The following is a 144179-nucleotide window of genomic DNA, read 5'->3' as shown; positions in this document are numbered from 1 at the left end:
ACTGCTGAACACCCAGCCCCAGCCATCCAGACCAGAGCGCAAACACAGTGCATGCATGGGGTCCTGGATACTAGGGAAACAGGGCAGCAGGACCGGTGAGTGGGTGCCTGAGGCCAATGTCGGAGAACAAAGAAATGGGAGCGGCCATTTTATTTTTCCTCTTTTTTTTTTTTTTTTTTTTGGCGAGTGCTTTTCAGAAGTCTTAAAGGGAGAGGGACCCCAATACTAGGGAAACAGGAAAGCAAGACCGGTGAGCGGGTGCCTGAGACCAGCAGCTGAGGACAAAGAATATCACGCATTTTCCTTTTCTTTTTTTTTTAAATTATTTATTTAAATTTTTTTTTCTTTTGTTGTTGCTGTTGTTGTTTTGGTTTGAACAGTGCTTTTTGGAAGTCTTAAAGGGGCAGGACAGGACACTTAGTCCAGAGGCAGGGAATCTGGGGATCTCTGGGCACCCTAACCCCCTGGGCAGTAGGGAGCACGGAGGCCCCTTACAGAGATAAATAGCCTCCCAGCCACTGCCCCTCCAATGGGGCTCCACCACTTTGGAGGAGCAGCCCGAGCCAGGCCATGCCCACAGTTAGAGCAGAGATAAACTCCATGGCAACCAGGCAGGAAGCAGAAGCCCTGTCTGTGCACAGCTGCCAAGCACAAGCCACTAGAGGTAGCTATTCTCCCAGGAGAGGAAGGCCAGAAACCAACAAGAAGGAAAGCTCTTCCAGCTATCACTCGTACCAACTCTGCAAACTATCTCTATCACAACGAAAAGGCAAAACTACAGGCAAACAAAGATCACAGAGACAACACCTGAGAAGGACACAGACCTAACCAGTCTTCCTGAAAAAGAATTCAAAATAAAAATCATGAACATGCTGACAGAAAAATGCAAGAGCAATGGGATGAGATGCAGAGAAAAATGCAAGAGGAATGGGATGAAGTCCGGAGGGAGATCACAGATGTCAGGAAGGAAATCACAGAAGTGAAACAAACCCTGGAAGGATTTATAAGCAAAATGGATAAGATGCAAGAGGCCATTGAAGGAATAGAAACCAAAGAACAGGAACGTATAGAAGCTGACACAGAGAGAGATAAAAGGATCTCCAGGAATGAAACAACACTAAGAGAAATATGTTACCAATCCAAAAGGAATAATATCCGTATTATAGGGGTACCAGAAGAAGAAGAAAGAGGAAAAGGGATAGAAAGTCTCTTTGAAGAAATAATTGCTGAAAACTTCCCCAAACTGGGGGAGGAAATAATCGAACAGACCACGGAAATACACAAAATCCCCAACAGAAAGGATCCAAGGAGGACAACACCAAGACACATAATAATTAAAATGGCAAGGATCAAGGACAAGGAAAGAGTTTTAAAGGCAGCTAGAGAGAAAAAGGTCACCTATAAAGGAAAACCCATCAGGCTAACATCAGACTTCTCGACAGAAACCCTACAGGCCAGAAGAGAATGGCATGATATATTTAATGCAATGAAACAGAAGGGCCTTGAACCAAGGATACTGTATCCACCACGACTATCATTTAAATATGATGGCGGGATTAAACAATTCCCAGACAAGCAAAAGCTGAGGGATTTTGCTTCCCACAAACCACCTCTACAGGGCATCCTACAGGGACTGCTCTAGATGGGAGCACTCCTAAAAAGAGCACAGAACAAAACACACAACATATGAAGAAGGGAGGAGGAGGAATAAGAAGGGAGAGAAGAAAAGAATCTCCAGACAGTGTATATAACAGCTCAATAAGCGAGCTAAGTTAGGCAGTAAGATACTAAAGAAGCTAACCTTGAACCTTTGGTAACCACGAATCTAAAGCCTGCAATGGCAATAAGTACATATCTCTCAATAGTCACCCTAAATGTAAATGGACTTAATGCATCAATCAAAAGACACAGAGTAATAGAATGGAAAAAAAGCAAGACCCATCTATATGCTGCTTACAAGAAACTCACCTCAAGCGCAAAGACAGGCACAGACAAAAAGCCAAGGGATGGAAAAACATATTTCAGGCAAACAACAGTGAGAAGAAAGCAGGGGTTGCAGTACTAATATCAGACAAAATAGACTTCAAAACAAAGAAAGTAACAAGAGATAAAGAAGGACACTACATAATGATAAAGGGCTCAGTCCAACAAGAGGATATAACCATTCTAAATATATATGCACCCAACACAGGAGCACCAGCATTTGTGAAACAAATACTAACAGAACTAAAGAGGGAAATAGACTGCAATGCATTCATTTTAGGAGACTTCAACACACCACTCACCCCAAAGGATAGATCCACTGGGCAGAAAATAAGTAAGGACACAGAGGCACTGAACAACATACTAGAACAGATGGACCTAATAGACATCTATAGAACTCTACATCCAAAAGCAACAGGATACACATTCTTCTCAAGTGCACATAGAACATTCTCCAGAATAGACAACATACTAGCTCACAAAAAGAGGCACAGTAAATTCCAAAATATTGAAATTCTACCAACCAATCTTTCAGACCACAAAGGTATAAAACTAGAAATAAATTGTAGAAAGAAAGCAAAAAGGCCCACAAACACATGGAGGCTTTACAACATGCTCCTAAATAATCAATGGATCAATGACCAAATTAAAATGGAGATCCAGCAATATATGGAAATAAATGACAACAACAACACAAAGCCCCAACTTCTGTGGGATGCAGCAAAAGCAATCGTAAGAGGAAAGTATATAGCAATGCAGGCACACTTGAAGAAGCAAGAACAATCCTAAATGAATAGTCTAACATCACAATTATCAAAATTGGAAGAAGAACAAATGAGGCCTAAAGTCAGCAGAAGAAGGGACATAATAAAGATCAGAGAAGAAATAATCAAAATTGAGAAGAATAAAACAATAGCAAAAATCAATGAAACCAAGAGCTGGTTCTTTGAGAAAATAAACAATATAGATAAGCTTCTAGCCAAACTTATTAAGAGAAAAAGAGAATCAACACAAATCAACAGAATCAGAAATGAGAAAGGAAAAATCACGACAGACACCACAGAAATACAAAGAATTATTAAAGACTACTATGAAAACCTATAAGCCAACAAGCTGGAAAACCTAGAAGAAATGGACAACTTCCTAGAAAAATACAACCTTCCAAGACTGACCAAGGAAGAGACACAAAAGTTAAACAAACCAATTACAAGCAAAGAAATTGAAACGATAAATCAAAAACTACCCAAGAACAAAACACCCGGGCCTGAAGGATTTACCTCAGAATTTTATCAGACACACAGAGAAGACATAATACCCATTCTCCTCAAAGTTTTCCAAAAAATAGAAGCCATTCTCATTCTATGAAGCCAACATCACCCTAATACCAAAACCAGGCAAAGACCCCACCAAAAAAGAAAATTACAGACCAATATCCCTGATGAATGTAGATGCAAAAATACTCAATAAAATATTAGCAAACAGAATTCAACAGTATATCAAAAGGATCATACACCATGACCAAGTGGGATTCATCCCAGGGATGCAAGGATGGTACAACATTCGAAAATCCACCAACATCATCCACCACATCAACAAAAAGAAAGACAAAAACCACATGATCATCTCCATAGATGCTGAAAAAGCATTTGACAAAATTCAACATCCATTTATGATAAAAACTCTCAGCAAAATGGGAATAGAGGGCAAGTACCTCAGCATAATAAAGGCCATATATCATTATACTGAACAGCGAGAAGCTGAAAGCTTTTCCTCTAAGATCAAGAAGTAGACAGGGATGCCCACTCTCCCCACTGCTATTTAACATAGTACTGGAGGTCCTAGCCATGGCAATCAGACAAAACAAAGAAATAGAAGGAATCCAGATTGGTAAAGAAGAAGTTAAACTGTCACTATTTGCAGATGATATGATACTGTACATAAAAAACCCTAAAGACTCCATTCCAAAACTACTAGAACTGATATCGGAATACAGCAAAGTTGAAGGATACAAAATTAACACACAGAAATCTGTAGCTTTCCTATACACTAACAATGAACCAATAGAAAGAGAAATCAGGAAAACAATTCCATTCACAATTGCATCAAAAAGAATAAAATATCTAGGAATAAACCTAACCAAAGAAGTGAAAGACCTATACTCTGAAAACTACAAGTCACTCTTAAGAGAAATTAAAGGGGACACTAACAAATGGAAACTCATCCCATGCTCATGGCTAGGAAGAATTAATATCGTCAAAATGGCCATCCTGCCCAAAGCAATATTCAGATTTGATGCAATCCCTCTCAAATTACCAGCAACATTCTTCAATGAACTGGAACAAATAATTCAAAAACTCATATGGAAACACCAAAGACCCCGAATAGCCAAAGCAATTCTGAAAAAGAAGAATAAAGTAGGGGGGATCTCACTCCCCAACTTCAAGCTCTACTACAAAGCCATAGTAATCAAGACAATTTGGTACTGGCACAAGAACAGAGCCACAGACCAGTGGAACAGATTAGAGACTCCAGAAATTAACCCAAACATATATGGTCAATTAATATTTGATAAAGGAGCCATGGACATACAATGGCAAAATGACAGTCTCTTCAACAGACAGTGCTGACAAAACTGGACAGCTACATGTAGGAGAATGAAACTGGACCATTGTCTAACCCCATATACAAAGGTAAACTCAAAATGGATCAAAGACCTGAATGTAAGTCATGAAACCATTAAATTCTTGGAAAAAAGCATAGGCAAAAACCTCTTAGACATAAACATGAGTGACCTCTTCTTGAACATATCTCCCTGGGCAAGGAAAACAACAGCAAAAATGAGTAAGTGGGACTACATTAAGCTGAAAAGCTTCTGTACAGCAAAAGACACCATCAATAGAGCAAAAAGGAACCCTACAGTATGGGAGAATATATTTGAAAATGACAGATCCGATAAAGGCTTAACATCCAGAATATATAGAGAGCTCACACGCCTCAACAAACAAAAAACAAATAACCCAATTAAAAAATGGGCAGAGGAACTGAACAGACAGTTCTCTAAAAAAGAAATACAGATGGCCAACAGACACACGAAAAGATGCTCCACACCACTAATTATCAGAGAAATGCAAATTAAAACTACAATGAGGTATCACCTCACACCAGTAAGGATGGCTGCCATCCAAAAGACAAACAACAACAAATGTTGGCGAGACTGTGGAGAAAGGGGAACCCTCCTACACTGCTGGTGGGAATGTAAATTAGTTCAACCATTGTGGAAAGCAGTATGGAGGTTCATCAAAGTGCTCAAAACCGACTTACCATTTGACCCAGGAATTCCACTCCTAGGAATTTACCCTCAGAATGCAGCAATCAATTTTGAGAAAGACAGATGCACCCCTATGTTTATCGCAGCACTATTTACAATAGCCAAGAATTGGAAGCAACCTAAATGTCCATCGGTAGATGAATGGATTAAGAAGATGTGGTACATATACACAATGGAATACTACTCAGCCATAAGAGGTCAAATCCTACCATTTGCAGCAACATGGATGGAGCTGGAGGGTATTATGCTCAGTGAAATAAGCCAAGCAGAGAAAGAGAAATACCAAATGATTTCACTCATCTGAGGAGTATAAGAACAAAGGAAAAACTGAAGGAACAAAACAGCAGCGGAATTACAGAATCCAAAAATGGACTAACAGGTACCAAAGGGAAAGGAACTGGGGAGGATGGGTGGGGAGGGAGGGATAAGGGTGGGGGCGGAAGAAAGGGGGTATTAAGATTAGCATGCATGGGGGGGAGGGAGAAAGGGGAGGGAGGGCTGTACAACACAGAGAGGACAAGTAGTGATTCTATAACATTTTGCTATGCTGATGGACAGTGACTGTAATGTGGTTTTTAGGGGGGACTTGGTATAGGGGAGAGAATAGTAAACAGTATTCTTCATGTAAGTGTAGATTAAAGATTTAAAAAAAAAAAGAAAGAAAAGGGGGATTACTCCTTGATAGGATAAAACTATTGGTAAATCAAAGATTAACGCATGCTTTAAATATGCTTAATTTTGATCACTTAAAGGGTGTCAGATGATCGGCTATGGAGGTACTCTTTTCTGATAATATTCCTTTCTCTTAATAAAAATAAAAATTAATTAATTAATTAAAAAAAAAGCAGTTCCTGTGTGCTGACCTCCAATGAGTTCTACACAGTGGAATAGAGGGCATGTCAAAGTGTGGGCAAAGGGTCTGTTTGTTTTTATGCAGAAGATCAAGGCCTAGCTTGGCTACCCAGAAAATGAACTAAGATACGATATGAGGAGGAGCTTCCGGCATCAGCACTCTCTGGAGGACTCGTGCCGGGGATGATCATCAAAAAGCCTCCACAGGTATCTGGGTGATGCTGCAGTTGTGGCTGCATCCATCCCACCGTTTCCTGTACTTGCCACTGGAATGAGGAGGGAGATGTCTAGGCTGGCATGTGCATACATTGAGACAACGAATTTGAGTGGATCTGTACTGTTGGAACTCAACCAGGAGTTGGGAGGGGTGCAAGTTGTAGCGCTCCAAAATCTTATGACTATAGACTATCTACGGTTAAAAGAATATATGGGATGTGAACAGACCCCAGAAATGGGTTGCTTTAATTTGTCTGATTTCTCTCAGACTGTTCAAGTACAGTTGGACAATATCCATCATATCATAGACAAATTTTCACAAATGCTGAGGGTGCCTAACTGGTTTTCTTGGCTTCACTGGAGATGGCTGGTAATTATAGATTTGCTTACTTTATGTCACCATATTCCTATTACATTAATATGTGTGCATAAGTTAGTTAGTAGTTTAAAACCTATACATGCTTAAGGCACTCTACAAGAAGATATGTCAAAGAAATAATCAATCCTCCCATGTTTTCTTCCATATGCTACCTCTATAGCTTTTCTTCTTCCTTCCTAATTACAACCCTTAAATAGAATTCGTGCCTCATATCAAATTTACCGAGCATCATAATTCCTCCAGGTGGTAAAGATACCTCAAGACAAGTGCTGGGCATAGAAGCCACAGGGCATAAATCTGCAAAGAAGTAAAAAGCTAACCTTTTCAAACAATATGGCTTCTTTCTCACTTACCAACTTTACATTTCCCTGTATGGCCCCGGAAGATGACTGGTTAGCCAGAGACGGGTAAGATTCCTCAAGGGAGGAACAACCTAAGACAGGCACAGTCGCAGGGGGGCCATCAGGTGAGAAATTGGGGAACAACAGTGGTGAAGCTTAGAACCTCACCCCCCCCCTCCGTGTTGAGAGAAAGTTTCTGCATCCATGGATGTTTTATTGCCCTTGTCTAGCTCAGATTAGCACATAGTCTACAGGCACACACCTGATCATCTACAATTGCTCTCTTACAACACTAAACTATGTTTTCTACCTTTATCTTGCATCTACCTACCACTTCAACAGTTTATTAAAAATAAAAATAATAATAAAGGGAGAAATGTGGGATCCACATATAAATCAAGTATAAAAATCAAACGAATATTCATATTTGACCTGAATGTTTATAGTTCATAATGCGTGATCAAAACCAAAAGTTTCTGTGATGAATGCCCTTGTACTGTTCACCATGTAAGAACTTATTCACTGTGTAAGAATTCGTTCACCATGTACGAACTTGTTCGTTATGCTTCAGAAGATTGGAGACTGACGAGAATTAGGCTTGAGATGGATTAATGATTGTGCATTGAGCATTGACCCCCCCCTATAGAGTTTTATTGTTGTTAACAACCATTTGATCAATAAATATGAGAGATGCCCTCTCAAAAAAAAAAAAACGGGCAAAGAGCTTGAATAGTTCTCCACAGAATATGTATAAATGGCTAATAAGCACATGAAAAGGTACCCATGTACCACTAATCATTAGGGTAATGCAAATCAAAACTAAAATGAGATATCACTTCATAGCCATTACCATGGATACTGTCAAAAAAACCAGAAAATAAGTATTGGCAAGGTTGTGGAGTAATTGGAAACCTTGTACACTATTTGTGGGATGTAAAATGGTACAGTTCTGTGGAAAACAGTTTGGCAGTAATTCAAAAAATTAAAAATAGAATTACTGTATGTTCCAGCAATTCCACTTCTGGGTATACACCCAAAAGAGCTGAAAGCACAATCTCAAATGTACACCCATGCTCATAAGCAGCATTATTCACAAGAGCTAAAATGTGGAAGCAACCCAAATGTCCATCAACAGAGGAATGGTTCAACAAAATGTAGAATATCCATACAATGGAATATTTTTCAGCCTTAAGAAGGAAGGAAATTCAGACACTCAGCAGCCCCCTCTAGGCAGATCCCACTCCCCTGGCTTGGGGGCCTTGCTTTGCTTCCTCTGTAACTGTGTCTGACAAACCCGATATGGCTGAGATTGAGCAATTCGGTAAGTCAAAACTGAAGACAGAAATGAGAGGAAAATTCACTGCCTTCAAAAGAAATGACTGAACAGGAGAAGCAAGCAGGCAAATAATGAGGTGTGTGCTGCCAATATGCACTCTACACTCCATAAGCATTGCCTTCTTACTTTACCTCTTTTAACTGTTTTACTTTGTAGAATGCAAAAAAACTGGATCAGTTTAAGTGATTGTTGCTTCCCCTTTTCACACTAAAGAATTAAGAACTACTGACAGTTCTTGCCTGCCTCTTCCATCTGCCTGGCTGGCTGGCAGGGAAGGAAAAGAAACTGCATTTTGGTAAAGAAAGTGTTAGGCAGAAAAATAGACATGAGAGAGTGGAGAGAAGATAAAGCCAGTAAGGCCCACTAAAAAGGACTCAAAGACTTAACCAGATAAAACCAGAGCTAGAAAAGATTCACAGAGTTAATGAGTTAATTATTTGAAGGGTCAAAGACCAAGAGCAACTTGGAATGTCGGGATGTTCCCCAGATAAAGAAAAGTATCTGAGTGCAGCCCGTGTCTTCATGGTTCCCAGTTCTAAGAGTTCAATAAGCTTCTCTTTTCTCCCCACCCCCCCTCTGCTTTATTCAGGTAAACCTGCCTTTGTCTACCTTGACTCTGGCCTGCTCCTCTCTCAAAGTTTAATCAAATAAAACCTTAACTCTGCTTCACTACTGTGTCTCTAAGTACCAATTAGATCACACCATTAAAAAATCTACTCAGCCTGCAGAAAGGCCCAGCTTATTCTTTAACTTAACCTATATGTTGTTCTTTTTTCTCTTCCCAGCTCCTTAATCAAGTAACTTTGTAACCAGGGCAAAACACAGACCTTGGAAGTGTAAATAAATCTGTGGACAAAGAATGCTGAGATCCAAACCCACACAGTCACCTAAATAACACTATTCTTAAGATAAAACTTCAAAGGAATTATGAACACCTGTATACATCATGCCTTATGCTGACCCTTACCCCAAAAGCCCTATAAATCCCAAACCCTAAATCCTAAGCACACCTCCTCTCTGAGGTTCCTGCACTCACCTTCCTTCGAGTGTGTCACTCTCTCTGCTCTACTTCAGATAAGTAGGGAGGGGCTGCCGAGAGCTCTGATTTGGGCTTGCAAGTTCCCATGGATTGGGTAACACAGACAGGACTGCAGCTGTGTGATTGTGCTCTTTAGTAGCTTGTCTGAAAATCTCCTTTATTTACCTTTGGGAAGTTCTCAGACCATAATCTCACTCCATCTAGTGCTCTGCAGCTCCCCCAGATCCTGGGGTGGTAGGGACTTAGTTCCCATGCTGTGCAGATTCAAAAGGATATTGGATGCCAGGTCACTCTGGCTTTAGGAGTTTGCAAAGGGTATGCCCAATGCCAAGCAGGAGTTCAATAAGCTTCTCTTTCTCCCCACTTTTTCCTTCCTCTCTGCTTTATTCAGGTAAACCTGACTTTGTCTTCCTTGACTCTGGCCTGCTCCTCTCTTGAAGTGTATTCAAATAAAACCTTAATTCTGCTTCACTGTTGTGTCTCTGCCCTTCAGTTCTTTGTTGCAGCAGGGACAAGAACTGAGAACCAACTCAACCCCCAACAGAAGGAGCTGGGTGGGATGACAGTGAAATACAGAGTAAAAACCAAGATGGCCCAAGGTGACCTGCAGGCTATAAAATGCAGTTTAATCAGAGTGCCTTTTTTGTTGTTCAAATGATTTTAACTATTGGCATGCATTTTTAATATGCAACTAAAAAAGTTTAAAACATGAAAAAAAAGGAAGGAAATTTAGACACATAGTACAACATGCATGAATCTTGAGGACCTTATGCTAAGTGAAATTAGCCAGTCATAAAGAGACTGTAAGATTCCATTTAAATGAGGTACTTAGTCAAAATTGTAGTGTCAGAAAATAGAATGGTAGCTGCCAGAGGTCGAGGGGAGGGTGAATGGGGAGTTATTTTTAATAGATATAGAGTTTCAGTTTTACCAGATGAAAAGAGTTCTAGAAATAGATGGTGGTGACCATTCAACATTATTAGGAATGTATTTAATACCACTGAACTGTGTTAAACTGTATTTAATACTTCAGCTGTACTTAAAAATGGCTAAGATGACAAGTGTGTTATGTATATTTTACTGCAATAAAAAAATTGGGAGAAAAACACTGTTTCAGGTTACAACTAGGAAAAATAGATTATGGAATGGATATAAGATCTTAGGAAATTACAGTTAATTTTATTAGCATAATAATGGTGTTATGGTTAGGGGAAATGTTATTTTTTAGAGTGCTAATATACTTAAAAGTAAAGTATCACAATGTCTGAAATGCAGTTATAAATGATTTAGAAAAAATGTTTAGAAGAGACAGATGGACAGATAATAGAAAAATAGATGAAGCAAATATGACAAAATAGTAACAAGTTTTGAATCTGGGTAGGTTAGTGTATATATAGATGCTCATTGAAATATTTTTTCTATTTTCCTATTTCAAATTGTTCATAATAAAGTTCTTTCAAGTATATTTCATAGAATTTTCATTAAATATTTCATAGAATTTTCAAGGTTTAGAAATTCAGGCAAAAAAAAAACCACAATGATAATTATCCTATTCATAGATCTTTATACCTTTAAATGATTTCTTTAAAATAGTTACCAAAAGTGAAGTTCTGTGTCAATGAGTACATAAGACTTTTGACACAATAGATTACATAACCTTCCAGAAAGATTTTAGTGTTTACACTCCTATAAACTGTATACAAAAGATATTTCCTCATATCTTAATAATCATGATCTATTTTTTAAAACTTTGATAAGCAAAAACCTGACATGTATTTAATGTATTTGTTTATATTTCTTTGACAATATTCATAATTTAAATGTCATTTACAGTAATCCTGTGAATTTCCTGTTCATGTCCTTTGTTCATTTTGTGTGTGTAGTAGTCTCATTTTTTAGTTGAGTTTTAAAGTCTCTTTATATAATAAACATCTCTGTCACTTCATCACATAAATTTGTCATTTACCATATATATATATATATATTCTTTGTCATTTACCATATATATATATTCTTTAATTTCAAACCTTTCCTTTATGATTTGTGCTTTGGGGCCTTCCTTACCTCAAGATTAAATATTTACTTATGTTTCTATTTGCATTTAATTAATGTTATCTTTTACACTTATTACTCTAATCCTATAGGAATATACTTTATTTCTACATATGCACTAGGAAGCTACTTTCTTTTTTCAAATGAAAAAAAAGAGCTAATCTCTCTTACCATATATTAAGTTCAAATATATATTTAGGTCTGTTTCTATTATGTTTCCACTTATCTGCACAGTCTATTTCTGGGCCTGTTCCATGCAATTTTATTTATTGTAGCATTATAATGTATCTCAGAGCTTTCTCATCCCCTTCCTTTCTACATTTTCTTCAGTTTTCACCTATGTTAATTCTCCCACGTGAGCTTCAGAAACATTTTGTCAAGTTCAGAGAGAAATTGTGTTGGCATTTTGATTACAAATGTTACAGCTATAGATATTTGGGGAGAACTGATATCTTTATTATGCCTTCTACCATGAATATGACCTGTTTCTGCCTTTAATCAACTCTTTTGCTTTTATCAGAAAAGTTTTTCATTTTCTTTATATAGGACTTACACCTTTTAAGTTTATTCCTAGGTATTTTGTGTTTGGGATTTTTTTTTAATTGTGTGATTTACTTTTTATTCTATTTTATATTCTAACAGGTTTCATTTTCACATTTACTATCTAGTCAATCTGCAAATGAAATTGGCTTTATAGAGCAAGCTAAAGAGCTCTTTTTTCCCCCAAAATGATAAGCACTTTTTCAAAGAGCACACTCCATAGAATATTTAGTCACAAAAAGTCAATATAAAGTACACATATACTGTTTTTATAATTATGTAAAATATGCATTCCTGTTGATAAAGGTTTTTTTAAAATATGGAAAACTGAAAAGTTTCATTAAAAGTGAGGTTTTTTTTCTGTTTAAAATTTGTTGGTTTTCTTTGTAATTGAAGGGTCCCCACCAGTAAGATGGCAAACTTCCGGCTTCTCTTCGGGGTCCTCAGTTCCCGCCGGTGCCACCTGAAGCCCAATCACCTCTCACCCCCCTCCCAATCCCAGCACCTAGCCAATAGCCACCAGCCCCATAGAAGTGACACCTCAATCAATTCATGCCCCTTCCTATATAACCCAGCACCTTTCCCTAATAAAGTGGAACTCTCCGGTGAATTGCTGCTATGTGTCGCTCCTTTCCTTTCATTGGTGCTGAAACCCGGGAGACAGGACACCCCAACTGGGCCCCATCTTCCCCCCAACACCAGCAGCAGCTTGCCCTCGTCCTCTTTTTCCGGCGCTGGCTCATCACACTCACCACTCCTCTCTGGCCTTTAGGTAAGTTTTCCCCCCGGAGTGGGCCACTCTTCCCCAAGCTATCGCAGTGCCATTGACCGTGATCGTCCGGCAAGGCCCTAACGCTCCGGGATAAGGAGGGAACTCTCCCCGCCTCAGGCCTTCACAGCTGCAGCGGACCCTCAGGCCCCTCCTCCAACAGCCATAAATCCCCGCCTCAAGCCTTTACGGCTGTGGCAGATGCTCAGGCCCCTCCTCCGACAGTCATAAATCCCCGCCTCAGGCCTTCACGGCTGCGGCCGACTCTCAGGCACCCTCCTCCAACAGCCATAAACGAGGTGACTCCTTTGTGGATGAGAACGCTCCCTTTTCCCCCCCTCCTCCTTCTGCTCCATCCGCCGAAAACGCCTAGTGCTAGGTACCTCGTGACTCCGGCACTCTGCCTTCTTAGGGAAGTCTGGGTGACGACCCACACTTCCTAAGAAATTCCGACTCATATACGAGTTTCCGCAGACCACCAAGGATCATCGGGGATGCCCTTTGTCTCCTTGTGGTCTGCTTCCAGTCCGAGGATCTCCATTCGTCTTCCCCTGTTTGTCTCCTTCTCTGTCCTTTAGCCATGGGAGCCTCCTCATCCCTCCCTGAAGGTTCACCTCTTGAATGCCTGCTTAAGCATCTGGCTACCCTTTCCCTGATGCCTGATATAAAACCAAAACTTCTCCGTAAATATTGCTCCCAAGATTGGCCGACATACCCCCTAGACAATAACAACCAATGGCCCACAGGGGGAACTCTTGATCCTAACATCACTCGCGATCTTTTTAACTACTGCCAGCGCCTGAAAAAATGGAAGGAGATTCCCTATATCGAAGCTTTCCGCCTCCTCCTCCCCCAGCCCCCTCCCAAGTTCTCCTAGCCTGCAAGCCGCCGCCCCCGCAGAAGCCTCCCGTTCACTCCCTTCCCCTTCCTCTCCTACAACAGCCCTTCTCCCTTCCTCCCCCACCATCTCCTCCCCCATCTCACCTCCTCCGCCTTCGTCCCCCGCAGACTGAGCCTGAGCCTTTCAGCCCCCCCTTTAACTAGGTCCCAAGGGCCTCCTCCGTCTTTGCCCTCATCACCTGTTTCTCCCCTGTTAGGGACCGCCTTTGTCTTCTCACATGTTTGTAGAGAGAATGGGAAAGCACCTCCCCCTATGTCTGAACACAGCATGGGAAAGCACAAGCTAAACAAAAACCAGTGCAGTCCTTAGAAGTTATCTGTCCACAAAAACATATCTTGCCAAGACTCCTCACTCTGAAAATAGGGAGACCTTAAAGATGTGTAGAAACACCGCCCCTGCTTCTAGCTATGCCCTTCCCCTACTTGCCGATGTGGCAGGAATAGAGAACGAAGAACATTCTGTTTACGCATTCCATAATCAATTAACTAGAGCCCTGCTGTAGCTCAGTTAGTAGAGCATGGGACACTTAACCTCAGAGTCATGAGTTCAAGCCCAACTAAAGCAGCAGAGACAAGCAGCTGGGCTGCTAGCTGGCAACACGTGGATCCAATTCTATCTTTCTTTATTTTCTTTGCACCCCCTTCTGCACTTCAGGACCTGCTCGACTAGGCATGGCTAGACCACGTCACTCCCCCACAGACTGAGCCAGAACCCTTCAGTCCCCCTCAGACTCGGTCCCGAGGGCCTCCCAAAATTATCGCCCCCCTCTGGGAAGTAGCAAGATCCGAAGGCATCGTGTGTGTTTACATCCCTTTCTCCTTAGGAGATTTAGCCCAACTAGAGAAACGCCTAAGTTCCTTTTCCACTGATCCCACAACATACATCAGGGAGTTTCAATAGACCCTCCAGTCTTACAGCCTCACACATCATGACATTTTCATGCTCCTGGCCAATACTCTCCTCCCTGAAGAGCGTAGACGAGTTTGGGACTTTGCCCAAATGCACGCTACCGAAACCCACAAGACTGACCCCACCTATCCCCCTGGCCACACTGCTGTCCCTGAACAAGACCCACACTGAGATTATAACACCGCCGTAGGTCTCCGCTCTTGAGATATTTTTGCCTCCTGCTTAATAGCAGGTCTGAAAAAGGGAGCTCGTAAAGTAGTCAATTTTCAAAATCTCCAAGACATAATTCAAAAGAGAGATGAAACCCCCTCCAAGTTCTTAGACAGACTCACTCAAGCCCTATTACAGTATACCAGCCTAGACCCAGAAACACCTAAAGGAAGACATGTCCTTATGACATACTTCCTAGCTCAAAGCTACCCCGACATTAAAGCTAAATTTAAAAAGTTAGTCCTTATGACATACTTCCTAGCTCAAAGCTACCCCGACATTAAAGCTAAATTCAAAAAGTTAGAACAGGGCCCCACTACCCCACGACTGAGATCCTAACAGTAGCCTTTAAAGTCTTCTATAACCGGAAGGAGGAGAAAGAACGCGGTAAACAAAAGGCTGATCAGGCCAATTTCCAGATGTTGGCCCAGCTGATAAAACCACAACCTGGGTGCCCCTCTACAGACAAGCCCCCACCAGGAGTTTGTTTCAAGTGCGGAAAAGAGGGACATTGGTCAAGGGCGTGCCCCTCCCCCAGATCTCCTACCACCCCATGCCCCAGATGCCACAAAAAGGGCCACTGCGGGTCTGATTGCCCAACCACCCGAAGGGGAAGCTGGACGAACAACCCCCATCCTAAGCCCGCCGTAGTGGGGCTGGCAGAAGAAGATTGACGGGGCCCGGGGGCTTCTCGCCCGACCATTTCCATCACCAAACAGGAGCCCAGAGTTACTTTAACAGTAGACGGTTGCCCCATCTCCTTCCTCCTAGATACAGGAGCCACCTTCTCAGTCTTGTGAGAATACCAGGGCCCTACCACGCCAGCCATTACTCCTATAGTCGGGGTAGGAGGTAAACAGATTTTCCCATTATACCTCCCCCCTTTTTTATGCACAATCCTAGACAATCCCATACCTTTCTCCCACTCCTTCCTGGTTATGTCCCAGTGTCCCATCCCTTTACTAGGACGAGACATCCTTTCCCTCCTCCACGTTTCCATAACTATATCCACTCCCACAGCCCCCAGTACTCCCTTTCTGATGGCCCTCATAGCCGACGACCCCCCTCTACCCAATGAAAGCTCCGGTTCTGCCCTCATACACCCTGTAAATCCCAAAGTTTGGGACATTACAAGCCCCTCCATGGCCCTATGTCCCCCTGCCTCTATCAAATAATGTGACCCCTCTCAGTGTATCTGTCAGGCCCAATACCCCCTAACCACTTCAGCCCTCATAGGCCTCCAACCCATCATTCAAGCAGACCCACTCACTCCCCATTTAATACCCCCATATTAGCTGTTAAAAAAACCAACGGATCTTTCCGCCTTGTCCAAGACCTTCGCCTCATCAACATAGCTGTTGTCCCTATCCATCCCTTAGTTCCAAATCCATACAGCCTTTTATCGCAGATCCCTGCCTCAGCATCCCACTTCTCAGTCCTAGATCTCAAGGACCCATTTTTCTATCCCTCTAGACCCCTGCTCCCAAGATTTTTTCATCTTCACCTGGACGGACCCATACACAAGACATTCTAAACAACTCACTTGGACAGTTTTGCCACAAAGCTTCCGAGATAGTCCCCATATTTTTAGACAGGTCCTAGCTCAGGACCTCAAACAGTTTCATCATGATCACTCCAAGTCCACCTTATAATACATAGACAATCTTCTACTCTGCAGTCTCTCGTGGGAACAGTCTCAACTTGACACTGCCTCCCTACTTAACCTTCTAGCTTCCAGAAGTTACCGAGTATCTCCCGTCAAAGCTCAAATCTCTTCCCCTTCTGCCACTTACCTCAGATTCCTTCTATCTCAACAAAGAAAGTCCATTACCTTAGACAGAAAATAGCTCCTCTCTGACCTGCCCATTCCCAAAACCAAGACAGAAATCCTTTCCTTTCTAAGCCTGGCTAGATATTTTAGAATGTAGATCCCTAACTTCTCCCTGCTCCCTGTTGGCAAGACTCCTATACGACCTCAGCAAAAGCCCCCCTAAAAAACCATTATCCTCCTCACCCTGACACTCCTTCATTAAGCTCCGTCAAGCCCTTGTAGAAGCCCCAGCTCTCCATCTTCCTGATTTGTCGAAGCCCTTCTCATTATACATTCATGAGAGGTCCAGTCAAGCTCTAAGAGTCCTAGGCCAATATTATGGCCCATCCTTTGCCCCAGTAGCTTATCTCTCCAAGCAATTAGACCCCACAGTTTGGAGATGGGCCCCCTGCCTACGAGCATTAGCTGCTAGACAGCTCTTGCAGAAGGCAGCTCATAAACTGACATTCAGGGCGCCCCTTACCATTCTGTCCCCACATCACCTAAAAGATCTCTTAACCTACAAAAGTTTACAGACTCTCCCTCCCTTCAGACTCCTCACCTTACTGTCCTCTTTCCTCCAAAATCCCATTCACCCCCTTTGCCATCCATACCCAAATCATGACTTTTTCCTCCTTTACTGCTCTCTTGCTTTTTTCCTCATTCCTATTGTCTTCCCCGCCACCCCAGCCTCCTTTGTATGGCGATTCAAAGTCAGAGAGACTTACACACAGCATCAAACAAAAGTTACTGCCCTCATTGCCACACCAGACTGCCCTCTGAAAAGCTGCTCTGAGCCTTTATACCTCCACTTTCCTCCCTCCACCGAAGTGTTCACTAGCAGCTACCCTTATTCTCCCTACCTCTGCTTCCTCTATGACCAAAAACAAGCCTATTGCAGGCGATAGCCAGACACCAACAAGAGATGTCCCTACTGGTCTTGTGCAATTCACTACATGAGTAACTTCCAGTACCCACAGTATTACTCCTCCAACCGTTTCATGAAATATCCCAACGGCCCATTCTCCTTATCAATCCCAGATCCCTGGGACTCTCGATGAACTGCCAGAGTAACAGCCTCAGTTTACTATGGGGGGGTCCTCGAACCCCACGGTACCCTTCATATCTCTCAAAAGTATGTTCCCTCTCATTCCCAGATCTCTCAAGTTGCATCAGATATCAAACATTCCGAAAAAGTCATTCAAGTTGCATCAGATATCAAACATTCCAAAAAAGTCATTATCCAAACTCTTGACGGCGCCTCTTCATCTTCTTATCCCCGCCCCTCTTCTCATTTCTCCTACTCTTGGTTACAGCTCATTCAGGACACCACCATCTTTCTCAACCACACCCTTAACACCGCCAATTGTTTCTTATGTGCATCACTACAGCGCCCACTGCTGGCCGCCGTGCCCCTTAATATTTCCAACTACTCCTTCCATGCAGAAAGACAACCCCTCTGCCCCCTGGCAGACATACCCCTATGGGAACCAGAATATGCAAATAATCTCACCATCCACCACTGTGTAGGCCCAACTCCACCCCCTTCCAGCGCACTTCACTGCCTCTCTATCTACACCCCTACCTCCGGCTCTAAGACTTTTACGCAACCGGGACACTTCTTTTGGTGTAATGGCAGTCTTTTCAACTCACTGCCTCTCAACTCGGATACACCCTGCATTCTCGTCACCCTAATCCCACAGTTAACACTTTACAGCATGGCAGAATTCCTTGAGCTCCAACCTCCCTTGCCCTCGCGCACAAAAAGAGCTGCTTTCCTTCCCATCATGGTCAGTAGCTCTTTGATCACCTCAGCCATTGGGGCAGGGTTTTCGGGAGAAGCCTTGGGTCACTCTCTATAGGCAGTTAGAGATCTCAACGCCAAACTTGAGGGAGCCCTGACATCCACTGCCGATTCTCTAGCCTCTCTCCAAAGACAGGTCACTTCGCTAGCTAAAGTCACCCTTCAAAACCGGCGGGCCCTAGATCTGCTTACAGCCGAGAAGGGCGGCACCTGCGTCTTCCTCTGGGAAGAGTGCTGCTATTCCGGCATTGTAGAAACTAACATTACCAAACTCACAGACCTTGCCTCCAGCCTTCACTCTGCTTCCAATTCCAACCCATTCTCTTCAATACTAACAAACCCCCTCCTCACCTAGCTCTGGCCCATTGCAGGCCCCATAATAATCATTCTTCTCGCCTGTCTCTTCTTACCCTGTATAATAAAGTTCATCAAATCCCAAGTCGGAAAAATCTCTAATCAAGCTTTCAACCAGCTTTTACTCAGGAACTACCAGCTTCTGGCCACAGAAGATCCCTCACCCTCACGTGACCTCCTCACCACACGCTGAGATGGACCCCTCTCTCCACTGGAAACTGTTCCTGGAAACAATGGCCGCAGACGCCTGGCTCCTGACACCCATATCCTCTTGGCACCATTGAAATCAACAGGTCCTCAACCTATGGTTACAGGGAACCTTCATTGATTTCCAAACCTGAAGAAGTCCACATCTACTCGTCCTTACTGCGGGGAGTCCTATCAACCCTTTCCTCCCAATCCTCAAGCCCTCACTCCCTTGTCTGCCCCTGTTCAGCAGGAAGCAGCCAGAGAGAAAGCAACGTCCACAAACCCATAGAGGAGAAAGGGGGGAATGAAGGGTCCCCACCAGTAAGATGGCAAACTTCCGGCTTCTCTTCGGTGTCCTCAGTTCCCGCCGGCGCCACCTGAAGCCCAATCACCTCTCGCCCCCCTCCCAATCCCAGCACCTAGCCAATAGCCACCAGCCCCGTAGAAGTGACACCTCAATCAATTCATGCCCCTTCCTATATAACCCAGCACCTTTCCCTAATAAAGCGGAACTCTCCGGTGAATTGCTGCTATGTGTCGCTCCTTTCCTTTCAGTAATCTTTTCACAATCAATACAAACTGGATGTTAAAGAGTTTGTGTTTCTTTCTTCATTCTTCTCACCTTTTAAGTGCTTCTCCACTAATAATTTGAATGTAACAGTTTCTTGATAGTCTGTTTACATTACAAAGTTAGTGCTCTCAGCATATATGTTCTTTCAAGTGTTAACGGAGTGGCGTCTCGCAAGCTAGACAAAGGTGTCCCTACTTAGAATAAGCACAGACGAAGAGAAACCCACATATGCCCTCAAATATTAAATGCTGGAATAGGGGTACTTTTTAATGGCTTGAGTCATGCAGTGTTTTTCTCCTTACCTAGTAATCTGCAGCAAATATTTTTCAATGTGGGATGAACATAAAAGGTTTTGAGAAGAAGCACAAAGTCTGTTGGCAAATATCTGCCACTCCATTGCCTGAATAAAACTTCCTCAGCTTCTTCCAGGTAGCATGTCTGTTTTTCTCTCCTGTGAAATCATCAGAAATTAACTTTCTATTCCTTCATTAGTTGCATCAAAATAAGAGCTGCACTTTTTAGCATCTCTGTGCCCTCAGCATCATTTCTTGTCATTGTTTTCTTCTCCCAACTTTTCCTTTTCCTTTTTTTGATTGAAGGAAGTTTCCAATACAGATGTGCATAAAGAATTTTTACAAGTTAGAATTAGGAGAAGATTCTCCTCTTTCTCAAAAGGATAGCCAAGCCATGGCCACTGAGGAACATCATGTCTGTGACATAGAAGCAGAATAGGCATGATTATTATTACCCTCATCAAAGAAAAGTGATGGATCTTCTGAAGGATTTGAAAAAATAAAATTGGTATGCCCAAACATGCTAATACCCCAGTGGTCCAGCGTCATGTGGAAATAAACTACTTTATGTAGGTAAACCTTCCAGATAACTGAAAATTCTTACCACCAGCTCGATTATTACATTATAAGATAGTATAAGAATGATCTCAGCTTGCAGGGAGATACCCCTGCATTCAGTAAGCCTCCTCTTGGCTAAAATTAGGCCTGTCTTTTGTCAGGCTGCAGATTGTTCCCTTTTTTCTATCAGAGTCACCTCTCCCTAGCAGCACCCCAGCTCCCTGCTCCAGTTTACTTCTGCTCAATTGTAGCATAGCAACCAGATGTCCACACATGCTGAACTGTGTCCCACATAAAAGCCTAGGGAAGTTCTGGAATGTGTTCCTAGGTTGACCCACTACTACAATTTTGGGAAGTCTAATGCCTCTTAAAATTCTTGGTAGGGCTACATAGGAAAAACACATCATTCATTCATTGAGCAAACAATTATCATGTGCCTCCATGATCCATTTACTCTTCCAGATACTGGGCAGACAGTAGTGAATAGAGCAGCCACCCAATCATAAGAGAGCTTCAAAAAGTACTACGAGAGCATGAAAGGGGGGGAATTAATTTATAAGGTAACTCAGAACTCATGCTTCAAACAAGAAAAAAAAACAAAGGACAACTTGGCAGTCAGGAAACCATAATAGTCCTATTAGAGGCATGAGTCAGGCTCTTCAGGGAATGAGTTGTTTCTGCCAGTGGGGTGTGTTCTGGAAGCAGGTCTGGACCTTGGCACACACAGCCTCACTCTCTGGGGCTCTAACAGGAGACCTGCCCCCAAACTCTTCCACCCTTCCCATCCATCCCCTCAGCTTCTATTCAGATGAATCTGCACAAGCCATTGTGCTACTGGGAGAAGGATGTGAGTAGTTGAGGGATTTGAATTTGCATCCATAGCTGTCAGGAGAAAGGTGCCATGCATGTGGCTTCTCCCCCAAGGAGTTGCAGGAGTCGGCCTGGAAGACTTGCATTCAAGAATAAATAAAATGGGGCAACACGGAGCCCTCTCTCAACAGTTTCACATTTGAAGAGATAGCTGAGAAAGAGAAGTGTGAACATTTCCGTAAGATGAGTATTATGGTCCCTGGTAGAAACAGCAGGTCCGCAATTGAGTTTAGGAAAATCTGAGCCCATATATCTGTTCCTCTTTCCTTACAGTTTCAAATTTTGTGCCAACAAAGTGAAAAGCCCTACTCTCCCCACCCCTCACCTCCCCAAACCTTTCACTTTGTGTTTGTTTGTGAAAAGAATATAAGTAGTTGGCTGTCTCCAATGACTTGACAATAAGCAGGCCAGTGGGCTAAATGACTTAAAATGAAAAAGAAATTTGGAAAAACATTCAACAAGCTAACTGATAGTTTCTGATGTGCTCCAAAAGGAGAGACCTTAACAAGATGGGCCTCTGCTTCCCATTCAAGCAGGAACTCAGATATCAAGTCCCAAACCAGGGCCCCAGAGCAGTAAGATGAGGTCACAGCTGACTACATGGGTGGAACTTAGCCAAGAAAACCCTTTGAAGGTATCCCATCTGGGGACCAAACAGATCATCCCCTGAGGCTGAAGCAAACACAGATAAAAAACATTCGGGAAAAGCCACTGCACATGGCACAGGGATGATAAAATATCTAATTTCCCCTACTGACTACAGGCTTCAGGCCATTTTTTCTTAACTCATTCCTATGCTTACCCCAAACTCCAGAATCTTCAATCTGAAGAAGTTGATGGGTGTCAAATGAGTTTCCTATCATTAACATGATGAGGCTTCCTTCTACTTCATAAGAACCCAGGAGTTGAAAATGTGCATGTAATCAGAGACTCCCAGCTCTCCATCCATCAGCACAATCTTCCTGGAAGTCACCTTCACTACCCAGTGCTCAGAAGCCTACAGTGTCCCCCTACACCAGACTTAAATGCTGACAGGAGCCTTGCCCTGGACATAGCACTCCATTCACTGGAGGCCAGTTTTCATACTCTCCCCCGACATGTACCTGTTAACTTGCACATCTATTATTGCCTCCCCATAGACAGATCAAACCCACTATGCTCAAAGCTGCCCAGAATTGTATTGATCAACCCCTAAACTAACTTGCTTCTATTCTTATATTCCTTCCCTTGGCTAATACCACTACTATCCCCTGTTCTCTCAAACCTGGGAGAACTCACCCTTAACTCCTCTCCATCCCTAGCTCATCTGCCCATTCTCCATCCACACCAGTCCAAGTCGTGTAAAGGCTGAGTCCTAAAATATCTAACTCTTCTTATAAAAACCCAATGTCCCCGATTTCAGGCTCTCACAGTTTCTTACCTGTTCTGCTTCAGTTGTGTCCCATTAGGTCTTCTGTCTATAATTCATCCTCATAATGCTACCAGGGAGCTTTCAAAGGCATAAACGTTAACACACCACTTAACAATATTCTATGGCTTCCCCTAATTCAGATTAAAGACTGAATTCCTTAACATGTCATTTAAATTATTTCATGATTTAGCCCCTATTAACCTTTCAAGTTATATTTATGTGCTTCTTTTAGTATCTTCTAAATCTTCTCAGATTTTCTCTAGGTAAGCTGTCTCCCATATACCCCATGACACCATGTGCTCACCTCAATTAGAGCAATCTGTCTTGAACATCGTCATCTCTAATTCAGTATCTTCCCTGCCATACTGTACAATCTTTATCACCTAAAATTTTTACATGAAGATATTAAGTGGAATTCTTCCATTGCCTCCTCATCCAGGCAGGCAGCCCGTGAATGAAGTTAAGAGGTAGAAGAGAATAGGAATGGGAGTGGAGGAAGGAAGAAGAGGTTGGTCCTGACACGGGAGGGAGAAAAGAATAGGGCTTGGTAGCCTCTGTTGGCCAGTGAAGAGAGAAAATACTGTACCCAGCATAAGCTTGACCACATGACCCCAAGAAACCTCAAGGAATTTAACCCTTAATAGGAGTCATCTTAAAACAACACAGACAGCAAGTATCCCATCAGTTCCTCTGGAAGAGGCAACTGACAGGCTTTTGACTAATGGATATGGACCAATCCCAAAACACAAATGTTTCCCTGTGAATTATGTCTTGACCACACGCCAACAGGAGATTGCATTTGAAGAACTACAGAGTTTTTTAAACAATCTGAAAAAAATCTCACCACTGAATCTCCAAAGGCAGATAAATATTTCAAAATCAACACACTGACCCAAACAGAATAAAAACAGATCACAAAAACAGTAACTCCTGGTAAATTTAACCAGTTAAGTTTAGTTTAGTTCTCTGTATTCCCCTTCATTGTTCTCAACATCTAACCAAGCTCAAATTTATACCATAAAAATCAGGACATACTAAAATTCTACCTTCTTAAAGAAGACTTATCCAAATGAGGACTTTATCTTAGTAAATGTACCCTCAACCAAACTTTCTGTCCTAAAAGCACCCATGTTTATAGAGAATATAACATAGACTGTAGTTCTAGTGTTATCATTGACCTTGCTACCTGCAGGTTTAGATATATCTCTCAGCTATTTTTTTATTCATATGCCCATTTTTACCAACATGGGGTATAAAATAAGGCTGTCTTCCTTTAATATCCAAATTAAATAACTATGCATCCTACTCCTCTATTGTGAAAAAGTATTGCTTCTATAGGTAAAATTGTAATATTTCCAGAATATCTCGCCTGACTTTAGTACATCTGCATATCAACAGATGCTCAAGGGTGGAGAGAAGTATGGCTTTAGTGCATTTGCATCATTCCTCAGAGGTGGAGAGAAGTTCATCTCCATCTCCGTATCAATGGGTACTTACCTGGGCAACAGAGAACTTATCTGTACCTGAGAGGTGAGGGAAGAGTGGTTTGCTTCTGCTAGAGCAGGAGAGAGAGAGAGAGAGACAGCCCAGGACTGCAGTTTATATGCAATAAACAGGTTTTAAACTTTATTTCTCCCTTTGACGGATTTCGGTCTTTAGAGGTATTTTGCCCCAGGATTTTCTTTCCCTGGACTTACACCTTCCCTCTTCAGGGTGTTTCATCTCCCACACCAAGGAAAAAGAGACAAGACTTACTCAATGCAAGGGATCAGTCCTGGTTACTGTCCTCATGATGGGAGAAAACTAGAAGCCAGGAGAAGTCCGGCCACTGACAGGTGCCGTGATCTGCAGCAGTTGTGCTGATGGAATGTCTGTGGAAAGCAGGTGATGTGAGAGTAATATACAACACTTGGTCATTGCTGCAAGAATAGAGATGACTCGTTGTTTTACCAATGGGTTTGGCCCCAGGGAAATTCACTATGGATACAATGTGACCAAAGAAATGACAGTAGAACATTCTTGGGGTGAAAGGGTTATACCCAATTATTCCCATGGTGGCAGGTCAATCATTAGAATCCCATCCACTCAGAGCGAGTCTGCATGCAGCAGGCCAGCCTCTGCCTCTGGGCCTCTACCCACACAGCCTTCTCAGTCTGTCCTCGGTATTGCCACCACTCCACTCTCATCTCATCTCTGCTCTCCTACAGTCTTGCAGCCGTACCACCATTTCGCATCCACAGCACTGGGCAGAGCTTTTTATATAGAATCATTAACAATGTATTGCCCACACATGTGTAGTGAGTGAGCCAGCCAGGACCAGGTGAGAACCCTGGCCACAGGAACCTTCACTATATAGGCACTCATGATATCTGTGCTAGCCACCAAGCCCCTGAAGAAAGAGACTTGGATACCAATCTATAGTTATGCCTCTGGTCTGGCAGGAGTTAGTCAAGGTAAAGTCTAGAAAAACAGAAAGACATGTTAAGGTCAGCAATATCCACTACATAACAGGGACACTATTGTGTAGCTCTAGTTACCTGGCTTGTTGAAAAGGATCACACACTGTTGTTTTTCAGAGTTATGTCCACAGTGCCAGAGAGGCTGCAGCAGAAGGCATTTGCAGTTTTGGCCGCATGCTGGGCTCCAAGCTGGCCTTTTCCTTGACCTCAGTTCCTTTTCATCACCAGGTGACCCTCTGTCTGAGCCCTCTGGATTCACCGGAGATGGTCTGTTAGCATTAAACTGTAACACATGGGGTGTTGGAGTCTCCAACCTAATCCTTCTAGAAGGCTCCTCAGATCTTTGCAAATTTCTCACTGCTTTAACTCATACACACGTCCTAACTGAGGAGGGTGTCTCAGTCAGAGCCCTCCCAGCAAACCAATGGCACACGTTTAGTTTGAGGATAATCAGTAAAGGTACTGTTTAAAGTTGCATGAGCAGGAAAATACAAAACCATGTTAGTAACAAAGGCCTGAAGGGCCAGGGGCAGAGTAGACACCAGAACCTAAGATCCATCCCAGAGAGCTATGGGAAGTTTGTAACATATATTAGCATTCTTCACAGTGTTTTGCAGACTAGTGTCAATGTGTGAAATGTTTGCAGCTGAACTGCCATGAGATGAGTATAAAATTAGAGAGTATGTATTTAGTTAGAAAACCTTGATAGCACTTTGATGCTGCCACGACACTCAAGTATGTGGTCATAGACTTAGCTCATTAAACAGCAAATAGAGCAGGTCCAGGGCTTGTTGACTCAGGTGAACTGCATGTGGCATTCCAGCGATGCTCAGATAGGCTCAGGTTAACACATGAGGTATTTTAAGGTAAGTTTTTCATCTGTAACCCACATATTGATGAAAAATCTTCTAAAATTTTATTTTTACAACTTACTGTTCTTTCATCTCAATTGTTAATCATATATATGTTTTTCCTTTATTAAGTAAAGTAGAAAATAATATTTGTATTACTGTTTCCATATTTGATACTGGCAAAGTAGCTTGTATTTTCTGCAGATAATGCTGGAAAACTAATTTTTAAACAACCATTTGAAGGCTCTAGAGAGCCATCAAAAGCAATCTGGATAGTAGTCAATCTTTCAAAAAGAACCAAATTGGATAAAATTTGTGTTATTGCTTTTTTGCCTGAGGGTAGGTATTTCCTAGTCTCCGCAGGCATAAAACAACTAGAACTTAAGCAGAAATCCCTTATCTACTGGTTTGAGGAATCAGTGTATGGAATTTGAAGAAAGGGTCAATGAATTTAATAATGGGTCAATATCAAAAGAGAGAAAAATGATTGACAGAAGATGAACAAGACTTCAGGGACCTATAAGACAATGTCAGCCAGACTAAGATACTTGAAATTAGAGTCCCAGAGGAAAAGAAGAGAAAGGAAGAAAAACCATTTGAAGAAGTAACGGCCAATCATTTTGCAAGTTTTGTGAAAAACAGCATACATATCCAAAAAGCTCAGCAAGCCCTCAAAAGGATTAAAAAAAAATACACAGGCACATCATAAACAACTGAAAACCAAAGATAAAAAGGAAATCTTGAAAGTATTTAGAGAAAAAATACATTACTAAAAAGAGAGCAATAATATGGGTGCTGGTGGACTCCTCATTAGAAACAATGGAGGTAAAAATGTCAGTCTTACTCAAATTCTATCAAAAAGCCATATAATCATCTAGCTACTACAATAAGGCAAGTAAAAGAAATAGATGACAAAAATATTTGAAAAGAAGAAACAAAACCAAAACTATCTCCAGTCACAGACATCATAAATGTTAAGTTGGAAATCCTTAGGAATCTACAAAACTATAATAGAACTAATAAATAATTTTACCAAATCACAGGATAAAAAGTCCATATAAAAAATCTCTTGTACAGTATTTCTATACGCTAACAGAAAATAATTGAAAAATGAAATTTAAGAAAAATTTGATTTACAATTGCATCAAAAAAACATAAAATACTTAGGAATACATTTAGCAGAAATGTGCAAGACCTCTACACCCAAAGCTATAGAGTATGATGAAATAAAAATTGAAGACCTAAATAAATGGAAAGATATGCCATTTTCATGGACTGGAAAACTCCATTACCTATAAAGATTCAAAGCAATTCCAGTTATAATTCCTGCAGGTATTATTAAAGATACTGACAAGATAATTCCAAATGTTTATGGAAAATGAATAAAAAACTAGTGTTACCAAAATAATCTTTAAAAAGAGGTCAAAGTGGGGCACTTATGCTACCCTGTTTCAAGACTAACTATACAGCTAGAATTATCAAGATAGTATAATAGCCAAAATATCAATGGGAAAAAAATCCATAAATATATGCACATAATTGATTTTCTATCTGGGCACCAAAACAATGAAATGAGAACAAAAGGAAAGAAAGCCTTTTCAACCCATGTTACTGAAACAACTAGATATATGTATAAGGGAAAATGACTCTCAGCTCCTATGTCAGCACTGACAAAAATTACTTTGATACAGATCATAGACCTGTTTCTAGGAGGATCTAAGAGAACATCTTCATGACCTGCATATGAAGTTCTAAAACAGGTGAAACTAAATTAAGGTGGTTTTAAAAGATCAGAAAAAAAAACCAAACCTGGAGTATGTATATTGCCGGAGGGACTTAAGGACAGTGCAGGGACAAAAAGGAACTCACGGGAATGATAGAAATGCTCTTGATCTTGACAAGGATTGTTTTCCACAGGTATACCCATTTGAAAATTGTCATCACATTGTACACTTGAGATTCTACACTCCTCTATATGTAATTTTTACCTAATGAAACTGTAAATCTCTGTAATATATATATATATATATTAAACTTTAGTAATCTTGTTTTTCACAGTAGTATCATTGACTAGTTCTGAAGCTACTTTCTATGTATTCCAGGCATGGGCAAATGAGTAATTACATATTATAGATATGACGAGGGAGAAGAAGAATGTATGCTGTGGTGTTGGGTTGAATTGGAAGTATCAGCATAGATTCACATTTCTATATATACACATACATACAGAGAAATTTGTGTATGACCATGTTTGTGGGTACGTGTGAGTGTGTTTGCACTACCACTGAGAGGACCTGTAGGTAATGAAACACATGTAACAATAAGCACACCTAGTACTCAGATCTTGTTTCATAAATATTAACCTTTACTAAAAAGCCAGGGTTGCTTGGAGAACAGGCTGATTCCAGGCTTGGAGCAGTAAGTGTACAAGATGATCCTATGATACCACCTGCTGAAAATTAAGGACATGCTTAAAGAATATGAGGTCATTTCAAAAGAAAAAGGAGCCAGCTGAAAGGTGTTCCCATCGGTCAAATCTAAGAAAACTGACAAAATCAACTGACGTCAACTACAATGGGTAAAATCTGATTTCTCTGATCTCCAGGTAATTCTCATAAAATACATCTTCACCTTCCAGGGAAGATATCTGGCAGACACAACCATCTAAATGATCTAAGTCAACATCACTGATATTCGGACAAATGGACACCATGTACCTCCAGATGTAATGCCCTGAGAAAGACATATCACTTTATCCCTGCTAAAAATTCATGGCCAGTCATACCCAGATTGAGGGTTGTTCTACAAAACAGCTAGCTTGTTCTCTTAAAAGTGTCAAGGTTAAGTAAGACAAGAAAAACTGAGAAGTATTTCAGATGAAAGGATACTAAAAAGACCTGACCCCTACTGTTTTGTGGATTCTAGATCAGGAAAAAAATAGCTGTAAGGGACTTTACTGAGAACCAGAAATGAAATTTAAATATGAACTATGGATTAGATAATGGTGTTATAGTAATGTTGCTTCCTAATTTCAACATCGTCATTTTCAGAAAATCCACACACAGTGATTTATCAGAAAAGGGGCATGATGTCTTGAACTTACATGGTTCAGATTTTATACCCAGGAGGGAGTGTACTGGGGCAGAAAGCTGCGACCAAGGAGAGCATACATCATAGAAAACACATTCCAAGATACCACATCCCAAATGCTGCAAATGCTATTCCATTCAAAAAAGCCTACTTTTCAGCTCCACACAGAATGGGCATTTCATACTGTGGAGATGATACCCACTGCTTTTTGTTTCTTGATTACCTCCCTGTCCTGGTGCCTTGTGAAGGTACTCTAGGATAGTCTACATTTTCCCTCCCTCTGAGCCCACTTTCTCTCTTATAGACTGTTTTCAAAACACTCTACCCCAAAATGCATCCTCTCTCTCTCTCCCCACTCTCTCTCCCACCCCACCCCACCCCACCCCTATCTTCGTCTGGTGAACTTTGCATGTGGCAGGAAGGCAGACGGCGGGCAGGGTCACGTCGGATCTCGCACACTGGTTTTGAAAGCTGACAATGCACAGCGTGTCTCTGAACATTTCTCCTTCACTGCACAGGCCACGCAGCGCTCAACCAGCTGCACATTAACGGGTGTCCTGGCAGCCCATGGTTGGTTTATCTTTCCTTTGCCCTACTTTTTCTTTCTGTTTTGTTTTTTTTAAAGCCCTGTCATCACAGCTTTTCCGTTTGGAATATAACAAAGAGGGACAGATGGGGGGAGTGACGCCACCCCTTGCCACGTTCTCCTCGGTGCTACGTGGCCTGTGCTTGGCGAGTAGCTGCCCATCCCCAGGCCTGCCCTGCCTAAGCACCCCTTCCCTCTGGGACCTGAGCCAGGTCGGACTGAGATGTGGTCAGCCAGCCTGTCCCCCTGCCCCTTAGTTCCATTTCCCTGTCCTTTGAGTGCTTTCACCACCATGGCATCAGGCCCTGTTCAGCAACTGCTACCGGAAGGCGCCCCGCCACCCAGGAGTCATAGCTCCTGGTGAAAGCCAGAGCCCTCCTTAGCAAGCTTGTGGAGAAGTCACCCTTTAGGATCCCAGCTCATATGCTCCTGCCAGACCCACAGTCATGCTCTGGCCCGTGCCAAACACCTCCATAGTCCTTACTTCATTTATACTCCTTCAGGGAAAAATACTAGTCACACCTTTAGGGTGTGTAAACTGAGAGTCCAAAAGATCAGCAACTGGAGGAAGGAAGAAAGAAAGACCATCTTCTTCAAGTGTCTGATAGATACTCCAGCTCAACGTGCATTACCCCAAAGCAAGGGTTTCGGGGGCTGTTTATTAGTGCTGTTATGAGGCAACCCCTTCTAGACCCTGTAGCCCAACTGGCTCCTCCAATTCCAAACCCAGAGTTCTTTCCACCAAGCCAAAAGAACACACCCCCAGATCTCTCAGGAATAAAATCACTCCCTCCCTTTATTTAATATAAAGTTAAATCCCTCTCTCTCATCTTGGAGCTTCCCAACAATATTTGCTTTATGGAGATATCTTAAGACAGACAAGAGTCTCATATAGAAAAATTTTTCATTAATACTCAGGTTCAGGCTCAGACATAAAGGGAACTGGGGACAGCTTGCCTTTTTCCCTAGGTGATCCATTCCTAATCTCACCCACACAGCAGCATTAAAAGCATACAGGTACTCCCTCTGTCCTTCCATGGGATTTGGTGATAGCCTGTATTATAGCACCTATTACACACAGTGTGTATTTAAAAAAATAATTGTTTCCTTGTCTAGACTGGTAGTTCACCAGGGACACAGGAGACCATGTAATGGCATGTGCTAGATAAATGCTTCTTGAATGAATGAATGAACTAGATTCTCCATCTGAAATAGGAAGTGGGGTAGGTTGATATTGGATATTATGCCATTAGAGTCTTAGATCTGTAGGATGCTAGCATTTAAAGGCCCTTTGGAAGTGAAGCCCAATTCTTCATTTTATACAAAGGAAGGCCCAGGGAAATCAAGCCACTTGCCCAAAGTCACACCCTGAGCCATCAAGCTGGGACCAGAACTCAGATCTTCCCAGTTCAGTGAGTCCCAACCCTTGTAGACTTTGAAACAAAAAGAGGGAAGACAGAAATCTCCCAAGGTGTCTTCCTTTCTCCTTCAGCCTCCTCTGGAAGCCAGTCCCAATCTGCTATCCATTCTCAGAGGCCTTATATTGGAGGTGGTGATGGTATGTTATGAAGAACATAGCTGAGATGGATGAGGAAAACTCTCCCTCCACTGATGTTCTCTTCCTTTTCTCCAACTATTCCTTCCACCGTCAGGAATCCACCTTTGCATTAAAGGTGGACAAAGTTCTATATTCAAGGACTTTCATCACAACATTATTTATAACAGCAAAAATTTTGGCCCTGGTTGACTAGCTCACTGCACACCTGTGGGCAATACATAGCTGTTGGCTCTATAAAAAGAGCTCTGCCCAGTGCTCTGGGTGCAATACCATGGCAGGGCTGCAAGGCTGCAGAAAAGCAGAGCAGAGGCTGGAGGAGTGGCAGCGCTGAGGACAGAGGCCCAGAGGACGGGCTGTGCGGGATGGCTGTGCAGACAGAGGGGCCTAGAGGCAGAGACTGGCTTGCTGCATACAGACTCGCTCTGAGTGGATGGGATTCTTGTGACCAACCTGCCACCTGGAAATAAAGTTGGGTATAACCCTTTCACTCCAAAGAGCATTCTGCTGTCAATTTTCTTTGGTCACATTGAATCCATAGTGAATTTGCCCAGGGCTGAAACCCATTGGCAAGACAATTATATGTGTCACTTCTGGGTCATATGCTGAAAGGGAATAAGCGTGCCTTCCCTGGCCTTTTGCCTTGCTTGCTGGCTGGGATGTGAAGAGGGCTGGGGCAATCACTTGGTCTTAGAGAGGAAGCTGCATGTTGAAAATGACAGACATACACCTATAGCCCCAGACTTTCCAGCTCTGGACAAAGAAAATGAGCCTCTATCATGCCATCTTACTGGATTGGGGTCTCTTTGCTAGCAGCTTAGTCCAGACCCTATTTGTCTTGCCACTGGGTTTCAGCCCCAAGCAAGTTCACTATGGATTCAATGTGACCAAAGAAATTGACAGGAAAACATTCTTGGGGTGAAAGGGTTATACCCAGCTTTATTTCCAGGCGGCAGGTCAGTCACTAGAATCCCATTCGCTCAGAGCAAGTCTGCATGCAGCAAGCTGGTCTCTGCCTCTGGGCCTCTCTGTCTGCACAGCCATCCCACACAGCCATCCTCTAGGCCTCTCTGTCTGCACAGCCGTCCTCTGGGCCTCTGTCCTCAGTGCTGCCACCACTCCAGCCTCTGCTCTGTTCTCCTGCAGCCTTGCAGCCCTGCCACCATGTCCCGCGCAGAGCACTGGGCAGAGCTCTTTATATAGAGTCAACAAGTATTGCCCACAGGTGTCCAGTTAGCTAGTCAACCAGGGCCAGGTGAGAATCCTGGCCACAGGAATTCTCATTTTATCCACACTATCTAATATGACAGATCTTTATTTTGAGCTGATTATGTGACCAACACTGTGCATCACATCATTTAATTCTCATGATGAAATCGTGAGGAAGATAATGTAAGAGATGAGGAAACTGAAGCTCAGGAAGGGTTTGCAACTTGCCTAAGGCCACACAGCTGGGAGGTAGTGGAGTCAGAACTCAGAGCTAGGCCACTTGATTTCAGAAACTATGCTTTTGATCACTGCTTATCCCTTTACTCTGATCCACAGCCTTGAAACATAGACAGACATCATTGAAATTTTCTGAGTATTCCCATAAGTACTTATAAAAATGCTTTACATATAGTAGTTACTCAATATATGTTCACTGAATGAATAATTGACTGCTTTTAGGAACACACTTTTCAAAAGTTCCCAACCAGAGCAGTATAATACAGTTCACTGTTTTTGATAAGCCAGCAGCCCTGCATCCTTATTTTATACAAAACACTCTAAATGGTGCTTAACACCAGGCGATGTTCTCCCTGGAGAATACCATAGCTAGCAGCACTTGGGGTCCATGTCTTTATGCATCCTACATACAGTCAACAGAGAGCCTGTGTGAGTGTAGCAGGCGACTGGGGAAAGTGTTCAGCCTGTTGCAGTCATCCATATTTATTTACACAGCTGTCCTTCGCCATCTTCAAGGAGAAAACTCTGGCCCAGAAATCAGAGATGAAAATAAAATTAGGGGGCTTTTTGAAGACTGCTGTGCAGTGTCCTGCGTCCTGGGCTCTCAGCAGGGATGGGGGTCCAAAGACTTTCAAAGTCTTCCTTTGTGTGATGTTAAGGGTCCTAGTACAAAGTGAATAGTGCTGAGAGCTTGGGGCTGTGGGAGAGGTTATAATAAAGTACTGCCATCCTGCTGTGAGGGCTGAATGTGTTCCCCTCTTCAGGGCTCTTATCTGGAGCCCTTGATAGAAAAAGAATAGAACAGAATGACTGAGCTGCTCAAGGGTTGCCTCCAGCCTTCCCCTGGGAAAACTTTGAGCAATAAACACAAACCAAGAGGAAACTAAAGAATAATTTTTTAAAGGGTCTTCAAACAGCCCAGCTTTATTTTTTCAAGGAGGAGGACTAAAAGAAGAAATTAGAGCCAACTTTCTTTCTAATTAAGTTCTGTGGACCTCCCAAAATGCCACACAGATGCTGTGATGACCATTAACAAGCTCTTCTGTGAAGTGTGCTTGAACTCAGTAGCCCTAAGATAGAGAATAACTTTTTTAACTAAACACACATGCACACAGACAGACCATAAAGCTTGTTATAATGATAACTTGCATTAGTTCTTTGGAAGGTTATGCAATGAAGCTGAATTCCTTTTCATCAGTACATTCAAAAATAAATTCACTTTTCCAATAATGATGCACATTTATGATTATTTTTTCTCTTCCAATAAGCAGCTACCACATTAACATAACAGTTTAAAAATAAGCATTACTTTATTTCAGAACATATGTTTAGGAATAATGCCCCTGGAATTCCATAGAACCATATGTCTTAGGGGCGGGGCACCAGGGTTGGAGGGATGAAAGGGATCTACAGCCTAGAAGAGTACATGGATTAGGAGGAGTTAGGTAATCCCTGAAGAGACATGTTTGACCCACTGGTGGTCACTTTTAGTGCAGCCAGATCTCATGGGCTAGGAATAAATGGGCGTAGGATAGGCGACTAGGCCTGGATAACTCTGGCTTCAAGTTCAGCCGGTCAGAGACAATGCTGAGTCTTTCTCCCCCAGTTTTAGGGTCCATGGCAATAATCCCATAGACACAATCAAGGACATGGAAAATACACTATGTAGATGGAACTATACAGGCAGGTTGGCATCACTTCAGGGTTAATTTATTTGCAGTAAGGGTCAGACAGAGCCAAGCTGTGTGATAGATGCCAAGGTAGGTGATGCTATCTGGAAACAAACACCACCAGAAAAGGTTGAACTCAGTGTCAGAATTCCAGCTGGAAACAGGTGAAGGCTAGATTGAGGATTATTTGTGCCATCATATTAAAGATTATTTCTAACATTTCAGCAAAGGGAAACAACAAACCAATGGAGACATTTATCTTTATGATGTCTCTCATGTTTCTGCTGCAGTGAGAGAATATGACAAAAAAATTAATGTAGGAGATTTGCTGAAGGCAAGAAAAGTTTTGCATGTGGAATAAACTTAGGGAGAAGATGAAACTTTCTGTGCCACCTCTTAACACCTCGGTGTATTATGTCTCTCATCTAAAAAGTAGGATAATAATTTACTCCTACCAGCTTCCAATTATTAGAAGGGAAAGTTTCAGTTTCCCTTCCTGTGGAGGGGCAACTTTTAAGGCCTCCTTCTAGCCCTCGCTCACTCCTCTGGCAAATTTGGGAAAAATGAATTAGACTTTCTTGGCTCTATTTCTTCTTTTTTCTTGGAAGTGGGTAGGCCACAGAAGCAATGGTTCCACAAGTCTTACCCAGATGTCTCCCACTTCCAGAGACCATCGCAAGACCGAGGTCACTGGGGACTCAGGGGGCACAGCTGCCTAATGATGAGGTTCAGCTCACAAGCCCATTTGGAGGCATACTTAGTTATCCATCTCTGCTTTGATCTCTAATAAAGATTATGTTTTTATTTACCATATGACTAATCTTTTACCTTTATTCTCTATTTGTTCAGAAGCCGAACAAATAAAAGAAATGCTATGTATTGGACAGAAACTGAACAAATAAAAGAAATGCTATGTATTGGACTCCTGGGGTAATAACAACAAAATACTGAGATCTGGAATGGATAAGCTGATTTTAAAGTACACATGAAAAATAAGCAAGGAAAATTAGCTACAACAATTGTGAAAAAGATGAGTAGCAAAAGGCTGTCATATTATAAAGTTATAATAGTTGAAACTGTGGTATTGGTACACTGACTATGCAGACAGATCCATGGATCATAGTAGAAAGGCAAGAAATAAACCTAAACATATATGGAAATTTAGTAGTTATAAAGATCGCATTTAAAATCAATGGAGAAAAGAAAGATCATTTAATAATGTTGGAGCAGCCATCTGAGAAATAAAGTTGAGTCCATACTTTAGGACAAGACAATTTCAGGCAGATTAAATATTTAAATTTTAAAAACCAAAATAATTAAAATTCAAGAAGAAACCTTTGGAGTCTTTTTATAATCCTATGTGAAAATATTTTTCAAAGTACCATAAAACCTCCCAGAAACCACAAAAGAAAAGATTGATCACTTTAACTACATAAAATAAAAATGTATGTATAACAAAATCGATCATAACCATAATTTAAATATAAATGACAAACTGGTCAAGATATTAGAAATTTAAATTACAGAAAAAAAGACCAAAATTTCCTAAAACATACATCTTATAAGCCAGCAAGAAAAGACTAAGAACTCAACAGATGAACAGGCAAACAATATGAAATAGAATTGGCTCTTAAAGATATGAAAAAATGCTCAGTATCATTTATCAGAAATAAAAACATATAAATAACTCTACAATGATTTGCCTTCTTTTTTTGCCCTTGAATTGACAAAAATAAAAACCCACACAGCACGATGCATAGAGGAACCAGCACTACCAACACATTACTGGTAGAAATATAAATTGATAAACCTCTACCTCTACCAAGAATAATTTGACCATATCAATTACAAATGTACATATTCTTAGACCGAGAAATTCCTCTTCTAGAATTGTATTCTACCAACATATTGGTATATATGCAAAATCTCATATATAAAGTATTCATTGCAGCACTTTTATAATAGCAAAAGATTGAAAACCATCTAAATACCCATTATTAGGAACAGATTAAATAAATTATGATAGATCTCATTAGAATACAAGCTCTCTAAGGGAAAGGATTTTTTTTTGTTAACTGCTATGCCAGAGCTTAGAAACCTGCTTCACAGATAATGTTTTCAAGAAATACTTGTTAGTATATCCATACTATAGAATTCTAAATAGAAATTAAAGAAATTGAAGAATTTTTTAAAAATACAAATATGGAATGATGCCCGAAACATAGAAGGGAAAAATAAATAGGTAAAAAACAATGTACATTATATACTAGTGTGTGTGTGTGTGTGTGTGTGTGTATACTGTATGTGTATTTGCTTGTATATGCATAAATATTTCTGTTTTTGAATTGTCAATCTCTTCCATATTTACCATATTTTTACAAGAAGTTTTACTGAGGTATAATTAATATATTATATATATATGTGTGTGTAAATAAATATCTCTGTAAGGATACAAAAGAAACTAACAACACCGGTTGCTTCCAGAGAGAGAGAAAAGACCAATTGGGGCCAGGATAGGTATGAATAATAAAGAAACTTTTACAACATAACATTTTGGGTCTTTAAATTTTGAACCATTTGAATGTATTAACTATTCAAAACTTAAAGAAATAAAATTTCATATCTTCAATCTTGTAGATATTTTAAATGAAGTTATAGAAAGTAAAAATAGTTCACTACCTTGATTTTGGTTATGGTGTCATTATGTGTACATACGTCAAAACTTACTAAATTATACACTTTAAATATGTAGAGTTTATTGTTTATCAATAAGATATCAGTATATTTCACTGGTGACAAAGTCTGGGTACTGCTAAACTAATGTGGTCTGTTGCTTACATTCATAATTGAAGGAATTTCTGGATTTCAATTAAAAGTTAATGAAAATAAAGTACAAAGACTTTTCCCATCCAAGTTCATGGTTCCCTGGGTTCTATCCACAGGAGACCCTCTGGGAATTTCCACCAATCCCAGGTTCAGAATTCCAGGGAAAGATCTTGATACAACCTCAAAAGGTAAAGGAATGCCAAGTCCAATCAAATGCTGTAGTTCCTTCCGGGGTTGCTTAAAGACTCCAACCAATGTTAGGTATAAAATGCAACCCCACCAAGCTGAGTTATGTAACTGTGCTGCCCTCCTACCCTTCAAATTCATGATAGAAAGAGGTTCTAAAGAGCTCCTCAAGCATGGCAGTCAGGGGATGAGAAGCCACACCCTGATGTCTGCAGCTTCACATATCGTACCCAGCCAAAATCTCTGGTCAGTGTGCACTGATCAACTGGAAATGTACAGCAGGAAGCATAATTTTTCAAAATAGTCCTTTGGGAAAGCAACCCCCAAAATACTAGGAAGACATAATTAACTTCCTTAGCAAGCAAGTATCTATAATGCTGGGGAGATTTAGAATTAAACACAAAGATGATGTACCTACAGGTACTCTATGCCCTGTGTTAAGTTTAAAAAGAATCTATGATTTATGTGATATTTTAAGTACTTGCAGTGTTTTAGATAATATGGCGTATTAGACAGCACTTCTGCTTTTTCCTCCCTCACCTCACTGTCTCCTTTCCAATTCCTCCATACCTTCTCATCTCTAGATATTGGAGAGGCCCAGACTAGTCTGTCATTTCTGTTCTTATCTGTTCTCTAGCTACACTCACACTCTATGGAGAAGACATCCATGTCTTTAGTATTAAAGTGTTCAATAGCTTTAAACACTATCTATGTATTGATAACACCAAGTCGAATCTCTAGCCAGACTTCTCCCCTAAATTCCTTCTCTGATATCTAACAGTGTGTTCAACATCTCCATTTGATTATCTCAAGTTTTGATTTCCTGCCCTGACCGCACCCAACACAAGTCTGTTCCCCGTCTTCCCCAAATCAGTAAATTACAACTACAATCTTTCAGTTTCTCAAGCCAAAATGCCTTGGTGTCATCCTTTTTGAGCCAATAAATGCTTATAAAAATTTGGCTAACAATACAAGACAGAATAATAAAGATTCCAGTCTTTGTTCTAGTGTTTGGTGTACTAGCATGTATAATGTTAAACAAAATAAACTTGACCGTTTAATTTTTAGTCGTGCCATTCCATTCCAGTTAGGAGTCTTCTCTGTCTTCATGCACTCCCAGGCACTCCCTCGGCACACTCAGGCAGAGCTGTAGCTTTTAAATCAGTGTGTGTCACAAGCTCGAAGTACGGAATCCCAGCTTTCTCTTTTGAATGTCGGTGCCTCCTGGGCATCTACATTTGGAGATCTGAGAGTACCGACAACAGAACCCTTCACCCACCTACACCTGACCTTAACCTAACTCAGGTTCTCCACCCATTTCACTTAAACTCTGTTGAACTGGTTGTCCTAGCCTAAAACCTTAGCTCCGTCCTTGACCACTCTCTCTGTTTCAAAGTGTTTGCCCAGTGCATCATCAATCCCTGACAGTTCTTCCAAAATACATTCCCCAATGGAACCACTTCTCACCACCTCTCTGTTCAGAGCCACCATCATCTTTTGCTGGGGCTTTTCCAATAGCCTCCTAACTAATGTCTTCTCCCTCTACCCATTCTCCGTGCAGTAGCCAGAGTAGCCAAAGGTCACTTCCCTCCTCTGTGCCAAGCTAAGCCCTACAATGGCTCCCTAGCCCACTAACAGTGAGAGCCAAGGCCCTTTCTCCAAGCAATGAGCATTTATCTTTTTTAGGGTCTGACTCTTCCAAGCCAGGATGTAAGCTCCGTGAGAGTCAAAACTTCTCTCCTTTCTTCACCACTTTACCCACAGCCAGTTAAATGATACCAGGCACAGAGTAGGGACTCAGTGACTATTTGGTACAAGAACAATGAATAATTGCTGAATGTGGAGGGAAGGTTGGGAGTGTGAGGAATTGTAGAAGGGCAAAGCTAACATTTTATGTTTTTTACTCTTTTTTGAAGAGAACACATTTTGTTGATCTAAGTCTTCAAAAACTTTGAAAGGAAAATAAAGGTAATTAAATGTGTCAACAAGTCCAAGCTCTACAAAAGACTAAAGTGTTACTAGAATAAGACAGAAAAATCTGCAGGCCTCATGCTGGTGGAGCTGAGGAATTTGAAAATCTTTAATCAACCTTAAGAGAAAGATCAGAAAGCAGCCTTCCTCTAGTCCAGACTGACTTTGTAATGAGAATCAAAATCCCAACTTTGGCCATAGCTGTTTCTTTCCTTTGGAAGACTGTGCTGTAGCCCACTCTCTTGTCTGTTCTTTTACCTTTTCTCACTCTACTAACATCCATTTTAATTCTTGCAATCAATGTGCATTTGTAAATTTTCAGGCAGCTCTCAAGACTCAAGCCTAAAGGAAGGGCCTTCATTCTGTAAAGCCACAATATCTCAAATAAAGATTGGCCTCTCATGAAGAAGACCCAACAAAACTGTTCAAAAGAAGTAATGAATTCTCTGTGACAAGAAATTGTGAAAAACATATTCTTGGTAGGGAAAAGGAATGCCAGAGGGGTAGGTAGCTCCAGGATTGACAGTAAGTGCCACCTGGAATAGGGCCAGTTCCCGAAGGTGGAGGATTTGCTCACGCAAGTTTATGGTAATGAGTTTGTAGTAAAAGGTGCAAAAGGCAGTTTACCTGGGGTAAATTCACCCCTCAACATGTCTCCTTGCCCTAATCCCATCCCCACACATGTTAACCTCAAGGCAAATCCTGGACTGCGATTAGATTGGGACCACATTTTAATCACTAACTGCTCCAGAACAATAGCCTTCATCTCATGGCTCCAATTTCCTGGAAGAATTTGAAAAACGAAGCAGCAATAAGAGTTCTGAACGCTGCTGGATTTGGTGGAGGGTAGATGGAGCATGAGCAACCCTAGAAAAGGGGAAACTCCAGCTGCCGTTTCAATGGCATGAGGAATGAGTTCTGTCTTAAATATTACATTTGAGAAACATAGCAGACATCTAAAAAGGGATTCCAACAGATTACCTAATGAAATTAGTCACTTTCTTCTCTATCTGGTGAAAGGTTTTTTTAGTCTTTTCTGTCTACCTCATAAGTGTCAGCAGTTGTTGTCCCTCCTGAATCTGTTGTGTCGGAGACAGATCTTCCTCTAATGGGATGGAAGAAAACTGGGAGTCTGACTGGAGGGCGGGTCGCGGTGGGGGTGGTGGCGTGAGAAGGCCTTCTGCCTCTGCCCGTAGCGGTGCTGGCACACGGAAGAGGCTGGCCACCAGGGGTTTGCCTCCACTGTGTCTGTGTTACATTTGGGGATATTCCTTTCGCTCCTGAGGATCGGGGGATCCTGGGAAGGTCTTGGGGGCTGATTTTGTTGTGGTTGGTGTTACTGCTTGTTATGCCAGATTGTAAAAAATGACTTTTCGCCTTCTACAAAGTGCTTTAATACAAAGCTACCTTTGATTTTAAAAGTGGCACCTAAAGACTCTTTTTTCAACCAAAGAAAATGCTGTTATTGCATTACCGAGAAAGCAAGGTATCTGCATTGTTTCTACTGTCCTTCTTCCCACTCTCTGCCTGTCCAAAACATGGTTTTGCTCTCTCTCTCTCTCTCAGTCTTTTCTTTGACCTTCTGCCACATAAAAAGCCCACGTGGCGTCCTTGCTGGTCCCCTCACATGCTCTCTTTGCTCCTGGTCTCCTCCAACTGGAATGGCTCCCCCTAGCTTTTCCTCACCGTGAAAAAAACGTCCTCATCTTCAAAGTTCCTCCTGAAACGCTGCCTCTTCCATGAGACTCTCCCTTTTTCTCTCTTTCCTTCCTGTCTAGAGTCTATTTTTTAATCTCTTATTAGGTCTTATTTTGTCATGTATTTCATCACGCATCTGTTTTCCCCACTGAACTTTAAGATACTTGCAGACTGCAGCCATTTTGCTCCTCTGTGTATCTCTCCTTCCCTCCAGTGCCTTCAAGCATAGTGAGAACTTCTGGAATTCTGAGGACAGTATCTTCACTGGGGGTATTAGTTCCGGCAGAGGAGAATGGAGTGGCTCTCAAGGGCCTGAACTCTGAATGCAAGGGGCCTGGGGTGGAATCCCAATCCAGCCACTTAACCAGCCTGTGACCTTGGCTGGTTGCTAATTCTCTCAGAAACTCAATTCCTTCACTGGTAAAGTGGGAATAATAAAACTTGGTCACAATAGAGTTGTTGTGACAAGTAAATGAGGCAAATGTAAAGCCCTTGGCACAATGCCTGGCACATAGAAAGGACTTAATAAATAGTAGCTATTTTTATTATGATTACAATTAGCATTAAACCTCTGTACAGGGACCAAAATATTCTCACCATGTGTTAATCTATTTAAATAAATTGGAGAGAATGGAAGGGAGCAGGGATTTTTCAAGCTCTGCCAATTCCAAGGACTCCTCTAAAAAAAATAATCACTTATAACAATGCTGTCCAATAGAATATAATATGAGTCACAAATGTAATTTAAAATTTTCTACAAGTCACATTAAAAGAAGCAAAAAGAACAAATGAAACTGATTTTAATACATTTGAATGTACCTTTAATATATTTAAGAAAACATGGCATCTAAAATATTATCATTAGAACCTGTGATCAATATAAATAGCTATTCATGGGATACTTTACATTTTCTCGGACTAAGTTTTTACACTTACAGCCTGTCTTGGTTTTCACCAGCCACATTCAAGTGCTCAGTGGGCGTGTGTGGCTATGTTAGAGGCCCTAACAAAGCCTAACTCACTCCATTTTGAAACAAGCTAAGAAGTGAAACCTCTCCGTCCATGTTGCCCTCTAACCAGACCTTTCAGAGTTTCAGGAATTTCACCTGGTGCCCCCTGGAAACTACAGATAAGGGCATTGCATTCCTGAGGCAGTTTAGAAGCACACAGTCTCTGTGACACCAGCAAGTCTGCCCGCAAGCCATTGATTCCATGAAGTTCCCCTTAAAAATGCTCTGGCTCTCAAAGGCCCCTTGGAGATAGTCTTGAGAGGCTAGCCCATCATCTTCCTGGGTTGTTGGCTTCCTGAATAAATCAAACTTTCCTTTTCACTAACCCTTAACTCTCGAGTTTTGGCCTTTTGAACAGTAAGCAGCCGAACTTGAATTCAAGACCATGCTACAGCAATGTAACGGCAAGTGGCTACCATAGTGCACAATGTAGTTTTGTAGCCTTGGATTTGAAAACATTTGCCTCATAAGTGAATCAAATCATACCAGGCTTTCACTGCATGTAATTGTAATGATAGGACAATGTGTTTCTCTGAAAATGACTAGGGCTGGAAGTGAACACTGGGTTCTGATCTTGACTTTGACATTCATTTGGTTGACTTTGGGTGAACCATTAATTTGAATTTGCTTCATTTCCATCATCTTCCCTGGGGCTTAGCTAGGTCATAAGGCCACTAAAAAAATGAGCATTTCCTCAGTCCAATCTGTCTCATCACCACCCAGCCCCCTGGGCCTATACCTGAGACCTGTAACATACCCCCACACACCTTACCTGTGGTTGAACTTACTAAAATGAGTCGTGCCTCTGTAAGACTTATAAATTGAGGCATTGCTGATACTGTGGGGTTCTTAGAGTTTACTTTATACCTTTTGTCTTTCCTCAGAGGTTAGTCCAGCTTATGAAAATGTTACTGTTAGAATTTGAGTACCTGACCCAGGCATTTCTGTATCTTGCCCCGGGAACCCGTTCAGGGTCCAGATGCTGGCATTGGGGGCAAAGGAAGAGGGAAGGGGAGGGGAAGCCAGAGGAAGGACAAAGCTTGTCGCTCTGGGCTCCTATCCCCACATGAAACTTATCCTTAATATGCCATATTGCTGTTTATTTCATCATGAGATTTTAAGTGAACAAAGGGTTTACAAGAAGTTTGAAATCTAGCTCTTGCCTCACCTTTCATCTGGAGGGGAGGCCCACAGTATCTGCCCAAGCTTACATGATCCAACCCCAGTCTCTGCATCTTTCATTCCAATGCCATATTCTCTTCTTTAGTATTACCTGTGGATGGTAAGAGATTTTTAAGAACTTACTGGGTTTATGCAATGCTAAGAGAAACACCCTTTAACAAATGAGGCCTGTTGACGGGAATGGTCACCCCAAGTTAATTTCATTTCAGCGGGTGTGATCTTATGTAAGGAGACAGCTGGGTGAGGAAGGAGGCCTGCCTTTGCCTCATCTAGGACCTGGAGGTGGACTGCCTAGTCAACAGAAAAAGCACCGTGGAGGCTTTCTTCCCTGGTCTTCCTTCTTGGAATCAATCCATAGACATAGCATTAGCAGAAGATGGACTTTGACTCCAGAGCACAGCACCAATCTTGAATGTATCTTTTAAAGCATACAGCAACCTTATTCTGACCTTATCCCCCTATTATTCTAAAAACATCCAGTGACCAAAAATTATTCCAGCCGCTAAGGTTGATTTGTGTTCTAGGCTCAGACAGCTTCCACCATTCACCCAGTTTTCTCAACTCAAAGCTGCATTTTCTCTTGCTTAGAAAATTTGCATATTTTCTCAGTGCCTGTTTCTGACTCACAATAAACAATACCCAGACCTCCTGCCAAAAAAATGTCCAAATGTGAAATAGTTGCTATAATAGTTGTTTTGTGATGGCAACTTTGAGCTGTGTGCTTTTAAATTATAATTACTTTTTTTCCTTACAAATGATGTGTATCTGTCTTGATTGCTATAATTATGATTCTATACCAGCAAACACTTATAAAAGATTCCTGTCATCTCTGTGCTTCATAAAACCCATGCTCTTCAATAAGCTTCCTTTGGTGATGGTTTGTATGTTTTTGTTAAATTTGTGGCAGAAAAAACCTAATGAGAAGCCACTAATCATTGACTGAATTTTAAAAATTGTGTCTTTAACTAAATAGAAGTGGACAGGGCAAGCCCATTATTGGCATGACATGATTTAGAATCATAAAATTGAATAGGGCAAGCGACTTGAGAAAACTAGCCTAACCTTGTTCTACAGATGGCATTCAAAACTGGGAGGGGAAGAACATGTAGTTTAGTGTCTGAAACACCTCGGAGGCAGGAATGGGGGGACCCAAGTTCTAATCCTGCACTTGGCACTGAGGAATAATGGCACAGGTCGACTTTGTTTTCAATGGATAGATGATGTGCCTCAGGGGCCTGCCTTAGGGAGAGAAGACATGGACACCGTGATAGACTCTGACCCCTACCTCCCGACCCATTCACTAAGAGCAGCCACACTTGGATCTGCTTTATATTTTAATGATCAAAAAAAGAATTCATTGTTTTTGTCCCCCTTTTTAAAGTTTGATGTTTACTCTTACTCTTTCTCCAAGTTTTAGGACTGGAGATGGGTGATGAAATCACTCATATTTGTGGCTGTTTTGTGTCCAATGTATGCAGCAACTCTTTACTAAGCACCTTCCGCACTGGTTGCTGAGTATACAGAAGTTATAAACATGGGCTCTGCTCTCAGAGAGCCAGTCTAGAGAGGGAGAGTTGAAGAAGAAGGTGGTAACCACTGTGGAAATTCAAGCCCAGGGAGCACCAATGGGGAGTGGTCAACATTGTCAGGGATTTGAAGAAGAGAAGGAATAGATTAGGATTGACTTCTCAGAGAAATTAACAGATGGTACATAGGTCTTCCCTTTAATGTTCTTTACTTTCTTTTCAGTTTTTAATAAAAGCTACCAGAAACTTCTTTTGGAAAAAGATGAGAAACCAAAATTCCAAGAACTGTTAAGAACTCTTGTCGCTCACTAACTGTAATTGTTGGGAAATTGCTTCATCCCTGTGAAGCTCCATGTCGACATCTGGATACCCAGGACTAGTACTAATAGAATGTACCTCAAAGCATTGTCACAAAGATTAAACTAGATAATGTCTGTAAAAGGGATTATAAACCTAAAAAGCCCTATAAAAATGTTGACTATTATTGTTGCTAGGACTCTGCTGAAGGCTTTAATTCCCGTTAACCAACATGATCTTTCCCTACTAAACACAAGATTCTGGTTCTTCAGAGGTTTGGCTCACACTGAGCAACTGGAAAAAATGCCATTTCACAATATGTCATAATTAATAGCACTAACACTATTGAAATCTTCATTAAAAAGCATACTCTCCTTAGTTTTAGAATGGAGCAAATATGTTAATTTCTTCAAATCACCGTTTTATGTCCAACTCCTGACTATTTATAAAATAATTGGTATAGTTTATCACCATTTGTGGATCTATTTAAGGAACTCCTCTTATTCTTTTTCCCCCTTATGTTGGGGTTCCCAGGCCTCTCTGCCCTTGCTCACTCTGCTTCTTAAACCTCACCAGAGGTCAGAACATTAGAACATGCTAGAGGAACATGCTGGCTACTAAACCAGTAAAGCGTGCATGCCAAGTGAGCTGGAGAGCACACACCTCATCTAACAGAGGAGGTCTCAGCTCAATGCCAGCCCATTCCTTGAAGGGCCTCAATATTGTTAGAACATCTGTATTTTTCCACAGAATCTTTTTTTCTTTTTAATGTGATTGTGAGCTATCCCAGTTTGTAAATATCCCTCCTCCCCCTGAGCTTCCTACCTCAAGTCTCATTCATTTAAAGGGTTTGCATCAACTTAAAATTAAAATTACTCTTGGACTTAAATCCCATGGCTCCTTCTTGCCCAGGAATTGAGTTCAAGTTCTTTAATTTGGTGTTTAAGGTCCTCTGTACATCAATGTTGAAGCAGGCACAGCTCCTTCAAGAAAGTCTTAGTCTTGTAGGGACACCTGGTAAATAGGCCTCAGCAGAGTTCCCACAACTCTCTGTGGAGTCCTCCCACTGCCCACTGCATAATAATTACAGTTGTGAATTTGTAGGATCCTTGAGGAAAGGGACTGGTATTTGAAGTACAATATTTGCTCAAGGTTTGTTGAATGAACTGATGAATATGACAAGGGTTAATTATAATCCACCTCTGTAGCTGGGTGTTTTAGGCTTCATCTGGGTTTAAAATAAAGCCAGTCAGTTAAAAAATCAAACTCTCCAGAGCTTATCACAGATCTGTTGTTGTTTTGCTTTTTATATTCAGACCTAACATGGAAAAAGTTTAAGGCAAAATGAAAGACCAACTTCCATAAGTATTACTTCTATTCCTACTATCATTAAGACTTTCACTGGGGTTAAATCAGGTCCTGTTCATTGTCTTAACATTCTACAATTTTCAATTGTGGGAGAATTAACATTCCTTATGATGACCTGAAAATGAAGCTATTTGAACTAGGAATGGCAAAATCACTCATGAAATAAAAAAAAAAAAATACCCTCGATAAAAGCTAAAAGCTTTTCTGATCTATTGTCTCACTCAAATTCCAGAATCTCCTTATCTTGAATGTTGGAATTTGACTGTTCTGTTCTCTGACACAGCGCTTACTTACTAATGATGGTCCCTTGCTCGCCAACCTAATGAACGGATGGTCCATTTTAGGTTGGATTGGGTTGTTTCTTGTTACAGGACATTAAAGCAAGTGGGTATTCACTTACAACATACTTTATAATATATTCCAAGAAAATTCTTGGAAGATTTTTCAAAAGGATCAGCATTTGCCCCATGTGTGTTTTTTCACTCTGGAATACCAAAATTAATGATTCCCTGACTCTGTATCTCCCACCCAGAGTAGCTTTAAATAAAATACAGCACACAGAGGCTCATTCCTTATGATGAGCCTTATGATTCCTTATGATTCCTTATAATTTATTGATCTTTCACTTATTTGGTGTTTCTATGAAGGAAAAAAAAGTGTTTTAAAGCTTAAGTGTCTTATTTATAAAGTATGGGAAAAAGTAGAAATATGTGTTGAGTAAACCCAGGTTGCCTGAGAGCCTTTTTTGCTATAGTTTTTAAAAAAGAAAGTCGTGCCTAAAAGAATAATTCTCAATATTTTCCCCATAGTGAAGCCTTGTAATTCATATGAATTCTGAACCGAGACTTTTTGCATCTCATTTTCTCATTAGGTTTTATTACAGTCAACAAAACTTTCAATGGTGAATTACTTCCCTTCTCAAGGGTACACCAGACTCCCATAATGTCTGTGCAATCTAAAATAATGAAATGGGTTTTAACTAAGCTTCAGGGATTAGAAAGAAGGAAAGTGGGTAGAAGGCAGTAGGGCCTTCTCATCCCTGTGTTAACCAAAGTATAGTTTTCCTAGTCCTTTTTCTTGCCTAAGAAAAAACAGAATTTAAAAACAGAAATGTCAATTGTCTTGAAACTCCATTTTAAAATCATTTAAATATTTCTCCTTTAAATTATCTTGAAAATTAAGTCACTTCCACAAGAAATATGGACAAATTGGCATTAAACCCAGGCTCAGCTAGGACTTAGTGTAGTAAATAAGTGCTTTAAAATGTAGTCAAAGTGTTGAGAAATGACATCTCCATGCAATCAGGCCAGAAGCACTAACATAAAAACGCATTGTTTTGTTTAACACTGAAAAGCATTTTGTTTCACAGGCTTGTATTAAGCCATCCATTTATAAGAGTTGTTTAATGTTTACTATGTATCAGCCATAAGATTGGTTCTTGCCCTCAAAGAACTTACGATTTAGTTGAGAAACCAAAACTTAACATGATTTTAAAAAGAAAGGAGCAGAGAATAACAGTATAATTGTCAATGTGATACAGATGCTAAGTGACCTAGGAGATCAGAGGAAGAGAAAGATCGCCAAAGGCTGGAACTGTCAAGAATATATATTTTCAATAAACTCTTAAAGTGATGCCAAATTTAAAAGTTGTTATAAGTGCTCTTTATTTGTAATTTTAAAGTGTTTACGTGATTTGCCATTGTTTTCCAACCAGGAGCTGTTCAGAAGGGCATCAGTGGAACAGTTGAAGCTGGCAGGAGATATGTTGTCAGCATACCCTGGATTTGCTAATGAGGGAAGAAGACATACTTTCTTGTTGGTTAACAGATGCAATAATTAAACAGATCTTTCAGAGGGAATGTGAGGTTTAATTAAGTGGAATAGGGAACCCTGGGTGTAATTTTTGATGTAGGTTGTTTCTATTAAATTTTTTTCTTCATGCTAAACAAATTCTGTTTTGGAGCTGAGTTCAGCTGGAAAAAGTTTGTTTTTTTTTTTAATTTTTTGAAATCTATGTTCACAAATTATTTCCCTTCATTAGAAAAGTGGATGAAAATTTCAAGGTATATTATCAAGACTATGAGAATTTTCTAACTCCTAAAAATGATGGTCAGGCGGAAACTGGAGACATTTAGCATCCTCGATAATTGAGGCATCTATATGTTTTGAAATCGTGAAACTTCAAATGCTCATTGACAGTCTTTGTATTAAAATGCTCTATACTTTATAGTTTAGGCAAGATCCTCATCTCTTTACATTTTCTAATTTTTTAGTCTTCGAAGCGCAGGCAGTTTGAGTTATGTTAGATTTGTTACAATAGAGTTTAAACTGCTAAAATAGAGGCATGTCTCATCTTGTGTTTTGAGTAACTTTAGGTAAGTTTAGAGAATTGTAGTAAGGATTTTTTTTTTTTTTCTCCATACTTGACTGTGTTCCGGGTCTTCCCAAGAAATGTCAGTTATTTCCCCAATTCTAAACAGCGGGACTCTTTCGTAACAGTTGTACAACCAGGCAAAAGAGCACACTCTCGTGTTCCCTTAAGGGGAGGAAACCTGCAGTAATGTGAGATAATTAAATTTAGTCTTGGAAAAGTCTTCTTTGAAACGTTCTAATCAAGACTTCCAGCTTTCTGAGTGTGTGTGCGCTTGATTCTTTAATTCTTCCTGGTGCCGGTTTTGCATTTCTAATGAAAGTAAACTGACAAAGCTTGAAAGTGGTCTAAGGAGCAAAACAAAGCCAGCAAGCATGCTTCAAGTGCGCCAAGATTAATCAATATTCCAGAAACCTCGGGTTTCCCCCCTCCTTCCCTGTGGTGTTTTCATTTTTCCCCTCTCCCCCTTGCCCGGGCACAGACTCCTCCCCTTTTCTTAAGTTGCCCCTATAGTAAGTTGCAGTTGCGGCGCACATGCATGCCTGGCTCTCTGCGTTTTGTTACTCCACTGTACCTGCTGGGAGCTCACCTTGTCATTGCCTGGGGTATCTTCCACCCATTACAAAATCAGAAAAGGTAAGCCTAACTTGCTGTGTTCCTGCTGGGCTTAATATCTCTTTCCACTTCCCTGCCAATGTATTTTGCTTCTCAAGCAGAGGAATAGCGAGAGTAAAAGCTAGCCATTTTGGTAGATTAAACCCATGTTAGCAATTTAATGTAATGAGCGTGTGGTGTCTATTTATGCCGTGTCCTCTCTCAGTTTGAAGTGAGTCATCCGAGGTGGACTGGGGGCAGACTGTAGTTCGAGATCTAGAAAAGAATCAAGGCTGAGCTGCTGTGTTTAAAAGTGACTAGTAAAGAGAATCAGAGATTAGTTAAAAAAAAAAAATCTGGTCTATCGCGTCTCCCCTTCCCTTCTCTCTAGACTTTTAATCTGCTGCGAAGTTTTAAACAAGTTGTAGGTCATATTACCACTGAGTTTAACTTGCAATTTGCGTTACAAGTCAAAACTGTTAAGACAAATCTTTTTTTCCACACTTGATTTGTCGAAAAGCTGCGGAGGATCCTCTGCCTTCCAGTTATACCTCCCCCGCCAACGCGCACGCTGGCTGCCTGCGCTGCCAGCTGCACACACATCTGAATTGTACTTGGATTGATCGTGGGGAAGATTATGAATTAGAAATTTTATAAAGCAGTAGGAGAAATTCCTTGATTTTTCAAAACAGCTGATTTCCAACAAGGAGAGATTAATTTAGTTTATTTGAATAACCTCAGGAACCATTTAAAGAAACTAGAACGACGCATTGTAATGTTTGGAATGAAAACTAGATTCGTCACCTCATCTTTTCTAGAAATCCTAAATACTTAAAATACTTAAAAGTTGGTGATGCTTTCTTTCTCAGAAGATGGTAGTATGTTCTCCACAAGGACAAATGCTACTTTGGACTTTAACTTGCAATAAGAATGAAAATGAATCATGATTTCAGATCATTTATAGATGTGCCCAGACTACTTTGCTTATTTCATGGAAAAAAAATTTTTAATTGCCTTGTAAATGGTTAAATGCATTTCCTGAGTCCTGAGGGTATTTGGGTTCTTTTCATGACAGTATTTACTAATTGATATATCATGTGCTTTTTTTTAATTAAGGAAAATAGTTACTTTTTATATAGAACAGAAAGCTCCAACTGTGAAATATCAGTATCTTAATTCATTTTGTCGACCTGGTTATGCCTTCACCAGGCATACAGCATAAGCCATCAAGTAATTATTCATTATTTCCTGTGCATTCAGTTGGACATTTATTGAGCGTGGACATTGTACAAAGCACTCAGCTAGGTTCTGGGGGACAGGATGAGGGTCACACTAGCTCTAATGAACCCAATTGGAAGAGGAAGGACAAATTTTTAAAAATAGAACACAAGTTTCTGCTTATATATTCTGAATTTATGCACATCTCTCACACCCGATACAATAAAATGAGCACATTCTAGCCTTGAAACCTGGCATTGTGGTCCACCAGCCCTTGATGCCTGCTGAGATTGTGCAGTCTGCCAACAGTGTGCCCTGCTGTGGGGCAGTGCAGATTTCTCACCCCTGGAGACTGTAACTCTTGTCCTTCTCTCTCCCCTTCTAGTTGTGTTCTCTAACACTAAAGAGGTCTGGCTTTTTGGTGGTGATTCCAAGACACTGAAGTGCAAAGAAGAGACACTCCAGAGAAGTAAAATATGACTAAAAGCAATGGAGAAGAGCCCAGAATGGGGGGCAGGATGGAGAGATTCCAGCAAGGAGTCCGTAAACGCACACTCTTGGCCAAGAAGAAAGTGCAGAACATCACAAAGGAGGATGTTAAAAGTTACCTATTTCGGAATGCTTTTGTGCTGTTCACTGTCACCGCAGTCATTGTGGGTAAGTCCTTGATAACAACAAAAAAAAGTACTGTATCTTGTTTCTCTGGGGAATCTGGCTGCCTGGGAATATTATCAGATGGACTGATTGCAGGTATTCAAAATGATAGGGACAGGCTTTCCTTTGAATTGGAAGAGGTTTTTTTTTCTCTTTAAATGACAGTCTGTTGGTATGTTTAATGCAATATGTAGCAAACACATGGGAATCTGAAAGAAGCATCATAGGCATTATGCACATCAATTGATTGTGTGGAGAGGTGAAATAAGTCAAAGCTTTTCCCATCTCATACAAGGATAAAAGAATGATAATTTACTCATTAGGCCTGACCAGTTAAATAACAATAAAAATAATTAAGTACACACTAGATTTCGCCAAGATGTAATCATTATACATTGTCACTTTCACTTAAAACTATTATAATTAGAACATCCAAAATGAGTTAAGTGTCCCTAATAGTAATTGTATTCTATCTGGTGCTGATTTGAAGCTGCCTATCAGCACTTAGACATAGAGGCTGAATCTTTATGTTTGTTTGTTTATTGAAGTATCATTGATATACAGTCTTACATTGATTTCAAGTATTCAAAACAATGGTTCAACAGCTAACTACATTATTAAATCCTCATCCCAATTAGTGCAGTTACTATATACCAACTTAAGAAGATGTTACAGAATCATTGACAAAATTCTCCATACTGTATTACTATCCCCCTGACCGACTTATATTATCATTGAGAATTTTTGTGCCCCTTTATCCCCCTCACCCTCCCTCCCTACCCACCCAAGGCTGAATCTTTTCTGTGATTGCATTCTCTCATCCAGTGACTGGGAAAGATAAATTGGGGAAATGTTAACACAGATCTCTTTTATTCCTTGTCTTGAAGCACCTGCCGTAAATAGCTCTAACTTTTTTTGAAACATTTTAGCCTCTTACAAAGTTAGCCTTGTTAACAGCAATCTGTACTAATTAAACATTATTATTTTGCTTGACTTATTTGTATCTGAAATTAGAGTTTATTACTTGTGGGTGGCATCGATCCTACTTTAAAATAAGGCCAAAAAAATCATACTTACTTAGAATGTAAGCCAATGCTATATTGTAAAAAATGTTCTAACTTTAATTTCTACTATCTGTCACCAAAAAAAAGGCATTCATGTAAAGTTTTAATCTGTACCTTGAAGGTTGCTAAGATTTCCATCAAATATAAATAGATATTGATAATAAAACCTAAGAAAATTCTGCAGCATATAAATAAAAATATAACTTAATCCAATAAAAATAGGGTTCTTAAATTGAAGACAAACAGGAATAGAGCAGAAAAGTAGTTTGTCACAATACTTTAGATATATTCCATTTCAAAATATTTTGCTCTACTTTAGAAATAGTTGGTGATTAATGACTGTTCAATTAGTTTTAGACATGTTCAAAGAGAAAGAGTCCTGAATAACTCAGGGAAGCAATGCCTTTCTTTAGTAGGTTTTCAGGTTTGAATGCATTCCTGAAAGAAGTATTTCAGACCTGTATCAGTGTCTTGGAAGTTGATGCAAAATGCAGTATTTTCACCTTGTTTTTTTGCTTTTAATTACACTTGTTGTCAAGCCAAGCAAAAGCTGCATAATAATAATAGTTGAACATTTATATAGTACTATTCCAGGTATTTCATTTTATAGATGAGAAAATTGAATATTGACAGCTCAAGCAACTTGTCCAAAATCATATAGTTAGTAAATATGAGAGCTGGAAATCAAACTCAGGCTGTCTAGAGCTAGAGAATATTCCCTAACCATTCTTACCATCCTGCCTTTCTGCTCTGTTAACTAGTTGACATCTTGTGAGAAATGCCACAAAGAGAAATGCTGCTGTGTCTTGATAGAGGCCAATCAGCAAGCAGAACTTGATGCATTCACATACTGTTGTTATTTTACTATACGATTTACCCAGTTAAACTCAGTGGAAAACTTATAATTCTCCTACAAATGATTAAGCCATGTCCCTATCATAAGTTTAACAAATAACCATTAATTTTGCAATCCTATATGTATAATAATAGAGGTCAGTGATACTGAAGTACATTTGGAAAAGATGCAGAAAGCTTTATTCAAAATGGTGTTTGAAAAACCAGAATAATTCCACTTCTAGGACAGAAATGTTTCAGAGGAGGGGAATGGAAAGTAATAAAACCTGAACATGGAAAGCAGATTGATAAAGAAGGGAGTTCCTAAGTGACTACAAAGAAATAATGTCTCTCACAGAAGGACAACGATAAGGTCAGGGCTTAAGAGTCCATTTTCTCTGTGAGTTCTGGGATCATTTCCTAGGCCCAGTGAGGACTTGCCTAAGATTTGTGAGAACTGCAATGATTTGGCTGAGCTGGGGTAAATAACTTGGCAGGATGCTCTCATGGTCAGCTTTACTAATGGAAATTGAGGAGGTAGAAGGGACAAGAAGGCACTAAAAAGAACCAAAGCAAAAGAGCTCATTGAGAGTCAGAGAGAACACTGAGTCTACACCAAAGACCTGGAATCACAAATAGACAACCTAACAGCAGATTTAGGAGGGAAGGAAGAACCCTTCAGTTATCTCTTGGTGCCTTTTCCACTGAAGGCCCAATGGAAACAGAAGATCCATTTAGCTTGTCACAGGGTACCATGTCTAGACGAGCCCCAAAAGAAATAATAGGGAAAGAACATGGCTGGACATCAACTCTCTAGCTTATTTGCTGTGGCACAAGATAAAATCAGAAGGAGGCTGGCAAGGAAGAAACAGTTATTCTCCCCAAAGATGAGATGAGAAGAACTATAGCTGCTACTTCATTTTCAAATTCTTAGGTTTTAATCATTTTTAGTAAAAAAAATACCTGGAAAATCTATATGTATGGGGTGAAATTTTTGTTCGGTATGTTTTGTTTTGTCTTTTGGAAATAAAATGAACATGCATTTAGCACGTGGAACTAGAAACCAGAAAAACATTATGGAGAAAGAGAAAAGACAGGAACCCATATATTCAGCATATAGTAAAGAACCATAAATACTGCAATACCAATTCCTCTACCAGCACAGGCATAGAACCAATTGTGCCATTTGATGGCATCTCTAAGAAGTGATATTTCTAATGTCATTTCTAAGTGATGTCAAAGTCTGAATGTGCCGTGCTATGAGAAAGCCATGTAATGGGAGCGGATTAGGAACCTAAGAGAACCAATCCCAAGTGCTAAGTTCCTCTGAGAGGGTTCATTATTGAAGCATTAGACAAAGTGGCTTCCAGAACTGTTGCAGACATCTGTCTGACAAAAACCACACCAAGAAGAGTGGTTACTGGCTGTCTTCCTCCAGGAAGCACTTTCTAATTTCAAATTGTGGTAAGTTGTGTTAGAGTGACCTCAGACATCTCACTGAAAGAAAGAGAAAGTCCTTTGTGATGTTTAAGTCACCGAATACCCACTCTCTCCATGTCCAGGGAATGAATAGCATAATAAAAATGAAATCTCAGGCCAAAGAATTATGAAGAAATGGGTCATAAGATCAGTTGCAAGGGGAAAGAATCTGTAAATAGAATTAAATAGAATTGCATAGAACTGCCTGGTGGTTTTAAAGGAGTTCACAATCGCAGCAACTAGCACCTTTATCTGCTGTTGGTCTTCACACGCACACACAGAGTTTATGTTTGGGCTGTCCTTTATCTGGATTTGAGAGAAATTGGTGACTTTTCAGGAAAGAAAACAAACTGACTAGATTTCACACCATTCCCTAATAGTCTTTGGCAATAAATTTAAATTTCAATACAATTCAATAATATCTCTGAAAGATACACAAGAAACTGGTCACCCTGGCTGCATCTCGGATAGGAGGTGGGCATTTGGGGAATGAAATGGAAGCAATAATACTTTCCTCCAAACAAGTTTTTTTATAGATTGAATTTTTACCACATTCATATTCAATCTACTATTATCTAGTATCTGCTAAATAAATTAAGTAACTATTGTTTTTAGTTCAATGCCATTCAGCAATTCAACAAATACTGAAGTAGTGTATCTGTCCCTGTGCTATGCAATGAGGAGTCTGCCCTCAGGTAGTTTAGTAGGAGAGATGGATTTAAGATGAGATAACAAAGGAATATACAAGGTTCTGAGGTAGTGATAGGGAAATTTATAACTCTGAAGATCTTTTTAATGAGATCATATTATGCCCACTCTTCTGGATAATATGTGATATCTTTCTGTGTTGGGACTTTAGAAATCCCACTTTCTTATTAACAACCACTCTGGGAGCCGTAGATGTGCCTGTAGGGGAAAAAAATAAAAGTGCAGCTTCTGATGAAGGATTGGCCTGGATTCATATGCCAGTTTATTATTTGATAGCTGTGTGATCCTAAAGAAGGCATTTTACTGCTCTGAGCCTCAGTGTCTTCACCTGTTATTACGCATAAAACATATATTGCCAACAGTTACACTGTGTGCTAAGCACTACTGCAAGTTGTTAGTATATTTGCTTTATTTAATCCTTGCAACAAACCAGACAGGGAGGTATTTTTATCTCATTTTACAGATGAGGAAACTGAAGCTCAAATACTTATCTCACAGTTGATGCAAATTGATTGGGATTCCAATCTACCATCTGGCTCCAAATTCATACTCTTTTCCACTACACTGCTCTGAGTGCTAGTCCCTGACCATTCTTGTTTTATTATAGCAATTAGCTAGGGGTTTGCACTGAAAAACAGGGGGAATGGGAAGGAGAGGTTGAATCAAGACCTCATTACAGGAGTCACTCCTGAGTCCTGGTGATTGATTGCATGTGAGAGTTGACAGAAAAGGTGGACTACAGGCCAATGGTCCAGTTTCTGGCTTGGGGACCAGGTGGTGATGATACCACTGGTAGAGGAAGAAATACAGGAAGATGATTGGTGAGGAAGGGGCGACAACAAGTTTGGTTCGGGGGAATGTTGAATTTAAGATGTGGCACGCCACTGCAGTAAGGAGAGTGCAAGAGGCTCGCTGTAAACTGAGATTTGGAAGGTATTCTTATGGATTCCAGACTGAAAGAGGACAGGTTCTGTCTTTGAATGTTAAGTGAATAACAATCAGTGAATTGGGTTATGCTACTATATTAACCTACTTGCAAGTGAGTCTGTTTTCAGAACAGTATTAACTCTAAGGCCTTTTTTATGCCTAAATGCAATAATCTCCCAGAAATGCCATAGTAGAATTCTGTGCCATGGACACACACCCAATATCTAGACGAATCAGTTAGTTCAGCCAACAGGTCCATCAGTGTGGCTAACCATCAGCTGCTGCTCTGGTGGGACTGGCCACCTGCTCGGGTTGGTGGTGTCGGCACGGTCTGGCACCCGTGCTGACATCACATGGCTCAGGAGAGAAGGGCATCTCCACACAGGTTGAACAACAGGAATCCAGAGAATGGTGAACAGGTTTCCGGGTTTGGATTTATGTTTCTTGAACACTTCCTGGAAGTGAGAAGAGGGTGAAGGAGCTTCAGGAAGCCAGGGGGAGGGTCTCTCCCAGGGGTAGTATCAGAGCTCAGCTATTGCTTCCAAAGTCCCCTGGGCAGAGGGCTGGGAGGGAAGGGATAGGCTTGGGAGCTGAGAAGCAATGCCCTGCTCTGGAGAAGTGACACAGGGGTAGCACATAAGGACTCCTAGAATCTAACTTTTCTGTGCTTCACCTTTTTTCTCACCCAAGGAGTCAAAATACAGAACAACTGTCAGGGACAGCAATAGCAAATAACTGGCATGCGCTCACAGCACACTTGGATAGCAGCCCTCTCTCACACCTTCTCAAAAAACATTCCAGGAAGCTGCCTTCTCTCATGGGGTACAGGGGAGTGGGTCAGAAGTATGGATTCTGGAGCCAGACACTTAGATTTATGTCCCAATTCTGGAACTGACCTCTGTTTCTTCATAGAATAATAATAACAGCTCTCTGTCAAAATTTAGATCCCAGTTCTGCCACTTAGAACCATGTAACCTTAAATAATGTCCTTGGCAGGTAAAGTGTCTTTTCCTTTTGTAAACCCCTTGTCTCTGGCTTCTGCCTTTGCCACTGTATGGAGTGAAAATACACTGATTTGAGGATGCTGATCTGCAGAGAACTGAGACCCAGGGACGTGGGCAGGACAGGGGACTGGAAGGGGAGAAGATGGTCATCTGGTTTAGGTCTAGGAGAAGTGGCTTCTATTTCCTTGGCTAGAGAAGAGAGCCAAGAGAGTTGTAGGAAGAGACTCAAAAGCCGTAAAGGGCTTTGTGAGGCCAAGATGAATCCTCAGAGTAAAGCGATGCTGTCACTGTCTGTCCCTTACCTAGCTGGCCTCCTGAGCTACATCAGACAGTGATACTGGCAGCCCTTACCACAATTGAACCGCTCAGTAGAAGGAGTGCCTGACAGTAGATGTCTCTCAGGAAAATGGGAAGTTGCTGAGAAAATGTTTTCAATAAGTGTTTCAGCATTCTCAGTACTGCATTTTTGTTCATCCTTAGGACCAGTCTGGGAGTTCACTGCCTCCCTAGTTTCTCTTTCTCTCCAGCAGTTTGGTGTCTACTGTTCATTAGCTGCCAGTCCCATCAGAATGGAGACAAGCAAGATGAGGGGTTCTGGAAACATGGAGGAAATGTTGCTGATTCCTAGCAGTTGGTAAACATTTTTTTGAAGTAGAAGGTAGAAGGCTTAATGTTGTCCTAAGATTATCTCTGGATTTTATTTTGCTCTATTGTCTTCCTGTTAATTCAGATAATGAGAAATCTGAGCAGGCAGTTTCTAATTTGTTTCTCTTTCAAGAAGTAACCAAATAAGCAGTTGTGTTCAGAACAATTATCTGCAATAATAGTACCTCCCATTGTTGCAGTGTTTCAGTTTACAAAACACTTTCCCAGTGCATGCTATGGTAATGTTAAGTCCATAGCCAGTCCATTCCCCTTCTGATTAGTATCTGCAAATGTCTGGAATGCAGCTAAGAAAGCACTGAGAGTCTAAAGGTCCTGGTTACAGACCCAGTTCTGCCATCAACTAACTCACTTTATAATTTAGGACGAATCTCTCAGCCTCATCTATCCTCAGACATGTAGATTCATGTCCGCTTCTAACTCCAAAATTCTATTATTAAAGTCTATTTGCCTTCCTCTAAAGCAGAAGATGTGGACTAAGGTACACAAGTGCTTTCTTTTCAGTCCGTGATACATTGCAATTGCAAAGACCTTTTTCCTACACTGATTGTCTCCCAACCCGTTCAGCCAGTCCCTCCAATCCAACAAACAGCTGCCTCCTCTCGCTTTGAATTCTTGGGTACCGCCCACTTCCTGACTCTGGATATGATGGCCAAAGTTTGAGGACATAAGTGAGACACACACCTGCAAAAGCCACTTCTACCCTTCATTCTTCTGCCTGCTTCTTATAAATCAGAGGAGGAAAATTGTGGACCTTTGTTTTTGCCATAGAGTAACGAGGTTTAAGAGCCTGCACTAGCTGGAAGAGGCAACTGGAATTAAGCACCGTCTTTTCCAAGTTGTACATTCCAGGTGTTAGAGTACTTGATATTTATGGAACACAGCGTGCTATCATTCATCAGGTATTTGCTTTGGCAGCTGGGTGAGCTGTATCATTTCTGTGAGATGAGGAAAGCACTTCGGGGCACAAAGTTTAGCCACGGTGCTCACCGAGTATAAAATTATGAGTCTCATGTCAAGCTTCAATGCTTTCAAAATTACCCAGAGCGTATTCCCTAGACCAAGATTATTCCCACCACTATGCCCAACCAAGAGATGTGCTCAAGTGTTTTTGAAACCAAAAAGAAAATAAAAACCCCAAAACCAAATAAAGGAAGATATACCCCAAATGAATTAAGACAAGAAGGGAAAAGGTGCTTCTATTTTCCTCTGTGTATCATATCAAAGATTCGAAGGCAAATTTCAGAGCAGCAGGTTGAAAGGCGCACTTGAGTTTTGAATTTCAAGACTGAGCTTCTGTCTCCAGAGAGGGCGACTCTATTCTTCTTGTCCCCAAAGAGATTTCTCCAGTTCTCCAGTGATAATTCCAGGGCACATACTATTGCTACTTTCCAGGGAGAAAACAGTGGGCTATTAGTGAGAGACTTTCTATTCAGAATCTTGTAAGATGAAGCTCATTTGTTCTAATGAGGGTAGAGATGGACAACCGCTGCCCTTTGTGCCCTGAAAAGATGGCCCTGCTTTTAGTCACATTGCATCACTTGAAATTCCATCTTTAAAGCAAAACCCCAGAGATATGTGTCATTGCTGGTGTCCAGCTTGTTGATAAATGTGAAGGTAAAGGTATCAAGAAAGAAATTATGAGTCTTTTAAGAGACTGCCTATGACCAAAGTTATCTTTGTTGTCATTTACTTATTTTTGTGTTCTTAGATTTGCTTTTTTAAGGAGAATGAAGTAGTCATATAAACAAAGCTGAGATTCAGTAAACTTCCCAGCGCCTGTAAGTTCTGGCAGCACGATGCTGTGCACATATGATGGATGATGAAAGGGCAGGTTACCTTTGCCTCGTGGTTTACAATGTGAGTTTGCAGCTTTGGTTTATTTATGGCTGCCAGGGCTAATTGGTTTGAAGCAGCACATGAGCCCATAATGACTGAGTTCAAAGTTTTTTCAGATTCACTTCCTTGATCCCAGAAAAAAAGAGAGCTATTTGGTCAGAAAGTGATCCACTCACTATAAATTTGAGCACAGCTAGTGACTTTCCTCTCCGTGGCCCAAATTAAGTAAACTTGTTGTTAAAGCAAGACTGAGGAGAAACCAACCCAGACTTGTGGTGACTTTTTAGAAAGATCGAGGCATCTAGCAGAAATGATGTAGAATAGAATTCAGTCAGATAAAAACAAAAGTTGTGGGCCACTTTTCTGGCTTATTTATTTTGTTAATTTACTTTTGAGGTAAATATATTTATGTTGCCCCAAATCAAAAAGTACAAAAGGATACCAAATGAAAGTATCCCTCCACCCATTTCACCCAAGGACCTAGTTCACGTTGGTTATCAGTTGCTTGTGTACCTTTAGAGTTATTTTATATATATAAAAATAAATATGAATTTATTCTTTTCTGCCTTTGCAATACAAATGGTGGCATACTTTATATAGCCTGCTTAGTATATTGCTTTTCTTCACTTTACAATATACCTTGGATATAATTCCTTATTAGCACAAAAGGAGCTTCCTCACTCTCTCTTGGGGCTGCATTCTGTAGGTGTATCATAATTTCTTTAAGCAATTCCCAAGTGATGGATACTTAGGTTGTTTCCAAACTTTAGATATTTTAAATAGTGTAATGAATAAATCCTGTGCCAAAGTTATTTTACCCAGATAAAGTATCTCTATGGGATACAGCCCTGTAAGTAGAATTGCAGAGACTAAAGTTAAACTCATTTGTGATTTTAATAAGTATTGCTAATTTGTACCCCAGAGAGGTTGTAATGATTCACCCCTCTCCCCCCACCAAATTGTGGGATTTTACGGAAGAGTTCGCCCTGCTGTCACCTCCTCCAGAGGTAAGGATGGGCATGCTTTGCGGTTTGTATGCTCTGGCAGGTAAATGGCACATGAACGAAAGGCACAGGAGGAACTTAGAATATTTTAAACATATTTCATTTCCAGTTTCTACTCAGTCTTAACAATATTTTTTACCAGCAAGGAAGGCATCAGTTTCTGATGATTTTCAGTGGCTGTTTCTAAAATAGAATACATTTTTAAATGACAATGAATTGGACTTTTAGAAGCCCTGTAGGATCATTTGTAAGTTCAATTACCATCACATACCCCATGTTAGTGCAGTTTTAGGAAGAAAACCCAGGCTTTTCAGAACTCCCAAGGTTCTTCTGATACAACTATCTCTGGGAGCCGCCCGCCATGTGGGCCTGAGTCTGAATCTGCATTTGGTTGGTCATCAGCTACCCAGGGCTAGCTCGTCCTGGCACCACTGGTGGAACAGGGCTGGAGCAGGTATTTCCCACCTCTAGCAACAGGAAATACCAAAGGACAAAAGAGTGAACCAAGCCAAGGTCCAGATCTGCGAAGGATGTGGGCCCAGAGGAGTGGGGGAGGGGTGAGATTTGCCTCAAACACAGAGTAACTTCTTACCAGCGAGTGCCTGAAGTTTGGGATGAAACCGGAGGGACCAGGAGAACTCTTGGGCAGGTAGTTCACCATTACACCCTTGTCCTGTTTGTAAAAATAAGCTACTGGAACTCTATGTCCACTACCTTCATCAGGCTAGCATCAGACAGACCTATGACGTCTCCAAATTGAGCCACAATGTAGCCAAGTTCTGATACAGAAACTTTTATTTGATCTTTCAAATAATTATTTATTGTTTTTCAGTATGCTTTCATATTCAGTATCAGGGGCTTTAGAATTTATTAGAAGAAACAAGATGAATTCATAATAAGGCAGCTAAGATTTATAATGCTAGTTTAATGGTTCTTTTAAACCTGGAACATTTAGCTGAGAATATTAAAGTTCAAGAGAATTTTGAAAAAATAGAGGTCCAAAGAGATTTTATGATTTGAAGATATGGGCTGTGGAAATAGGCAGATTTAAGTTTGAAACTCCAATTTGCCAACATCAGTTACTGGCCATGTAACCTTGGACAAGTGGCTTATTCTTTCTAGGGTTCAGTCTCCTCATCTGTAGGATGGTGATACTCTTAGGAAGGAAAGGACTCGGCTCTGTGTTGCAGGGAAGTCAGGTATAGTGAGACAAGAAACCAAGTCAAAAAAGCAAAGTAAGTTTTAATACACTCTGCATAGAGTAACAAGTGAGCCCGCCTAAGATAAGACAGGACCTGAGGCTCATTCTGAAGCTTCTTTTATGTGGTTTTTGTCAGGGCTGAGAGCTCCTTGATTGACAGCTGTCAGCTCTCTAGGCTTGTTCTGATTGGTGAAATGAGGATCGGCTGTGCTGTGCCTGTGCTTATGATGTTTCTTATCTGGGGAGACCCTGGACATTTGCTGAGTCACTCTTGAGCCCTGTGGCTTCATCCGATCAACTCCCTGAGTCATCTTTGGGGGGCCCTCTCTCCTCTTCATCCCTCTTATTTCTGTCTTTCTGCCTAACAATACTAAATACTGTAGGTTTGATATGAAGATTAAATCTTTAAAATGTCTTTTCACATAATTTACTGGCAGTACAAGTTCAGACCCCTCATCTCTGACTCTTGGTCCATGATCTTTCTACAGCATCACACATGCTGTCCTTTATATTCAAAATAACCTGCCTTGTGACAGAAACAGGAATCCGGAGCTATCACTTTGAGTTTGTGAATTTAGAAACCTCAGCCTCCAAGAAATTGTAATTCAATCAAGATCTCATTCCACAGATCATGAGAGAGAAATCTCAATGTGGAAGAGAGGGGATGCTCCTAAGGGTGGGCAACTATGCCCACAGATGTAGCAGGAAATAGGACTTTCTGGGGAGCCTGGAGAAAAGCAATTCCTTCATTCGGGAAATGTTTTTAACACCAGCTGGGGGCCAGGCACTGCTGGATGCTGATCATCTGAAAGAGTAAGTCATGCTGTTTGTTCATTCATTCAGCAATATACAGAGTGCCCACTCTGTGCCCAGCAACTGTTTTAGGGGCTTAATAACATATACATAAGTGAAAAGTTCCTACTTGTGAAATATTAATGTTTTGTCACCTTCAACCAGGGGTGCACTATCACCAAAAATTTGATGCCATTATTTTCCTTGAGCCATCTTGCATTCAAGTGGACAACATGGTATAAAGATCTGGCTGAAGACCTGGAGGCCAAGTTTTTTTTTTAATCTGACTGGTTTGCACTGTAAATGCTGAAACAGCTAGTTGGCTCATCCTGGGCAGGTACTTAGTAGCTTCCTTATGGCTGCCTCAGAATGTGGTCTTTCTCCCCAGGTCAGTGCCACTATAACTTTCAGATTTTCTTTTGACATCTGAGATGTTTGGGGACATCATCTTGTTTCCTAGAGAATTTTGCATTGTGAGTAATAATTCTAGAAGGGTTTGGTCTGCCAATCTGTTCATGGCAGAGTTTGGAGATAAGGTAGAAACTTCAATAAAATTTTACTATTTTTAACTCCATCATTTACCAAAAGTTAAATTGGGTGACTTGGTCCAAATTTGACTGCAAATGGTGCTTGGTTTTTTTATTCTTAACTATTTTCTGTATTTGTAATGTTTTCAGCAATCTTATCAGATTAAATACAGACTAAATTCTTAAAATAGGCCTCTGGCTTTTAATCTGTTGCGTGTGTCTGGCCTTTAAAAGCAAGCCCGTGGGGTGTTCTTTCTGAAGCTCTGGTGTGCACATTGTGTCTTAGTTTAGAAAGCAAAGTGGTATTTAATCTTGCAGAGAAGTTTTTGTTATATAGGCTCTCCAGGGAAACAGTGAACCCCTGAAGGACTCATTTCTTGAGCTTTTTGTATTAGGAGAAAGTATTTAAACAAAACTGCATCTTTGTTCATAACATTCAACCAGCATATCTAGCTAATGTTGATCAACTTAAAATTCTAGTTATTTCCTAGATTCTACAAATCTTGTCAAAATACTCAAACAGAAATCATGTAAGACTTAAAGTGAGCAATCTGGATATTGCTCCTGACTTCTGTGTATTATATGATGTCACCAAGATGTAAATTTCACAAAGTCAGCTTCAGCTCTAACAAATCCTGGTGAGAGGTTATTCTGATTTTATTGTTCTTTTTTACAGAGTAATCAATAATAAAGGATCTGTTCTTTGCATTAAAGACCTGGTGGTCATAAAGGTTTTTATTAACTCTAGGAACACCAATCAATATGCTTCAAGTAAGTGCCCACTAATGAAGCTCAGCTCTGCAGAGGTAGCGAGCAGCTTTACCAAAGTGCAGAGAGCCTCTCCCTCCCTGCTACCTCTAAGCAGTTGGAAGGGAAGGGTGTAGAAGGCTCTGAGAAGTCTGTGCATCAGGCTGTGAGAATGTTTCAGGGAAGGCTTTTCTCATTGCTGGGCTATATAATCAGAAACCCAAATTGCTTACCCAAAAAAGAGGTCTTCGCCTTCAGAGCATTTCCTCTTGATCTGATGCTTATAGTTGGCTGAACTTACCACACTGGCTTCACCTCTAATGCTGCCTATCAGAGCAGAATGTTCAAGGAAAATGTCTTTTGTTTATTCATTCAATAAATGAATTGGAAAAAAGCTAGATGTTGACCTCATTAAGGGAGATCAACAAAATCTTTCCCCAACTTAAGCTCTACATTTAGTCAACCTAATTCAAAATAGAACAAAAAGGTAGGCGAAATTTTGTATACTCACTTAGACTTTTTAAATGAGTGCCTGACTATTGGAAGGCCAGGAATACAGCACTGAGAGCCTGGGCCCTGGAGCTTGGTAGCCTGCACATCAAGTCCACCTCAGCCGCTCACCTGGCCTTGGAGAAGCAACTTCACCCCTCAGCACTGACCATGGCTCCAACCTGTACCAGCTATGTGGTTTTGGAAATTTACCCACCTTCTCAATGACTCTGATTCTTTCCCTCTGAGCATTGGGTAATGCTAGTGCTGGCCTCCATGGTGTCTGTGAGGCCATGTGCTTGTGAGGACCTGGCATCTCTCACATACTCAATGACTGCTAGCTTTTGTCATTTAGCATGGGAACTTGAAGCATGTTTTCATTTAATGTCCCTTCCATCTTTGTTACTGATTGTTTCTGAGGATTAAATATGTATAGTGGAGGGAAAATTAATTTTTTATTTATTATTTTAATTAATAACTTTTATGTAAATTAGTTTAAATCATTCCATATAAAGAAATTTGGTGTAACCATTTTAAATAGTCACTTGGTACTAATAACCATATTGTGAGGTCCTTAACAAATGAAAGGGTTCCAAGATGTGCTGGGTACCTCTGGTAATCTCTAGCAGATTCAAGGTTAATACTCAATGCTTTCACAATTTAGGGGTTAGAGACACCAAAGACCTAGGAGCCAGGCTCATTTGAGAACTCAAGGCCCAGGCTACATTAATATGCTTGTGTTTGAGAGGCTTTAAGTGCAATAGAAAGAGCACTATTGTTTAGAAACCCCAGGTCAATCACTTATGAGCCCTGTAAACTTGAGCAAGTTAACTATCTTCTGAACATCAATGTATTCATCTTTAAAGCAGACACAATAACATCTACTCATGAAGCTGTAATGAGTGTTAAGCCACCATTAACACAGAATAAGGGCTCAATAAATACTCCCTTTCCCCAACATAATCTTCTCTTTCTCACGAGCAGATACAGATCACTTGGTAAACCCAGAGATTCAGTCAGGGACAAAACTGATTCAAAGTGTATTTGCCATGTGCTTTCTCTCTAAGCAATTCCTCTCTTCCAAACATTTTACTTTAAACTGTCCCTTGTAAATAAATGATGTCTCCTCCTTGCTGTTTCTACTAGACAGAGGAGGTTTCCAGACACTGAAGAAAAATATCACCACCTCTTGAGACTTTGCATCTCTATGACTGTCTTTTTGCTGATCTGTTGGGGATCTGCTTGGCAGATTGGAGTGTTAACTGACTTTGTCGTTCACACACTGCTCAGAATTCATTCACTGAGCTGGCTTACTCTCTCTCCTAACACCCAGATGAAAATTGGTTGCACTGACTAAATGTAGGGTTGGATGGGGAAAGACAGAAGGTAATGGAGCACCTAAGGGGAGAGAGAAGCTGGATACAGCTGGCATAGTTGTAGGGAAGGGAGGAGAGTCAGTGCTGGCACAGGTTAAATTTTGGGAGATGAGATCAACTGCCCTTAGTATTTAAAAATAATAGTATTTAGAAATAATAATCCCTTCCGTCTACTACACTGGCTTGCCTCTTGCTCCTAGAACCTCTGCTTGTATCACTAGTAGACCAATTAGTCTATCATTTTTTTCTAAATTATGACTTAGATAGTTTTTTTGGACTAGCCAGAATCCTACCTATCTTTGGAAATATTGTTCTATATAAGTAAACACATTTCTAATAACAAACAGCCAAATTAAAAATGAACTTGTACAACCAAGCCTGGTCTTACATTATTTTTGGGGGGGATACCTAAAATCCTGATAGCTTGATATGGTCAGATTTCAGGTGAAGAAAAAGAGTTTCTTGTGTTTACTGTGCCCATATTTTGTTATAATTGAATGACAAATGTTTAAATGCATTTAAATAAAGATAAGAAAACGTAATAAATTATAGTGAAATTACATATGATTGGAAGTAAAGTAAAATTTCCAAATATTTACTTGTTTATTTACTTATTATAGGATGAAACACTTACTTCAATGTGACAGCCTTTATATGAGAAGGCAGGAAGGAACCAAATATTACCAGAGACTTTTATAATTCTTATGCATTGTTGATACTGCAATATTGAATAATGTGCACTGACATGTGGAATTAAATGACTTACCCTAAACCAAGTTTCAGGACATTTCACTATTTTAAAATAAAGCAAACAAACAATCAAAGGAGGAAAAATTAATTAAAGATTTATCAAACTTGGGAGGGGAAGGAAAATTAAACTTTATAATTCTTGAAGAAATTACCTAATGAAAAAGGTCTATAGACATTATTTTATAAAGTGCAAAACACCTCTATATTTTTTTTATTTTGGTATCATTAATATACAATCACGAGCAACATTGTGGTTACTAGATTCCCCACATTATCAAGTCCCCACCACATACCCCATTACGGTCACGGTCCATCAGCATAGTAAGATGCTATAAAGCCACTGCTTGTCTTACACCTCTGTATTTAAAAGTTATGACACATGGCAAGCAAATTAGAAAAATAGTTATAGCAAGTATTATTTTATACATAGGTGAAGAATAATTATCTTTATTATATAAAGAATCTACACCAAATTCATACAAAAACATATACATAAACTGTCAGGATTTAGTAAATGCTTAAAGAAAACACAATTAGGAGAAAATAGTCAACATTATTAGATATCAAGTAAACTCAAAAGAAACAAAAATACTATTTGCTTACTGCATTCACAAATTGTTTAACAATTTTTTATAATTATACTCTTATAATTGTGCTCTTAGAGGTACAGGAAATAAAGCCTTCTCATTCACTAATGGAGCTATAAACTGCTAAGCCAACCATTGGGAAAACAATTTGATAACATGAATTGAGGTAGTCATATTCTTTAATGCACTGGTTGTCTTTCTCTAAGCTACACTAAAAAAATTCCTAGGCATAAAATAGCCTTTACATATTCATCATGGTGTTCTTCATAAAAGTGAAAATGCTGAACAACTTAAGTGTTCAGCAACAAAGGAAGGACTACAAAAATTTTGATAAAATCACTGTATCTGATATCCTATGGCCAAAAATGATGTTTATGGTGACTACATATGAAAAAGTACAATCTGCATGATTTCTATATATATAACTCTGGGAACATTCTGGAAAGATACTCATGAAGCACTAACAATGATTCTCTTTATTCTGAGAGGCAAAGACAAATGCAAGGTGGTCACGAATGTGAGATCTGAGTCCAAAATGTCTGTGTTTAAGTCCCAGCTCTGTCACTTGAGTAGCTATGTGACTTTGATATTGAACAGCTCTAGAAATCGGCAAGTTTTAAGTTCACTGTGATTAGATTTCTCCATCAGGAAATTGGTGGTAAACAGTGCCTACCTTCTGGGATTTATGTGAGGATTAAACACACTAACCCAGGTAGAGCTCTAACAATGCCTGGCATACAGTACAAGCTCAGTAGGCATTTCCTAGTTAAGCGGTAGAGCCAGTATAGACAGGATTTTGCCTCTACTTTTCTACATTTTCCAAATCAGTTTTTCTCTCTTGAACATCTTTTTACTGAGAAAAAGCAATCAATATTTTCCTCAAGTCCCTGAGAACTGGGTCAGCTGGATTTTCTAGTCACATAGATTCATACTCTTAACTGGAATATCACAGGGTATAGTCAAAGAACAGATACTTGATGGTTGCTGAGACCCAAGGTTTGAAATTAGAGTTGCAAAAACAACTGAAATGAACTTTGTGTCTGTAAGAAAACAACTGAAAAGACCTTTGTTTCGTGAGAACTTAGGGATGGCTTAGTTTCCTTAAAGGACTGCTTGCTTTCTTTGGAAAAACTTGCATCTGCTCAGTATTCTCTGCTCCTCCCTCAACCCCTAGCTTCTAGATTACTCCATACTTCTCTATAACTCCCACGTTTTAGTAAGAGCTAGGCAATAATTTTGAGAACATTTATAATAATGGAATATGTAAATTTTCTTGGGCAAGGAAAGTATATTAGGGAAAGGGGAGAGGGCATAAGTTTGCTCAATATGTTTGTTAATTTCTGAACATTTCAAAAGGTATGATGCATAATTTGATTTACATGTAAAGCTATCATTTTTAGAATATATTTTATATTTCCAGGAACAGAAAGAATATTATGAGGAAAATTGCTTTCTCTTTCCTCTATTTTCCATTAAGTTCTCAGGAAAAATTTTCAGAAAAAAGTCTGTTCCTTTTGGCGTCTTCTCTTGCCTGCAGCTGATAAGTCTGTGCAATACAGTTACCTAGGCAATATAGAGACCATGTAGACAAAAAGTGTGGTGTACAGACAGGGAGATGATGAAAATAGATTAACAATGTGGACAAGAGGGGGCTTTTTTACTTGAAAAATTAAAATCACACTACCCTTTCTAAGTGGTTATGCTAGCAGTTCTAACATCTGTCCTTACAAAGGAACTTCATTATAAGAAGGCATTTTTTTCTATATAGGCTTGTTCATGGCGACATGATTTGTCTCCCAGTTTTGCCCCATACTTTGTAACTCTGTACTAAGCCATGTCAAAATTGGTTCCACTGTATTCAAGTTAGACAAAGCCTTTTTTCATTTGCTAAAACCAGGAACATTTTTTCTGTAAATTCTGTGTGAAGCCCTGGATTCAGCAGACCCCTCCAGACCACCACTGAAAAGATAGACACCCCCTTTGCTCCCAAAGCAACACAAAGCAGCACAAATATTTGCTGCTTAAATAAATTGACTCTTGTCAGATAGGAGTAACCACCAGTCAATCCCTGCTTATTTTCCTAAGACTCTTACTTCAGTTTCAAAAAGACTTAATTTTTTTTTTTTTTTCATTCAGGTACAATCCTTGGATTTAGCCTCCGACCATACAGAATGAGCTACCGGGAAGTCAAGTACTTCTCCTTTCCTGGAGAACTCCTGATGAGGATGTTACAGATGTTGGTGTTACCACTTATCATCTCCAGTCTTGTCACAGGTACCACATGCAGTTTTTTTTAAAGTGTGCTTATTAAAAAAGATCGCTTAGAAAAGCAAATGCTTGAGGTTTCTGCTGGATGCATGCTCTGTTCTAGAAAAAAAAATCCCTTCAAAATGATGGAAAGGCGGCTTTAGTAATGCATGAATGATTGTCACTTTAGTATTTTACCAATCACAAGAGGAAATGGATTTAAACAGCTACGTAATCTGGTCTGCCCTGCTAAACACTCAAAACCAGCCTTCTCTGACCACATCAATACCGTTGACAACAGCGTACAACAGGTCTGTTTTCTCACCCTCTTATCCCACCCAGATAACATCTGGTTGGACAGCCTATTAGCTATTGATGCAAGAATGCTTGTTCTCAGAGCCACCAGGACTTGAGCGGGAGCCTTCTTGGAAGCCTCATCAAGAGGTAATGCCCACAACACTCACCAGCTCTGCTGCCACCAACACTTTATCTTTTCCTGGTGAACCCGCATGATTTCATTTCCTTCTCCAGTTGCCCCCCAAACCCTATGACCTTTTATGCTGGTGGGAGAAAGGGGAGGGGGTGGGCATTTCACCCACCAGATACTTTGTCAGGAGACACTTGGATTTTCAAAGAGTGGAGTTTTGCAGGACAGGATTCTATTTTCCAAGACAGTGAGATAACAATTTACTCCCGAATGGGAAATAGTTTAAAAAAATCATTGTATATGTGATTGGTGAATACAAACGGAACCAAGAATTTGCAGAAAAATATTACTGTACCTTCCTTCCTGCCCACTCTTCTCTTTCCCCACAGCACATCTCTGAAATGGAGAAGGAATGTCCATAGACACTGCCCCAGCAGGATGGTTTCTGGGTTTGTAGCTAAAGCCCAGAACTCAGGTATTACTGACCCTGTTCTCTTTTCCATCCTCGGCTCACTTTCCTCATTAGGCAAATCACTCTGCCTCTATGTGAGCGGTACTGAGCATTTTTTTTTCCCCTCAAGAGTATTTATAAGGTCCTTTCAAGATCTCTGTGCCGTAAGAACTTCATAGTAGAACACACAAGGGATGGAGCAGATGGAGCAATGGCTTGACCTGGAGGGCAGGCCATTATGTGGATAGAAACTATGTCAGATTTTTCCTCAGTGCCTTGCATATCTCTGCTGGCTTCCACTCATCCAGGTCTTTAAACAAGTGATTGCATGTACGCGAAGCTCCCGTTGGAGGGTGAATTATCATAAAGCAATCATGTAAACAGAATAACTGGGGGCCCTTGTTTTTGAAATTGACCTGGCCCATTGCTGACCAACAGTAATCTTAGCAGCCACAGTTCTTACCACTGAAGCTAGATTAGTACTGATATGGGGGCACATCTTATTCTATTATCTATGTGCTGCCTTTTTCCTGGGAAACAAATTCTTGCAGTAAGCCCTTGGAGGACAGAACTCACATCTGCTGTTTTATTAGGGCGCCCCTCTTCACCATCCCTGCTGGCTGGAGTCTGAATTGAGTTCCTGCAGTTTTCCTGAATTCAAACTGAGGGATCCTAGATTCCTTACACTATCTCTTCAAGCCTGGGGTCAGTGTTCAGAGGTTTCTGCTTCCTGGTAATTGTACTAAAAACCCACTGTCTTACCCTTTATAAGAGGAAAGCCTTTGTTTGCTACAATTAGAGAAAATATTACTTCCCTTGAGTAGCAATCCTAATTGACAGTTACCTCAAAGTGGAATTTCCTGGTATTTTCTAATGCTTAATATATTAACTTTACTGAAGGAATAAGAGCTTTCACTGACCAGTTTTGCAGGAAAAAACATTATGATACGAATGCTTTGCAGGGTTAAAAATAAATTTGTGAGTAAACCTTGGGGAAGTTATTAACATTTATATTGTTGTTAAAAGACAAAGAAATGATAAGTGGCAAGCAACCAACATTAAATGAACTTTTAAAGGGCCACCTAATTACAAGTTGGGAATGCTGCCACTTGAGACCATTAAGAGAGTCTCAGCTCTTCTCCAAGACTGTGTTAAGGCAAGGCGCATGATTTAGTTTGCCCAAGATCTTTTTAAGGTGTTAGTCTCAAAGGAGTAATTTCCAAGCTACATAGTAATTTAGATACTTATGATTCATTGGAATGAATGATCTATTCAATAAGACTTTCCTTCAGGGTTTAAAGTACAGTGATTCTAAACCAAAGGGGATGGTCTGACTCAGTGGGAATGAGGAGGAGGGGAGGACAAATGACAACATCCCTGGAGAACCCCTGTGTGTGTTGGGAGATGTTACTGGATAATGTATTGCCTGGGGAGGGAGCAAAGTCAGGCTCCATTATTTTAGAATGGAGAAGCAATGCCTCCGGTGGCCAAGTAGGTGATGTGTACATACATATATATATGTATATGAAGCTGCTCTTGCAGACTACTTTTTATTTTCTACTGTGATAGAGTTATGGATGCAGAGAAATATTTCTGACAGGAGAAGTAACAGGAAGCATGTTGATAATGGAAAGTGCTCCAGCTGCAGAATAGCGCAGGCAAGGGAGGCAAGAAGGCTCCTGTGACCTGGAAAGTATCAGCTCGAGCCAATTGTTGCCATGTGTCAATAGGTCCAAATTTCCAGTTTTCCAAGAGAGTCCAGAAATCCAAAGTTCTTTAACAACCTCCAGATTTTTTAATGTTGATACAATTAACAGAACAAAACACTACGGGTTAAACAAAGAAGATCTGAAGGCTTAATGCAACCCTCGGGCTGCCAATATCAGAACTCAGGGTTTGAATGTCAGTACTATTATTATTAGAAATGTGCGGATAAACTTGTGTACCCATCAGGTGAGCACTGGGTTTCATATGTTGCCTTATCCCACTCTTGATAGTTGTGTGCCAAAGCTTAACTCAGCATGGACTCAGTTACCAAACACCACATTTATTGCGACTAAATTGCTATTGGAAAACTTTGCCCCTCCATCTTCTGGGTATAACCACGTTGTGTTAATAGCTGTGCTGGTCTTCCCTGTACCTGATAGGAACATCAGAGTAAAAGAACTCAGGGGTCATATTCCCATAGAAAGTGTCCCAATGGGAAAACACTTGAATTTAGTGCTCTTAAATTCAGAAGTCCCAAAGTCTGTGCAGACAGAAATTGAAATGCACGAAGCTCTTACTGCATTTTTTTTGACTAGGCATTTTGACTTAGAAGATCCTGTACATTTAATTGTATCAAAGTCACATTTAAACTCTAGGTTTTCATCCTTGAAACATGCATGTTTATGAGTTGTAGGTTTAAAGTTCCTGCAGAAACATGTTCTACTTTTCCTGAATTTGAAATACTAGTCTTCCAAACATCGTTGGTGTGTATTAGCATTCCAGAAGCTGCAAGAGAGAAGCTGGGAGGATGCCTAATGCCTGGATTTGTACTCCAGGACCTGTGTTTTTCTTTGAAGAAGAAGACTATGTCTGCGCCAACACACCACACAATAAAATAGGGGTTTGGCGCCAATTTCTATTGATTTGGTCATCATAGGTAGCCAAACTAGATGTTTCATGCCAGAAATATTAGTTGGTTTGGCTGGCTTAGCCTGATTAAAGTCAGTAGACAATAATTAAACTCCATTTCAGGTTGTGTAGTGTTGTGTTGTGTAGATAGAACTCTGACTTCCTCCTTAACTCTGAAACTTTTCAGAAAATGGATGCTTTTTCTTCTTACCTGTTTCTGAGTGTGCATTCTTTCTCAATCACTCACCTCAGAAGGAGTCCTTTGTGCCTCCAGTTTTCTGGGAGGGGGAGCACCACTGTTGGCAAACAGTCTTGTGGAGGTGGTCATATCATAGATGACAGGTGTGGAGGCCAGTGTCAGCAGAGTAGCAGCCATGTCTGGGGCCTATGGCAGGGCACTCTGGAGGTAGAATTGTAAAAAGGATTCATTCATTCATTAACAGGTATTGTTTGAACTCTTACTATGTCAGACCCTGAGCTAGACACAGGGAATAAATGAATACAAAGTTATGGTCCCTAGGAATTTTGGATGGTGAGGGAGCAGCTTACCTTCATCCCTTAAATCATACAATATATGCAAGCAAATCCCAATTCCAGCTGAGACAGAGGATCCTTCCAACTGATCCTCTGTCCTTCCAACAAGAGAGAGACAATTTAAGAACAGGATCCCTAATCTGATTTTTCAGGTCATGGTATCTCTATCCCAAAGTTATATAGGTACCGCCCCTATTCTCAATTACTTTAAATGTTTTTTAAATTGACGTACTTTTCTTCCAATACCTCACATCATCCTCCTGTTACTTGTCTTGTAAAGGAGATAGTAAATACTGTTGCCTGCCAAAAGTTCTGAGAGCCTCAGACCTGCCCTCCCACTGTTAAAAAAAGATGGAGGGGTGGTGGGCAAATGTTAATGAGGTATTAAATACATATTAGCACCAAAATAAGACTTTGTCTTTCCTATAATACAAAGGGCTGAAAAAGAATTGAGAAAAGAATAACTTTCTCACTATCTGATTGAATATCATTTAAGGAGGGGTTTCTGTCCGAGCAGAATAAATAAATAAATACCACTGTATTTACCCCATCCTGGAGAACAGTGAGCTAGGCGAGCCATCCCTGCAGTATCTCTTCCAAGCATTGTCTGGCTTCTACCTAAAAATTTCCAAGGATAAAAGATCTTTGGAACCCATTTGTCCTTAAAAAACTCTAACAATTCTTTTTTGTGTCCAAAAGGAAATAGACAAACACAGCTTTAAAAACCCAGAAAAACAGAACATCACCTGCCTACCTGTAATTCCTCCTTCATGTGACAAGCTCTGTAATAACATTTTCCTTGATCAGCTTTCTTCCAAATCTGTAGATTAATGAATTCAGTGCAACATGAAAGTTGACTGTAGTCAAGGCCAAAAAGCTGCAATCACCAGCAAAGGGCTCTTTCATCCGAAAGAAGAAACGTAAAAACAACAAATATTGTGCCTCAAAGTATGGCCCTTTGGCTTCAGAGAAATGGCAGTTATATAGAGTAATCTGAAGTTTTATCATTTCATTTGATATTACAGGGCAAAAGTAAACTAGGCAATTGTTAACTCTCAGACACATGAAGGCCTTGTTAAGGGTGTGCAGAAATGAGAGCCAAAATCACTTAAGAAAAATTTAATATTTGAAACTTTGCATCACCATGGCTCTGGTGTACAGCGAAGGCCTGTCTGAAATACTCTAGGCACCATGTCCAAGAAAAGGGTAGACTTCTCTTATAGAAGAATAATAGCATCTATCTTGAGGGGAAGGAGCTTCTTTGAGCCTCCGTTGAATTCTCTAAAATGCTAAGGGCCCCCATGTCATGGGTTGCTGTTTTCTGGCCTATAGCTAGTGCTCCACCAGCTGCAGCAATGGCTAGAAGAGCAGCAAGAGCTGTCCCCATGTCCACGCCATACGAGCCACACTGTACAAATCAGTTCTAGAACAGGAAGAGAGAGCTTCAATTCAGGAGCATTTAACTCAGTCTCCAGATGCCAAGCGTCTTATTTGTCTGTGACCCCTGACCTTATCACATTCCATCAAAGGTAAATTAAAGGAACCCTGAAGTTGATCGAGTAACAACTTGGGAACCAGAGAGAATTCCTTCCTTGCCACTGGAGGGGATTGGTTTCTGCCCTGCAGCCTGGGATGTGGTTATCTTATCATAGCTGCATAGTTTTAAATATTATCATTAGTTATACAACTCCCCAGTCTTTTTGGAGAAATTCAGCTCAGCGTGTGGCATCCTGGAATTCACGGGGCAGCAATTCCACACGCTGCGTATGCACTGTGAGCAGAGTCTTTCAGGCTAACCAAAATTTTACACAAACTGAGTGTGTGTCTCCACATATGAGCACTCTTTCTTCATGGAGGCCTGGAAACGAGCCAGCAAAAGATGCTTCAGCCCTGCTCACGTGAAGGCAGCCGGCTAGTTCAGCTCTGTTTTCTCTCTGCGGCTGTTCAGAAACATGCGAAAAGAGGTGAAGCAATGTCCATGCTGAGAGGGCGATTGCAGAATGTAATGGAGAGACCATCTGCAGGGGAAAAAGATCATCTGGCTTTTCTGCATCATATAGAAAAGAAATCTGGATAATTAAATGGCTTTTTAAAACAATTAGTTTTAGTGGATTTTGAGTTTGGGTAAGATGTAGACAAAATCATTCAAGCCCAGCTGTCCTGGGAAAAGTCTACCTTCCCATCATAGACAACTGCATTCAGTAAACAATTGTTGAGGCTTTCATGTGCCAGCCACTTTTCCTAGGACCTGAGAACCTTCCAGTGAAGGACACAAGGTCCCTGACGTCAGGAAGTTCAAAGTCTGGGTGGGAGATAGGCCTGTGACTGCAATCTCAAGAGCGACGGTGACCCACTGGATGCGCCCCACGAGGGAACAAGGTAGCCGACCCTCCAGTGTTCAGGCTCCCTGGTCAGGAAACAACTCTGTTAGCAGGGAAAAGGGAGCTTTCTTTGTTTTTTTATTTTCATCCTGCATTGTTTTCCTTGACTTTTTCCATGACTCTTTCACAATTAAATGCAGTAAAAGCCAGGGGTGGTGACCTGTGAGGTTCCCAGCAAAAATCACCCTGAGAAATGTGCCCTCACAGACGGGAAGTCAGAGAGAAGAGGCTCCTAACAGGGTTTCAACCACCCTTTCAGAGAGGAAAGCTTCAGCTTTCAGGAGGGAAGCCAGGAGACTCGAGGCTCCCCAAGCTGGAAGGCTCGTAGAGCGGGTGCTGTGCAGTGTGGCCCCCAGAGCAGGGACTCCAGGGCCCTGGCAAGGTGGCTGGCAGCTGCCTCCTGAACGTTCCCATTGTCAGGTGGTCTGAACTGTTGAGCTGAAGGTTGTCTCCCATAAGGTCACACCTAGTGCTCCTAAATGTGCTGAAGGACCAGAAGAGGTGGGTGGGGGCTGGTGGTGGGGTGAGACACCATCACATGTACCTCTACTTCTGGAGTTCACATCCTGAGAGTCTGTACTGTCCCATTCAGATTGATGACCTACGTGGGACACAGGGCCTAGGCACCATCTCCCTCCAGAATTCTTCAGTTAACTGGGCTGAAATTAGAGCTTGGGAATTGATGCTTCTATGTAGTTCTCCAGGTAATTTCACTGTGCATCCAGGGCTGAGAACCACCACTTTACAGTTTTTCTAGAGTTGTTCATGGGTGTCACCACTCAGTTCAGGTCCTTATAGTTCCTTAAAGTTATTTAAATAAAATGAATGCTTACTATTTATATGAGGAAAATGATATAGAAATATACAGAACACGGAAGTACTCTCCCCCGACACCCAGACACCCAGTCTACTGACTCTGATTTGAATGAACTTCTCCTAGGAGAACTGCTTGTCCTGGAAATCCCATAGGAACTGGGAACCTGCATTCCATTACAAAGAATTCTGTGTCCCTGGAAGCCGAGTAAAAAGATGCTGGAGTTTCTACCAGCAGAAAGAAAGAGATAGACATAAATAACAGATGAATATTTAGAGAGAGAGACAGGGTTTTCTGTGACAACATCATGAACTAAATGTCTTCAGGAGACAACACCCATCTTCCCTCTGTTCAGTGTTTAGTGGGCATTTCATAAGCAGAAAGAAGGCTTGGGAGGGTGGGTTTCTTGTATGTGGACACATACACACATGCACATGCCCTGAGAGCCGTCAGTCACTTAAAGAAAGCTCTTTTCCTTCTTTCTAATTACAGTCCAAACTTATTTACAGGTGCTTTATACTAATTACCAAAACTCTCCTATAGCCAGAGCGTGATCTATCTTTCATAGGCGATCATGCAACAAAATGCAACATGGCAGCACAGTTTTTCATTGTAGCACAGTATGAGTGTGTCTGCATACACAGAAGTTTGTATGTTCTTTTCTCCAAAGTCCTTCCAACTCTGAAAAGTACTGTAGTCTGACCATGCCTCTACCATTGGTTTTTAATTTAAAAATTACTCTTCTAATTTTTAATTTACAATTCCAAACTTCTGAAAGTCTCTGCACTTTAAGGTTTCTCAACTAGATTATTTCTGGTTAAGCTTTAATTTGAATGCATTGTTCTAAAGGGTATTTGTGCTAAGAGCTGAAATTTCATTATTTTAAAACTAACTTTCTGAAAGTATGTCACACCACTTTCCTGGATTGTAAAATAGGGATATGTACCAAAATAAATCCTTAACATCAACCTACGCACTAAGTATTTATTCATATAAATAGAAACATTAGTAGCTTCTATACTGGCATCTTGCCTCATTTTTAAATTTTAGAATAGAATTCAAAAGTCTTATCTGGGGCCCCATGCTTAATGATATATCTAAAGGCATTCCTTTGGCATGGACCCCAAACATGGTTGTAGAGCCAAACAGTAATGCAGTAGTTCTTTATCATATTTAGGAATAACAAACTGAACATTCATAACACTCTTGTGGGTACATTTAAAAAATGTTTACATACTGAAGGCTGTTGACATAGGAACACATTTGCTATGAGAAACTATGGCTCTCATGCAGTATACAAATAAAGCTATAAGTATATTTCTATGGATTGTAAAAGCTATTAAATCTAAGCATGATTGGCAATTTTTTATTTTCTAATACCATTTAGGTATAATACTTCATAGTTTTCAAGCCCTTTTTCTGCTACATCCAGATGAGTAGAAGGCAAGACAGGTTTAAGAAAAATTTATAGTGAAAAATCTTAAAATTGAGAGAATTCAATCTATTGGCTTTATTCATTATTTTCCCCTCTGAATTGGGCACATGTCATCATTATTTGATTTTAGCAGAAAACATTTGAGTTTAACTTACAGAACACAGAAGTTCAATGGGAACATGGCTTGAAGTCCCTGTATAATTTCCCACTAAATAAACATCTGAACACTAACCTAAAAACTACCAAGTTAGGTAAAGTGCCTGAAAAGTGCTATGTACTCATGAGTACATTTTGTTTATGTGAGAGACGGGTAAATAGCAAAGCCTGACTTTCAGCTGCTAGAGACATGCTTTATTCTCCACCACTAACCTCCCTTTGTTCCTCAGAATGATAGAAACCGATTGTATAGTTGGTACACTTAGGTTTTATCTTATTTCAAGATGGCACTTTTTTTTTCAGTTTTACTGAGATGTCATTCCCATGCATACAACTTACCCATATGAAGTGTGTAACTCAATGGCTTTTAATATATTCATGAAGTGTGCAGCCATCACCATGACTAATTTTAGGACATGTTCATTTCCCCAAAATAAAACCCCACATTCCTAGCCATCACCCTGAATTGCCCCATCCCCCCAGCCCTAGGCAAACATCAATCTATTTTCTTTCTCTATAGATCTGTCTATTTATGGACATTTCATATAAATGGAATTATACAATATATATAGTCCTTTGTAACTGGCTTTTTCAATTTAGCATGTTTTCAAAGTGCATCCATGCTGTTGCATGTATCAGTATTTCATTCTCTTTTATGAGCAAATGATATTGTACTGTATGCACCTCATTTTATTTATTCATTTACTAGTTGGTAGACATTTGGGTTGTTTTTTTTTTGGCTATTACTAATAATGCTGTTGTGAATGTTCGTGGGCAATACGTTTTCTTTTCTGTTGGGTATATACCTTGGAATGGAATTACTGAGTCATATAGTAATGCTTAACCTTTTGAAGACCTGCCAGACTGTTTTCCAAAATAGCTGCAATATTTACATCCTCACCTGCAGTGTAAGAGGCTTTTAATTTCTCCATATTCTTGCCAACACTTATTATCTTTCTCTTCCTTCCTTTCTTTCTTTCCTTTGCTTTCATTTGTAAAGATTCATGTTTTAACTAAAACTATTGAAATCATAAGATATGTAGTCTAGATATGATATTTGTGCATTTTACATTTCAAAAATGGTAAAATTCAACTATTAAGTCATTGGTGGTACTAAAATGATGTTGAAATCCTTTAAAAGGTATGTGACTCCTCAATTATGACTTTCTGTTACATTAAAATGCAATGTGTTAATTTCTTCAGTCTAGTAAGTAAAAATAAAGTTAATATAACAAAAAAGGCAGATGATGCAACAATGTGAATACCCTTAACACTTACTAAATTGTACATTTTTAAATAATTGAGATGGCAAATTTTATAAGATTTTTAATGCAATTAAGATTCTTTTAAATAAAGAAAGGTGTACCATTTTAATGTCAATTCTTTTGAAAGGGGCCTTTTGAGTGGTTGCTTGATTATCAGTCTAACCTACCACAGTTTGAGGTTTTACACAAAGCTTTCAAAGGCCACTGTACACCCGCTCGAGTCAGATAGCTTTCTCTCTACGCCTGGATTTCACTCTTGGAAATGTGTAACACAGATACTTGGGTTATCCAGAATGTTTATTCTTGAAGGCAGTTATCAGATAATTTCTAAATTGAGACATTCCTCAGTGGTCCCTGTGGGTGTCCTGAGGAGGTAATTGGGAATGAGGTGGGGACTGAAGACACAGACTTAAACAAGAGGACCTCCAGATTACATACTCTAGTTACCTCCAAAGAATGTGGATTCCAAGAGTGGAGTGTTGATACAAATCCCACTGGTATGGAGCGGGTTTTACGAGCTGCTTCAGTGGTCTGGTGTTCCTCAATTTACGGAATCGCCCCCTACCCCCTCAAGGAAAGTTCTGTTCAGATCGTTTGCAGTACTATTAAATTATGTATTCATTATAATTCTTTGTATTCTGAGCTCTAATTCTCTGTCAGTTATTTTCAATTTAGAAAGAAAGTAGATGTTTACTTAGGTGTCTATACTTGGATGGTTGCAAGAAGAGCCCCCTTAAAGTGGTGCTCTTGTAGGGCACGCCCCTTTTTAAAGCCCTGCTGAGTCCTCAGATCCAAATCTTGCACTCTGCATCTTCAAAGAATGTCTTCTGTGTTTTGCCCATCAGTAAGAGCTGAAGTGAAGCTCTCCAACTGACCATACTCAGTAATTCTGAGATTGCCTCATTCAGCTTCTGCCTCATTTCTTGAATTCCCAGCTGTGACTTTTCCTTTTACTTGATTAGCTCCTTTATCATGGTACTGATTCTTGCTGAGTTTTATGCCTGAACAGAGCTGCAGCCCAAGCAACCTTTTCCATGGATGTGGACATCATCTTACGGATGTAGAGTAATGTACGGCTAATTACGAGTCTTCCTTTGTGTTCATGAAAGAAAATTTCCAAAGACTCTTTGGTAGAAGCTAAATTTAAGCCACTGAATACTCTGGAGAGAAACAAAACTACACTGTTAAGGGAAAAGAAAAGATGGTGGGGTCTTTGAGGTCGATGTCAAGGAGGACAGTACTATGCAGCTGCTAGAGACAGGGGGCTGACTTATTGGTCTCACTGGCCATGCGGACTCCAGAATCCTAAAGGACACGGACAGAGCAATGTGTGTGCTGGCCTTGGTAACAAGGGCCCGCTTTTTTCACTAACAGTTGGTTTCTTCTGTTTATTTTACTGTTTCATATTATCCTTTCTGTGTTGAAATCCACACAAGCAGCATAAGATTAAAACCCTCAAAAACAATAAACTATCCTGAGCTTTTTGAAAAACTAAATGTTAGACATTGTTCAGTAATGTCTGCCCTTCTGTGGTTGGACGAAACATCACTCCGGTATGTGTGTCAGCTTTATTATTCAGCTCTGTGATTTGTTTTTGGTGGCTCAGGGCCAGAGGGGCCTCTCCAACAGCAAGCTGCATGAAGGCAGACGCTGCGTCTCTGCTTTGATTAAGCATTAAACTGTGTGAGCCCATATACATATACAAATTTTTTTCAATAACTTCGAAAATTTTTTGGAGATTTACAATTTAAAAAAACATTTTCTTGTCTCCAACTTACTTTATTATAAGAATACAGTATATAATATAATACATGTAACACACAAAATATGTGTTAATCAACTATTTGTATTATTGGTAAGGCTTCCAGTTGACAGTAGGCTATCAGTAGCTAAGTTTTTGGGGAATCAGAAGTTACATGAAGATTTTCAACTATTTAGGGGGTTGTACCCCTTGCCTCTGTATTAAGGGTCAGCTATTCCTTACCTGTAGGAGTTGTAATGGCCTTAGACTGCCCATCTCATACACACAGCGGACACAGGAAGTTTTGTGATTCTCCATAACTAAGTTTAAGTGTGCATTTGTTTCCTTTCATTACTCTACTGGAAATGTGTAGTTCTGTCATTTCAAGTAAGAATCTAATTTGATCATTTTCCTCTTAAAATATTTTGAGTCCTGTTAGTACTCAACAAACACTCACTATTAACCAATTTCTATTTTCAGTCACATGCCAGTCATAATGCATCTTATTTAGAAGACTTGAATGAAATAATTTAATTACTTCAATGTACAAAAGGCAACATTAGATGCCATGAATTTCTCTGAAAGAAAGTATACTTACAAATAAATGTTCTCATTTTTGACATTTGATTGAGAAACACTCAAATTCAAATATATCTTTTAAGTTAACTATTTCTTTTGGCATTGAAAATGATTACAAACTTTGCTCAGAAAAGAAAAGAAAGAGAAAGAGAGATCAAAAGTATTAAAGCAAATTTCATCAATTTTACTTTGGTACATTATTCCTGCCCATTTATCCATCAGTCTACTCACACCAAAAAGTACATAGAAAAGTTAAGACAGAATGAGCCTTTCTTTTGTGGAAAGAGATTTTTGTTAGCACCAGAAAAGGCAGATTTTGGTCAAATTTTGACTGACAGGCAGTATTCTTCCTTACCAAACATGCAGACTCCAATGCTCCATTTCATTTTATTTTTACAACTGGAATTAGTTTTTGAGAAAAGGCAGTAGTCACAACAATTATTATATTTTAAAAGAAAGCAGTTTTTAAAATCACAATTTATCATAGAAACTTCATGGGTTTTTTGCTTCCTATCATTAATTTATCCCAACCTTTCTGTGGAGGAGGCTAAAGTAGGTTCTGAGAACTGTGAGTTTGTAGTGAGCATTTAGTGTCCTATTATTTGAATCACCCACTATTTTTTATAGCATTATAGAATTAGTGTTAATGCAAGTTACTCTGCATTCTATGTGATCACTTAGAATTTTCTTTTAATTAAGGCATTAATCAGCATTAAACTTAACATTTATTGTATTTTTGCTATTGTATTTATGCTATTTTTTTGAGGACAGAGCACATAGATGTGCAAGAAATAGTATTTTTTTTCTTCTAAATACCTTTCCATTATAAAGTTTTTAAAAATGATGGCACTGTCTCAATATCAAAAAGAAATTTTTTATAAGTTTGTGTGTTCAGTTATTTTACCTATAGGCAGAATTGTGCTACTCTGAGCAACAAACTTAGATTTCAAGAATTTAACTTGGGAACTTTTCAAGGAAATTTGAGATTTGTGCCAATAAACCTTTTTTACTGATGACTAATATAATTTGGAGCACAGTTCTTAATTAATTCAAGCCTGCAAAATCTACCATTTTTGCCCATATAATTAATCAGATTTTTTGAACAACCTCCAGATGCATTCTGTACCTCACTTCATACTGTCTCCTCTGTGGTTTAAGAGTTTGGCTTTTACAACCTTCAGTTACCCTTGGAAGGTATTTATGGGCTTTGATGGGCTTTGTTCACAATCACTGTTCTTAGAGGATAAATCCTTTGACTTTCATCTAACTCTGAGCTACTGATATGAACTTCCCACATGTACAGATAGTTGGAATCCACATTCAAAAAGTGCAGCCTCATCATTAGAGAGGTTGAAAAAGAGCTTTTTTAGGCATCAACAGGCCCAGTGTGACTGGTCCTTAGAGATAGCAGTTCTGTTTTTCCTTTCAACCACATATACTGTCGAAAGACTCAGTGGAGGAAAGTGTATGATTTGATTTCTCGTGACTCTGACTGCGTTGACGACCTGTGGTTCAAGGGTTATTAAGATTTCTATAGAATAAAAAACACATGAAAATAAAAAACCATTCAAAAGAAATGCCACAAATATACACTTTTATATTACATATAATGAACAGTCCTAATTGTATAATTTGATTATTATATTCTTTATGTATGTTTAATCATAAAGGTCACTAAGTCATCCTAATTGCATTTATCTGTTGGCTCATGGCTAACAGATTCTGTGAGAATTTCATCTTCACTATTATGGAAAATGAACAAGGGGCTTAAATTCCTATTTTTAGGTGTCCCAAATTAAAACACAATCCTATCTTCTATTGGTTGACAAGGTCAAGATTGAAAAGTGACATATAAAGAGCAGGTTCTAGTCTTGCTATAGCTTGTCACTTGCTAAAAAGAGGTTCCTATCTCCTTCCGAAACTTCATTCCAAGAAATTTTTTCCAGTCCCAGCATAGTTGAGGGAAAAAAAATCACTCTTATTAATAATTAATAGTAACTAATATAATCTCTTGTTTTTGTTTCTACTAGTGTGGGGGGAGCAAAGGAGCTATATAAACTTGTATGGTTTAAAAGGACCCTAGTGGTACATAAGCACAATGGAATATTATTCACTATAAGAAAAGACACTTTGCCATCTGCAACAACATGAATGGATCTAGAGAGTATTATACTCCATGAAATAAGCCAGGTGGAGAAAGACAAATACCATACAAGTTCACTTATTTGTGGAATATAAATACAAAGCAAAACAGACTGCACAAAACAGCAGTAGACTCACAGATGCTGAGAAGGGACTGGTGGTTACCAGGGGAGAGGGGTTGGGATGTGTGGGTGGGGAGCATGAGGCAGATAAAGGGGCACAAAAATTCTCCATCATAATGTAGGTTAGTCATAAGGATAGTAGTACAGTGTGGAGAATATAGCCAGTGATTCTGTAATGTCTTCCTTTGTTGACAGATAGTATCTGTACTAGTGGGGGTGAGGATTTCATAATATGAATAACTCTTGAACTACTGTGTTATATACTTGAAACCAATATAAGATTGTATATCAATAAAAAAGGATCCCAAAGATGATTCAGATACCCCAATACTCATTTCTCCCACTCCCCAACCTTTGAGAGAGATATGCCTTCCCAATGAGAATAACTGAGTTTTCAAAAAATAATGAATTATAAAATGCTCTACCATGGATAATTTTAGTGTATTTAAAATTTGGCTGAAAGTTTTAGGAACATTGATTTCCCTTTCAGTTCACTTTGAGGAATAACTTGCTGGAATTTATTGGAATAAATGTGAAAGTATGTCAGTAAGTTAATATGAAACAGGAATGTCAGTCTACCTTGCTGTTTTTATGTAGGGCATCCAACTGTTAGTGTAGAGGCAGGTAGGCAAATGAGATAAATGTCAGGTGAATTTGTCCACTGTTTCCACTTTGACCTCTAGTTCTGGAATAAGAGTGATACCTTTATCTTTTTGTTCCAAAATAGAAACTTTTACAGTCTGAGGGGAAAATCTGGTTTCTGTTAGAGTCATTTACATCTCAAAAGAGAATTCTTTTCCCTAAATGTAATCATAATGTCCATTATCATTTGTTTAAAAATTAATAATCATTTCCCTCTCTTTTTACAGTGTGTTAGTTTGAATCAAGCCATATTCACATATTATATTTGTTTTACATACAAATCTCTTTAACTCTCTTACCCTGTAAGTTCTTTCCATCTCTGTCTTTGTGTCTCTGTCTTTCCCACCCATTTCTTTTGCAGTTTAGGTTTCTTGAGGAGACCAGATTATCTGTCATGTAAAAGCAGTTTTCCACAGTCCGGATTTTGCTGATTACATCTTCCTAGTTGTTGAACATCTTCCTCTGTCCCTCGGACCATGGTTTCTCAGTCGAGAGATTCAAAGATACATACAATCACTAGAAATCTGCAGTGGAAGGAGGCCTTGAAGAGCCCAAGTAATCTCAGCTTTCAGGAGCTGGTAAGACTTGGCCAAAAAGTACTGAGTCAGACAGGGCCACTCTTTGATAAAGCAATTGCTACTTATGTAGACTCACAAAAACTCTTTCATTAGCTCACAATGAGAGAGAGCTACAGGATGAGTCACCAGGTATATACAATTATCTACAAAATAAGTTGGAAAGACTACCTAACTCTAAGCCTGCCTTCCTTGCCAAAAAAGGGCCCACTGGTCCCTTTCAAGTAACAGGATTTTATAGAGCTGGTTCATTACTATGAAGACAGTGAGTGTATGTAGAACAAATTTATTCCTTGTTAAAAAAACTAACACAGAGGGGGGATTAAGCTATTTTAGATTTAGAAAGAGTAGGGAAACCATTGAAAAGCTGTGTTGTTTTTTTTTTAATCAAAGGAAATGTAGAAACTAGGGGCTAAGCCATAAACTTAGCCCCCTGCTGCAAGTCCTCCCCCTCCCCTAGGCTTGTTGGTTTTACCTCCTTAACCGACTTCTGACAGCAGCTACCGCCTCCATCCTAGTCCAGACAGCCCCATTTCAATCCTGGCCTACAACAACGGCTCCCTTGCTCCTACCCTGGCCTTCTCTCCACTACCCCGCATATTTTGTTACATGAAGACAGTATGATCTTCCTAAGTAAGCTTATCCCTCACATTGCTTTTGGAATAAACGTCAAACTTCTGAGCGTGTCTTCTATGGTTCCTACTTGTCTCTTCTATCTCAGTTGTCACACTACCCCTCATCTTCCTGGGCCCTTTTCTCCAGCCTCTTTACCTGAGACCCCTCCTTACCCTCAAGGTCTTAGGGTGGATGGCACATTCTCCAGGAAACCTTTCCTCCCCTAGCAGTGTAATGAGATGGCCCCATTGTCATTCTCCATTTCCTCCAGCCAACCTGAAAGCAGGAAGCCATTTTGTTTGGCAACCCATTCACGGAGCAACAATCATTTTTGGAAATCCCAATATCTTCAGCATTTTAGAAAGTATTATGGAAATCTCTACTTTAGAATAAAACAGTGTTACATCCTGCATAACATTTTTTGGAGCGATTAATATAGGAGGGAAAAAGGGTCAAACTTCCAAGGTGAGCTAGCTCCTCATGGAACTATTACACTGCTTCGTTGAGCAGTGTCAGATCAGCAAAGCCAACATTTTTTACTCTTGACTTAAAGAAATATTGCACCCTATTGCCAATTTAGGCAGTTGGCACTCTGTTGTTTTGTTTTGTTTTGTTTTTCTTTTCCTAAATCAGACAAAGAGAGCTTTGCCATGCTTTTCCTGGAAAGATTCACTGATTCAGTCTTTCAGTTAATATGTGGTGGAGTGACTGCTAAAGCCATGGCATTTAATTCTGCCCTAGGACATGAACACGTGTACCGTTTAAAGCAGTGAGCATTACATGGGAGTTTTCTGATTGCCAGCTAGTTCGCTTCCCCGATAGGCATTTCTGGATATGAGGAAAGATTTATTTTGGCACCCCCAGCTCCAGCTGGTGTGCATGCACTTGCATATACACACACACACACACACACACACACACACACACACACACACTCCATACTTTCTCTCTCAGTACTTAAGATCATCTGTCTTCAAAGTTTGGAAATTGAGTTTGCACTACAGCAGAATAACTGGCTCTCAGTAACTTTCAAGGGGAGAAAAGGCATCTTCTCCTCCCCTTGAACTGAGAGTACAACAGCTTAAAAATAGAACAATGTGTGTTTGGTGTTTTCCTTTCATCCTCTGCATCAATAACAGGTGTACAGTTACAGACACAAAGAGCTAGATTCACGGCTTCTGCATGCCTCTGGAGAATTCCCAGAGTTATCCAGGGAGCAAAACTGGGCCTATAATGTTTAGTAAAAGGAAAGTAACCTAATATAGCTCTGTGTTACTAACACTGCTATATCACGTGACCTTATTATTCTCCTCCCACAATGACTCTAGGAGTAAATGCACAGTGGAAGAAAATTGCACCAGGAATGATTCTTAGGAACCAGAAAATAAAGTTAAAACCCCTCAAAGTTGAATTAGAAAAACTGACACCTACTGTATTTGCAGGCTTTGAAATAGGGTGAGGGTATTGAAAAATGAAAAGCTTCCATGGGAGAGCGTAGGGACAGCTTCATAAACCAAATGTGAGAAATTGGAGTGCTTTGCTAGTTTGCTTTTTAACGCATTTTCTAAGATGTCCTTCTTGGTTTTTGACCTCTTAGAAGCATTGACCTCTTAGAAGCATTGATCGGATTCGCCACCATTTTGCAGCATGTCCGTGGTCAGTAATGGTATTATTTAATGAATAAGTTCACAGGACAATGCACAGTGTGGAAGTAGCATCCTCTCCTCGTGCACTTCTGGGCAGCTGCTCACAATTCTTTCACATTCCCTCCCTGAGGAAACGGTTCATAATAGATTTGAACAGATGCTAGGTGTTTGGCAGCACTGTGAGAGGTGCTAGCTTTCAAAATTCGGGTTATTTCATGTCTCATAAGTAGAATTTCAATAGCCTGAATGTCTTCAGTGTGCTCCAGTGTTCACATAAATACCTAACCGCTGACTCTGCAGCTACCTGTCACGAGTTCTCCTAACCTATTTATTGGTTCTGAGGACAGCACTCCCAAATCCTTGGCTTTCAAAGTCCAATCTGGTACTCATGCATGGGCAGATCTGATTTGGCAGTAAAATTGTTCCTTCTTTCTAAATGTGCTGCTTTTCCAGTTGTTCCCAACAGCAAAGTCAAATGTTTTGAGAACTCCGGCTTACAGGTTATGACCTTTCTCCAAGTCCCCTTCTCCAGGCCCCTCTCTTTCGCCATACAAGCAGCCCTCCACTCCCCACCCCAAAACCGTGAACCTCACCCAACACTGCTGTGCCTTAGAGGATGCACAGCTGGTGAATGTTATGAGCAAGCACCAGGCTGTATTTCTGACTATAGCTCTGGGCCTGACCTACAATAAGCACTATCTCAAATGAGCTAAGAATGGTTACGTAAGAAAAAGGAAAATGTTCATGTTTTCTTAGGAACCAGCTTTAATGCCATAATCCACCTCTGAGGGGGTTCCTCTGCCCCTCCAGTCACTTTTAGGGAGCATATGGGAAATTGTGCATACAGAAAATCCACAGTGAGTTGGATAAGATGGTGAAAATGCTCTCATGCTTCACAACACTCGGTGGTAGATGAAGGGGCTTATTTGTGTACCTTAGTAGTGATTCCCCATGGATGGTTATCCCATTAGCTTCACTTCTTCACACAGCTTATCTCCCTGTTTGAAATATTTTACATTTCTACTCACTTGAGAGTTATACCTCAAGCAGTCATGAGGCATTGACATGTGCTGTGGCCTCCAGAAGATCAATAAATACACTTCACAGGAGGCACAGACTGCCCCAATTCCTTTATTTCCCCTGTCAAACCTTGTATAGCTCTGTGTTTTCACTGCATACACAGTAAATAGTCCTGACAGTATCTTCCATATGTTTCCATGCTTCATTCCCCTCCTTGTCCTCACTGCATTTGTGCTCTGAGTCATGCACAGCAGCTGTTCTCTAGCTGAAGTTGTTCATTTATTCATTCAGTATTGAGCTCCTCCAGGCATCCATGCTAGGTGCAGAAGAAGGTAGTCATAGAGCTGTTAACATAGGCTCCAGGTCTGGATCTCCCTCCTCTGCAAAGACAGATGTTTACATCTGGCAGGTTGAAAAAGGGCCAGATGAGTAGGGCTGAGCATATGATCAAAGATGAGGAGGCTCACACTGGCTGCATTTATTTGTGGCAATCCCTGTATGGTTCTTTTTTTTTTTAATTTTTTATTAAGATATGATTGATATACACTCTTATGAAGGTGTCACATGAAAAAACAATGTGGTTACTACATTTACCCATATTATCAAGTCCCCACCCATACCCCAATGCAGTCAGTGTCCATCAGTGTAGTAAGATGCCACAGATTCACTATTTGCCTTCTCTGTGCTACACTGTTTCCCCCGTAACCCCCCACACCATGTGTACTAAACATAATACTCCTCAGTCCCCTTCTCCCTCCCTCCCCACCCACCCTCCGACACCCCTCCACTTTGGTAACCACTAGTTCATTCTTGGAGTTTCTGTGTCTGCTGCCATTTTGTTCCTTCAGTTTTACTTCGTTGTTATATTCCACAAATGAGGGAAATCATTTGGCATTTGTCTTTCTCTGCCTGGATTATTTCACTAGCATAATGTCCTCCAGTTCCATCCATGTTGTTGCAAATGGTAGGATTTGTTTCTTTCTTATGGCTGAATAGTATTCCATTGTGTATATCTACCACCTCTTCTTTATCCATTCATCTACAGATGGACACTTAGGTTGCTTCCATGTCTTGGCTATTGTAAAAAGTGCTGTGATAAACATATGGGTGCATACATCTTTTTGAACCTGAGAAGTTGTATTCTTTGGGTATATTCCAAGAAGTGGGATTCTGGGGTCAAATGGTATTTCTATTTTTAGTTTTTTGAGGAACCTCCATATTGTTTTCCACAATGGTTGAACTAGCTTACATTCCCACCAGCAGTGTAGGAGGGTTCCCCTTTCTCTGCATCCTCACCAACATTTGTTGTTCTTAGTTTTTTCGATGCTGGCCATCCTTACTGGTGTGAGGTGAAATCTCATTGTGGTTTTAATTTGCATTTCCCTGATGATTAGTGATGTGGAGCATCTTTCATGTGTCTGTTGGCCATCTGAATTTCTTCTTTGGAGAACCATCTCTTCATATCCTCTGCCCATTTGTTAATCGGGTTATTTGCTTTTTGGGTGTTGAAGTGTGTAAGTTCTTTATATATTTTGGATGTTAACCCCTTGTCAGATATGTCATTAAAAATATATTCTCCCATACTGTAAGATGCCTTTTTGTTCTATTAATGGTGTCCTTTGCCATACAAAAACTTTTTAGTTTGATGTAGTCCCATGTGTTTATTTTTGCTTTTGTTTCCCTTTCTTGAGGAGATGAGTTCAGGAAGAAGTTGCTCATGCTTATATTCAGGAGATGCTTACCTATGTTGTCTTCTAAGAGTTTATGGTTTCATGACTTACATTCAAGTCTTTAATCCATTTCGAGTTTACTTTTGTGTATGGAGTTAAACAATAATCCAGTTTCATTCTCTTGCATGTAGCTGTCCAGTTTTGCCAACACCAGCTGTTGAAGAGGCTGTCATTTCCCCATTGTATGTCCATGACTCCTTTATCATATATTAATTGACCATATATGGTTGGGTTTATGTCAGGGCTCTCTAGTCTGTTCCATTGGCCTATGGGTCTGTTCTTGTGCCAGTACCAAATTGTCTTGATTACTGTGGCTTTGTAGTAGAGTTTGAACTTGGGAAGCATAATTCCCCCTACTTTATTCTTCCTTCTCAGGATTGCTTTGGCTATTTGAGGTCTTTTGTGGTTTCATATGAATTTTAGGACAATTTTCTCTAGTTTGTTGAAGAATGCTGTTGGAATTTTCATAGGGACTGCATTAACCTATATATTGCTTTAGGCAGGATTGACAATATTAATTCTTCCTATCCATGATCTTGGAATGCATTTCCATTTATTGGTATCTTCTTTAATTTCTCTCATGAGTGTCTTGTAGTTTTCAGAGTATAAGTCTTTCACTTTCTTGGTTAGGTTTATTCCTAGGTACTTTATTCTTTTTGATGCAGTTGTGAATGAAATTGTTTTCCTTATTTCTCTCTCTGCTAGATCATTGTTAGTGTATAGGAATGCCACAGATTTCTGTGTATTAATTTTGTATCCTGCAACTTTGCTGAATTCAGATATTAGATCTAGTAGTTTTGGAGTGGATTCTTTAGGGTTTTTTATGTACAATATCATGTCATCTGCAAACAGGGACAGTTTAACTTCTTCCTTGCCAATCTGAATGCCTTTATTTCTTTGTGTTGTCTGATTGCCGTGGCTAGGACCTCCAGTACTATGTTGAATAGAAGTGGGGAGAGTGGGCATCCTTGTCTTGTTCCCAATCTTAAAGGAAAAGCTTTCAGCTTCTCGCTGTTAAGTATGATGTTGGCTGTGGGTTTGTCATATATGGCCTTTATTATGTTGAGGTACTTGCCCTCTATACCCATTTTGCTGAGAGTTTTTACCATGAATGGATGATGAATTTTTCAGCATCTATGGAGATAATTATGTGGTTTTAGTCCTTCTTTTTGTTGATGTGGTGGATAATGTTGATGGATTTTCTAATGTTGTACTATCCTTGCATCCCTGGCATAAATCCAACTTGATCATGATGGATGATCTTTCTGATGTATTTTTGAATTTGGTTTGCTAATATTTTGTTGAGTATTTTTGCATCTATGTTAATCAGGGATATTCGTCTGTAATTTTCTTTTTTTGTGGTGTCTTTGCCTGGTTTTGGTATTAGAATGATGCTGGCCTCATAGAATGAGTTTGGAAGTATTCCCTCCTCTTGTATTTTTTTGGAAAACTTTAAGGAGAATGGTTATTAGGTCTTCACTAAATGTTTGATAAAATTCAGCGGTGAAGCCATCTGGTCCAAGAGTTTTGTTCTTTGGTAGGTTTTTGATTACCAGTTCAATTTCATCACTGGTAATTGGTCTGTTCATATTTTCTGTTTCTTCCTTGGTCATCCTTTGAAGGTTGTATTTTTCTAGAAAGTTGTCCATTTCTTGTAGGTTATCCAGTTTGTTAGCATATAATTTTTCATAGTATTCTCTAATAATTCTTTGTATTTCTGTGGTGTCTGTAGTGATTGTTCCTTTCTCATTTCTGATTCTGTTTATGTGTGTATACTCTTCTGGCTACGGGTTTATCTATTTTGTTTATTTTCTCGAATAACCAGCTCTTGCTTTCATTGATTCTTTCTATTGTTCTATTCTTCTCAATTGTATTTATTTCTGCTCTAATCTTTATTATGTCCCTCATTCTACTGACTTTGGGCCTCATTTGTTGTTCTTTTTCTAGTTTCATTAATTGTGAGTTTAGACTGCTTATATGGGATTGTTCTTCTTTCTTGAGGTAGGCCTGTATTGCAACATACTTTCCTCTTAGCACAGCCTTGGCTGTGTCCCTCAGATTTTGGGGTGTTGAATTACTGTTGTCATTTGTCTCCATATATTGCTTGATCTCTGTTTTTATTTGGACATTGATCCATTGGTTATTTAGGAGCTTGTTGTGAAGCCTCTATGTTTTTGTGGGGTTTTTCATTTTCTTTCCATAATTTATTTCTAGTTTTATACCTTTGTGATCTGAGAAACTGGTTGGTACAATTTCAATCTTTTTGAATTTACTGACACTCTTTTTGTGGCCTAGAATATGATTTATTCTTGAAAATGTCCCTGTGCACTTGAGAAGAATGTGTATTCTGTTGCTTTTGGGTGTAGAGTTCTGTAGATGTCTGTTAGGTCCATCTGTTCTATTGTGTTTTTCAGTGCCTCTGTCTCCTTATTTATCTTCTTTCTGGTTGATCTGTCCTTCAGAGTGAGTAGAGTGTTGAAGTCTCCAAGAATGAATGCATTACATTCTATTTCCCCTTTTAATTCTGTTAATATTTGTTTCACATATGTGGGTGCTCTTGTGTTGGGAGCATAGATATTTATAATGGTTATATCTTCTTGTTGGATTGATCCCTTTATCATTATATAATGTCCTTCTTTGTCCCTTGCTACTTTCTGTGTTTTGAAGTCTATTTTGTCTGATACAAGTATTGCAACTCCTGCTTTTTTCCCCTCTGTTAGTTGCATGAAATATCTTTTTCCATCCCTTCACTTTTAGTCTGTGTATGTCTTTGGGTTTAAAGTGAGTCTCTTGCAGGCAACATATACATGGGTCTTGTTTTTTGATCCATTCAGTGACTCTATGTCTTTTGATTGGTGCATTCAGTCCATTTACATTTAGGGTGATTATCGATAGGTATGTACTTATTGCTATTGCAGGCTTTAGATTCGTGGATACCAAAGGTTCAAGGTTAATTTCCTTACTATCTAAGAGTCTAACTTAACTCACTTAATATGCTGTTACAAACACAACCTAAAAGTTCTGTTCTTTTTCTCCTCCTTTTTCTTCCTCCTCCATTCTTTATATATCAGGCATCATATTCTGTATTCTTTTTCTGTCCCTTGATTGACTTTGGGGATAGTTAATTTAATTTTGCATTTGCTTAGTAATTAGCTTTTCTACTTTCTTTATGGTGGTTTTATTTCCTCTGGTGACAGCTATTAAACCTTATGAACACTTCCATCTATAGCAGTCCCTCCTAAATAGACTGTAGAGATTGTTTGTGAGAGGTAAATTCTGTCAGCTTTTGCTTATGTGAAAATTGCTTAATCCCTCCTTCAAATTTAAATGATAATCTTGCCAGATAAAGTTATCTTGGATCCAGGCCCTTCTGCTTCATTGCATTAAATGCATCATGCCACTCCCTTCTGGCCTGTAAGGTTTCTGCTGAGAAGTCTGATGTTAGCCTGATGGGCTTTCCTTTGTATGTGATCTTATTTCTTTCTCTAACTACCTCCTCAAAGACACTTTCTACCCCTTTCTCTTTCTCTTCTTCTTCTGGTATCCCTATAATGCGAATATTGTTCCGGTTTGGATTGGTCACACAGTTCTCTCAATATTCTTTCATTCTTAGAGATCCTTTTATCCTTCTGTGCCTCAGCTTCTTTGTATTCCTCTTCTCTAGTTTCTATTTCATTTATCATCTCCTCCACTGTATCCAACTTACTTTTAATACCCTCCATCATGCTCTTCAGCGATTGGATCTCCAACCTGAATTCATTCCTGAGTTCTTGGATATCTTTCTGTACCTCCATTAGCATGTTGATGATTATTATTTTGAACTCTCTTTCAGGAAGAGTCATAAGGTCCATGTCATTTAAATCTTTCTCTGGAGTTATATTAATTTTACTCTGGACCAGGTTCCTTTGGAGTTTCATATTTGTATGTGGCACCCTCTAGTGTCCAGAAGCTCTACTCTGGAGCTGCTCAGCCTCTGAAGCAATGTCGTGGGTTGCAGGGGAGCAGTATTGGTGCCTGGGGAGAGGGAAGAGCTGTTCCCTGCTTTCTGGCTGCTGTGCCTGTCTCCACTGCCTGAACCAGTGGACTGAGCACACAGATATAAGCTTTTGTTCCAGAGCAGCCAGTATGGGTCCCTGCTTTCCAAAATTGGCTGGAATCTCATTCTTTCCAGGAATTGTGCCTGTATTAACTTTTCAACCCAGTAGTCATGCGAGTATCATGAAAGTACCATGAAATGTAGGTTTGTGCTCCCAGAGCAGATCTCTGGAGCTAGGTATTCAGCAGTCCCAGGCCTTCCACTCCCTCCCTGCTCTGTTTCTCTTCCTCTCGCAGGTGAGCTGGGATGGGGGAAGGGCTTGGGTCCCACATGGCCACAGCTTTAGTATGCTACCGTGTTCAGTGAAGTCTGCTCTTTTCTCCAGGTCTATGTAGTCTGGCGCCATCCTCTTTCCTGTTGCTCTCTCAGGATTAGTTGCATCAACTATATTTTCTATTTGTATCCAGTTTTAGGAGGAAGCCTCTGTCTCTCCTCTCATGCTGCCATCTTTAATCTCCCCTGTTTGGTTCTTAAGAACACAAACTTTGGAGCTACTAGACTAGTTAGTTTACCAGTCACAGCACTGACTAGCTATAGAGGAAGTTGCCTTGCTATTCAAGGCTCATTTATCAAGCGGAAATAATGTGATAGTGATAGATATATTTGTCTTCCATTCCACATAGGCAACCCCAAGGTGAGTTCAGCTGAGATCATGGCTATAAGTGTGCTTTATGCAAACTATAGGCACTGGAATAAAGTTAATGGTTACTGCCGCTCTTAGATTCTGCTTCAATACTGTGAACATCAACTTCACAGGCTCTTTTGGCTTTCCTGCTGGAGAGGGTCAAGTGTAAGGCCCTTCCTTGCTGTGCTTCTAGGGTGTGCCTGGAGAGGATCATTTCCTCAGTTTTGGCCCAGGTCATCTGACGGCATTTTCACTGACTGCACCTTGGCTTTGTCACTGTGTGGTAGCCAGTATCAGAGACTGTATAGTGTTACATTACCTCCTTTCAGCCGAGTCGCTGCTTCCTAAGTCACACTCAATGCAGCTTGTCCATGTTTTGGAACAAGAAAACTTCTTGCTGGCAACCCTGAGTAAGCAATTGAAGACAATATTTATTTTACATGATAGAATAAAAACCCGCTTGCCCAGAAAGATCATGACCTTCTAAGAAAGGGAAAACTTCATTTGTTGTAAACTTAATCAGTACAAGTTGGTATGTTAAAGTAAAGCTTTAAACTGCTTTGCATTAACAAAAGGCCGTGGTGAAGCTTTCATTGTCTTCTGGCCTCACCACTAACTAGTGGTGGCATTTTGGACATCACTGAACCTCTTGGTTTCTTGGCCTCACTCTCCAAACCTGCAGGTCCTGAGCCATGACTTAGCCCCAGTTTTAGACATTTACTTTTGGCTTTTTGATAACAGACTTGGTTTCCAAGGGTGTTTGCAGATTCCCTGTGGTATTATGTTCTCTATAATCGAGTTTGCATAGCATTAAGATGTGTACAAATTAGAGACAGTGCTACATAATTTACTTAGCCTGGGAAAGAGCCTGACACACAGCAAATGCTCAATAATTAACTAATGTATGATTTACAACTGTAGCCAAAGATGTATGAGAACATTGGAATTGTCATTCAGATCATGTTTACTCTCTTCCATCTTAAACTGGTAGAATGATTATCTTGATTGCAGATTTACTCTTTGATTGGCCAATGATATTTTTTATTTTACCTTCCATAATTGCTAGCAGTTGAGTATAAAAGACATACCAGGCATTGAACACACATACCTGTTATCACTTCTGCAAGGTCATTTTATTATTTTCTCCATTTTACAAACCAGGAAACTTCTCAAGGTTTCCCTTTTAGCAAGTGTTGAATCTGTGTTCGGATTCAGATCTATTTGTCACTAAAGCCCCCTCTCTGTAGTACCAGGCAGCCCCTAATATGCTGTAGCCTCTAGATTTGTACTGGATCAATTTATGCTAAAGTGCCTCTGTTGCTTTAATTTTACTGTCTTTGATAAAGTCTTTTCTCCACATGAACTAAATATTTTCCACAATTTTCCCATACTTGTGCCCTGAATGTTTTATATGGTTGAACATGTGATTATTTGGTGAGAATATGCCTTGTCTAATTATTTGATAAGAATATGACTTGTCTGTTCAACAAAAGAACTCCTTGAGAGTAGGAGCTACTATTTGTACATTTATATCACAACACTATTTGCAGTGAAAAGCTCCTGTTATGGTAAATGTTACATAAGTAACTCATTGATTTATGGATTGAATACAATTGCTTAATTATTCTCACCTGCTGCATTTACAGACTTTATCATTGATCATTCATTCAACAAATATCTATTGAGTTGTGATACCTGTAGTAGCCACTGGGCATAATAACAATAAATACAGATCATCATGTATACTTATAATTGAAGGACTAGCACCCTGAAAATCACAAACTGATGTGTTATTGTGGGAGGAATAAAAGTGAAGATGAAGTAAAGGCATATGCTCTTAAATAATAGGCTTTTTAAAGATCAATGTAGCATATCCAGAATTTTTTGCCAAAGAATGATCCAGTGAACTTCTCTGAAACCTAAAATGATTATGCTATTTCTTTCTCATATTAATAATTTATGTTTGTATTAATCCTTGATGAATTTATATCTCTACCCAGATGATATTACATTTCCATTTAGTAAAGAAGGTATTTTATCAGACTGTATTTTTCTAGATTGTTACTACTGATTCTTTAAGGAAAAGAGAGTTATTTCCTAAAGTTACAAAGCCAGGCTTATTGCATTCTCACACACATCTTGCAAAAGTTTCATGTATTACAAGGAATCTTTTTGTATTTGAAAAGCATTCCCTTTGTATAATAACACTTGGCTCTGGAACTCCTGATACAATTTGTTTTAGTTATTCTGAAAATGTCTGCGTCTTCTGTAATACCTTTGACAATAAAATAGGGCCTAATAAAACAGTGAGTGTATCTGAAACTGAACATTTAGACCTAAAGAGTATTTAAGGTTTAATATCAACCTGGAAAGACACTTGGTATAGTGCCCTGGTGTATTTTTTTTTTAACCCTGTCCTGTTCCCTGTTATTATCAACAACTTAAAGACCTAGAAGGCATCTACATATGTTTTTGGTTGATATAACCCCAAAAGAATGGCTTCTACCACATATGCCTATGATCACAATTCAAAATGACTTCAATAGGCTGCAATGCTGGATGGAAGCCAACAAGATGAAGTTGAGCAGGAGATAAATGTACATTTCTTCATTTAGATTCAAAAGGCAGTTGTGCAATTGCAGGATGGAAGCAACTGAGCTTGGCAGCAGTTCATGTGACTAAAAGCTTAATATGAACCAACAGTAAGATGTGGTGGTAAAAGCATATAGTTGTGTGCTTCCTCAGTAAATTATTAATAGTTCACTGTACTCTGCACTGGCCACACTGTATCAGGAGCAATTTGTTTAGTTCCAAGCTCACTCTGGAGCAACTTTGACAAAGCAGAGTAGCTACTCAAGAGGGCTTTGAATCTAATCCAAGATACATCTGTTGGACTCCTGTTTGGGGCAGGCAATGTGCTAACCAGAGTGGGGAATAAAGATATGAAGAGACATTGCCAGTCTTAACTTCAAGGAGATGAAAATTTAAGTGGAGAGCCCAAAGGGTACGCACATGACTATAAAACAAAGCAGACTATGGAGCCAAGAAGCACAAAGAAAGTGCTGTGGGAATTCGGGAGCTGGATGAGTGGTAGGATTTCCACCAGAAATGAGGACAAGGTCAGAGAAAGCCTTAAAAGCAAAGATGCAGAGACGGGAAAATTCAAGGCCTGTCTAGAGCATACTGAGCAGTCCTGGTTGCCTGGAAGAATAGGGTAGGTTTGAGTAGGAAATGAAGCTAAGAAAAAGGTTTGGACCAGAGCACGAGGGCACTGACTCATAGGCAGTAGGAGGGATCACAGGTTGGTGAGCATGTGGAAATAAGGATACATAAGGGTCAGTGGAGAAATGATGTGTATTTAGTGAAGAAAAGAAGACCAAGGCTCCTCTGGTAAATGTGGCCCAGACTGGCTCTGTGTTCTTCCAGAAGCAAAAATTCATCTCAGGAGAAAGGCGTTATTAGCAATCAGATTACAGTTACTTCTAAGCACCATTTTTTTAAAAATCAAAGCTGCACAACAATGAAGAGGTAGCCTAGGACCTGCTAAGCACCATCATGGACGGGCTCAGAGAAAATCTGATAATGACACACTAAAGGGAAAGGTGAGGAGAGGATGCTCAGCTTCACCTAAAACCCTGAGAGTTCTAGGAATTACCCAAGGCCTTTGCAATGTGTAATTATCCATGGTTAAGTTTTCTTTCTTTCTTCTTTGATTTAGGATATCTGTTAGTACATCAACTTCTTGATAAAGCTGGCATGTTATGTCTCTCCAGTTCGGTGAGACGTCAGGCTAACTCTGGTGAAGGCTGCAGCTTTGGCAGTAGCCACTCATCATTATTGCTTTACTTTTCAATGTGTGTGTCATCCTTTTTTACTATGATATATGGCATCCTTTAAAATATGAATTTAACAGATTTTTGTCAGAATCCCCCATTAGGTAAATCAAATGCAAATCAGCAGTTGATACAAGTCCAGTGCAAAGACTTAATTTTACAAAAAACCTCTAGAGCAGTAGGTGTAGGGATAGAACAGTGGGTCATGGAGGTGGAAAGACTTGAGCTCAGAAGCCAGCAATGTCACTTACTACTAGCTGAGTGATCCTGAGCAAGCGATTTAACCTCCCTGTTTCCTAATGTGCAAATGAGGATTGACCACTGTCAGTCCCCACCTTACAGGTTGTTTGGGAGGATTAAATGAAATACAGCATTTAGCATGTGCTTAGCAGTGTAGGGTTTAATTTTTTAAATTCTTGCACTTTACAATGCTGTTTCAAGGAGCCCTTCAGAGTTAAAAATGTTTTTAAAAAACAAAAACATCATCATCATCATCATGGCCAGTTCATATGTGCCAGATATTCTAAGGCTTCGCATGTTGCATCATTTAATCCTCTGAACAACCCTGTGAAGTAAATACTATTATTACCCCTCATTTACTGAGAAACCAGGAAGTTACAGATTTTGACCAGTCACAAGCTACTGAGGGAGCCAGGACTCAAACCAAGCAAACTCTACAGCTTATTACAACCATTTCCTTCTAATACATATGGACACATTTCCCTGTTTTCCTCCCAATTCCATTCCAAATCACTCTGCTGGATAACTTCACACATTTGATTTTTTCAGGGCTGTTTCACAATAATATATTTTTAAGTCTTACTTATTATGCTAAATACATAAAGACCCTAATGATCATGTCTTTGGCCAGAACATTGAGAAAGTCCTTAATAAATGCATGAATAAGTGAAAATTTTTTAATTGTGCAAACATTTAATATGGCCACTTTTAAAAGAAGCACGTTACCCTAATATAACTTCACTATCCTACCACCTCTTTCTGTTACTTGTGATGGAGCAGTCATAGCTGAATCATTCATTTGAAATGAATGTTTTGCTTTTGTTTACCTTACTTATAAATCTTTTATCCCATATTCCTTTTGAACACTGTCCTGGTTTACTCTCTGTCTCTCTCTCTCTCTCTCTTTTTTTTTTCTACCACTTAATTCACTCAAATGTACCCATCCACCAGTTGTTGTTTTCCACACTGGTGGCTGCATTGTTACCCACCTTATCCCTAAATTCCAAGTTAAGGAATAATTTTACTCATCCAGTCCATGCAACATCAGTCTCAAATCAACTGAACTCCACTTCCATGTCCTTTCCTTGGAGCCCTCTAGATCCTGAAGTCTTTTCAGGTTAGTGAAGTTTGATGTAAGGGACTGCCCATAATGTCCTTGGAAAGCTCTTGAGAATTCCTAGATACCCCTTGAAAAACACATCAAAATATGAAACTGAGAAACACATAGGAACTATGTACATCGATGTTATAAAACTAAAGTCAAATTGCAGAAACAACTCCCTTCTGTAGAGGGAAAAAAGCTGTAAAAGTGTTGCGCCCTGATTTGTGGAATACATCAGGAATAATTCAATGCCATTGTCGCCTTTGGCCCTGGGGGCAAAAATGCAGCTTTTTCTGTTTCGAGGAGAGAATGTTCTCTTACTACATGTAAGGCAGAGACCTGCGGGGAAGCCGGCCAGTTGCAGAGTTTTCAGCGCTCTTTTTCACTTGTGAGGTGATATTGCCTTATTGTTCAGGGTCGGGTGGCTGGGGGCCTAATCTCCCACTCCCTGGGTGCGCCTATTCCTTTTCAGATTAGGTAAGAACAATCGATGAACTTTTAAATGCTGAGAAAACTAATCAGAATCAAAAGGGTGTGTGTCGGCCACAGCCCAAGAAGTATGCCGACTGAGATAAAAACACCTGACTGAACTTTTCTCCATTCCATACTTCTCTGCTTTTCAGCTTCCCTGTCTTTCTCTTTTTCTCTCTCCTCCTCTCTGTCATTCTTTCAACTCTCTTCTCTCCACAATCTTCTCAACCCCAGCCTGAAGTTGATCAAAAGGCATGTCATGTCCTTCTCTCCTCAACCCCAGCTCTATCCCCACTTAACTTTACACACTCTCTTAACTGGCCAAAATATAGACTTCAGTTTTTTTAAATCTATTCTTTTATATAGTATAGAAGATTGTACATTCTGGATTTCATTTAGAAATCACTGAGGTGAACACATTTTATTCTCAATTATTTCTCTCTTTTTATAATAAACATATCTTTTTAAAATACCTGAATTTCCATTTCAAGCAACAAACTTAACCCAGGTCCATTCTGGAGTTCTCAGGTTAGGTTATGGTTCCAGAATTTTTCAATGGCAAAGAATGAAGTGGGGAGTCAGGTGACACTGTGAGCACATTTCCTTTGGCCCCAAGAAGCTGCTGCTCCCCAGCCTCATTTCTAGGCCTGGAGTCACAGCCTGCTTCTAGGAATGAGGGTTGGGTTAAATTGGTTCTTAATGTCCATATGTTGCTTTCATTTCTATGAGGCTTTCAACTGCTTTTCTTCTGTGAGGGATAGGCTTTCCTTGGGAAGAAAGGGAACCCATTGAGTCTGACATGTTCTGCAGTCAACTTGACATGCCTTTTGATTAACTTCAGACAAGTCTGGCCCAGTTGTGGAATTCAGTCCCATTTAGCATTCTGCCAGCTAGGAAACGTGCTGTCTTGATCATCATCTTCCTAAGAGTGGCACAGAGCCCAGAACATAAAGGTCTTTTCCATAGCAAGTAACATTATCCAAAGTAAAGAAGGCTATTTTGGTTACTGCAAACTACTCATCCAGAGGTTGGTTGTATATCATGATTCTTTTGTATAAAAAGGCAAGGGAGCTGAGCTCTGGCCTTCAAAGAACTTCCTCTCATTAAACCAAAGCAATTTGCTGCTCTCTGCTTCTCCTTCTACTGGGTATGAAGTCACCTACTTTCCCCATTCACATCACCAACATGGTTGATGGCCCCACTGCGTGATGGCTCATCTTTCCACACGATAGAAGTTTCTTTGTAAAGCCAGGCTTCACAGGTATAACCAAGAGTTAGTCTGGTCAGCCTATTGCCCCCCGCTGTCCAACCCTTGCTTTTCCTTTTAGCTGCTATTTTCTGTGGCCCTGGGTTTCTAAATCTCGGCCAGAGTACAGCCATTCCTTTGTGCTCGGCTGATACAACGAGGCAACCAAAGAAAGGGCCTTGGTCTGCGGCTGTCAGCTGTTACTAATCACTGCTCCCCAGCTCATCGTGGGTCCCGCTCGCCTCTCCCTTTTGCTCTGCTTAGCACACATAAAGAAGATGAATTACTCCCTGGGTCCTCTTAAAAAAAGCATATTGTGAGTCGCATTCCAAAACCGTGAGCGCAGACTGGGCTAATGCATGGGGTGAATGGGTATCTAAATCAACGCTCAGTGGGTCTCGTGGCAGCAGCTGTGGGCCTCTGAGAAGGGAATCTCAGAGCTGGCGCTTCGGAGGGTTGCCCGGAACCTTGCTGAGAGTGAGAGGAAGGCCAGTGGTGGGTTCTCTAGCAGACCGCAGTCCTGGGATGATCACAGGGCTCTGTTCTGCTTAACTGGGTGGTTATGACTAGCACAGAGAAAGCAAAGCTCGACCCCTCAGAGGACCTCACTAGCTGGTTCCCCAGGAGGGGCCGTCTCCACCCCGAAAGTTAAGGAGAAGGGCCCTGGGATGACTATATCCCTTTTCAATGGGAAAGGGATTGTCTACTTAGTCCTACCAGACTGAGGATAAAATGTGATTTGCATGACTTCTTCTGCTACTAATAATGCTGTCTGCTCCACTGATTTTTCTATTTAACAAGCTTTCTTTCAAAAGATAACATTTCCCTCTTACCTTTCTGCACTTCATTGTACTAGGGAACACTACAACTTGAAGAAAGACTTTTCTTGACAGTTTTAAGGGCCAATTTAAAAAACCAGTTTGCCTGACATTATAGGCAATCACCAGCAGCAAGTTGGTAAGGAAGCTTTCTTGTCCTTCTCAGGCAGTGTGACCTCATAAGACTAGGCGGTGTTACAGGAAAAGATGTCAAGGTGTGTGAGAGCATGAGCTGCCACAGCAGGAGGAACTCTTCAGCTGCGGTGAAAGCCCACGTGAAAATACTTGTGGTTTAATGGACTGTAAATTCCAAAGTCATTCTCAGATATCTTTGTGGAGATGATTTAACTCTCTTCACTGAGAATCTCTGATTAAAGTAAAAGCCTTCTTCGCTCAAAATTCCATGAAGCGATCCTTTTCTAAAACTTTTTGCCTCATTACAATGTCCATCAAATTTCTGTTCAAATGAACTGGCCAGATGCCAACAATCAGCACCTCATTTGCTTGGACTCCGCAAGTGAGATGGGTATAGGGGCAGCCCAAAGTCATAGGATGAAAAGACACTAGGAAGGTTCCACATCTCGAGGTTGGGGAAGGGGCCATCACTCGTGGTTCTTCTCTAAGGCCTCTGCGATTAACAGAAGGAGGTGATAGAGCAGTGTTTGCAGACTTTTTTTTTAATCAGAATCTACAAATAAAATATATATGTAATTTACACTGTGACCTGGCCACACATACACACAGACATACACAAACAGCTGAAAAAAGTAACACAAAATAATGCCTTTACTACAGGTGACAAAATGCAATATATTCTATTCTTTTTCAATAATGCATAAAAATGCAAGTCATGACCCACTAAACTGATTTCATAAACTGAATCATAAGCATGTTAGACCCCACCCCTTTCTTCCATCCCCTTCTCTGCTTTTATTTTTTCATTTGTTTGCTCATTCTTCTGTTAACATGTGGACATTTAGGAGTGTGGCAGTTACTTCTTTAGGCTCACCTACAAGAGTGAATCATATTGGCAAAAGAAGGAAAATAATCCAGGAATGGGAAAGGGAGTAGGAAACGGAAGAGGGAGGCATGCTCCTGGTAGTGAGCAGTAGAGGTATGCCAGCCCTTGCCCTTCTGACCACCTGGGGACACCTTGCCATGAATGACCTCCCAGCTCTGGAAATGAAGCTCCAGGAGATGCTGAGTCACTCTTTCCCCACCAGATCTGTCTCTCATTCTTCAAGACAAAATGAACCTCATTATTTTGGATTAATTGGGGAATAGCAACCAAAACTGGTGAGTCAGAATTTTAGAGTATTTTAACCAAAAGCAACTTAAATACTTGTAATCCATACAGCAACCTAATCTGTTAAAAAAGAAACACACAAAGTGTGTGGCTTCTACCCAGCATAACAACAACACCAGTGATAAGAATGACTAGTCATCACGTATGTACTGGCTGCCTTCCTGTGCAGACCCTGTCTAGGAACTGAAACTACATCCAGGAATAAAGCAGATGGTTCTGCTCTCTTGGCACTTAAATTCTAGTAGAGAGACATATAATGACCATAACTAGCATTTATCAAGGGCCTACTTTGTACAGACTATTTATGTAAATTTTCCCTAAGCTTGCAACATAGGTATTATTAGTTTCTTGTCCAAACACTTCCTGTGTAGGAGTCCCTTTAATACCAGTGAACACCCTATGAGGAGCTTTCATTATTCCCATTCTACAGGTGAGGAAACTAAGGCTTACAGAGATCATATGGTACCAGAGTCAGAAGTGGAATCCATGTATTTTAACTTCGGAGCCTATGCTCTTGATCAGTGTGCCATTTTTTCTTTTAAAGAATGTGCTTCTAAAATGTCTGAGATCAGTTTTAAGTAGTGTAATATTGTCTTTTGAATTAAGTTCTGGGTCTATAACCGGCTTACTAATTGTGTTTGAAAACTGTAATACAATCATTCATTACCAACAATCTCTAACCTAATTTTAAAGATTTGCCTTCTGTTCCAGAACCCAAAAACTCATAGAACTTTATTTTTTTTTTATCTAATCTATAAAGGGGCTTCTTTCTTTCTTTTTCTAATCCAGAAGAAACTATTTGAGTGAAAAAAGAACAATTTAGTTTTAGACAGAGATTTGAAGTGGTTTGCTTCGGGCTCACTCCCCACCCCTTCCCTGCCCTTCTTCGGAGACCCTTGGCCCTCTTGCCATTCTCCTTTCTGAGGACTCCAGCAGTGGGCATTGCTTCAGGAAATGGGGGCCCATTTTTCAACCTGTAAATATGAAGTATACTGCATTTTTAGATTTTAACTTTCTTATTAAAAAATCACCTTATATTCAAGTGAATACTGTACACATGAGAGCTCATCCTTGCTTTCCTTACTGTAAGTTTGCCCATCTTGAAATTCTAAGAAGGTTGAGAGCAGGAGGCTTTCATTAGATGAGTGTTTGAGAAGCACATTGTGGAGGAGTACATCTAAAATAAAATGAAAGCTGAAACAAAACAATATTCTTGAATCAGCAGTTGCCATCCCGCCTTTTCTGTCCTTTCTGGGACTGGCCCAGTGGCCCTAGAGGAACAAAGAAACACTAAGAGGATGAGTAGAAAAACAATTCATAACAGAAGCCTTCTTCTTTAAATTCCATGTTTCAAAAAGAGACAGGAATTATTGGGGGCAGTATCCTGAGATACATTAATGTATAAGACATAGATTTTTAGCAGATGGGAGAATAAAACCCATGCAAATAATAGAGCCTTGGGAACTTGATGTCATTTATATGTTATCCTTTAGTACTTGGCTGAATACATATTTCATTTATCCAAGAAGGCATACCAAATATTATACCAAAGAAATCTAATTTACAACACAGACCTACAGAGTTCCACATACATATTTATGGAACACTCCCTTCCCACCCAAACCCCCAAATACCATGAATTTCGTGCATATTTGTTATGCTAAACTGATTACCAAAAGACTGTCTGCATAAATAAAGAGGTAAATGTATCCAGAACCATTTGCATCAAGAAGCTCTCTTCTCTTTCTTTCCTTTCTTTTCAAAGTTCTGCCTATAATACCTAGGTGTCTGAAGCCAAGTCTTAATCTTCTACATTCTTAAAAATGTCTTGTTGGATCTCCTTTAGATGTTTAGCTCATTGGTGAACATGTAATAGGTTTGCAGAAAGGATTAATTGATTGCTTTCTTGATGACTGGTTATTAATGGGTGGATTTCTAGAAAGGAAAATGACCCATGTGCCCACAGCCAGCAAGTATCCATGGCCCTCTGCACTCCATGAGAACATGCTCTGGGGATGGTGAGGAATGTGTACTCATTGATAATCTCTAGCTAGTCTTTCTGGTGACCAATATTACCCATTTCCCCTTAAGGTGGATAAGCTGAGGTACATATCAGTTTTTCTAGTTACTTCACTCCATAGCATTTTCTTCCAGCCAGGTGGCTCATCTCAAATGCCAGAAAGTTAGAGAAAGCTAGCATGGATAACAAGCAAGTGAAATGTGGGTGACTCCCAGTTTCTGCATAAGAAGAGTGGTGTGGTAGAAAGGGTATTCCCTTGGGAGTGTGGGTTCAAATCCTGCTGTGCAACACTGGACAAATTACTTAACTTCTCTGGCCTCATATCTTCACCTTTAAAATGGTATCAACAATATCTGGAACATACAGTTGTCATGAAATTAGATGAATATGTGCCATTGGTTGGAGGTAGGATTTGGGGAGTGAGTTAGTGGCCCAGCACAAAAGTTAACTCAAAATATACAAAACATATAAACATTCAAACATGTCGTTGTAATTGAAAGACCAATCATGGTACTTGCAGCATTTGTACAATATAGTATTTCTTTGGGTTTTAATTCTGATAGCAGATTGTTTTCATAATAAAGATCTCAGTATATTTTGAATGAGGCTGGTTTAGCTAAGCCCAGATCAAATGAAGAAAAAGAGGCCAGTCAAGATCATTATCTTTATTACTCGACCTGGAATGTATTCCTCAAATATGCATTTAGACGATTGTTGTAATACTGCCCCACACGTACCTACACACTCAAATGACCTCCTATCTCCCCCTTGCCCCAAAGCCCTTTTCTCCCATATATTTTAAGTGACAAGACTCAATGAAAACTTTCCCCTTCCAAAATATTTAGGGCTCTTCCTGCCTAAGTTCCCTTTTCTACAAAGTGATTTAGTGCTTTACCCTTGCCCCAGACACTCTGACATCTGTGTGTAGTCTCTGGATAAAGCTTTGTCTTGAAGTTCAGGAGGCTGGGGGAAGGAGATGGGCCCAGAGTTTGGGTAAGGGAGAGGAAGAACTGACTCCCTGCTCACTGTCGTCTTCCAGACCTCGTCTTCCATGTTCCTGGTTCCACCAGGATCAAAGCGATTCTATTTCAGGTCCTTGTATGACAGATTGTCCACATCTGTCCTGCTGTTGCCGTAATGAAAGTATGGCCTTGTTTCTGAGGGTCCCTTTAGCCTTACAAGCTAGGCTCAGAGCAAAGGAGAGAGGTTAGAGTTGGAGGAAGGGAAGGAGGAGGACGCAGGAGGACCAGAAGCAGGGGTGGGCAAGCAGCCAGTGTGGGACACAGACCCCTCTAAGGGAGGGACCTACATGGAGTACTGTTAATGAAGATACTCCCCACACCCTTCCTGGGCTGAAACAATAGCAGCTGTTGCTTTATTCTTTATTCCCTATATTCAAAGGGAAAGAGCCAATATGCAAAGGTCGGTAAGGCCTCCCATTGGATCACTGAATCTCCTTCTGGGCTCATTGTGAAAAGATGCCTTCATGGCTGTCTTCGGCTATTTCAGAATTAGAAAGTATGGAGAAAAAACTTTCACATGAGTTTTCATTTAAAAAACAAAAAAACGAACTATAAACTCCATTTCCTAGAGTTGATAGCCTTGTAGCTGTGGATTCTGGGATAAATTCTGCCCTCCACTCCCCCATGGTGGGTGGGAGGGAGATCTAAGCCTCTTAAGTTGTGTCATTTCCAAAAGAGTCACTGAGATGTGTCCCATTTGCTAGAGCAGTTAGGGAATCTGAAAAGCCATGCCTTCTTTCTTACCTAGGAAAACACCTTGCCTGAGGTAGACTTTGAAGATACCCTGAGAAGGAGGGGAAGAAGGTTTACCATGAAATAAGGTACTCCAGGCCTGCAGAACAAGGTGGAGGCAGGCGGAGAGTGGGAAAAAAACACACCACGATAATTCTTTCTTTTAATTTTAATTAGCTGTGATGAAATGAAACAGCAAAGAAACTATTTGAGAACTTTGGCCTTATAACCCAATGTCTACTTTAAATGCAAATTGAAGACAAACCAGTAGGTGATCAGAAGAATAGCTTAAAATTTACATAAAAACCTCAAAAAAAGACCCTCAAGGACATATGTAAAATGATAATTTTTTAAAAGAATTTATGGCAGTTAATCTGCATGAGTCACCACAGAACTTGAGCTTGAGATATGTTTAGATTACGCTGCCAGAAATTTTAAAGTATCTCTTCATCTACAGACACACACACACACACACACACAAAATCTTCTCTATTCAAACTCCTAGCTTCTCCAACCTAGGAAAGAATTTGTTGCCCTTTCAAATCATTAGAGAGCCATGTGAAATCAACTCTTGAGGCAGACAATGAGTGATCGTGTGTTTCCTGACACAGCTCATAACTAGCCATTCGATGGCTTTTTCCCTTCACCTGTTATGACGCCCTGAGTAAACTGTTGACAAGTTCTCATAACTTGTATAAAATCCGAGTGCTGGGTAGGATGAGGGCAAGGAAATGTAGAAGGAAATACTGTTCCCATTACCTTCCTCTGGAGAATTCTCTGGACTGACTTCCTGAAATTCTCCTTTTGTTTGCCTTCACCAGGAATGGCTGCCCTAGATAGTAAGGCATCAGGGAAGATGGGAATGCGAGCTGTAGTCTATTACATGACTACAACCATCATTGCCGTGGTGATTGGCATAATCATTGTCATCATCATCCATCCCGGGAAGGGCACAAAGGAAAACATGCACAGAGAAGGCAAAATTGTACAAGTGACAGCTGCAGACGCCTTCCTGGACCTGATCAGGTATGTCCTTGCAAGCCCATCCCTTTGGGTATATTTTGACCACACAATCCCTCTTATTTTTGAGGAGCTAATCAAACCCCAGAAGAGGTGTCCAACCGAACTAGCCTTGCTGGGATTTAAATGAGGGTCACATATGTATCTCTTTCTAACAGAAATTAAAGTAAGGATCCGTTTTCTGATCTCATGTGAAAGAGGTGAGGAAAGACTTCGAGAGCCCTGCTTTTAGAATTCAGAATCTGATCACTCAGTTTGCCCCTCAACTGTGCAGCTTATCTTGGAATATTAATAATTCTTAACCTACTTTTCTCAAGTCTTGCTCTTTAAGGCTAATTTTCAGTCAGGTATAACCTGTTCATTGGACTAATCTAATTTAGAACTTGTGATCTCTGTCATCATCCATTAAACACAATAGTTTCTGTCTAAAAGAGATCAGCTGGTCATACCTGGTCCAACTGCCTGTTTTTACTGTTTATAAACAAAGGATTTGGCAGATCAGAAATAAAAGATTAAAGGATCTTTTCTGTATGTACAAACCATACACTGATTACAAATGAGTCTTATCTAATGCTTGAAACTGACTTGATGGTAGAGTCGATCTTACAAAGAACTGTGAAGTAAGCCTAAATTTGATCCTGGCACCTTCCTGCTTGCTCTCTCTCTATACCTGCCCTTGCATCAGTCAGATCATGGCAGGAAACATTGCATATTCAAAAGGATCACTGAAAAGGGTTTACAAAGCTATGGGCAGGGTTTACGGAGCCTACAGGGCGTGGTGAGGTACCAGGGAACTGACAGCAAAGAGGAGCAATTTTTTTGCCACCCTGGCTCTGAGGGACAAAGGAAAGGAGCTGCTGCTGAAACTCAGGCAGAGCTGTGGCCTTGGGAGAGGACCCTGAGAATAGGAGCTGGAGCTCTAATCTGGAGGGAGGGAGCTGCTGCCCAACCTGTCAGAGAGAGAGAGCTGGAGGAATAGCTACATCCACTGCCCTGTGATCTGTCAGCACTTCCCACTGGGCAAGCCCAGCAAGAAGCCAGACGGAAAGAAAATCTACCTGCTACTCTCCAAGGAGCCACCCCCCCAGGGCACAGAGCAGAATGGGGGTGGATCTAGAAGTGCAAATGGAAGCTATCCCAGCACAGGTTTCTGGATCTGCCATGGTGTGGCATTCCTCCACCACATCGCCCACCCAGCCTGTCCTCCCCAAAACTAGCCCTTTTCCACCTTCTTTACAACTTACTTCCATGGTGACTGGTTTGCCAGTCCTAGATACTGTAAAGGGTTCCCATTAGTCACCTAAAAGAAACTCCTCCTAGGGACTTGGTTTCACATGCCATCTCAAGGAATGGGTCTGTGGCAGGTAGATTCAAGAGCTATTTGGACAACAAAGGCTCTCTTCAGCAGCACCTCTCGCTCCCCACCACGAGTGACTTCGTATCATCTGTACGTAAGTACCACCCAGTTCCTCAGAGCCTCTTCTGGAAAACCCTTTTTGGGAAATTAATCACAATTATCTGTAGGTGACAAGCCACCCCATAACATGATTTCATACCAACTTGTCACCTGAGAACTATGACTTAATTTAGTTCATACAATTGATTAGGCTTTTCACCATTTTTTCATGAACTTTACCCTCAGGTAGTTTGGATTAGAAGTATTTTATTATGTTTTCTGTATAATTGCTACTCCTTATTGGAAAAATTGGGATCTTGTCATTTCCAGTCTGGTTGATCCATCAGAGTGCTTTGAGTTTCTGCCCCTCCTTGCCCCAGTGACAAGTGTGTGGCTGACCTGCTTCCACCCAGTCACTGGGGTTGAGCATTATCTTGGAATCTCCTGAATTCACATTTCTATCAAGGTTTGTAGAAATGGACCCACAGAACAGAGATGAGAAGGAAAAGGAAACAGGATGGTCTAGGTAACAGGGAAAAAGAGACAAGAATTTATAACCTTAAAATATGACTTTGATAACATGCAACTTCTGGACTCTTGGGCCCTCCACTACCTGGTGTCCTCTCACACTTGTCAGTCTTGGAGCCCTAATGATAGTTTAATCCAATCTCCTCTTTAACAGATAAGTCATCTGAGACCTAAATGAGTGCCAAGACTTTGCCAAGGTCACACAGCTGGTTAAAGACTCCCCAGCTAAAGTGTTGCCCCTTATCCCTTCCCCCCAGGATCTCAGACACTGCTCTGAGGAAGTGACAAACCCTGCCACGTGGGCTTCAAGTTCAAATGTTGTGGGCCATTTCCCCATTGGTCACCAGTGAGCCTCAGAAGTTCCAACAATTCAAAGTCAATATCCCATTCCTCTCAGGGCCTTTGGGAGGACTTTGTGGAGAACAAAATTCCACAGTCCAACTGTGACATTTCGTCAGACCCTTTGGTCCCTGACACGTGGCACAATACCACAACGGCCACTTCTCACTCTGCTTCTTCCTAGGAGCAACGGGGTTGATGATATAATGTCTGAACAAAATCCCATTGTCTGACAAAAGGACAGATGAGTTGAATTTGGGACTTCCCTGAGAAATAGGAACTACATGGGCCACACTTAGAAATGACAGTATGTCCCATTTTCCCATTTCAAGTCATAAAATCCACCAAAATCTTTCTCTATTTCCATTTGCTGCTTAGTTGAATGCAATCTTTACCTTAGACACAGTGAAAGTTTTAAGGAGCAAACTTATTATTTGGGAAATTTTTCAAGTGATTATTATTTTCTTTGCAGGAATATGTTCCCTCCAAACCTGGTAGAAGCCTGCTTCAAACAGGTAAACAGTCTATAGTTTACTAATTCACCCTTGAGATCCTCTTAGCATATCAGAGTGGGACCCTCTTTGTATCTTTTTTTTTTTCCATTTTTCTGCAATGAGAAACACTTCTCTCACCAACCAGATGAGAAGCACTAGAGTTTTCTGGTGAATTTGGTGAGGCATATGCTGGAAGCAGGGTCTTACCTTATATTGAAGTCTTGTTAGCTGGCAGACACTATATGTCTTGCATACAAATAGCTCATTGAATCTCTGTTAGTTCTTAAGAAGGCTAACCAGACTTTTTCCCCCTCACCACTCCCACATCCCATACACAAAAGTCCACCAAGCAAGCAAACTCAATATGAGATACATTGACAATGTGCTTTAAAGATTAGGGAGTTTGTTCAAGTTTCTTGATCTGATATGAAAAATCAGTAGATTGTTTCTTGGAAATCTACTAAGAGTCTTACAGATTCTAAAGGAGAAAACAGATCAGAGAGGAATGGCATATCATTCACTGAATGCCCACTATGTACCAAGCACTAATGTTATATTTTCTCCTCACATAAATATGATTGGTATCATTTTATCATTTCACTGATGAAGCAACTCATCTATGATAATTCAGAGGCATCATGTAACAGGTACAAGATCTCACAAGTAATAAATAGCAGACCCAGATTTCAAATCTATTGTGCTGGCTCCAAATTTTATCCTCTTTTTGCTCCTACATTCTGCTTCCTAGAAGGGGCTAATCAAGGGTTTGAAATACGTACCTGAGGGCACAATGAGGCCCAGACCCTTTTAGCCCTATATTTAATCAACTCCTGGCTCTCTGTATTGTGGATACCAACACATTGTAGTATTAGGGAACAAAATTAGTAAAGTCCATTCTAACCTCACTTGAATAAAAAAGACTTGTTGCCCAAAATTAAAAAGGAAACAGTTAGACATTCTGGATTAAATAATAGTTCCCAAACATTTCTCCAGATAGTGTCACTTGAACCTTGTTGTAATTCTCTAACCCTTCTGCTTAGGATCTGTAAAACAAACAAAACAAAACCCCGACCTCATGGAGGACCAAGTTTTACACAAATAAGTCACTCTTTGTTTTTTCTCTTTAAAAAAATTTTATTGACCATTTTTAATAGGTAATACATGCATACACTGTAAAACTCAAACAGAATCCTTTCTTTAAAAAAAAAAGCCAGACAGGCCAAAATCTAACTTTCATTATTCAAAAACAACTGTAACCATGAATAATAAACCCCTTTCAATCCAACCCACCAACCCCAGCACCATGGGACTGACTATTTCAGTTAGTCAGCTAGCACTGGGAGGCATGAAAAATGCTGATTTCCAGCAGCACTGGGAAAAGTGCTGACTCATGCAGATTTATTGTATTTGGTTTTGGATTGCATTTACAGAATTTTGAAGGCAAAGCAAATGCATTTTCCCAGATCTATTTATCCTCAACCAAAATGCAAATGACATTGCAGTTTCTGTGTAGAGTATACACTGTGTCTAAGTGGGAAGAGTAGGAGGTGTAGGAAAGGCTAATCAGGATGGAAAACCTACCCTAGACAATCCATAAAATGCACAAGCACCCTAGTGGAATAGAGGTTTAAGAGCTGACTGGAATTGGAGACAAAAAGGGACAGTTTATTTGTTATTTAAAATTACCAGCAGTACCACTGATTGTTCAGAGATATGTCTACAGTACTGACAGCTACCCATGTCCTTGTTTGGGAAGAGCAGTTTCCCATTGGACAAGAAAGTCTCCCATTTATTCTTGGTAGAGAAATGGCCCAGCAGTTCATGTGCAGCTGTGCTTGCTTCCCCTAGACTCTAGATCCAGTCCACATCCATACATGATGACTCTCTCTGATGCCTTACTACCATCAATATGAAAGCCAGGAACTCAACTCCCATCAAAATCGTAGAAGGGTAGGTTTGATTGTTTTGTATGGCCACAGTAATAACTTGGCATCTTCTGTCTGGAGCACCTCTGCAGGAGCTGGGGGGAAAAGACCATCTCTTGAGCAAGAAGAGAAGCTCCTCTATAAACTTGAGAAGTAGATTGTCACCCTCAGGTACCTTCCTTAAGAACTGGTATTATCAGAAATGCCTTGAAGACTGTTGCTTAAGGATTCTTAAATCTTTAATATTCACTGAAATCTCTAGTCCCTGAAGGGCTTTATTATCGAGCAACATGAGCCAGCATTAGTTTAGTACTTTAAAATGTGTAAGACATTCTAATACATTCTTTTTTAAGTTAACCATCACAACAACCCTGTGAGGGAGAACCAGCCCAGGATCCCTGTTTCACAGCTGGGGAATATTAGCAAAAGGGTGTTAAGCAATATGTCCATGGCCCCACAGCTTGATCCCAAAGAGAGTAAAGGCACCAGTGTGAATATTTGGATTTATAAAGTTCTTTTAAGCCCATTATAGTCATTTTATTAGGGTCCAGAGGAAAGCAAAAGCATGTGTGCATGTTGAATCCAGATATCTTCAACCAGATAATACCTCTTTCCTATTATTTCCTATTATGATTTGTTATTTATTACAGTATGTGTGTATCTCTGTCTGTGTGTCTGTGTATCTGTGCTGAGGAAGTAGTAGAGGTCTATCACAGATCAGATCAATGATAGATGAGAGATACCATCTATAACGCTATATTCTGATTGCAAGGTAATGTCTATCATCATAGAAAATTTGGACAACAGAAAAATATAAAGAAAAAAACAAAAATCACCTTTAATCCCTGTTGTGCCTTTTCTTTTTAAGTTTAAAACCAACTATGAGAAGAGAAGTTTTAAAGTGCCCATCCAGTCCAATGAAACGCTTGTGGGTGCTGTGATAAACAATGTGTCAGAGGCCATGGAGACTCTTACAAGGATCACAGAGGAGTTGGTTCCTGTTCCAGGGTCTGTGAATGGGGTCAATGCGCTGGGACTAGTTGTCTTCTCCATGTGCTTTGGATTTGTGATTGGAAACATGAAGGAACAGGGGCAGGCCCTGAGAGAGTTCTTTGATTCTCTTAATGAAGCCATCATGAGACTGGTAGCAGTGATAATGTGGTATGTATTTCCATTTGCTATATAAGCTATGCACAAGATGCTTATTGCCATTCACATGTGTTCTGTACTGAGGAAGATGCCACCAGGCAGGATGGCCTATTCCAATGAGCTCATTCAGGTAACCAAGAAAATCAATGACTTTCTGGGCTTGTCATGGCCTTGAACCTGTCTGCAAGCCTCTCCTAATAAATTCATTGCTTTGTTTTTAAAAAGCATCAACTTTTTCTCCAGTGCTGATGGGATCCTGTTCTTTATTTCTCCAGTTTGTATCTATTTAATTATTCTTTTAATACATATTTAATGAGCATCTACTCAATGCTAAGCATCTATGCTAGGCACTACGGATATAGCAATGAAAAAAACAAAGATGTCCTGGAACTTACATCCTTTTAAATGAGACCAAAAAAAATAAACACATCAACTACATGCTTTAGTCACAAGTGCTATGAAAAAATAAATAAAACAAAACAGCAGATTTTATGTGATGTGATGCAAAATAAAGTGACTGGGGAAGAAGCACAATATTTGCCTCGGATGGTGCAGAAAAGCATCTGGGAAGGTGACACTGTTTTCTAAGATCTAAATGACCAGGAGAAACTAGCCATACAAAGTGCCAAGAGAACAGCATTCCAGTAGAAGGTAAATCAAATGTAGAGGCCCCTTGACCTTTAGGAAACTGAGATTCCCTCTCATCCATTTCAGCCCTAAAAAAAAATGTAAGTGGCAGTTTTGCTTCATGCAATACTCATGGGAAGTATTACAGAATGCCAAGCCACAGTTTATAACAACACTTCGTTCAAATAAAGTTGAGAGCACAGGACAAAGGAAAAGACTAAATCCAAAGAGCAACACTGACCTTGGAAAGTAAACTCTGTTCTCCAGCTGGGAGAGAAGCCTTTGATTGGTTTAAGCCTCTTGCGGGGCTTGCTTTCCCTTTATCCTTTATTTTTAATCCAGACTTCTTCTTGGCACCTGAGGCGAAAGGCATCCATTTCTAAGAAAAGCACTCACCGTGATTAAAAATATCCTTTGTCTTTGTTGCCACCAAAGCCCAGAAAAATCTATTTTCAGGAGTTTATACAAAATGGATATGAACTTGGACACAAAGACTGGTCAGAACATGGTCTGCAAAGAAGCCCTCCTTTGAAATCCTGGCAGCACTGAAAGTGGACATTTATCTTCATATTATTAAAATGCCTCCACCTTTCACCTCTTTCATGAAAGAAGTCCATTCAGGGCCACTGAATGAACCTCACATGTAGCATTTCTAGCTGTACATTTGCCTGAACATTCAACATTGAGTTATTACATTTCTGAAAACAGGTACTCTTACAATTTCCTGGCCTGTGTTTTTAAAGAACTTTTAAAAGGAGCATTGTATTTTTCAATTTGAAGTAAGTCCTCCATAGTTCCAGCAGACGTGTCTCTTTGCAGGTGATTGGCCTCTCTGTTCTTGGTAATGTGAGCTTGGTTGTAGCTTACTGCACACATCAGACAAAAGGAATTGAAAGACCGTCAGTAGGATCTTTGAACAACCAGGATTGTTTCAATATGTAAAGTTCATTTTATCTCTTCATTGTTCATTCTTGCCAAGTCTCCAGGAGAAAGATTACAAATGACCCAGTAGCAGCCTGAGTAATAATTACTTAATTAGAATACTTATAACCTGATTGTGGTAGTACATACATGCACATTATTACTTTCAATAACTCTGAATTTATTTTATGGTTGCCTTCTATTTATGGAAAATGGCATTAGTTTTCCATTTGTACTATAAAATAACTTCCTCTTAGAGAAAACACATTTAAGTAAGAGAGTTGATTTAAAGACTAAGTAATATTATAAGTGTGTGTAACATGGCAAAAAATAATAAAAATGGTTCTTGATGAAGAGAGCTGCCTGTAAATCTAAAACATTGAAATGGTCTTGGGTGCATCTTGCTTTCACTTAGAATCAGGCTCTGATCTGGGAAACTCTCCCCCAGAAGCCTGAATATTGATTCAATGGATTCTGGCTGGTCAGAGTACCTAGCAGGAGAGCAGGAGGCAAGGGGAACGGGTGGCATTTGAAGACCACAGAGGTGACCAGGTGGGTGAAGAAAGAGTTGGCTAGGAAAAGAGAGGTGAGTGGCATAACCTCTGTGCTTCCCTTTTTTCATGGGTTTGGGAGAAAAACAGTGTGACCTAGAGAAATTCTGAGGAGAAGAAAGCCTAATATGTGCACTATTTATATTTAAAAAAGAAAAGAAATAAGTTCACCATTTCTGCAAGTCCAAACAGCTTTTCTGGGCAGAAAAGTTTGGAAAGCATCTCTCTTGGTGATGGCCTCTCTGTTTTTGGTAATGTGATTTGCCTGAACATTCAACGTTGAGTTATTACATTTCTGAAAACAGGTACTCTTACAATTTCCTGGCCTCTGTTTTTAAAGGACTTTTAAAAGGAAGTGATTTCTTCTTTTTAAAGGTGATTTCTTTTCACCTGGTGATTTCTGTGGAAAAGCTTGTTGGAAATCAGACTTCCAACTGTGCGTATGTTGCTTCTACATAGGTACGCCCCTCTGGGCATCCTCTTCCTGATTGCAGGGAAAATTGTTGAGATGGAAGACATGGGAGTGATTGGAGGACAGCTTGCCATGTACACGGTGACAGTCATCGTTGGCTTACTCATTCATGCAGTCATTGTCCTGCCCCTCCTCTACTTCTTGGTAACGCGGAAAAACCCTTGGGTTTTTATCGGGGGGCTGCTGCAAGCACTCATCACAGCTCTAGGAACCTCCTCCAGGTACGGAAGGAAGTGTACCTTATTCCTATCAGAAAACGTATCTCAAACTTAACTCTGAATCCAAACCCTCAGGTTGGGCGAAGGGGAAGGCATTTTTTCTGGGGTTTAAACTTCCAGGCATATGAATTGGCTTTTTCACTCCGATACTAAACAGACCTGGCTGAGATTCAGGGAATGGCTGGCTATATGCCCTTTGGGGGCACAAAATGGAAATCAGCTTTCTTTTTCTGCACACTGTCATCCCCCTCTTCCAGTGGCATTTGCCTGAGGGAGAAATGACAGAGAGACTCAGTGCAGGCTGTTGTGGGAGGGGGTATAATCACAAGTGATGCCACACAGAGGAATCCGGAAGCAGGAGAGCTGCCCGCTAAGCCAGTGATGGCTTCCACACTCATCCTAAACCTGCTTCCCTATTTATACAAGTGCTGACTTGGTTCACCTTAACTTAGGACACGGGAGAGGAAGGAAATGTCTGTCCAAAATATCTAACACACAGGCATGATCTGAACGACCAGGACAGTCAGCTGACATGCCCTGTTCTCCTGTTCTCAGCTCGGCCACCCTACCCATCACCTTCAAATGCCTGGAAGAAAACAATGGCGTGGACAAGCGGGTCACCAGATTCGTGCTGCCAGTAGGGGCCACCATTAACATGGATGGGACTGCCCTCTATGAGGCTTTGGCTGCCATTTTCATTGCTCAAGTTAACAACTTTGACCTGAACTTTGGACAGATCATTACAATCAGGTACAAGTAAAGTTCTACACAATATTTTCTTAAGAATGACTTTAAATGATGAAACAGTGATCAGGGGTTGGGTGAAATAACTTGTTCATGTAACAGGAAACTGAGGTTGGTGGGAATAGTTTTATTTTTGATATTTAGATATTTTTATTGTTTTTTAAATTACAGATATGTGTATTCATTAATAATGAAGTTCTAGTAATATAGAAATACATCAAGTAAAATGTGAAACTTACCTGCCACTATTATACCACACCTTTCTATAGGTGAGCACTGTTAGTTTGATGTGTAAAGACCTTTTCCTAAGCATAGACATACACACACTACTTGTTTGCAATTAATGGAATCATGCCATACACACAGCTTGCTGCTTGATTGATCTAGTTATAGGTATGCCATCTATAAATATATCTAGCTCTTTTTATTTTTTTTCTCTCAAAATTCTCTAGGTTCAGATGGTCCATTTTATTTTCTAACATAGATACAAATATTTTATTTAATTTATTGCTCTTTCTTTTTAAATCTGTGAGATATATAATATGGATATTTCTTTTTAAAAAGTATTAGACTGTACTTCAATTTTAAAGACATTAAAATATGTTAGCTTTTATTGACAGTGTTAGAATATAAAAATACCCTTGGAAAACTGGATTAACATTTTCTCTTGGGTTAATTTTTAGACAGTATAAAATAGATGAGAGACCACACTGACAAACAGGTTAAGAATTTTATTTCTGAGGACTATTTTTTTAACCATTATATTTGAGGTATCAAGTGGAAGGTGATTTTCCTTCCCAGGCCTTCCCCCAGTCACTTAATTTCCTTCTCCTGAGGCAACTACTGTTGTTTGCTAGTTTCTTTTGTATTCTTCCGGGGATAGGCCATGTATATGCAAATATAATCCCCTCTTCTTGCTTACTGAAAGTCAGTATGCACCACCAACCCATAGGTAAGTGTAATGGAGACTTTAAACCTCACAGTCCAGATCAGACTCTGCTTTTCATTGTGTGTATATGTGTTTTAACTTTTATTAATGATTTGTTTTGGAGATCAAGTCAGACGTTTTTCAAAACTTTTTATTATATGTATTATTTTACATATAGGAAAGTTGAAAGAGTATTGCAACAAACATTTTCTACCTAGACCCAGCAATCATTAACATTTTGCCATTTTTGCTTCTCCTTTCTTTCTCTTTCTCTGCCTTCATGACATTTCACATGTACAGTTTGGAATGAATCTCCTAAGAATAAGAATAGTTTTCAACATAGCCACTAAAGTAAGAATCTTAAAAATGTTTCCAGAATATCCAGTCTATATTCATATTTCCCCAGTTGTCCCAAAAATGTTTTTCATGGCTTTTTTCCCCAGACCAAGATAAAATCCAGATTTATGGCTTGCATTTGATTTTTATGTCACTTCAGTGTTTTTAAAACTCTGTCAGTTCCACCACATTTTTTTGTGTATGTATATGTTTACTTAGAAATAAGTTGTGTTAGACTCTGTATATTATGTGTTTTTGGAAAATGATAATAGTTGTCAGATGCATTGGGGTAAAAAAAAAAAAAAAAAAAGATGAGGCTGATCATGGCTGAGATGACTGGCCTGAGAGTCTGAGAGTTCTGGGAGCTCCAGGCCCAGTCTGGCTCCACCGGGGCTGGGAGATTAATACCTCAGCTCTCCAGTACCTATTCTTGGGTGTCTCTTGGTATACTGATTGACAAACCATGAGTTATGAAAAAGTTTCAGTTGCATGTGATAGAGTTTAAAAAAATAATAACAATAATAATGACTTCAACAAGCTAGAACTGAGTTTCTCTCTCATATGGAGCAGCTCTGCCCCACAAGTCCCTCAAGGCTGGTAGGTGTTCTACTGTGTAAGGGATCAGGGCTTGCAGCTCCATCATCCCTGGGGTGTTACCCTCATCCTGGTGGTCCAGGAGAGCTCATCACCACCCCCAAATTTTAGCCAGTGAGAAGAGGAGGTGTGGCACAGCCTGCAAGTTTCCTAATCACTTCCATTCCTATCTCATTGGCCAGAATTTAGTCTGAACTCCAAAGGAGGCTGGGAAATGTAGCCTTCAGTCTGGACAGCCATATATCCATTAAAAATTCTAGTACTATAGAAAGATAACAATATGAGAGAACCATGAATAATCTCTTCCACAGTAGGTGCCAGAGACTTATTATTTTATTAACACCACTTGATATCTAGGTAAAATACTCAACTATTTATAAAACATTTTCATATCCTCATATCAGCCTACTAAATAGGTATTTAACAGTCTCAGACAGGTTACGTGCCTTATAAACTAGGTCCACACTGCATCTATTAAAAAATATTTATAATGCAGCAGAACTTTACTCATAAATCATTTTGCTTTTAAATCAAGAAATTTGATTTTCTTTTTTTTTTATCACATTAACCTGTACAAGTTCAGTATCATTATAATCCTCTACGTGGGTAGAGGAATTATTAGAAACAAATTGTTCCTGTAACTATATAGTATTTTAGACCTTACAAAACACTTTCAGGTACATTAAGAAATATATAACCACCAGGTTCTTCAGATAAAAATGGCCTTAAAAGGACCAACTTCCTAAGGGTTGTTGTGAGAATCAAATGAAATAAGCCATGCTTAGCATGTGAGATGGCATCTAATAAGCCCATGATAAATATTAGTTGCCATGATCATTAGGTCAATGGGTAATCTACAATCTCATTTACATTTTTCTAAAGCACATCCTTTTCTAGTAACTCAGCAAGTCAGACATTGTCACTGTGTGAGTTTTGCAGGGCAAACTCTGTCTGGTGAGATTTGTACAGATATTTTCTGTTCTGGGACTTCTTTCAACAGCATCACAGCCACAGCCGCCAGTATCGGGGCGGCCGGGATCCCCCAGGCCGGCCTCGTCACCATGGTCATCGTGCTGACCTCCGTGGGCCTGCCCACCGATGACATCACACTCATCATCGCGGTGGACTGGTTCCTGTGAGTATGCCGGCTGCCGCGGGGATCCCCTCTGTCATTCTAGGGCACCAGGCAGCCCGGCACACCTGCCAAAGGGCTCCATGAAGAGGGGCGGCTTGGCCTGCTATTGAATCGTCCTCATTGCCTGATCCTGTCCTTATCTAGAGACTGAGCCCCAGGCGCCATGCACACTCACTCTCTTATCAGCCTTCGGCGCACATCTGGCTGCTACACTTCTCACTCCATAAAGCCATTCAGCGATTGGGAAACTGGCTGTCCACAAAGCCAGCATAAATCAGCAAGGCCATTTCTGAATTGCACAACACACCCCCACGATGGCTAGAACAGAACTGTAGGCCTCACATGGCGGCTCAGGCCCTGCCTCCTTGTGCTTCCCATTCCACTGGCGTGATGCCGCACAGATGTTCCCATGCTAACCCAGCAGGGAGAGGGGCAGCCATGCAGACGACAGAAGAGAGCTAGTGTCACTAAGAGGAATTGATCTTTGGCTCTGGGGATAGTTCCAAGAAAAGCACCCTCCCAGCCCCTCAGACCCTAACCTGTAGCTCGTCCTTCCACCCTTTTTCCTCCCCTTCCCGCTGACATTCTCTGCCTCTATTCTTTCATAAATTCCCTTCCACTTGCAAAAAATTTCCCCCCGGGGTTCCCAAAGTGAAGACCTAGGAGGACACAGTAGGTGCCAGAGTCAATGTATGTTGACTTCACTAGATCTAATGACCACGAGGAGACTGACATTTTGCTCAAGGCTTGATAGGTCAAGGGATGGGGAGCAGGGGAGAGGTGGAAAGCATGAGTTCTACAGTCACTTGGATCTTTGCATCCCAGCCCTGTAAGACACTGGTCAGATTACCTAACCACAATAGTTTCCTCCTCTGTAAAATGGGGATGATAATGTTGCCATACACCTCCCAGTGGTGCTGTGAGAATTAAATGCAATGATTCATGGGAAGACTTAGCCCACTGTCAGTACTCAACAAATGTAAGGACTTTTACAGTTTAAAGCTGTGGTTCTTAAAGTTTTGAGTCTCAGGACCCCTTTACATTTAAAAATTATTGAGGATCCAAAGAGCCTTTATCTATGTGAGTTACATCTATCAATATTTTTCATATTGGAAAACTTTAGAAATGTTTTAAATGTTAAATTCATTTAAGTCTACAATAGTAAGTTCATTACATGTTAACATAAATAACATTTTTAAGAAAAAGTACCATTTTCCTAACCAAAAATCTGAGGGAAAAGAATGATATCATTTTACATTTTTGTAAATCTCCTTAATGTCTTGCTTAATACAAGACAGCTGTAGTCTCCTAACTGCCTCTGCATTCAATCTGTTGTGGTATCTTTTGTGTTGTGTTGTAGTCTTTGCAAAACCCCACTATGCATTCATGAGAAAATGAGAGTAAAAAGGGCAAATAACATCTTCACATTATTACGAAAATAGTTTTGAGCTCAGGGACCCCTCGGGTCTCCGGACCACACTTTGAGAACTGCTGGAATAAGAGAAGGTGAGTTGCAGGAAAGAGAATCAGAGAGAATTTTTAAATAAAAGGAGAAAAGGAAGGGTCATTTCCCACTGTTGTTGCTCCAACTAGTAACTAAAAATTTAATACTCTTTATGTCCCCATAACTTTCAATAGCTACTATTATTATAAATGCTATATGTCTATTAAATGATGATGCAGTTTTGAATACACCAAGCAGAATTTTAAGAGATGGCTCCAAACACTTAGCCTGTGGGTTCAAAATATGAACTGAAGTCACACAATGTTCACTGGGGCCCATTTTTCCTTCCTCCCTGTCCTTCCCCAGGGACCGCCTCCGCACCACCACCAACGTGCTAGGAGACTCCCTGGGAGCTGGCATTGTGGAGCACTTGTCCCAACATGAACTGAAGAACAGAGATGTTGAAATGGGTAACTCAGTGATTGAAGAAAATGAAATGAAGAAACCGTATCAGCTGATTGCCCAGGAAAGCGAATCAGAGAAACCTATCGACAGTGAAACCAAGATGTAGACTAATATAAAGAAAGGCTTTCCTGAGCACCAGGTGTTTGAAAACCGTTATAAATGCTTCCATCTCATTACAACTCCATCTTTTCAGTAAGCCCCTTACCTCCCTTTTCCTTGCTACTCTGATAGGATTGGGAAGTAGTCCTCCAAAACAAGAGAGGGGTTTGCAGCAGCCAAAAGACACAGTTTTCGTCCTGCTTTTGAAATTTTTAAATCATGTCATGTTAGTCTTACCTAATAAGGTACTGAGATAAAAAATGGTCTTAATCAGATCCCACAAGCTTATGTGGCACACAATGTGTAAGTTAAAGAGTCAAACAAATAGTAAGCTAAAAACATGCTTTTAAATCAACTTCCCAAATTTAAAAATTCTTTAAAATAAAATTCATTTTTTAGTTCCAAAATGAAACAACTTGATAAACTACCATCAGCTATCAGTTGGACAACAGTAGGGGTTTTTTTTCTTCCTCTTCTGATTTGTGTCCTTATTAGTAGCAGGACAATATGAATATACACTTAGCACAGGGGGCACATAAAGTGAAATTTCTGTGTGGCCATGGGCAAGTTACATCTCATTTCCAGGCCTCAGTGTTCTCATCTGCTAAATGAGTCGGTTCCCTAGATGCCTTGTGGTATCTTCTAGCCAAAACATCTGTGGCATCATGAGAGAGCCTGCCTTCTATCTCTTCTTGGAACACCCTGAAGCAAGTGTTGTAACATGGAGCATGGGATTTTCAAAAAGGATATTTATTGGGAATGAACGTTTCTTAGTAAGGGTGGGATGGCTGTGTGGTTTACTAGGTCCAATGTCCAAAAATGTCCCTTATGCAAGTCACCAGGCTGGAGACCAATCTAGGAGTGGAATTATTCACAAAACTCTGCTCAGTTCTTCCCAAAAAGGGTTCCCTTTTTTCCTGCCCTTCCCAAACTGAAGGGACTCTCTGGGAAGGATGTCTCTTACAAATCCTCAACTGATAAAGGACTTTTAGAAAATAAAATGTAAGACCAGCAAGTATGCTTATGGTCTTACTATGGGACACTAAAGAACTAGTAGGGAAGAATGGAGCATAGTTCACATAGAGGATTTTAAAACACCAAGATTACAGGTCATCTTTAAAGAATAATTTTTTAAAAGAGAGGTTCATTTTTTTTTTTACCTGAAAACACTTTCTCTTCAGTTCAAAGTCATTCCCCAAGGAAACCTGCATACCAAAATATAAGATCACTCCTTCTATATTTTAAAGTCAAATGAATGAGCTCTCTCTTTAATAGATGTTTGTGAGCTGAATGCGAGAAACAAGATATTTCTTTGTGTTGGAATTCCACTTACCAAACCATACAAAACCTTCAGCTGGAGTGAGGTTTGGTTCTGTTTTGTTTGTGTCCCTGAGAGAAATGGTAGATGAATCAGTAGGAAGACACTGTCAATGTGGTTCCAAGAAAAAAACAGCAGGGGCATTAGCTTGAGGCAAGGCAGCTCGCAGGTTTAGAGGAGATTAGTTTTGTACCCACAAGGAACAGCCAGTCAAGTACACAGAATGGGAGCTGTCTGACAATACCAGCTGTGTTTGAGTTTCTGAGCAAAAATGGTGAAAAATGGACTTAATTACACTAACAGACTGAAAGCCTAGACCCTCTGATATACAATTAGATATATTTTTATATAGATCCTGAGCATATGTGTGTACAAAAGTTAATGTTAGGCTGTGGTGGAGTAACATTTGATCTCAAGGCTCTATTTGGGAAATACACTACAAAAGTTAACGTACATGGCTGTCATCTTACAACGCAAGTAGAGCAAACATTAATCATGTCAAATTAATTCTGTTACACACTGTGATCTTTTTTATACTAATCATTTCTTATGAAAAGCAGGTCTTCTAGAATGATCCTCTCACCAGCCCATCACAGGCTCTGCATATACACTGCACCCTATGTGGACTGAGAAGCATTACTTTGTAGATGTATTTTCAATAAAGAAAAAATTAGTTTTACATTATACCTTTGCATGTTATTGTCATTCTTCTCCCTGAAGGAAAATAAATTTTCCATGCATGGAAGTATTGCAATGAGCTCAGGGAATGCTGAGGAAGAACACCATGCAGAATTTTTTTAGATTTTACAGGGTAGAATCTTGAAAGGACCAGCCTAGGGTAGCCAGCCACAATAAAATAAATAAGGATTCTTTCTCCCTGTCCAACTCCTAGAACTGGAGCTGAAAACAGGAGTTGCTGAGAGAAGCACTTTGCTCTAACAGCCTACACTCACTCATTCACATAGGCCTCAAATTTCTCATATAAAGTGAACCATTCCTATGTTCTGTTTAGAAAAGTGTAATACCACCATTGCTTCCTCCAAAAAAGCAATTTCCCATCTGGCCTTCAAATTAGGTGGTTTTATCTATGTGATTACCACTGTCTTTCATGAAAAAAAGATGAGTAAGATCTCAAGGAAATTTCAGAAACAGCCATTGAACTAGCGAACCATTCTCTCCATAAAGAACAACTTATGGACTACTGTTTTTTTCCGTCAAGCTTTCTAATAAAGACTTGGCAGATGCTCTCACGGAATGCCCAGACTGAAGTTGTCTGGAGACACTTTAATCCAGCCCTCTACCTGCAGGTGGTAGCCACCTAGAGGAGAAGCTCTTAAACAGGGTCCACAAACCCCTCTGTCATCCATGTGAAAACTTCAGCGAGTTCGTATAGCCCTTGAAGTTATAGGGAAAGCTTTGTGCAGTTCCCTTTTTCTGGAGTAGAAATCTTTAATTTCCATCTATTTCTCTAAATGATCTTTTCACCAAAAAATTTACCAATCACTGTTTGATCAATACGTCCTAACTTTTTTCCAGTCATCTGTGATATTCGAATGGCTCACTGGGGAAATAGAAAGAGGTGCTCACAGCCTGAGGGGACCAAGCCAGCTCTGGCCATCCTGAGGGGATCCACATCTGCGCACCTGAGGGACATTCTGGATTCGGAAGCACTCAGAGAGGAGCCACAAAAGACCACTCCACTGCTAGGAAGGGCTTCCGCCGGCAGTCGCCAGTTTCGTTTTCCTTCTGCAGCCTAAACTGGATGAATTTGTGACCAAGATGACGGGAAAAGGGGCCTAGATCCCCACATGTGGTGGTTACAGGTCTGTTTGCAAATAGTACTATGACAAGTTTTCAGGTTAACCATTTTTTTTTAATGTTTCTGATAAGTAAACACATTCCTAAATTTTTTTTTAATCCTGCACTTTGAGAAGTTGGAGGATCCATGTGGTCCATGTGCTCCCCTTCCATATTTACCCCTTCACCACCACCGTTTCCAGGCAGCATTCCCTTCCCCAAGCGGAAAGGTCTCGCTCTGCCAGTAAAGTTCTTTTTTACAAGGCTTAATTCATACACACCACGTCGAAAGAGATTTTAGTGCTGTTAATTGCGCAGATCTGAAGAGAGCTTGGAGGACGGGCTCGTTTCCCGCGGGACGCGAGCGGAGTGAGGAGGACGCGGGGGCGGAGGGGTGCCCCGAGCCCTCTTCCTGGGCGACCCGCAGGGCACTTGACCCGAGGCTGCTGCCAATCATCCGGCCTCCGCGGCGGCGCGCTGCCCCTCTCCACCAGGGTGGTCCCCGAACTGGGGCAACAATGGCCAGCTCTGTGTGGCCTTTCCCGGGGGCCAAACAGTTGGGAGGTGTCACGCTGAAGCCAGGCTGCGAATGAATAAGCTGACAGAAAAGACCAAGGAAGGAAGAGCCAAGGAAGCTGATGCCCAGAGTCCTTTAGAGGAAAACGGACAGATGAGAAACCTCCAGATGAGAAACCTCCGGGATCGATCGCCCGGTCAGGGTGTGCGGGAGCGGTACCCACAATGGTCACCAGGGGGAGCCCAGAGCTCTTCGAGGCGAGAAACCGAACTTCCTCTTAAAGAGAACTCGCTTGGATAATCACAGAGAATTCCGAGGTCTGTGGAACAGAGAGGAGATCCATACGTGAAGTCCATGGGGCTGTTTGAAATTCTTCATCGCCCCCCTACCTCCTTTCCCTCTGGTCACGCTGCTTCTCCAGTAGTGTCTCCTAGGAGCCATTCCTTTCTGGGTGTGAGCTGTTTGGTGTCTTATGCCCAGCCTCTTTACCCTCCCACATCCTTTCTTGCCATCCTGTTCTGGATTCTTACCTCCCATTTCATTAGTATGCTTCCCAGAAAGACAAGTACTCAGAAAGCTGCATGGTAACATTTTCCAGCTGGTCTTCCCTCATCATGACCATGAATCTCCTGTCTCAACCTTCAGTTTGGAAAGTCACATTTTACTGAATCTAGGCATACAAGTAGGGTTGTCAGATAAGATACAAGACACTCAGTTAAATTTGGTTTTCAGATAAATAACAAATTATATTTGAGTATAACTATTAAATGACAGTATTTTAGTGTAAGTATGTACCAAAACGTGGGGCCACCTGTGTTTTTATTTGTTAATCTAACAACCATACATTCAGACAAGCAAATGAATTCAGGACAATTTTTGGTCAACTCATGGAGTGGCAACATGGGTGAAAGAGTTTTTATGATAATTAAATATAACCATCCTAATTTTTAATTTCTCTCTGCAGACAAAAGCACCCTTTAAAAGTCAGTACAGATCTGGGACCTTCCTACTATTTGTTCTAAGGATATTATCACTCATTATGTCCTTGTAAATCTGTGGCTGCATTTAAAAAGCCTGATCAATCACCTTTAAGACTTCACAGAAAGGTCTTAAATAAGTTAAACACCATTTCAGTTTTCCATGCTTGAAATATTTTAAGACTCACATCTGTTTTTCTTTTCTTCTCTTCCTTTTATGTGCTTTCCTTTTCTCACTCCTTCCTCCTGAACCCACCCCTACCCCCGAGTCCAAACATAAAATATTTTCTGTAATCCATTGTAGGACTGAAAATTTTGGCATTCACATATTGTTTTCCAATGGTGAACATATTTTTTTCATTTGGGGTGCTCCTTTTAGAAAAGTCCCCATATTTTTTTCATATTACTGTATCTTAAGACCACCAGTTTCCAGTTGTGTAACTGAGAGTGAGGCATTTTTCATAGTCTCTTCAGAGAACTCCAGCCTCCATGGATGGGCATCATTCCTACAAAAGCCCCTTCTTTAAACTGACGCTGAAGGATATAAAAAGCAGGGCCCAACTAATACTGCAGGAGGGCAAAATACGGCCCTTAAAATCACAAATTCTTTCCCAGTAATCACATACATACAGCCATGTTAAAGATAGCAGTGAGTCCCATAGAAGATGACAACTTTTGGATTTCTTTTCCAATTCTGTAGATTCAAGGGGTCATAAAAAAGACTGAAAGTAGCCAGCCAGGAGCTTGCAGACATAGCAGGAAAAAATAAAGACCATGCAGGAGTCAGTTCAACCATAAAAGCAACTGATGATGGCTCTGCCCTGGGGAGAGCTTAGCACTCAAAGAGTCTGTCAGCAACAGAAGTCTGAAAACTGTCACCAATTCCACTGCCTTGGCACTGCAGTGACTCTGTGAGAGACTGTTTCACTTAAGTTGATGATGAGTTGTCAGCCAAAGTAGAAAACAATTCACAAAGACCACATGTGAGTTAGAAAACTAACACATGAGACTAAATTAGTGCCAGGCTTCCTAAAACCTAAAGGCCTTCAGCTTGAGTGGTGGTTGAACCCAAAGTCGTGCATGGTGCCGGGCTGGATGCACACCTGTTAGAGCTGAATCAGGATCCCTGGGCCCTCGCTGTTAACCCTGAAACACATCTTGCTGTTTTCATGGAAATGGTGGCCCTAGGGCAGCTTCACTGGGCAGGCAGAGTTAGAACCAGACCTAGACAAGGGAAATGAGTTCTAGTCTCTCACTTTGCTTTAACTGTGGTTCCTTGACCTACACAATCAGCCTTCCTGACCTCAAAGTCCTCATCTGTACGTGTTGGGATTGGATGACCTGTAATTGTCAAACCAATTTTCATTATCAGGCTTCCATATATTCGAGGAAGTGCTAAAGTGGGCTTCTGTGGCCAACTACGCTTGGCAGATGATAGATTAAACTTCAACTTCATCATCAGGAATGAGTATGATAATACCTTCTTCATGAGGGTGTAGTGAGAATTAAATAGTAGATAATACAAAGTTTTCAGCACAGATACTGGCACTGAGGAGGACTCTTAAGATGTTTAGAACAAAACTGGCTCAGCGAAGGAAGTGTTGCTGGAGGAGGGGACAGTGCTCTCCATCGGGGCCTGCTGTGAACAGGACGGAACCCCCAAAGGAGGCCACAGACCTACATCTTCTAGGAGGGAGGCTTTGGGGGGCCCATCACCCCTGGAAACTGGCAATATGAGAAACTTCCAGGCCTCTTTACCGACAGGCCCAGGTCTCTGTGCCAGGGCGGACTGGCAGCCCCTGCCAGTCTCCTCCAAGGCTTTTGTCAGACCCAGCTCTCCCAGCAGCCCTGCACTGCATGGTGGTTTTGTGAAAGGCACAATTCAACACTCTGAGGAGACCACCCAGCTTCCTCCAGAGCCTCCCAGAGAACAAAACCGACCTTCTGTGTGCCAGCGACCTCCCCCTCTGCCAGGGCCCCTTCCACCATCCTCCGGCCTGCCAAGGGGAAATTCGGAAGCACTCAAGCCTCCACTTTGTGGGAACCCAGGGGATGCTGTGCTGAGCTGTCCCCAGCGCTACGCTGCTGCCACCCTGTGGCAATGGTCTTCCTCCAGGCTCCTGATGGCCACGCAGACTGGACTACCTGGCAAGAGAGCATTTACTGGAAACTTTTTACTGATGGATTCGAATAAAGCTATAGAGACAGACAGTAGTTAAGAAGTCTGAAGGGAAAATGAACTTGAAGCATTTTCTGTGTCTACAGCAGTGATTTTCCAAGTGTGGGCCCCAAACCCGCAGTGTCAGCATCCCGGGGGAACTTATTAGTAATGCACATTCTCAGATCCCACTCTGGGCCTACCAAATCAGAATCTCAGAGTAGGTAGCCCAGCAATCTGTTTCCACAAGCTTTCCAGGTATTCCTGATGCACACCAAAGTTTGAGAATCACCAGTCTTGATTCTGAAAAGAAATGGACTTTGGAATTGACTGACTAGGGTCCTCATAGAGTCTTTGCCTATGAGCTGTATGATCCTGATCAAGTTATTTAAGCTCTCCACGCTACAATTTGCTCACCTTCATCCTGATGATAAGCATTCCTATTTTCTAGGATTGTTGAAGATTAGATCAGAGACAAAAGTAAAGTTACTGACATATATACATGCTTGATATATATGTATATATATATCGTATATATAAATGATGTTATATATATAATGTTTTATGTTGCTATAATGTTGTTATAGATTTGTTCACACTACAATGAGAGTATACAGAGAAAATACAATTCCTTCCTCTGTTTACTTAACAGATATTTAGTGAGTGCCTACTATGTGCCAGGCATAGTAATGGGTAATGTAGACATAACAATGTACAGATAAAGTCCCTCCTTTGAGGAGCTACATTCCAGTAAACATGCACTATACAAGTGCTATGGACTGAACAGTGTCCTTTCCAAAGTCCATATGTTGAAGTTCTAACCTCCAATGCGGTTGTACTTGGAGATTGCTTTTAGGAGGGAATCAGGGTTAAATGAGTTCACAAGGATAGGGACTTGACTTGGCAGGATCTGTGTCCTCCTCTCTCCTCAAACACACACCAAGGAAAGTCCACACGGGGCACACAGAGAAGGCTTGCATCTTCAATCCAGGAGAAGCTCCCACCAGAACATGACTTCTGGGCACACTGATCTCGAACTTCCAGCCCTCAGAACTGTGAGAAAACAAATCATTGTTGCTTAAGCCTCCCATTTTGCTATGGCAGCCTGAGTGAGGACGTAAGGTGAAGTCATACTCATTGTTAGGAAGGATAATAAGCTGGTACAAACCTGGAGAAGAATTGGGTGGTCAGGGAAGGCTTTGTGAGGAGGCTCTGTGTTGAGGAGAAGGCTGAATGGAGTGAGAAATCGAACCTGTGGGTTAGAAGGGAAGACAACGGCAATGCAAAGCCCCCCAGTGTGTAGGAGGAACTACAAGGCAGGGAAGCTAGAGAAAGGGAAGGGGCCAGAGGGCTGTGGGGGACCCTCGGGCAGGGACTTGCAGACCACAGTGAGGACTATGGGTTTTATTCTAGGTGTGAGGGGATGCCACTGAGGGTTTGAGAGGCAAGAGATCCTTTCATTTTTCTCTAACTTTTCTGTCTGTTCTCCAGGCTGTCAATCCCAATCTTTGCCCATCTAAATAGTGTCCTTTGGGTAACCCAGCTACTTTTTATTTAAATGCATGGCATCTTTCAATGCAATCCCCTAGATTTTTCCCATCTCTCCCCTCTTCATCTGGTCCCCTAACTCACTCCATCAAGGCAGGGAACCTGTCACACCTGCTGACTCCCAACCTGATATCCATGTCACACAGAAAAGGAGAGAGGTCTCAGATAGGCAAGCCATACCCTTTGTTGGAGAATAGCACCCCAGCACAATAAAGAGAGGGGTCAAAGCTCTCTGCCCATGGGGTTCTCCTCAGCTCGTGTAACACCTGACCTCTTGAACAAAAAATTTTTTCATGGTCTCTCTTCTTTGTCCAGCTACCTCTGTGGATGGAAGGGATGGGTCTTCAGCTGCTTACTCCTCTGCCTGCATGAATTTCCCAGTGAAAACCATTAAGGTCTAGTTCACCTGGCCTGCATTTTGATGTGCTAAGGAAGGAAACGAGAGAATTTAGAAAATCCTCTCTTCACAATGCCTGCTTTCAAGTCTATTGCTTTGAAATAAGGTCCTATTTTAAGAGTGAGAACCTGAATACTATCGATTTCTTTCTGCTGTAATTACTCTAATTTCCTGAGGTAGATGAGGGCCCTTGGCTGGCTTGGCAGGAAGTATATTCAAAAAAAGCAAAGGGGAAAATCATGTCAACTTTTCCCACCAAAATATCATGTAGTTCTTATAATGATTATTATTACTATAGAAAAATGAGGCCTATGGCAGGGAAATCTTTATTGGGGTTCTCTTTCATTCAGTGGATTTTTCCAGTGTCTTTTCAAAGGCTGATTATTCACCAAGAAGTCCTATTTTTTTCCTTTGAGGTTTATGCATTTAGGAAATTCACACTACTTTGGACTTTTATGTTTGTCCTGGGTTTTCCCCCCACCTCTACACGCCCCATAGAGACCCCATGAAGCCCCGTGAGAGAAATACTACAGACCCATGCTGGAGAAAAGGCTGAGGCACTGTGGAGTGCAGACACTGTACGGGAACCCATGCGAGGACTTCCAGCCCATGGGGTCACGCCTGGGTCAAGCCTGACTGTTTTCCTCAGCTAAGAGCCCTCTTGAAGTGGAGAGAAGATTTGAAATAAAAATAATGGGAAGTGCTTTTCAAACCCACTCCCAAAAAGATCTAGGAAAACCTGGACATAAGAAAGAAGTCCCCATTTACTATTTGTTTCCTGACCTAGCAGGAATCAGAGACCAGGGTGGCCGTGGTATCTCCCAGAGGCCCTTGTGGGAAGATCAGGGGGTTGATGGAAACGGAATAGAAGAGACTCCCTTACCCACATCTCAAACTTCCAGACTCGGAGCAGATGCTTTCTCTTCCCTCAGAAGCTATGAGCTTATGAGGCAGTGAGCCATGCCCAGCACATACATGTGCTCAATAAATGGTGGCTAGTCCCAGGGCTGAAATAAAGCGGAAAATCTGTGCAACTGTACAGCCACACCAGGTATTTATATTTACTGCTGTGTCACATATGATCAGTCAGCTTCCATGCTTTAGCAATTGTTAAGTATTTTTATCACCTCTGGCCATTGTTAGTATTGATGTTATTAGCACCTCTGACCTTGGACAGATGAGCTTGAATCATGCCAATGCTGTTCCCTAATTGTGTGACCTTGGGGAAGTTTTATACCCTCTCTGAGCATCAGTCCTCTCATCTGCAAAATGGAGATATAACAACATCTACCCTGCTATGACAGCTGTGAGGAGGTGATTGTGCATACATAGAGCAGGTAATCACCAAACAACAGGCATTGTATCATAAAACAAGTTCAAGGAATTTACAATTTAATGGGAGGAGAGATATAAATGCATCACAAGAAAACAATGCCAGTAATGGAGTAGATTCTTATGCCAGGGGTTTATGAAGGAAATTAGTCTCTTTTTCAGGTAACATAACTATGAGGCTTTCATAGACTGAAAAATAACCTAAATAACAGCTCCTTTATAAAGCAACTCACAGTACGCTGGTGATTAGTATTTACTACCTAGAAAATTAAAAATTCAGTTTCCCAGCTCCTCCCTCAGCACCTCATGGGCTCCATGACTAGAACTCACCAGATGGGATGTCCGACCCACAGTTCCATGCTCATGCATAAGTAAGCACTAATTCAGCAGCATTTTGAGCGTCTACCGTTTACCAGCCAAGCATAGATCCTAGATCCCAGCAGGGGAGCGAAAAATCACTAAGTGGGTAATAATATTCATGTGATGAGTAACAGGGGAGAGTCAGACAGGGAAATGCTAGTGAAGGCATCCCTGAAACCTGGACAGGTGTTCCTCTCCCCAAAGCCCTCAGAAGGCTTATTTCAGCCCTCTGCTTTGGGTGCAATTGTGCCTGAGCTACACATGCAGCATTATTCTAGTCCTAAATACCCCCAGTCACTGGTTTTATTTATATTAATCCCTCTTTCACATTAGAATTCCCTCATTTAGTTAAGTTGTGAAGTTCTCTAACCACATAAAATGTAAACCCTTCAAGCACAGAAGGTTGGAAACCTGCTGGTACTAGGCACCTCCTGTGAGGAGGCATTGTTATATCCACTTTATATACAAGCAACTTGAGCTTCACAGTTTGAGTCGGGGTCCATATCCAAAGCAGGGGTTTTCCCCCTTAGAGTACTCTAGTCCTGGAAATTAACTCTCATCAATCATTGCAAACCCGGGACTTCATCAAAATGTACTGTGAGATAGCCTCTCTTAGGTCACTGTTTTTCAAACTGTGGGCCACTGGTTTTGTGGTCCCAACTAGCATTTTTTAATGAAAGAATAGAACATACCAGGGTATCTCACATGTTGTAAAGTACTGTTTCAGGATTTTTTATTCTAATTGTCTATGTGTGTATATAAATTTGCATCCTGAGTATAGTACATTTCATGACTTAAAAGGTTAGAGCTACATTTCCAAGCTTTTGTTGATCAATAACCAATCAATAATACTTTCCTCATGAATTCAAGGGTTTGAGTGCCTGTCGGTTTCCACAGCTGACTGCTCTCAAGGAAATTTCATCTTCCCAACACAAATTGTTCCTTAAAAAGTGATGATTTGTGCTTTTATCTTAAAGAGCCAATGTTCTAACACCACACATTTTCCCAAATCAGCTCGGGGCTCTGCTAACACATGTCTCTCCGACACAGCCCTCCAAAACCACTCCACACTCCTGTACATTTGAAGACAGACTCCATGGCCAGGTTAAACCTCTCTGGAAAACAGAAGTTTATCTGCCAGCGCTGCCTCCCAAATGAGGAACTAAGTGCACCCTGGCACTTAGCTCTAGAAACAGAACGAAAGGGAGAGATTCCTTGTTAGCACTGACATCTGGTGGTCATCAAGAGGCCGGCACGCCAATGTCTTGAACTTGAAAGCATCGCTCTGGGATACCAGGTACCAACCCTGACTGCAGCTGAACTGATTCCTCCTGTCTCCACATCCCTCCTGGGTCACCTCCCTTCTCCTTACCACAAAGCAAGGTGGAGGGGAAATCTGGGACTTAGAGGCAAACATAGCCAGGGGCCATCACCTATCACCTTCTCTGGTAAACTACCTACTTACGCTCTGAAAGACTCAGCTGCAAAATCAGGATCAGGATAAGGAAACAACAACCTTTGGTGGGCATGGGGTATTTTATTTTGTTTAACCCTTGAAACAATTCCTTTGATGTTAAGTTCCAGAGACTTACTAAGCATTCCAAAAATATTGGTTCTCTTTCCCCTTCCACCTTTTATGTAAGGCACTCATTAGTTAACCTTCAAGTCTAAATATCTACTTCTTTCCCAGCATCACTTGCTTGCCTCACTCTATTAAAATAACAAAGATTGATGGAGAGCTTACTATGTGCCAGGCATGTTCTCATAGGCTTTCATGGTTAAAATGAAGTCATGTTAGCCCTCTGAAATAGAGTCAATAATCATCCTCCCTATTTACTGATGAGGAAAATGAGGTGCAATGAGTTTAAGCTGATTGCCTAAGGGCACAAGCTGTGGGACTAAATTTTTTAACTCAACAGTGTGGCTCCAGGGGGCACACACTTAATCCCTGAGCTGAATTTGGCTCTTTGCCTCCCTTAGAATACCAGTTAACACTTACTGAGTTCTTATTAAGTGCTGAGCTCTTTGTATGCATCATCTCACCAAATCTTTATTGAAACCCCATAAAAGAGGTATTTTCATCATCCCATTCTACAGATGAGAAAACTGAGGTTAAGTAACTTGCCTGTGGTTACAAAGGTAACAAACGGTCAAGTTGGAATTCCAACAAAAATGGTTTGATTCTAGAATCTTTGGTCCTAACCACTCTTCTGCCTTAGAGTTTCGCCAGTTCCAGTCTCCCAAACTAGTCCGTGATCCCCGAGAAAGAGCAGTCTCTGCCCACAGAAGGCCCTCACTCGCCAGGGGGTTGATGACCTGGCCAAGTGGGTGAGGGAGGCTGGCCCAGCCTTTGTGCCCATGCAGTGGAGCATCCACAAGGAGGTGTAGGTAGAAAAAGCCCGGGTGACTCTCATGCATCCCTGCCCAGGTGTCCGAAGGTAACAAACTGTGCAAACAAACTGCGACAGCAGAACTGAGGACAAGTTCTCAGCTCAGCAGTGCCGTCTCTAACTTGGGTTCTCATGGTTCCCTGGAGTTAAACTTTCCAGTGGCTTCCCATGGCCCCAGTATAAAGTCCAAACTCCTAAACAGAGTTTCAGAATCCTTCATTCTCAGACTACTGCTTCCCTCTCCAGACTCACTTCGTAGTCCTACCCCAGGTCGGAATCAGGGGGCCAGCAGACTGAACTGAACCCACGTTACCCAAGGCACTGTGCTTCTTTAACTCCAGAGCTCAGTGAGGCATGCTGCTCCCCACCTGGAACCCTCACCTTCCCACCCTCGCTCTCCCCCTCAACCCCAAACTGCTCTGCCCACCTTCTGCTTGCTGACTCCAGCTCTGACTTTGAGAGAGGCAGCATGTCCTTCAGGAAAACTTTTGGTGTCCCTGCTTTGTTCACCTTGCTCTGGGTTACTGCTATCATGGCAGAATGTGGTCTGGCCCTCACCAAACTATATTCTTCTTGAGGGGGGCAAAAATATTTCTTTTCACCACTATATCCCAGTGCCTGGCACAGAGTAAACTGTATATAAATATATATATATATGACAAAGTCCAAATGGCCAGTGCTACCATCATTTGAGTACCATCCCTACCCCTTTTAGTGTCTCTCAGTAGAGGTATTATTGTCATTTTGAGTGACACAGTTCATCAGCTGGGACTGTCCTAAGAACCACAGGCATTGGGTATCCCTGATCCCTGGACATCAAATGCTGGACGTTCCCCATCCCTCTCCTTTCCTTTCCCTGCCCCCTTCCCCATTTCCCACCCTCTCCCCCATTTCCCTCCCTGTCATCCCTGTTGCTGTGGCAACCAAAAATGCCCCCACACATTTTTTAATGTTCCCTGGAAGTAACTTCCCTGGGTGGAGAACAAGTGTGGCTGAAACATGTTTTTGCTCTAGATAGAAAATAATTTCCCTGAATCAGGCATTCACAATGTTTATGGAATTTTGATATCCTATCTCTAAGAACTTTGCTTGTCAGTTACCTGTCATTATAAGCTCCTCCTAGCCTGGCATTGTGTTCTGTTTGTTTTGTACAATGCATGATATTTTCATTAATGAAGTCACAAAAACCAAACTCTTTTAATTTTGTACTACCTTCTGGGTCTTTTAGCAGTGTAGTTGGTAAGTGTGTATATATTTGTACATATGTATGTATAATGTAAACATATAGATATACAAGATATACATATGTATATATGTCTATGTATGTCTGTATATATAATATAAACAAACATACTTAACACAAAAACCATTCAACTTTTTAAAACTGAGGACTTCATGACATACATGATATAGGAGCCCCTCCTGGGGTGTCGTGCAAAACAGAAGGGCAAGAATCACTGACTCCAGTTAACGGGGACAGCAAACAGCCAACCCAGACCTTGGGTAGCTATTTTCTTCTTGTTAACAACCAGCACTATTTTCCTACAGCTGCTATAACAGATTACCACAGACTCAGTAGCTCAGAACACCACAAATGTATTCTCACGCAGTTTTTATTTGCATACAGATTTGGAAGTCAGAAGTCTAAAATCAAGGCGTTGGCAGGGCGTCCTTCCTTCCAGGGCCTTCCCAGGGAAACCCGTTCCATTGCCTTTTTCAGTTTTCCGAGGCTGCCCACTTCTGTTCGCTGATGTCCCCTTCCTCACCTCACTCTAACCTCTTGCTTCCATGCTCACTTCTCCTGTTAGTTCCAGTCCTCCTGCCTCCCACTTAGAAGGACTCTTGTGATAATTTCGGCTCCACCCAGATAATCCAGCACAATATTTCCCCATCTCAAGATCATTAACAAAGTCCCTTCTACTATGTCAGGTAACATATTCACAGGTTCCAGGAACTGGACGTGAATGTTGTGTGGCTGTGACTCAGCCCACCTTGTAAGCCTTGGCCGTGTTTCCTTCCACAAGAAGTTCTCCACGTTAGCTCTGCTTCTCTAACAGGTGGCACTTGGCAACTCCATGGGGCTGGGTTGCACATCCATGAAGTGAACCTAGATTCTCTGCAGTAAAGCAGCATGGTATGGTGCTTTAGAAACAAAGGACAGGACCTTTGAGCTAGCTCTTGTCACCTTTTATCAGCTGGATCGTGGATGACTCACTGCACCTCACTAAGCTTCAGTTTCCTTGTCTATGAAAGGGAAACACCACCTGCTCTCAGCATTGACAGGAGGACTGATCAGCTCTGGAAAGGACCTGGTACATAGTAGGATCTCCAGGAGACCCTCTTTGGGTGACAGGAACTTGAGTTACCCAGCAATAATATTGTCATGATGAGTCTGCCCTTGATAGTATGAAGGATGAAGAGTGGAAGATGATCCCGAAAGAAGAAAATGTTGATCACATTAACAAGGGCAAGGATGAGACAGTATTCTTCTTTTTCTATCTGACTTACTTAGTGAAGATAGTAAAAATGTCTTTCTGTTTTCTCATTATCCATTGTTAACATCAAACATACAAGCATTAGACATCAGGTCTGTGTTGGAAGCAAATAGCCAGCCTGAAGAGATGCCTATATGCTTTGAAGATGGTCCTGGGATTTAGGAGACTTAAAAATAGCACTGAATATTCAACATTGCTGATACCCAGTTGGATTGGGGAAGCAAAAATCCTTAACTGATTGGGGTCTCAGTTTCCTTCTCTGCAAATGAGGATTTTTTTAAAACACCCCTCTTTCTAACTGGGTAGAGCACACAGGTACCACAAAGAATTTCCTTAATGAATGTGCCATTCATTTTTCTATTCTGAAGAATAATCACAAATCCTTAAGTCAAGATTTGTATCTTAGTTATCAGTATCCACACATGAAAGGGTTAAGTATGAGACTTTGTTATGAAAAAGATGTGTGAAACTTTACTATTATTTATTTTATACTCATAGGTACTGATCACTTTAATCAAAGACAAGACACATATAAACAGAACATTTAATTTTAAAAGCATTCATTTTCTTCTTACCTGCCATGCATATTAGATAATAGGGATAAGAAAAGTAAGAGGAAGAGATTCTAAGTAATTTCAGAGCATTATTACAAAGTGAGGCTGGTGAAATTTTTGTCCTTTTGACAAATTGAAGGAAGCAGGCAGAACAAATCTTGTTTCAGGAGTGCAATTCCACTGAGCTGTCAGTCCTCTAAGTGGAGATGCATTACCCCCTAGAAAGAAAAATCAAAGTCCTCCAATTGCCAGAGATAAAATGACAAATTTGGCTCCCAGCAGTACATTCTTGACAGCTTCTGGAGTTCCAGGAAAAGAAAACAAGAAAATTAAATTTGACAGAAACGAAGAGGAGAAAAAAGAAATCTTTTCCAGTTAGCATTTCAATGCCTTTGAAGGGATTTTAGGGCAATTCAGTAACAGGCCACTTAGGCATTTCCCCCATTCTACCCTATAGACATGAATTCATTTTAATGGAGCTGCCACCCTATAGCAGCATGTGGTGTCTATATGTTTAGTCGATGGATTGATTGCATAATGACTTGTTCTAGACAACTTGAGAAGAAACGTGAGCAACAACCTGCCTAGAAATGAATTGTGCAGCTTTCCATCAGCCTTCACTGTTATACTCAAGAATACGCTCCCACAGAATTCTTGCAAAAGTCTGTTCTCCAGTCTAAACTTAGAATTGAGGAGTTTGTTTGTTCCATGTTTGGAGAGCTGTGCTGTCCAGTATGGTAGTGGCTATTTAAATTTAAATTAATTTAAGTAAGTTATTTCAGTCAATTATTTAAATTAATTAGTTGATTTTATTTAAAAGTAAGTGAAATTAAAACTCAGTTCTTCAGTTGCACTAGCCACATTTCAAGAACTCAGTAGTCACATGTGTCTAGTGGCTACCATGTTGGACAGCACAGATATAGGGGACAGGACCCTCATGGTAGAAAGTCTTTTTCATTGAATTATCTCTGAGCTTGGGATACTGTAGGTTAATAATGCAGGATGACAGTAAAATGGTCCATTGCAGTGTAATACTGGTGTCTAATCATAATACCATGACATCAAGTGATATGTTGTGGAAGACGCTGGTCCTTCATGTTAATCTCAAATAATCAAGACTGTATCCTAGAAATACGCTAGTGTAGTGTTTGTTTGTTCTGAAGTATTTTAAAGATATATATGAAATTCTTTTGATTACATTTTACATGTTCTTAAAAATAACACATGAATTCATTCCCTTGTAAATTTTTGGAATGATAGGGAAATATACAGAGTAAGCCATAGAAGTTGGCTTCACCTCCTTATCTCACTTGCCACCCCACTGACAAGTACTTTTAACTGTTCATGTGTTTCTCTGAAGCAATTTCTATGTTATGCCTGTACCATGTTTGGGTTTTCTGAATGCTGAATTCCTTCTAGGTCAAAGATTTCATGACTGTGTAATTTAAAAGTGGCCAGGTGTATTCATTCACCTAATAAATATTTACTGAGAATCTACTCTGGGCTAGGGGAATATAGTGGTGGAATTAAATACACAGTGCTGCCTTCTCTTACTATTGACATAGAGATTCCATGAACTCTCCTTTAAAGGGGCATTTGGGAAAGGGTGTTGTCAGGGAAGATAGATGGCAGGAAGCTGGGGGGTAGATGGGAAGGCGAACTGAATGAAAACTCTACTGTTGGGTTTTTGTGAAATTTGGCTCTGAAGTGAGGGCATGAGAGGAAAGAGTAGCTTGCAAAGGTAGCAGGGATAAGAAAGGATTTATTTCAACATGGGAAGAGCCTGTAAATTCATATCAGAAGTGTGGTCAGGCACTGGGCTCACATTCCACAGGAGCATGTGACACATTCATTCAGCAACTGTTCAATAAGTTCCTTCACACTTGGCTGGACACCAAGTGTAGAGCGTATAAGTGTGTGTAAAATAGCCACTGCCCATTTATGAGCACCACTCCCATGCTTAACAGCAGCAGTGAAAAGAAAATCAAGCCTAGTGTGAGAAGACTTCATTAAGGGGGCTAGTTCGAGCAAGATGAGTGGCAGATGACTTATGTGACCAGAGAACATTGATTTTGGAGCAGTGGGGGGACATCTTTTCTTCTTATAGGAGGGAATGCCCAGTTAGTACCAATTTTCTATAAAGTAATTGGGGAAAGCATATCAAAAGCTTTAATAATGTCCATACCCTTTGACCCAGTAATTCCTCTTGTAGAAATTTCTAAGGAAATCATCTGTACATGATCAAAGATAAGAAGTATATAGTGGTAATTATAAACTATGGATTCTAGGTTCAAATTTGGCCACTCCACTTACCAATTATATTTCAACTTGAGCAAATTCCTTAACTTCACTTTCCTCAATTCAAAAAAGGGATAATAGTATTTATAAGTAAGATTATTGTGAGGCTTATGTGAGTGAATATATAAAACATTTGACACCTGGTAAGCATAAAAAATGTTCAAGATTTGTCATTAAGGCAAAAGAAAACGGAGCTATCAAAAATCTCTAGCAACAGTATGGTCTATATAAGCAGAGGACAGCCATTTAAACTGTGCCAGAAACAACTTTTTGACCCTCAATCTCTGTCTTCTCTCTCCTTCCAAAGTAGTAGAAACCCTGGTTTTTAGCTGGGAACATAATCACCTGGAATAAATACATTTCCTTCCCTGCAACTAGTTATGGCCATATGACTATGTCTGGCCAGTGGAATGTGAGCAGAAGCGATGGGTGTACTTTGTGGGTTGTATCCTAAGAGATTAGGGGTGTGCCTTCCCCAATTCCTTTTCCCCCTTTTGATTTTCACATAAATATGGAGCTGAGACATCTTAGATGATGCAGATGAGAGCCATAACTGGGACAGCAGAGGAATACAATAAAGGAGGCTGAGCCTCTGACAACTTCACGGGGCAGAGCCACCACACCAGCTCAGACCACCACAGCAGAGAAACCAATTTCTAGCTTGTTTAAGCCACTCTTATTTTGTGTCTCTTTTACAACTGCCAAACCTATTTCCTATTAGCACAAGGAAATATTATACAATATTTTACATGATGCTTCAAGAAGCAGTTTGAATGTCATAAAAGAATTCTTATGACAGACAGAAAAAAATGGATACTAAATTGTATTTCTAATACAATCTCAGCAACTTTTTAAAATTCATGGTTAAAAACACTGGAAGCAACTATGAGAAAAATAGAACAATGTTTGAACATTTTCCTTCTACTTTTCCAAATTGTGAGCACTAAGCAGCCAATCTGTTGATAACCAAGAGAAAAGAAAGTATAAAAATTCTAGCCACCTACTTTTCAAGACAAAGCTGCCCGAGCTGCCAGGAATACACCTTCCTCTTCTGCACTCATAGGTCATTACATTTCTGCCTCCCTTAGGTTGTAAGTAAGCACTACGTCTTGTATAACTCTGTGTTGCACAGAACTTCACATCTACTAGACAATAAATATTTAATGGATAAATCATCCATATTAGAAAGGCAGAGATGTTTATAAAGACTGCTAACTAAAGCAATAAATTGGCTACTTGTACATTACCTGTATCACAAGCAAATTAGTCGCAATCCATTGTATCTAGTTTGTATTCCAATATTAAACTTAAGAACAATTCAAAATTTATCATAGCCACATTTGAGTTTTACACATATTTTCTTTGCTAATAGCCACCCCTAACAAGCATGTATTATTATACTCATTTTATAGACTTCAAAACTGAGGTTCAGAAAAGTTCTTTGCCCCATCACAGTACTAGCAAGTGATAGGGCTAAGACTGTAACCTAGATCTCTCTGACTTCACCACATTATCCTACCTAACATCTTTTTACACAAATATTTATTTTAGTGTCTGCTTTTAACCTTTTAACTTCATAATAGCAGTAGTGGTAATAGATAATATTATGCAGTGTGTACTGAATGTCAAACAATGTTCAAAATTAGATACATATATATGTATATACACACACACACACACACATACACATACACTTTTAACCCTCGCAATAATCTGTATTTTGTGTACTAATAATATATTTCATTTTTTATTAACTAATTTTTTATTGAAAAAGGAATATATGCCCAAGTCTAATCAGGAGAAAAATATCAGACAAATCTCAATTAAAAGACCCTCTACTGACTAGTAGCCAGGACCAACCAGTTCTCAAAACTGCCAGGGTCATCAAAAACAAAGAAAGATTGAGCAACTGTCACAGTAAGAGAAGCTAAGGAGACATGACAACTAATTGTAATGTGGTGTCCTGGATGGGGTCCTGGAACAGAAAAAGGACAATAGGTAAAAACTAAGGCAACTTGGATAGAGCATGAACTTTAGTAATAACAGTGTTATCAAGATTGGTTTGTAGTAACAAATTGTGAAAAATGTATCACACTAATGTAAGATGTTAGTAATAAGGGAAATTGGGTATAGGTATATGGGAATTTTCTGTACTATCTTTGCAATTTTTCTATAAGTCTAAAACTATCCTAAAATTAAAAGTTTATTTTTTAAAGGAATACATGCATTTGAAAAAATTCCAAACAGGACTAGTTTATATAAAAAATACTTTTTTTTAATTTCAAAAAGTATTGTTTTACTTTACTACTGCCTCTTACTTTATATTCTTATTTCTTGGTTCCCTTTCCCAGAGGCAAGTGTGGCTACCAATTTCTTATGTCTCCTATTCTATAAGCATATACAGGTACTGACATATTTTTCAATAGATCTATATTCATGACTTAAGAATCTAACTCATCAGGTCAAGTTAGGTAAGTGTATTAGTTTCCTATGACTGCTGTAACAAGTAACCACAAATTTGGTGGCTTAGAACAATGAAATTTATCCTCTCACAGTTCTGGAGGCAAGAAGTCTGAAATCAGTATCACTGAGCCAAAATTAGGGGTCAGCAGGGCCATGCTCCCTCCAGAGGCTCGAGGGCAGATCTGTTACTTGCCTCTTCCACCTTCCAGTGGCTGCTAGCGATCCTTGGCTTGTGGCCACACCGTCCAATCCCTGCCTCCGAGGTCACATTGCCTTC

At 40.4% G+C, this 144179-nt stretch overlaps 1 protein-coding gene and 1 pseudogene across 1 annotated transcript; both read left to right on the top strand.

Moving 5' to 3' along the window:
- The window catches only part of LOC108394984 (thymosin beta-4-like), a 10408-nt pseudogene extending 1901 nt beyond the window's left edge, over positions 1 to 8507 (top strand).
- Positions 8508 to 49287: 40780 nt separating this feature from the next.
- On the top strand, positions 49288 to 125300 carry SLC1A3 (solute carrier family 1 member 3). The gene is made up of 10 exons (XM_017658664.3): positions 49288 to 49443; positions 51005 to 51276; positions 69401 to 69538; positions 108735 to 108939; positions 111669 to 111711; positions 114484 to 114776; positions 117323 to 117556; positions 118109 to 118303; positions 121156 to 121290; positions 123101 to 125300. Exons 2-10 carry the CDS (start codon positions 51096 to 51098, stop codon positions 123303 to 123305), a joined length of 1629 nt encoding a protein of 542 aa, XP_017514153.2. The 5' UTR covers positions 49288 to 49443; positions 51005 to 51095; the 3' UTR covers positions 123306 to 125300.
- Positions 125301 to 144179: the final 18879 nt, after the last annotated feature.

Source organism: Manis javanica, chromosome 1 (genome assembly GCF_040802235.1).
Source record: "Manis javanica isolate MJ-LG chromosome 1, MJ_LKY, whole genome shotgun sequence".
In the NCBI taxonomy this organism is placed as follows: Eukaryota; Metazoa; Chordata; class Mammalia; order Pholidota; family Manidae; genus Manis; species Manis javanica.
The sequence above is the reverse complement of the archived record's forward strand: the minus strand, read 5'-3'. Positions and strand labels throughout refer to the sequence as shown.

What these genes read in the sequence shown, in the direction of transcription:
- SLC1A3 (XM_017658664.3), top strand. Translation starts at nt 51,096, where the DNA reads ATGACTAAAAGCAATGGAGAAGAGCCCAGAATGGGGGGCAGGATGGAG. An exon ending in TAGAAGCCTGCTTCAAACAG is followed by an intron (nt 111,712 to 114,483) that starts GTAAACAGTCTA and finishes TTTCTTTTTAAG; the next exon opens with TTTAAAACCAACTATGAGAA. An exon ending in GCTCTAGGAACCTCCTCCAG is followed by an intron (nt 117,557 to 118,108) that starts GTACGGAAGGAA and finishes TCCTGTTCTCAG; the next exon opens with CTCGGCCACCCTACCCATCA.